General features: G+C 31.8%; 6 protein-coding genes and 1 long non-coding RNA gene across 8 annotated transcripts; all 7 read right to left on the reverse strand.

Moving 5' to 3' along the window:
• Positions 1-1,927: 1,927 nt before the first annotated feature.
• Positions 1,928-22,025, reverse strand: LOC128171005 (uncharacterized). The gene is made up of 6 exons (XM_052836769.1): positions 21,756-22,025; positions 5,974-6,258; positions 4,819-5,103; positions 3,476-3,766; positions 3,061-3,090; positions 1,928-2,922 (listed from the first exon to the last, which is right to left on the reverse strand). Exons 1-6 carry the CDS (start codon positions 21,985-21,987, stop codon positions 2,594-2,596), a joined length of 1,452 nt encoding a protein of 483 aa, XP_052692729.1. The 5' UTR covers positions 21,988-22,025; the 3' UTR covers positions 1,928-2,593.
• LOC128171007 (uncharacterized) lies at positions 20,865-21,483 on the reverse strand. The gene is made up of 3 exons (XR_008241975.1): positions 21,317-21,483; positions 21,085-21,162; positions 20,865-20,973 (listed from the first exon to the last, which is right to left on the reverse strand). It is a non-coding gene; the product is annotated as an uncharacterized LOC128171007 (long non-coding RNA).
• Positions 22,026-24,215: 2,190 nt separating the features above from the next.
• On the reverse strand, positions 24,216-27,150 carry LOC128174890 (uncharacterized). The gene is made up of 3 exons (XM_052840316.1): positions 26,183-27,150; positions 25,683-25,991; positions 24,216-24,550 (listed from the first exon to the last, which is right to left on the reverse strand). The coding sequence occupies exons 1-3, from the start codon at positions 26,376-26,378 to the stop codon at positions 24,216-24,218; spliced, it is 840 nt and encodes a 279-aa protein (XP_052696276.1). The 5' UTR covers positions 26,379-27,150.
• A 15,870-nt stretch (positions 27,151-43,020) lies between these two features.
• On the reverse strand, positions 43,021-51,880 carry LOC128170997 (uncharacterized). Its single transcript, XM_052836758.1, has 9 exons — positions 51,599-51,880; positions 50,506-50,802; positions 50,034-50,324; positions 49,714-49,857; positions 48,391-48,510; positions 48,144-48,254; positions 47,991-48,053; positions 47,762-47,880; positions 43,021-44,119 (listed from the first exon to the last, which is right to left on the reverse strand). The coding sequence occupies exons 1-9, from the start codon at positions 51,834-51,836 to the stop codon at positions 43,946-43,948; spliced, it is 1,557 nt and encodes a 518-aa protein (XP_052692718.1). The 5' UTR covers positions 51,837-51,880; the 3' UTR covers positions 43,021-43,945.
• A 686-nt stretch (positions 51,881-52,566) lies between these two features.
• On the reverse strand, positions 52,567-64,137 carry LOC128174891 (uncharacterized). Its single transcript, XM_052840317.1, has 7 exons — positions 63,877-64,137; positions 63,393-63,538; positions 56,824-57,063; positions 56,090-56,389; positions 53,209-53,490; positions 52,686-52,961; positions 52,567-52,571 (listed from the first exon to the last, which is right to left on the reverse strand). The coding sequence occupies exons 2-7, from the start codon at positions 63,442-63,444 to the stop codon at positions 52,567-52,569; spliced, it is 1,155 nt and encodes a 384-aa protein (XP_052696277.1). The 5' UTR covers positions 63,445-63,538; positions 63,877-64,137.
• A 14,863-nt stretch (positions 64,138-79,000) lies between these two features.
• On the reverse strand, positions 79,001-93,718 carry LOC128170993 (uncharacterized). 2 transcript variants are annotated; one of them, XM_052836756.1, is made up of 9 exons: positions 93,596-93,718; positions 93,065-93,295; positions 90,749-91,042; positions 89,031-89,315; positions 84,241-84,525; positions 82,807-83,088; positions 82,180-82,476; positions 81,874-81,909; positions 79,001-81,769 (listed from the first exon to the last, which is right to left on the reverse strand). In XM_052836756.1, the coding sequence occupies exons 1-9, from the start codon at positions 93,660-93,662 to the stop codon at positions 81,396-81,398; spliced, it is 2,151 nt and encodes a 716-aa protein (XP_052692716.1). In that variant the 5' UTR covers positions 93,663-93,718; the 3' UTR covers positions 79,001-81,395. The 2 variants fall into 2 exon arrangements, with proteins under 2 accessions (XP_052692716.1, XP_052692717.1); XM_052836757.1 differs by lacking the exon at positions 81,874-81,909 and having other exon boundaries at positions 79,003-81,769; positions 90,728-91,042.
• A 15,485-nt stretch (positions 93,719-109,203) lies between these two features.
• LOC128170990 (uncharacterized) lies at positions 109,204-124,636 on the reverse strand. The gene is made up of 10 exons (XM_052836751.1): positions 124,533-124,636; positions 124,004-124,234; positions 121,886-122,200; positions 120,611-120,892; positions 115,865-116,149; positions 113,867-114,148; positions 112,330-112,626; positions 111,798-112,088; positions 110,434-110,469; positions 109,204-110,329 (listed from the first exon to the last, which is right to left on the reverse strand). Exons 1-10 carry the CDS (start codon positions 124,597-124,599, stop codon positions 110,256-110,258), a joined length of 2,160 nt encoding a protein of 719 aa, XP_052692711.1. The 5' UTR covers positions 124,600-124,636; the 3' UTR covers positions 109,204-110,255.
• Positions 124,637-144,179: the final 19,543 nt, after the last annotated feature.

Below are 144,179 nucleotides of genomic sequence, written 5' to 3' on the forward strand. Positions count from 1 at the left end.
GTAATGCATATACTAAAACTATTTACGTATAGACTGCGATACCTGCCTAATTGACATATGATTTGTTTTACATTTTTTTAAATATAGAGATTATATAAATATATACTAGCAAGAGCCATACTTTACTGTCTTATCGATCTATTGTTAAGCTAATTGTACATGCATGTACAGTAGGCAGGTAAGTATATGTGTAGGGAGAAAATAAACAAAAGTACATTTTGAACTAAATAAATAAAAAGCAATAAAAAGAAAAAATAAACATTTAAAAAGGTTATGTTGATATTGCATATAGTCAAACCATTAAATTTAAAAGGGAAATTACACACCTACAAACAGGGAATGAGAGCTCTCTCTCTCTCTCTCTCTCTCTCTCTCTCTCTCTCTCTCTCTCTCTCTCTCGCTCGGGAGAGGGGTAGGGTGTTGCGCTGTATGTATCGTAACCATTACAATTAGTACTTTTGGCATACTTATTGTAAAAAATACTCTCAAAAAGTATTTGACGTTCGTTGATACCTAAATAACACAGGGTTGACAATGATGCAAGGTATGTGTAATTCTTGCTGCGCTCACCAGAACGGTAGCACCGTAAAACATATTAAATAGTCTTTTGCTTTAAATCTGACTATTTGATACGGGTTTTTAATATGAATGGATTCTGTACGTCTAGCATTAACGTATCGTATGAAGTACAGACAAGCGACTTTCTACATATGCCGTAAAATCCATCGGGAAGCCTTAACATTCTCGCGATTGTGACGCCATAATAACGTTAAAGTAGCGGAAAGAACAATGATTATGATTCAATTACATGTATATCACATGCATATAATAAATTTTTCACTGAATACGAATAAGTTTTGGTTTAAATAATTTAATAATGTGGTCTTCCTTGGCTAAGTGCAGTATTTTATTTTCATTTGGAAGTTTATGAAATGGGAATAGTTTAAATTTTTCCTGGCCGCATTCAGCAAAATGTTCACAACATGGAATATAATGATCACCTGGGTCTTTAATCTGTTGCTTGTGGACACGAACACGCGCGTATAGTTTCTCCGTCTGTTCAATATAAAATTATTTGCATGTTTGGCAAATAGCACAATAAATAACATTTTGCGATTTACAATTAATGTGACGAATTGCCGCGAATTTCCATCCAGGATTTTAGTAGAAATGTTTTCCATTCTTCTATGTAGGCACATGTACCACATCTCGGGTCGCCGCATTTTGTCACAAATGGAACTTCCTCCCGCATTGTAAATAGGGCCTTGGTCAATATGTGTTTAAGATTCGGTGTTTGTCGTCGGCTACTAATTATGTCCTCGGATTGTAATAATTTCTTCATATTTTTTGACTGTTCTTAAATAGGATAAGATCGTTTTGTGTCTGTTAGAATATTTCTGTTTTACGTGGATTGTGGGTCACAACAAAAGCAAGTTACTCGTCGTTGTTGCGAGTAGTAGAAGACCGGCGCTGATTACGTAGAACATATAATGCATCTTGCGTCGCTCTTTTTACTCAAGCGTTAATTAAATTTTTCGGGTATATATGTCGTTGCAGAAATATTTTTAATTCTTCCAGACGTTTAGATAGTAAGATTTTGTCTGTGATGATTGTACAAAATCTCCTTGGTAAGTTAAACGTAATATTGCGTTTTGTGTTGGAAGGGTGTCATGATCTAAAATCCAGATACTGGTGTATGTCCGTGGGCTTACAGTATAAATCCGTTGTTATGCATGACCTATTTTTTATAATACGTATATCTAAAAATGGAAATTCCTTGTCCCTTTCCTCCATTGTAAATTGTATTGATTCATTTAGAGTATTGAGTAATGAATGAAATTTCTCTAAGTCTTCTTCCCCTTTAGTCCAAAAAATGAAATATTAATGCGTTTCAAATTAGATCCTATATAGGTGCTAAGTTCGGCATGAAACAATTCTGATGTTCTTTTAAAAAGTGTATTCTCTAAAAACCCCATTACTAACGTAGCATATGTGGGCGCAACTTTAGTCCCCGTAGCGGTACCTTTTGTTTGCAACAAGAATATCCCGTCAACGTGTAAGAGGTTATTCTCCAGAACTAATTTTAGTTCTGCAAGTATGAATTCTTTAGAGAACCTGGCGTTTAGATTTTTCGGATGTCTTTCTATCCAGAAATATATGGCCTCTAGTCCTAATGTATGTGGGATGTTAGTATAAAGACTAATAACATCGAGGCTGACGAGAATTGTTTTAGGATCAACACTTTCAGGAATATAGTTCAGAAAATCCATATCATCTCTGACATTACTAGGTTATAATTCACAAAGAGGTTTCAGTATAATGTCCAGTAAGTTACTATATATATTCATATATAAAAAACTATTTCTTATATTTCAATGTGGACGACTCTCATAATTATATCCGAGGTCATTGGTGTAACGGAAGGAAAATTTTCAACAATAAAATGTTAATAAAAATTGAAACATATTGCATTGAAAATCTTAGTCAGACGATATAATATCAGTAGTTAACAAACGATGAAAGAGTAACTCATTCATTTTCGAATGAATGACATGTGATTACATATCATGCATCGATCAAACGTTTAGCATTTTTAAATTGACTTTAACTCCTCATAGACAGTTTCATGGTCAGGACGCTCCAGTGTTGTGTAGTCGCAGTCTACGTCAGTGCTTTGTACTCGGACATCACCTTGCACTGTGACGTCACCACATGTTCCGGTACCTTGTGCATTCTCGTAGTGCTCCGTCATGAGTTTCTCCTCTAACTGAATCGTCTGGTCGCCGTTTGTATCCTTTTGATTTTTATTACCATAGCGAGTTTTACAGATTACAATTACTGCCACTACTAGACATGTAATCCCGAAAAGAGTTGAAAGAATGCAGATTACAACGATTGCATCAGTGGGTTTGGTTCCGTCCTCTGAAATAAGGTAAGATAAATTATCCTATTTCTTTAACAATTTACTAATAACATATACTGATGAATTAGATCAGGATCGTAATGATATTTTTGTACTTTACATGTTTTTGTTTATTTGAAAGGCAATTTGAAACTTACGTTTTTCTCTAAGGGATGCGCATGATTCACCTGTAAAATAGATTTAAAACAGCTTATCGTTTGACAGAACAAAATATCATATATTAATCTACAAATCACATTAAGTAGCTTATACCAATTGCATGGTCAACTGAACAATGTGGAATGACTAAGTAGTAAAATTTGAAATCAATATCAAATTACACTTAGTTTCGTTCGAACTTTAGTATCAATAGGAATTGATATCAGCATAGTACAGTACTAGTTGATATATCAAATTCGGTCCATTGTTCACCGTTGAGCGCCATAACCAGCATGTAGATTACAGTTAAAGCCATGTTTACCCTGTTTCAATGCTACTAACACACATTATTTGAATAAATACCATTTAATGTCAAAAAATGAAATTAAAACTAAAAGAGTTTTAGTAAATTACCTTTAACAACTGCCCTTACATCATCAGGGGTTGACGAACAATTAATTTTATTACAACTTTGCAACCGGAACCAGTATTCACTTCCAGGGGTCAATGGCCCATGATCAAATTGTACCTCTCTGCCTTCACCAGGGTCTGTTAAATTTCTTTCTTCTGTCCACGTTGAGCCCTCGTTCAGATACAGAATAAAGAATTGATCGTAGCCCCCATTGAATCCAGAAATCCAAGTAAGATTGATGTATCTATTTGTGAAGGAATAGCCAGTGAAGTTTAAGGGTGTTTGCGGAATGTCTGAAACACAGAGATAACGACCCAATAAGATAATTATACCTGTAATACAATAACTGTCAAAGGTAAACGTATTATTAAGCACATCACATTAAGTACGTATTTCGAAGTCTCGGTAAGACATCTTTCACAAATCTTGTCATTAATAAAGGTGTTATAAGTTTTTACACAGCACGAGTCACCTAATATTAAATAAAACTGTCCAATGTGAATCACTCATCGATTAAAGGTATGACTGCGAAAACATGAAAAAATGTGTTATCATTGGCAAATATATCATGTGTTTCAGTATCTGACTATTAAAAAAAAGTCAACACACAATTTTCATTGCATTTGTTTCAGGATTTGACTACATATATTTATTTTTTAACCTGTGATGATAACCTTTACTGAAGTGATTGTTTGTGTGTACATGTATGTTGTTTGTATGTAATTTAGCGTGTAGTTTCCAAAAGTAACTAATTATATCAATACAGTTATATTTTACATATATACATTATACAGTACAATGAAGCACTATGAGTGAGGCAGCTCTTTTCCTAAATCCTTGACATAAATTAGCTTTACATCCATATCCATTTGATAATTATAATATTTTTTAGGCAAAAAAAAAAAAATAATTATTCGTAATGATCCCCAAATCTAAAAAGATTTTTCTCTAGGTAAATCTTGTATTAATTTTAGTAGATATAAATATATATTTTCATTATCATAAAAACCTATTGATTACTTGAATGCTTACATACTGCAATATTTTATCAAACTAGTTCAATATAAACGTTTTATAATTTGTTTCTCACTTTTAAACAGATGTATCTGTTCTTCATGTAATTTGTTTTCAACAAATCACTGAAATCTCAAACCCAAACATTTGCATTGTTTGTGTAATAAATCAGTATAATTTTTTATGTTTTTCAATCAACCCTTTTTACCCAGCTGTATACAAATTCACGAGGTAAACGGTGTATATTGTCACATACTCAAGGCAATGCAAAGGGACATTCGAGTATGATTACAACAATATGTTCCAAAATTTTGTTGCAAAAAATACTTACCTTTGATATCAAGTTGAAAACCCCTTTTTAATGTACTTTCCCCCCGATGTGCTATGCAGCGGAATAATAACATGTTTTTCTGAACTGCTTGTTTTAAAAATGTCCCCATCATTGAACGACCATCGCTGAATCCATCGGATGTTTTTATTTTCCATGTTATATTACACGGTGGATTGCAATCCGCTGTACAAACAAAGGGGCCAATAGTCTCCCATTTCATTACCGTTAATTTGCCATTGATGTTCAGTAAAGGTTCTGGAGTAATGGTTAATCTGTCCGGTCCGTCTATAAAGATACATTTGAATGAAGGAAAACATATTCAGTAAATCACCTTTATAACGCAGTGCCAGGGACGAACAAGTTTGATTTGTAGTGAGGAGGATTCATAATTAAATGAAAAAACAAAATATTTATTGATAATATGAGTGTTTGAAATTTCGACATTTTGCTAAAAATAATAATTTACAACAATATTATTTAAAAATCTATCCAACATTTGTGATATTAAAAAACTGTACTTTATATGACTATTGAAAATACAAGCAATTGGTACATCATATTTATGCTCAACGAGTGAAAACTATATATATATTTGATTTTTAAAACAGCTAACAAATTCATCATTTCATCATATATTATAGGTGTATTTGACATTAATTTAAATGTGACGTGTCCTAATGCTGTTGAAAAAATACAACGGGGATTTATTCAGGGGATTTTTTATATTTGAACAAGGGAACCCCAGAAAATGTGTGGTTATTATCAATTTATGAAAATACTTTGTTTAACTAAGGAATTGCATTGTAATTTACATGCCATAGTTTCATTTGATAAGAAATTAAAAGTTAAAGTGCACCAGGTTATATTTTTTATTAATCAAAAAAAATTATTAAATTGTTTTTGATACATGTATGTAAAATATTGGGTTGACAACTGAAAATAGTTACTTTTCCTTTTTTTTAATCTTTACTCATGACATTACCTAGTAAGGTTGCAAAGGCCACTTTCGGATAAAGTTACCGTCGATATTTCGTTTTGTAAATTCGAGAGTTACCTCATTTGAAGGCTTATGAGCGTTGCTAACATTTATGACTTTTTAAAAAAAATAAATTAACAAGGGGATTCAAGAGCTTTAGTTACATCAGTCATGCTTACACAGAGGGCTGATCTTTACTGGGACGTTCCTATCAGACTCCAGACCATCTTCTGTCGCTGTGCACGAGTACCTGTTGTATTTGAGTTCCCTAGTAACATATAGTATCAGGTTCTCTCTTGTTTCTTCATTTATCTTCGTATTGTTGACAAACCATGTGTAAGACAAGGTGACGAGCTCTGAAATGTAGTCAGGGGCTGAAGTTGAGTTGCTGGAACAGGTCAATGTTATGTATCTATTGACCTCAACGTTAAGGCCTCCTGTTATGTTTGGATTCGATGGTCGGTCTTAAAATATATGAGAGTAAGGTATTACAATTGTAGCGCATGTAATTTTGAGTTTGGAAAATATTTTACATAAATGAAGAATCTTTTGTATTTGTTTCATTTTATGCATTTTTTCTACAGAAATATTTCAAACGGATGTTTATGTTTCTTGAGCAACTAACTAATACGTGTTTTATCGTAACCTATGTAATATATAGATGATATCTATATTGTGTGATTTTATGTTTGCTTTATCCAACGAGTTGAAATGGTGTATATATTCGCGAGGCTTGCCGAGCGAATATAACCATTTCAACTCGTTGGATAAAGCAAATATAAAATCACACAATTATAGATGTTCTATTCATCTCATACAATTTGATTTATATCATAAAGCTTTTGAGACAGTCCCTTGTGTGACCCAAATTGGTTTTTTGTTTCAAAGATTAAAAACGATGATGCAACGTTGTGTTATGCGGCTATTGTGACCTTGCTCAATACAATTTAGTACGTAATTCCTGAGATAAACCTAACTGGTTTAATGTAAAGTTTCACTGAAATAAACCTTTAAATAGTTTTTTAGCACTAGATAATTTTTCTTAGAACTTATTCAGTTGATTAAATGGAAATTCCGATTAGAAGACTTGAATAATCAAGTTTGTTGACATACACAAAGTTGCGAATGCTCGTTAGTTTGAATTGACTCGAACAAGGAACAGTTGTTGATGCATGATGTTTAATAAAACAAACACTAGGCTAGCCTTATGATTCAAAATTGAAAATAGTGAAAAAGGATGCTTACTGGTGGTGGAATAAAAGTCTCATAAAACAGTATTTCGGTAAGTTCTTGTATATAAACACAACCAGAGCGCTCTGTTTTCATCGCGTCGCGTCGTCAGGATGAACTCCTTGATAGTTAACGTAATTTGTTGTTTTATAAACTTCACAAAGCAAATTGAAAGTTGGAAGTGGGCAAAATTTATCAAAAATCTTGACAAACAAGAAAAAAGGTCTTGTGGTTACGGTTATGAATAACTTTGCAAAAAAGATGGGGGGGGGGGGTTAATCCCCCGTTTCCGACGCCTGTGCTACGCAGTTATGTGTTTTTCTTCGTATTTGTAATTTAAATCTTTGAGAAAATATATTTTATATTAATTTTTGTAGTAGATATAGTTATGTTGAAAGTACTCGCAAATCTTCGAAAATAGGTCACTGAAGCGTTGAAGCGAGGGGCTGTGTTAAAAGTAGTTCCGACCGGAAGTATTTGATATAGCATCATCCGTGTGATATAGCAAAGGTTTATCACACGGGTAATATACACCACACGTATGAGATAAAGAACAATTTAGAATGTTTACTTTGACTGGGTTATTTTACATTCTGTAAAAAAGAAAAGAAAGGAACTATTTAAATTCAAAATTGAGCAAAATACTCTAAATTTATCAGAATTCCAAGTGGCTTAATCCTTGTGATGTCCGTTGATAGCCTTCGCCCACCAACTTGCATTAATTATGTTTTACTTTTTGTTACTGAAAATGCAGTTGTTACCTTATATCATTTACCTACCATTTATCTCAGCGATTAGTTTTTGTGTCTAAATGAGTAAATCAAAACTTTCAACTACCCCCCCCCCCTCCACAAAATTAAAAGTTTTCATTTAAATTGTAGCCTTATTAAAAAAATAAGTTAGACGGTTTTTGTTGACTGTATGTTCATTGATAAGGTTTGCGATGTCTTTACTAATTCATAACCTTTGTATACATGTATCTGACAAAATATATCTCCGAAAAAACGGGTTTTTGTTATGTAACGCTTACTTTTACTTAATTGTAAGACAAATGTTTTAAAAAAGGTTCAGCGATCATAGTTAATTTCATTTTGCAACTATTGACTAACGGCGCTATAGAGTCTCTTTTAAACTAAATCGTATTCATCTTATTTATTGTATGTTTATTAATTAATTATAACCACGCAAATAAACAACATTTATTTGCAGTAGTTCATATCGATAAAGTTGTATGAAATAATAAATAAGACTTACCTTGAACAATACAAAGTAGTCCACATGTCATTAAAATAACTTGGAATAGCAGCATCTTCATCTCCCGTTTTTGATAACAGTAAAATCCTTTTTATTTTCTGTTAAAAGAGTATACTATGCGTCGCCCTCATGGTCAAATATAGAAGAAGAAAGACAAATAAACAAACACATTCATACATACATAAATACATACATGCATGCATACATACATACATACATACATGCATGCATGCATGCATGCATGCATGCATGCATACATTCATACATACATACATACATACATACATACATACATACATACATACATACATACATACATACATACATACATACATACATACATACATACATACATACATACATACATACATACATACATACATACATACAATTTCAATTTCAATTTCTTTATTGCAAAGACATACGTCTTATAGCACTTACATGTATAAATGTGAACAATACATGAATAAATAATAATAATAATGGACGGTCAGTCCTTACAAATCTATAGAATAATTTGTATTTGGAGAATGAAATAACACATATATTATATATATATTGATAGTAATAACAATTGAAATCAGCAAATGACACTTTATATAGTCAAACCATTCTGAGTGTGAGGGCTTTGTAAATGAATTTTCCTAAATTACACAATTCTTTAATATTGTTAACACTTAATAACTGTATTAATTTGTACATGGATGGTTTACACCAGTAATACTTTTTTTTATGAGCTTTGTTCGTAATGCTAAGTACATTGGACATACAAGTATAAAATGATATTCGTCTTCAATGTCTGTTATACAAGTTTTACAAAATCTTTTGTCTCTTGGTATATTTTTATGTCGACCTGTTTCAATAAGCAAATTATGTGAGGACAACCTCATTTTGGAAATACATTTTTTATACAACCTTGGTATTGATTTTTCTAAATAGTATTGTAAGCAAAAATTATCAACTAAGTGCTTGTAAATAAAACATTTTGTTTCTATTTGCATCTTGCCATGCAGCGTTTGAATAAAGTTGTCTTTAAGTCTTTTCTGAATAATTGGTAAACAAATACGACTGTTTAAATTATTTTGACCATTCCACATGTAGCCAAGTCCCAGATTATATAATTGGTCCTTAATAAATTTTGCCCAGCTTTGATAATTTTGCTTTTCGTTTTCACAAATACAATATGACCAGCCATAAGCAGCTCTTAATATACAATTTTCTGTCTGTAATAATTTAAACCAGAACTTAAACATTCGATATATACGAATAAGATATAAGGGTAGACGCCCAGTCTCGAAATATAACATAGTTGTATTAGTATTTTTCCGGACACCAAGCACAAAGCGTAAAAACTCAAGGTGGACCTTTTCAATATCTTGTCCCTTGTGGGAACCCCAAACTTCACATCCATAATTTAAAATGCTACACACATAGGTATCAAAAACAGAAAACAAAGTACAATGGTTTAAATAAAGCTGATTAATTGTTGATTTGAGAGCAAATATGGCTTTGCGACCTTGTGCCGCTAATTGTTTTTGAGTGGTAAAAAATTTACCGTTATAATTGAACATAACACCTAGATAAACAAAATGGTCCACAATTTCTAAATTTTCACCATTATAAAGCCATTTCTCGTTGGTGCGGTAATTCCCACCATTTCTAAAAATAACCACTTTAGTTTTAGATACATTTACATCAAGGTTCCATTCATTTGTATAGAACTGTAAAATATTCAACATGCTCTGTAGCTCATCAATTGATTCAGAAAACAATACCATATCATCAGCATACATAAGAAGATAAAGACTTAGCAATTGCAGGTCAGTGGGGGCAGTCCCTTTTCCTATAAATTCATTTTCAAGATCATTAACATATAATACAAACAACATGGGAGACAACACTTCTCCTTGTAAAAGACCAACATGATTTTCAAAGAAATTAGAAATATGACCAGAAGATTTAACACACGTTCTAATTCTGGAATACATTGAACGAATTACTTCAAGTAACTTTCCCTGTATACCATAATACTTTAATTTTCTGTACAATTTCTCCCTATTGATAGAGTCAAAGGCCTTCTTATAATCAACAAAACAACAATAAAACCGTTTTTTAGTTTGCAGCGCTTGTGAAACCAGGCAATGAAGTGCAAAAATTGCTTCTGTAGTACCTAACATAGGTTGAAAACCAAACTGTGCATCTGTGACAATACTATTGGAAGATGCCCATAATATAAGTCTACGGTTCAATACTGAGGTAAACAATTTACAAAAGCAGCTGATAAGACTTATGCCTCGGTAATTGTTGGGGTCATCTGGGTCACCCTTTTTAAAAACAGGAACAATAACTGCATCTGACCATTGTGTAGGAAAATAACCGGATGATAATATACGATTAAAAATACTATGTAAACATGGCATAAGTATACCCTTGAATTCTATAAAATATTCATTCAAAATATAATCAAGACCATGTGATTTGTCTCTTTTGAGATTGTCTATAGCATCTGATATTTCTTTTACAGTAATTTCAGTGTCTAATTCTTCAAACACGGTAGTTCCAGTGTCCACCGGGGGATCGTTATCTGTATCGGTAGTAAATGTAGATAAATCTTCAAAATGTTTTCGGAATAGGTCCAGTTCAATTGATGTATGTTACATACATACAAACATACATACATACATACATACATACATACATACATACATACATACATACATACATACATACATACATACATACATACATACATACATACATACATACATACATACACACATTATGGCAGTGTGTTAACATCATGATCTTGTGCTCCGACCTTCACCAGGAAGGAACTTCTCACCTCAACAAGTTTGAAAAAATTTAGAACAACATTATATGAACGAGGATTTTTTTCTCATGGATAATGTGAATATTACTCAGTCTCAAATAATCATAAAATTACTTAGTTATGATGTTAGGTTTTAACATTGTTTTTAGAAATGGATTTAGAAAAAAAAAGTTTAAAATTGTCCTAGGAATTATACATTATTGATATTTTTGATTTCAGGGAAAATAGCATAGTAATGGCTTTCAGTCACATTTCCAGACTATTTACTTAACACTAGACTTTGACCCGTGCGTGCACGGGTTGACATTGCATATGATATCGGCACGGACATTTACGGAATAGATACATCAACACACCGTATTGTTAACATTTACATAACCAAGCTTGAAGCCTACAATAATACTATCAAATTCACTACACTCTGCTTAGTTAGAATAATCTAACTGTGTCTCGGGACAGGCCATCGCCAAAGTCAAAATACCTCCCATATATCCGTAGTGTAGCAAAAAATTTCAGAATCGCTCCGAAACGATTTTGGAAAAAATTGATGAAGCTGCATTAAAAATAACAGTTAAATTATTCATAACAAACCATTTTGAGGCTGTAAATATCTTTCATCTAAAAATTTAATTCATATTAATGAAGAATTCAACACTTTTTTTACTCGCTTCGAATTTACACACCATGTTGACATTCGAAAACTCTCGGGATTTTTCATATTAAATACACTGAATTAGAGTTATCTCCCGTATTTCCTTTGATGAACAGAATATATGACAAACTTTCAATGAAAATTTACATGTATTCCTAATATCGTTTCTGAGTTTACCCATGTACATGTGATATTGTGGAAACATAAACTAAAAAGCCTCCTGTGATTTAGCGTGAATGTAATGCGCATGCGCAAGATTGTAAAATCCAAAAATTCCAGATGATTTCCGGATTTTTAAAAGGAATTTTCGTTGATTATTAATTAGTGAAGTGAGATTGAGAAAAAATAAAAACAAATTGGTAATCTTCAAGTACCAATGATGTTTAAAATATATAAATCAAAAGACAGTACTCTTCCGATTTCTCGGTATTAAAGTCCAATTATTCGAGTCTATTATTTTAATATAGTAGTATAGATTCGGTAAACTAAGTGGTAGGGTTTCATCCTGTGTTAGCTGCAATACTTGGTTTAAAGCTAATAAGATTTTGTAGGGTACTTGTAGCAGTAATTAAAGTATTCTCTCAGTTATCAAATCGTTCGGGTTACTATACTCAATGACCGTTAAACAAAATTCCTTTGAGATGCTTTAAACTTAAAGCAGTGCTTGACATTGGACATGTTAAGATTCTTTTTATCGTACAGGCACTATGACCTATCATTTTGCAGTAAACACTTAAAACTCATTTCAGAGAGCATGATTCTTAATGATTAAAGTTTGTCAACTTCCCCCGCGTTCGAAATATCCAGTTAAACCGGAAGTGTCATTGGTATCATCTACTTTTACTGATATATGAGTTCGAATAAAAGAAGAAGAAGAATACAATACACTGTTTACATATATTTTTAAATTTGTTTATTCAATCCATCATACTTAGATAAACATTTGGTATATAAGTTAAGATAAAACACCTCCAGGATTTTTAAATTTCATCTTAGTGAAATCACGTCACGGTTGATGACATACTACCCGCAACGTTATTTTTTACAATCCTATCCTATCGTATCGTGTATCAATCATATCGTATCGTGCGTGTTTACTGTTCTATCGTGCGTTAATTCTATCTTATCGTGCATGTATACTGTTCTATCGTGCGTTAATCGTATCCTATCGTGCGTTAATCCTATCAGGTTTATCGTTTAATCTCAACAATTCTTCCGTTTATCCTATCGTTTTAATCGTTTCGTGACTTTTCATTTAGTCAAGTAAATTTATTATTAAGTTGCAACTCGTTCGGTGCGCCGAATATTTATCGAACAAGAATTGTAAAATCCTATCGTACATTCCGTCAGGATACTAATTTTTAATTTTTTTTTAGATCAAAATTAACCAATATCATATGTAAATCATATCTGTTAACATTGAAAATGAAAAACGAAGTTCTTAGGAACAAGTAACATATTTACCTGTATATCGAATATATTAAATCGTACGCAGAGTGTATACCTGCGTAAACCTGCGTAAACATTAACTGTTATGCAATATAATTTTGTTGCATCATATTTTACAGAAACAAAACTATTTATGATATAATTTATATTTAATTAAAACCCGAGTTGTATTTTGAACCCGTTATTTTCCGTGTGATATTTGATTTCAGGCTGAAATGTTCTCGGCAATCAGCTAGGGTGTGTGGTATTAATGAAACAATGTTTACAAATCGTACGCGGAAAGTGTATCTGCGTAAATATTTATTTATAACTTGTCTGATATAATTTGTTTTTAATGCATCATTTTCTGATACAGAAAGAAATGTACTTATGATAGATTTTATATTTACTTTATCAAGAGTTGGATTTATATAATTAAACTCGCTATTTTCCGAGTGATTTAATATCGGGCTGAAATATTCGCGGCGATCGGCTAGGGTGTTCGGTAATGAAAACAATTCTAACAAATGAATACAAAAAAATTATTGATCATTAAAGCTCTTAATTTTAGTTGAAAAAAAATTAACTGGTCATTTTTATACATTCTATAAATGATGCAGCGATGATTAACAACTCGGCAATCGCTACTTAAAAGAAATTCCACGTAAATCTTTATTGGTTTGCGTTCTCTTTCAAATTCTGCCATTATCAGTTTGTTCGTAAATATCGTTTAAAGCGATCATACGTTTATCATGAACATCGTTATCCTTTCCTATCGTGTATCAATCCTATCATATCGTGCGTGTATATTGTTCTATCGTGCGTTAATCCTATCCTTTCGTGCGTGTATACTGTTATATCGTGCGTTAATGCTATCCTATCGTGTGTGAATCCTATCCTATCGTTTATCGTGTAAAAAATAACGTTGTGGGTACTGTATATGCCTATTTACTGGATATATCAGGTCTGTTGTCCTTGGTGTCAGTTACTATTTCCCAGGGCTTGAACAAGCAACCTTTGGTTTACTGGTCTAACGCGTATAACCACTGAGCAATGTGCTTTAAAACAGCTTTACGTCTATCCAAATGTTTTTGTTGATTAGACTGTTATCGATTATGTTAAAAAATACAATATATTTCTTGAAAACAACCAGGTTTTGGAGAAATAGCCTTGTTGTGGACAAACACCTCTCAGAATGATTACGAGATCTTTGTTAGCAATGATGGAAGGAATGACCCAGGGGTCAGGTGAATAGGGCCCAGTACCACATACTGGATATACTATATATAACCCCGAACCCCGGACAGAATTATCAAAATAAGCAAGGTTTTAATGTTCAGATCATAATGCAATCGTCAAACGATAAACACTTGCAGTAATCATTGTCACCTCATAAACAATTTCAAACAGAATTGCTTTTGCTACTCTATAGTTTCATATGAGGAAACATAATTACAAATGTAAATGTATTTATTTGTCTGTCAGTCTTGAAGTACGAAACTGAAGCTGTCAAAACCATAAATGTGAAGCTACCAACAGAATGTACAGAAAAGACGACCTTCAGTTTCATCATAAAATGGAAAAAATAATAACACTTATGTTCAAAAGATATTGTTGAAAGAAAACCATCACGTTATCTGGAGGACATCGAAGTACGTGTATGCTCTTTACTGTGGGCTTCCTAAATCAGCAGAGACGGCGTTAGAAGTCAGGGAAGTAACTCCGTCTGACTCTGCGTATTAATGTCCTGGTGGCAAGACAGACGAGTCTTCATCTGGACAGGGAGTGATTCTCGTAGTCCATCATAAATATATGTTTGTCAATTAGAAGTAAATGATTATATATGATGTTTTGTAAGACGAACGACTAAGACAAATAAATACAGACAGACAGAGAGATGAAAGGCATATGATAAGAGGTACATATGTTTAACAGTATTTTTGTTATTTGAATATGGAATACATAATGTAAATTTCATATAAAAAAAATCTTTGAATTTAAGAACAAAATCTACGCAATTGAACAATATACATGTACTGATTAAGATCATCTGAAGAAAAAAAGATTACCTCAGGATGACTTAGGATATTCCTTAAGAAATTAAAATAAAAATAAGTTTGACACATTGTGAAATGTTCCCTACCACCCATTCATTTGCGTTTTTAATAAATCGTGCTATATATTAGGGGCTATTTAAATGTGTTGACAGAAAAAAAACCATTCCAACCAACGCTAAGAAAAGACAGGCATACCAAAGATGTAGGAATACAACTATCATGTGTACTGCAGAAGACTATCTGGAGTCAATTCATAGCAAGGCTGTATCCATCACTTGATTGTGTGAGTATATGGTTATATTAAATGTATGATGGTGAAATATATCGATATCAAATGACTATATTTGATTCAGTTGCCATGCAGACGGAAAGTATGGTCAACCGATACAATTGCCGATACTCCTAGAAGTAATGTGTAAGTTGTTGAGCAAGAGAAGCTGAAAGAGGCCTAGTAGGGAAATGGGCGTGTCCATTTATAAGAAGCTTTCTATGAAAGATAGAAAAGTGTTAAATTTTATATATTTCACATATTTTGGTTTTTACAACGTTACAAGACTCCAAGCTTTGAGGAAAATGAGAACAAATAAAGATTGCTATAAACACATTTTTTTCACCAATTTTTTTCTTTTAAGAATGCAAAAAGCTGAAAAAAAGATTTACAACTGAAGTAAAAAAAACCCTGATACATTGATATAAATTTTAGATATGGATCTTCCATTTGTATACATCCATGGAGAAAGACGTATACAGCTGACAAACGTGAAGGAACAACATTGCGTGTATCGTGCTATGTAAATTGTAACCCGACTCCAAGAGTACGAATTAGTAAGGTCCAGGACAGCGGGACAGCCATCCTATCTGATGTCTCTGGTCGATGGTCAAACTAAAGCTCCGACCGTGGGACCCAATGGTCTGATACAGGGGCATTTGACTGTGTAGGAATGGCGACTGGGCTAAGAACAGAAAGTCTCAAGTTCGATATTAAGGTGTTGTGTACGAAATTATTCGGTGTGGATTTCAGGGAACCGACGAGATATTCATGATATGATGAACATATACTAGGGTTGTTCGGAAATTATTGAGACAACATGGATATTTCCCTTCTTAGGTGCCAAATTAGGGTGAATATTGGAATGAACATTTAAGACACCTTAACAACTAATTAAACAAAAAAATATTTCAAAAATGTTAAATATGTTGTTTACAACGGTAGCTGAACGAATCGGTGGTCGGGGTACCCGGCGCTAGCATAAACTCGGAGAATAATAAAACTAAAACATCGTCTATCTAAGTATCCGCAAAGTAACAGTTTGTAATAAAAGAAATCAAATTATATACGTTCATTTTGCTATTTATTGTGACGAACTTTTAATCAAGTTTCACTTCTGTTCGAGTTGAAATACGGATAAGGTACCGATATATTTACCAAGCAAGAGATCTGACAACGACGGTATATTGAATTTTGATGTCAAGGCGGCGCAGCGAATATACATTAAATTGGCGGAAATTTCGGAAAAAAACCTTTTCTGCGCACCCAATTGCTTTATCAAAAAATATACGATGGCAAGGGATAAAGGGCTTCAGTTCATCGTCTTCATTTACTAGGTTTATAACTAGAATTCAGAAAAAGTGACTAAATATCAAGTACTTTTCGCACACTAAATGATGTCAACAGTTCTGAAATATGTACACAGAATGACTGTAGGAGACATTTCACAGTTTTTTGACTTTCGGTTAGAAATAACCTGATTTTTCCCCAAAAAATCAAGAATGGAGAGAATTTGTGAATTTGAACAATGAATGAGAAATGAAGAATTAATTCAAATATCCCTTTGTTTGTTTGGTGTTTAAAACATAGGATCAATGAGAAGCGATAAAATGACGTTGCGGTAAGTTTGCGGTTGCGTCAGGTCACTGGACGAAGGCAAGATGGTCCGTTTACCAGGAATGATTCAATCATGCCCTGGAAACAAAACTTTTCACATTGATACACTCTATCCTTGTGTACGTTTTGGTTAAATTTTAAGGGTTTCTTTTTCCCCCAAGGAAATAAGAGTAAATGTCTCAATAATTTCCGAACGGCCCTCGTATAATGGAACTGTAATTGGATTTGAGAACAAAGCTGTTGTGAAAATACTCATGATTGCAAACCATTAACCAGTCGCTAAAAATGTTGGATCTTGATGATCAGGCAATCGGTGTCAAAAATATCGTCATACAGCAAGGGAACGTCAGACATCTGATTACAGTGGTGTCCCATGGCACGCCATGGAAAAGAACGGGACATATTCTATAAATTATGGTGCACGTCTTCTAACAAGAAACCACAGACTTAAAAGGTGATGAGGCAGATGATGTCATTTAAAAAGCAACTGCAACCCCCTCCCACCCCCGAATTAAAAAAATGAATATTGATCGCACATTTAATATTTAAGCTTTTGTTTTTAAGTTTCTCTGACAAATTTGCAGAAACCCGCATCTGAAAGTAAGTTCAATGTTTAATTTATCATTTTGCCAATATTCTCACATACGTACACTCGCATTAGATACCTAGTTATTTTATATACTCGCACGATATCCTCTAGCTATTGTGTTTTTTTTCCACAAGATTTCAGAATAGTGAGTTGGGTTTTCTTATCTCTACTGGCCTGTCCGTTGTGCTTGGTGTATCGTTACTGGGTGTGACTGTTGCTATTGGTCGCATGAAGGGCCGACAATTTGATCCATCGAACCAGGATATAGTTCAGGTTGAGGATCATGGAACTATAAATTGCTATGAGCAGGCAACGAGCAGTAATCATAACCATTTGTACTCGTCTTTGGATACAGTGAAAAAGGAACGAAAAATTAAATAAATTAAGAACCTGGACAATGACAAGATTTACAACTCTTTGTAGAAAAAAATGACGATGTGTGTGTTTTGTGCGTTAACATTATATTCATGGTACAATGAACACTCTATTGATATGCGATAGCTAAACTTAGACAAATTTAACAATAGTTGATTTATATTTTAGATGGTTTACCTCTTCAAGCTATCTGTGATAAGTAAAAACAAATAATAACTTACATATACTTTGTGAAGCCATTCTGTAGAATTTACATGTAAATAAATGAAAAAAGTGAAGAAAAAAAAGCAACCTGGATATGTTTTGCTCGTGTTATTGTATAAATTGAATGTTTATTGTCAAAACACCATGTGGGATCTTATTTGTTTTGTCATTAGTTAACATTAAATGATTGCTATCGTAAAAAAGAGTTTATTTCATGATTTTTCGATGTCTCATTGTCAATATAAAAGTCGAAAAATTCAGGAAATACCCTTCTCATATCAGTTAACACCCATATAACTGGATTAACAAACAAAGAACAACATTTATATGTAATCCTTTTAATTATTTCATTTACAACAAAAAGAATATTTGTTTAAATATAATGCTATCATAGCCTTGAAACTCTACAGAATAAGGTAAAATAAATACAATAGTTTCATATTGAGTGTGGTAACCATTGCTCTCTTTTGATTAGCTAGAAACATCGTTTACGTATGCAACCTTTTCATTGTTTTTATTACAACTGACGATATTAATGTTATGATTTAAGAGACGAATACACTTAGCTTAATACAACCAGAAAATTGAAAAGGAAAACAAATCCACAGCATAGATTTGATAGCAAGGATGTTTTACCTTGTTTTGAATAGAACAATGCAAGACCTATATGCATGCTTATCTAAAAAGATAGAGGTAGGATCAGGTGCTTCGGAGGAGTGATCATCGTCTGCTGACCGGTCACACCCAATATCAACTAATATTTTATAACCAAGCGTAAAAAAGCAATACAACACTTAAATATAAACACTTAAATCTAAAAAAAAAAATATGCTTTTTGTAAAAATAAAATAAATGTTGATTGATTTTCCAGATCTATTTCTTTTCAAATATACGAAATGATATTTAATCACCTATTAATAATTTTATATCTCATAAAGTACCGTATATCCGTGTTTGTTTTTGTTCGAGTGTTACAGAATTTGCGAAAATAGGGAAAATGTGTAGCTACTTTTACTTTGCGTCAGTTTTTACGATCTAGATCACCGTGAAAATTACCGGATATACGGTAAATGAAACAATATTTGAGTAGTTTCTTCTAAATATGACTGCAAAACATTCTATCTCGTTTACTGAAAAAAAAAATGATTATGGAAAAAAAACCTTAAACGGCATCTAATTGAAAATACACAAGTATCTAATAAATACACAATCAATACTTATCAAAGTTATCTAACTATTGCGTTCATAAATAATCAATAAAAATTTAAATAAACAATATGATGATGTACATGTAGATATAATTAATGATTGCGATTAAGTTAGAGAACAGAGAGCTAACAAACATCAAAAACAAAACACATGAGAGCTTGAATGTGTAAAATCAACTTTCTTCCTGCATCTCCGCTTCGTCACGTGTTTCCTGCATAGGTGGCGCTCTCTTGGAGAAATCCATGAACGTGTACTCTGTTCGATCTTCCTGTCCGTGAATGACGAGCTTTTGATTTGTGTCTAAATTGTTGAACTTTCTCGAAAAATCCATGTCAATATAAATCAATCCTTCGTCATTCTAACAAATAAATTCAATGTTTGACACACTACTTTTTTTTATTAAATTAAAAAAAGAGGCCAACTGATAAACCATAAGACCTTCAAAACTTTTAAACGTGATATTTAGTGTCAAATAAAGATCTATAATATTAAAAATTATATGGACAAACGATGATATATAAGTATTAAAACTCAAATAATTCCCTACATGTTTATACAGAGCTTTTTATCTAAAGAAGGAAAATATATCCTAAATTGGACCTAACCATTTACTTTCTTGGATTTCAAACTTAAGTTTTCTATGCAAATAATAATTTGTTTTGACAATTGCCACCTAAAAACGACAAGGAAATAATTTAGTGTATGGCTGCATTTAAAGTTTAATAAAACGCATACAAAAAAACATTTTAATGCGTTTTCTCTTCCTTCTTAAAAGCGCCAGGAATAATGATATTTTTTGTTTGTTTGTTTGTTTTTTTTTTCATTCCGTATAAAAACATCACTTTCAAAATGTAAAGAACGCATGCATGAAAAAAAATTGTAGCAAAACATCGAGTGTTTGCTAAATCATATATCTTTTGACAAATTCCACTATTATAATGGCTTTACGGTATCTAGTTATATACACCAACAATTTTTATCATTAAATTTAGAAACCTCTGTCTTACCCTTTTCCTTGATGGATCAGTGTTTCCAGTTCCCAGTTTTATTTCCTCTAATGGCGCATTTTCCAAACACATCCCCTCATTAATTCTTACTGCAGGTTCTTTTGCCATTGTGGTAAGAACTGCTTCGCCTAACATACCTTGAAGTTAAACGAAACACGTTATTATTTTGTTAGATGATGTGCATGTAGATTTCTGAGACTATAACCTGAATCATTAACCAAAATGGTCAATTCATAGTAAGTTTCAAATTAAAATAATTCAACTTGTTGTAGAAAATATTGCAATGGCTAATTATTCAGAATGTTACCACTTTTACCAAAGAAGATATTTGATAAAAAAAGCAATAATAGATACCTTGGTTATTTTCAGTGACATCGTGTTTCAGTTCATCTGTTTTGCTCAAGAAATTCTTCTCAACAAAAGCGTATACTTCTGCAGCACAGTTTTGATTTTCTTTTTCTGAAAAAGAAACTCTGTATTTTATCATTGTTTGCCTAAAGATATATAAAACCATCAGAGAACTAGAGGAAAAACCAATAGCGAAAATGCAACTTTGAGAAAGAATGATACCGTTTCTATCTTGGCAGCAATCATCTGTTTTATTGGCATCTGTGTTCCTTGTTTCCATTTGCTGTTGCTTACCTACAACTGTACACATTTTTGTCTCAGATTACATTTCATCATTTTCGAAAATGTTAATGTCTTAAACGACAATTTAAATTGCTCACATTCAATACCACTTTAGAACAGTATTAATCACTCTATTAAGCAGTAAATTATTTTATATATGAAGAATACTTACGTTGAAAGCTTTCATTTTTTGAGCCAGTTCTTTGTTTTCTTTGGAAATACATCACCAAGACCAGCACCAAAATCACAATAATCATAAAGACTGCGATGGGCACGCCAATTATTGCGTATATAACATTGTTGATCAGAAAAGTTGACTCTGATGTTGATCCTTTGAAAAATCAATAATACTAGACAATAGACCTTATAATCAGAAGACATTATGAACTGGTCTTCAACTTATAATTCAGGATTATTCCAAATAACAATTAAAACAATTAGAAACATAGCATACATGATTAAACAATTTTTTCTTATTTTTTATTTAAACATCTTTAAAAATCTGCTTTGATTTTCTGTTGTAAATATAATGTTTAACCGTTCTTTCATTCTTTAAAAAAAATATTCTAACTATACACCTCCAATACATTTCAAAAAGAAATATAGCATACCTTTGAGGTTTGCATCCGGCTCAGCATATTGTATGGTACAAACAAACGTATTACAAGTTTCCAAGCGAAAATATGTATTTTGGCCTGGGGTCAAAGTTATGGCCTCAAAATACATTACACTTCCTTCTCCAAGATCTGATAAGTTTCCAACATATTCCCATTCTTGACCATTTTTCCTAGATATGACGAAGAACTGGTCCAGACCTTCATTAAACCCAGACACCCAGGTCATGTTTACGTTACCTTTCTTGTCAGAGTTCACAGTGAGGTTCAGAGGAGTTTGAGGTCCGTCTGAAGAAATAGTAAATCTTTGACAGAAATGGCAATTTTTACAGAATTGTTTACTATTAGAATAATTATAAACTTACGATAAAACACTATGAATCACAAACAATGATACAGTCTTTCGAAATAAACTATTGGAGAAAAGTCCCGTATTAACATAAATGTTTCAGTTTTCGAAATAAATCTTGGAAATTAATTGTGAATACTTAATTTGTACTCTTGAAGGATAAACATATTAAATAGCCATTGCAGCTATTCTTTTTTTCATTTTTGGTAATTTCTTTTTATATACACAGTTCAATTAAAGAATAAAAGATCCCTGGACTGAGATTTCGAATTTATTATACTGCAACAATAATCTCGCAATGGTGTATTCAATTTGTTGCATTATTTAAAATTTATATCAAATGGACCTTTTAAAATGTAATTTAAAATCAGTTTTTTTTAATGGCAGCAGTTCTCGAGTGACTTGGGGTAATTTTATAACAAGTATCCCTTTTAAAGAAATGATTGGCAATAATGATATTGATAGCTAGAAGCAATAAACATGATCAGTTCGATGTAAAATAATTTTTAAAAAGTACTGTATTTTTACAAAATATAGAATATTTTGAATCTGTACGCCAAAGTTTCATCATTATACACCGTTAACAAATTTAATTTCGAAATAAATTCGAGAAAATCCGTTCGTAAACTCCTTGTCTAGTTTTATATTTTTAACCTAATTATTAAATGTTAATGTCTCATCTTCTTCTTCAGAATACTGAGTAGGGCTCTTCAAAGAGCATTAACACGTATAGAAAGAATGAGTTGTATTAAAATAATTTAATGCGCCTGAAAAACATTGAATGCCATCATAAATTGCTGTTGAGGTTGCATTATAACGTTACCTTGTTTATTAATCAAGCCGTCTTCCTAGCTACTATTGTGCAACATCAATAGATCGAGGTCAGTTCATGGAGCATCTTCTTATGATTGAGGTAAGTTCATCAAGGTCAACTGCATTACTGAATGAATCTTTCGATCGAAATTCTTACGCGTGAGACAAAATGTGCATTCTTGAATTAAAAGGTCGAACTGTATTTAATGTATGTTTGCATCTCTTAAGGTAAATGAATTTAAATAAAACTGAGTAAATTGTTATATAACTACTAAACCAAATTTCAAGTTTTTATAAGAACTACTTATGCAAGCGGAATGTGTCCGCACGTGGAAGCATTTGTAGGATGCCTCATATGGACACAATAGTGATCGGCCGAAGCCGATCACAAAAATACACAGGTACTGTAAATGATTAATGCACAGGGTCATGCACATGACAAATAAAGTGTCTTTACACTAAATGTTAAGAAATATCTACACTTGGTGTAACTTATTCTGAATAAGGCACCTGACGACGAAAGGAAATGGAAGTATTTGGCGTATAAATGGCATATTTGTTAAAATATTCAATTAAAATTATTATTTTTTATCTCTTACAAAAGTTCAAACTTTTGTTTGGTCTCTTACAATATATATATATTTCAAACTTGTGTTTTGTCTATTACAAAATGTTGTTCTAACTTTTGTTTTGTATTCATCTGCTCTAGAAACTCTCTAGCCAATTTTGTCAAAAATCTTGGTTTTTTTAAAACTCTTTTGCTGAAAGGCACGCTGAAATGTTTACAATCGATATTCATGTCTTATTGAACAAAAGGCTGGGTTATAAATATTTACTGCATTGACCGTCTAAACTTATCAATTTTAGCGATACATTGAGAATTTTGAGATATTACAAAACGTAAATTTTGCAAGATAATTTCATCTTTGAAAGAAAATTTAATTAAGTTACAGGAAAATTGTCATTTTATGGTATTTGCGCAAAATGAGCTCTATTGTCGTTTTAAGTATTGATATCTACAAGTTTATGTAGAATAGAGACGCCTTTATAAAATTTGGTGCGCCAGACACTTTTGTCATACAGTGATCAAAGTATGACTCTTTTTCATTTAGCTGCACAAAAAATGAATTATGTACAGTATTTTTCAATCATTTAAACTTCTATGTAATAGCTATTTACTATTTTTAAAATTTGCACTATTCAATCTGTATTATATTAGTGTTTAAATTTCACACACCTCTTTATGATAACTACAGTATCTTACTCTAATTACATGTATATGTTAATATTTAACTTCATTTATGTGCTTCATTGACTGATTCTAAAAAGACATTAAAATATTTACATAAATGGTTAATCTGTACTTGAACACTCCTATCCGACTCAAGACCTTCTTCTGTCGCCGAACAAGAGTATCTGTTGTACTTGAGATCTCTAGTTACATATAAACTCAAGATCTCTCTGGTTTCTCTACCCATCTTTGTTCCGTTGACAAACCAGGTATAGGACAATGTGACGAGCTTGGAGTAGTAGTCAGGGGCTGAGGTGGATTGACTGGAACACATCAGCTCCACGTAGTTTTTTACATGAACTCGTATGTTTCTCTTTATTTTTGGGCTTACAGGCTTCGCTGCAATTAAGATGAAATGTTAAACAAAATTCAAATATCGAAACCTCTTTGTAGATTTTTCTAAAATGTAAATATCATGATAACTTTAAGGCGGCCACCAGATGATTAACATTTTTAAAATTTCAATTTTGAGCTGAAAAAAGGGCGTCAAAGAAAGTATTTACATTACTGTATTACTTATACATGTTACCTTAATATTCATATCATTTTAGCTTCAGCACAGAATGATAGGAGTGCATCTCCATGTGTATAGAGCTGTTATTTTTGCTCTTAAAAACAAATTTACTGCTTTTAAAATCAGACACGTAGCAAAAGGAGGGGGCAGGTTACAAAAAAATTGAATAAACATGTAGCCCCCCACACACTTTAATGGGCACATGTAAGAGATTGAATTGAAAATAAGGAAATAGGCAGTTAATATGATGTTAAAGGTATTCAAATTACTTGCCCTCAATCTGATTTGGATTTCCAGGATTTTGAAAAACAACTTTTTCCCTTTTTTGTCAAGTTTTTTGGATGAGTCTGCCACCCCCACCCCCTAACCCCCCCCCCCTCCCACACACACACTTTAAAAAAAATATGCTACGTGACTCAAAATGTAGGCAATTTGGAAAATATAGTTTGTTTCCCTTGGATTGAAATGACACACTTTCATTGGTGAAAAACATGATATGTGACTGCCGGATTTATCTCTATGTCCGTCTGGTGAGAATTATTATTTGGCAATATGGCCGACTCTTCGCCTACTGATCTCAAGATTTTAAAATATTTAATAGAAACCGAGTTCCGTAAATTCTTTAAAGAGTTGGAGCAGTTGCCCTTTATAGATTTAAGTTAGAGTAGTTGCTCTTTGACGACGTCGCTATGTCTCGGGTTGACAAATCTGAAAGTCAATGATAATAATCAACCCGATATATTTTAGAGTTAAATCAGTAACTCAACTATTAAGTAATAATGACCAATTTGTTACTCTTTTTCATTACATTGAAAGAACTATTAAAAATAAAACAAGCTTATGCCTGCCTCTAGTTTTGCTAAATAGTATATCCCTTGAGCGTTCGTACTTACATCAACCACTGCAATAACTGTATTTGACTCAACCTTTTCATACTGGTTACATTTGAATACTTACCTGTTACAACAAGAAAAAAACCTCTATCCAACGAGGACTCGTCGTCTGTTTTTTCAACAGAGTAGAATCCAGCATCGTCAAGCGTTATGTTCTTGATTTCAACATTAATACATGTGGAAGTATTTGGATCTTTGTTGACGGCATACTTTGATTTATTTTCCGTTTCTTCATATTTAACTTTACTTTTTTCTATTTGGATGATAGCTCGTGTTTCCCCTAGTGTGTGATAAATGTGAAATCCAGACGCTTTGATTAAATTTGGCCATTCCATTGTAACTGTACTACCATGTTGCGTTTGGACTTTGCCAACTATAAAGAAAAAAAAATAAATATGTAGATAAATAAATAAATAAATAATTAAATAAAATATGACTTTTTCGAATAAAGATAAAGCAACAATAATTTTATTTAATTTCCTTGAATGCGCACATTTATATTTATATGTTTTGATTTAACTTTAAAAGTATAAATTATATTTATTTAAATGAAAATAGTTTTACCTGTATAGGTCCACCTGGCGTATTCATTGGAAACACGCTCTGTCACATCGATAGTGATAGATGTATACAAGTAGACATCTTTTACAGTGTATCTTGTATTGTTTAAGTCAATCCAATAGTAATTATATTTAATACGAAATAGTGGTGATGTTTCATTTGTTGATACAGTCCAGATAAATGTTACATCACCATTCATAAACGATGACTTTACATTTTTAAATGTTGGTTTACCTGAAACTATAATGAAGATGTTTACAGTGTTTAACTAAAATCTACACGCATTATGAATGTCACAGTGTTCTGTTCTGTATTTTAAATGTCTAAAACTTCTCCTGATTTGTCTATTTTGTGAGACCTTGCATGCAAATTACGCCAGTGATGTATTATCATGACTGTTGTTTTTTGATGCGGTGTGCTTTGTAACACGTCTGTCATTTGCACGTACTGTCTTTTAATGTTTGAGTTAATACGTTATTTTGAATACTTACAAAATCCTATGAAACTGTGCTTGAGCATTTATAAAACAAGATACTTACAATAGGAAACGGATTATAAATAATACGTATTGATTGTTTTTAAAAAAAATTGTCTTAGTTGAGAGTATTTGACTGTTCACTATACAGTATTTTTGTTATTTAATAGGATATTCTGAAATTGTAAATAATTCTTATCTTACTTGTTTATTTCTCATAGAATTGAAATGCGTTATAATGACTTCCTGGTTACATTTGTATTTTGATTGATTTTTAAAGCTTGACAAGCCGTTTGTAAAGATTTTTTTTATTTGCTTGAAACATCATCTTACTTTCTCAGTGTAATAATCTGTTTTAAAAAACTACTTTGATCAATGTGCAAGGTTACTCATTTTATTTTTTGAATATTCTGGTTATTTTATATTAAAAGATGAACAATAAAGAGATGAAAATGTTCTTATGAATATTTATAAACGATTCACGTAAGTAAGAATATTCGCATGACCGCTGGAAAAGTATTCAACAGAAACAGCGAGGAGTGAAAAAAAAAAAGCAAACAAAAACAATCAAAACACCAAAAACAAGGAAAAAGTGAAATACTATTATGACGTTTAAACAAGTATTTCTTTTAAAATTTGGTTATGAAAGAATAGCTTTTATAAAAAAAACTCTTATTTATGAAATTTTCACTAAAACCTGATAAGAAAAAAAAATGAACTGAAACAGACCTCTTTATTACCACTTTGTCGACACCGACCACACTCTCGCGTCGATGCGTTTTATTTACATGCTGAATAATCTTGGGATACCTGATTAGGTGATTAGCTGGAGCATTTCCTGACTGGGACGGTCAGTGATAAATTAATTAATTAGAAATTATATCCAATGCTTTTAAATGCATTTGAAAGTTTCACACTGACAAAGTTGTCTAACAAACCAAAACAGCGTTATAAACGACATCTATGGCTTCAATTGATTAGAGCGAAAACTAAGTAAAACACTTTCAATTAGAAATAATGATGACATCATTTAAGTTCTGTGTTGATCGATTAATTGTTTATTATACTGGTAGGTAACTACACTGTACACAATATATTATTATAAGTTTTTAGCGTCAACAATGTTTATCTATAGTGTTTTTACTGCAGCTCAAGAAGGTGTCAGTTTGATCCATCCGGTTGTGAATGAGCTTTTGCAGAGAAGTGCTCGCTCTATCTAGACATACAAGTAGTATGCTGACGCTGAATGCTGCATTCATGCGGAACTTGAGGTGCATTAGATATGTAAACATATAAATGATATTTTAAGATTTAAATCACAGAAGTTTTATGATTTAGTAGGAAAAGTGTGGATTATTAATTTGAAAATTAAAATAATGTAGAAAAAATAATTTATAATAACTCATCATGTTAATTAAAACGGTTGACGCTGCTGGCTTTGCTGGTGAAAACTGTTTTATCCGGACTTCTTTTAATATAAGAGTGCGTTAAAACATAAAACGAATTAATTTTAATTCAAATCTTAATTTCAAGCATAAGCTTTGTGACCTGAAAACAATGGCATTTTTAAAAATAGCTGATATAAAACGGTTGTCGTTATACCAAGCTTATACCTGCCTTTGAAAAAGGAGCACATAATGAATATTTGCTATTCAGCAAAAATCAAAATAGCATGTTATTTAAATAAATATTTATGTGTACATTGCATATTGAAATGCATAGGTCTGGCCCCGAGGTTATAAAATCCGTACTCGTTCTCCAACTCGTACTCCGTACTTCGAGTATGTGTTCCACTGAGTACGGTTCTAAAAACCGAGGTTATAAACGTTTTGGAGTACGTTCTCCGCTGAGTACTATTTGGAGTATGCTCCAAAAACCGATCGATGAAATTTTATGTCTCTGGAGTAAGACAGAGAACGGTAATTCATGTAAATAGTCCTGGCATGTAGGCAAACTGTACATGTATTCATATTAATTATTTATCAGGAAAATGTAACACATTATTTACATGTACATATTACCTTCTGCATCTGCAAGCATGGAGATGTGTCTGCATCTATAACTTATGGATTTTTGAGCAACAAAGACGATAAATCCAGTGTAATTGGTAAAATTATCAGCAAATTGTGTTTATGTCATATTATGTCAAATGAAATTATAAATATCAACATTAAAAGCAATTGACTTATTGTTTGTACCTAGTTGTGTACATATCGTAAAAAATATGTTACATGTACATGTACATGTAAAGTTTAACGGAATAACAAAAACTAATAGTCAAAATCATGTAAAAGAAAAGAAAGAAGTAAGAATTTACACGGATATGAAGAGAGTATTTCAACATAGAATTTAGTTCAATATATCTTAAGTTTTCCTAGCTTTTTAACGATTTTGATATTTTACATGCCAGGAAAAGTTCAGAAACGACGCCAATCCAAAACTGGAAAGTCACTGCCCCCAAGTTGATATCTCTTAAGATATTTAGTGAGCAGTTCCTGTATTAGGACAAACAGGGAAGAGTTTAATTCAAAAATAGAAACATATACTTGGAAAAATCACAAAAAATACTGAGAAGATCCGTTTATTTTTACACTCATATAGTAAACACTAAGGAAATTATATGGGTATTCCAATTTAATTGCAACATACTTTATTTGTTTTAATTCTTGTGAGAAAAAACATTTAATATCTTGAAGGGGTGGGGTGGAGGTTGGAATTGCATCAATGAACATATGCCAAAAGCCGAGGACACACGAAAAGTTTCTCATTTTTATTATTTTAGGAATGTGCACGAGAAATAAAGAAAACTCACTAACTGAAATATTCTTGAAATTTCCAATATTAAACCGAAACAACGTGTTCAAGGAAACTGTGTACTAAAGTTGCTGTAACACTTTGTGTGGGGTATTATTGATGGTTCAAGTTTTTCTCACTTAGTCAAGACTTGAAAATGTGTGTTTGGAATTTATACATACACGTACAGTGTCATTTTTAATCTTAAATAACGTCATTTGATATTTTTGAGAGAGCCTTTTCCTATTCATCTTTAAATTTCGAAATACATGTGTTAATTTTGATGCATTTGACATAAAAATTTGGTTACTTTAGATAAAAAAAATTAAAGGAATAACTATATGAATTATCTAAATAGTTACTTGCTAATAAAATAAAACAATTTAAGAGGTGAATATTCCAAAAGCTAAGCTATTTAGAGAAAGATCTCTCACATGAAAAGGCGAAGAAGCTATTTGATCACAAGTAGTACATGTATTTTCAATCGATTGCATAGAATAACAATAATCCCCTTCAAATCTCTCTCTCTCTCTCTCTCTCTCTCTCTCTCTCTCTCTCTCTCTCTCTCTCTCTCATAAATTCTAGCTTCTATCATGCGGGTTATGATTAATTAAAGCATTATCTTTTTTTTTTCCATAAACAATCTTTGAAATAACTGTAAATTGCCCGAATTCTCAAGCAGAATATATACGTCGATCATACTTAATGTTTTTTCCTAACATTGTATTTAAGAATAAAATTTGATGTCATAACACCAAATTTTATTTTTAATTATTCATTTGTAGATACTAATATCATACTTAAGACTATGGGGTCACCGGGACCCACCATCCTTATATCCGAGCGCTCATAATCAAATGTTAAGCCAAACAATGCATTTCACCATACGTATGCATAGACATGTCTATGCTCTTTATGTTTAATTTGAAATAATTAATAAAGATCGTAAGGTAGATGATGTTCCATGGTAAAATTTCTTTGATATTTGGAAAATAGAAATTAAGAATTTAATGGTACTAATTGTTTTCACAGAATTTGCGTATAAATAAGGTAAATTAGTCGAAAACTAGCGCACGTTTATCTGCGCAATAAATATACATTTTTTTCAATGGGTGGCCCTGTAGCTTCCAGGTCGTCCATCCAAATTTTTCAGACCGGGAACTACAGACCTGCAGTTACATTGAAATCAGTTTAATGTAGAGAAATCCCCCAAGTTAAAAAAAACAGATAAATAAGACTCGCAAGTTGTACATTTTCGTTGCCAGAAGGAGTATGATTTAACTTTATTTGGACAATTCTTTTAGGGCTGTGGTGGGCGCCGGGTCCGATCTCCTTTACTCCGCCACTGATTTACCGCTTATTCAATAAAATGTTTCTCTTTTCAAGTTTTGTGGCATGCAACATAAATAATAATTGATTAATAAGTAAGTAATAGAAAGTGTTTGACTTTTATGCATCCCCCATCTTTTATAATGTTTAGAACTATACTCTGTTCCAAGTATTTTCTTCCACCACTTTTTGCTTGATATTTCAATAGTAGTAAATACCTTTGTGCTCAAAGCACGTTCATCCACTAATATAAAAAATGTCCATATTATCTGTTTTGAAACGCCCCCTCTACCGCTTCAGGTTTCAATACACATCCAAAAATTGAAAGTCTACGGAGATTTTGCATTGGATCAGCCATTAATAAGCCTGGATGATAATGTTAAAAAATTGCACGATGCATTCCGAGTGTATTCCGAATGGAGAAAAGATGTAAACATATCCCATTACAAATCTCCGTAAGAAAATTGTTTTCGTTCCTGTGAAATTGTATGAGTGAAAAGGGACATTTGTTCAATGAAGATATCTTGGATATATTCCCTTTCATCGATTTCAATTGTATTTTTTTCACAGGTATGTGTATTTTTACTAAAAATCATAAAGAAGTTGATGGAAGCAATAACTTGGGACATACTTTTTTATAACCTACATTTTAACTATAATCAAAAAAGGGAACCCGCAGGTACATCTGATTGAAATTGATTAATACCGATACATGATTTCTTTGTTTTAAATGATGGGGTGTATCGGTTGTATTTGACTAAAAACAGAATTCTTAAAAAGTCGAGCTAATCAACTATAGTATGTTGTACGTATATTTACATGTATATGTACATAAATTAATGAAGCAAACTTTCTAAAAGTTATTTTGATAATCTTTGTTGCAGTTTGCCTTTACTCTTAAATTCACCTCGATCTACCATATCTAGATATGTCATTAATAAAATGGTAAAACTTTTCATTTTAATTCATATACATGTAAAATATGGTTAAACTATAGCGTATAATACAGCAACGTTACAATATGAGCAATATTATATGTTTGCACTGCAATTTATTTAGATTAAATGTCTTGAGTACGACTTTGAAAAAGCATCATCACTTACTCAGAAAATCGCCGTTTTGTACTCAGCTGGAATACGAGTATGAGTATGAACAAGTTTTATAACCTCGATACCTCGAGTACGAGTACGGTTTGGAGCACGGAGTACGATTTGGAGTACGATATCGTACTCAAGAAAGTTTTATAACCTCGGGGCCTGGTGAATGAATGGGGTTCGTATGGTGTTTTTGAAAATATTTTCAAAATATTTGCTTCTTTATAATAACTGCACTTGTAGTTGTGTATAAATGAAAACAAAAAGGTAACGCTGATTCTCATTTGAGGCATTTTTTTTTACTTCCGTATTTCCGTCAAAATGATGGAAACAAATTTTCTTTTCCAAATATGCTAGGTACATAATGGACTAACTTCATTAGGGAACGTTTGAAAAAAACAAAATTAACAAACATGCATTTGCTACACACTCACTCTTTCAATTTCCTTGCACGCTTTTTTTATGGTTAATACTTGGAACCTTTTAAAAAATAATATCCTATCATATTGTGAATCAATCTTATCGCATTGTACATTCAGTCTATAATGTGCTATTTGTTAATATTGTTTATCCTGTAAATAAAATTTATCATGAAATCTTATGACAATAATTATAGCTATCGCATTATCTAATTGGCCCTTGTCAATGCAAAAAAGAAAATCATATTTTACTGTCTTTTTCACATTTTAAATAATATTTCACCCCTTCGAAAGCCAATTCATTCGAACGAAAGAACCTGATGATGAGCAAACCATTTCATCAAAAAACTATTTTAAAGAAAATCGTTTTAAATCCCTTTTAAATCAGAAAGGAACTGGTAAATATTAATTACGTTTACGTTATTGCTTTACAATAGTTTTAAAACGTCTAGAATCATTAATTGTGAGGAAGATATGAAGACCCCTTCCCAAAAAAATCATTTTTCCCTTAAGTGGTGCTCATTTTCCCCTAGAAATAAGTTTCCATATCTTCCTTATTCATGCACTTAATATATGATGCAAACTATTGTGGGCACTGTATATATTATCAATAATGATAATTATGTTAACATAGTAGATATTAAGGGACTTGGACACGATTTGACATAAAATGTTCAAATTTTGTTTTTCTATTTTCAATGTTTAAATTGATAAATATAGAAGTTTTTAATGCTATGTCAAAATTTGAAAGTCAAATATCAAGTTATAAGCAAGATACAGAGTTCATAGTTCTTTGTTTTGTAAACAAAGCTCGAATATTGTCATTTTTTCATATGTGTTGTATTCGTGTAAGTTTCAATCAAATGCATCTTTCGTTTGTTGATAATAGTTTTTATTAAGATATTGAGTTAGTTTAAATTGTTTTTACATGTCATTTTGTCAAAGAAATGGTAATTCTCTACATTACATTTTTGTAAACAACTATAAGACTCGAGCTTTGTTTACATAACAGCCAATTCTTACCTCTGTATCTCGCTTATAACTTAACTTTAACATTCAGTATTTTGGCCAATCATTTAAAATGCTCCAGTAAATCATTTTATACATTAAAAAAATCGTGTCCAAGTCCCTTTAAAATACAAATAGGATACTAGTACCTCACCTTGAATTTGTAGTCCAAAAGAAATAATCAAGGAGATAAATAGCATTATCATTGTTTTCAACATCATTGATATCCAAAAAAATAGGGATAAAAACTCATCAAAACATTTTTATAGAGATAAGGAAGTTTTTCTTTTATTAAGACGCTCATATCAGACAAATGTGTGATTGGAGGCGAGAAACTGAAATATTAAAGGGCCGTTTTTTTGTTTAAGCCAATCCTGAGTCAATATATTGCTTCCAGGATAATTTTTAAGGAACAGCCCCCCTCCCGAAAAAAAAACAAAACAAGAAGAAAGAAAATATGTACGGAAATTTTAAGACACACATTTTTAAAAAAAAAATGTCTAAATATAGGATATTCGACCAATTAAAATTCTATTATGCAGCTGCTATGGCCAATCTATATAGACAGCATTAATTTTTTTTTTGACAATTTGCAAATAACTTTTTTTTTAGAAACGTGTCTTAATCAAAGCTTTGCGCCATGTGTGGCAGCATCCATGATCGTGTTTTGAGTTGTTTGTTTTGTTTTTGTTTTGTTAAATATATTAATTCCCTATATCTTTACTATCTAAACTTCTGACGACGGTAACATTACTTACATGATTTTTTTGGGACTGATTTTTGATGATGTTTTGTATACATGTACCTGTATTTTCCTAGTCTATAAACATAACACTTTTATCATTTCCGAAATGTATTTGCAAATGTAAATACTAAAGTAACATTTATGAACAATTTTGGGAAAATATACCAATTTTAGAATTTGTCGTTATATTTGGACTCCGACAAATTAACTACCGTTGGTTTGACAATTTTTTTGTAGACACTTTGTAGCAAACACATTTATGACAAAAAGGTCAAAGGGATGAAGTGCTTATTTTTATCATAATTTTTTGGCTTTTAAGGCGACCTCACTATTTCCTTGTTAAAATGCATCTTAAAGATGAAAATGCAGTCAATCTGAAACACCAACTAAAACATTTCTAAAACAAACACATAGGGTTTCCATATATTAAGTACTTGAAGCTTCAAGTGCAAATAAAACATCGACATTTTGTTTTTGAATAAAATTCCCTTTGAGCATGTGAAGACAGCGACTATATCTGTCGTCGTATAATGTTTATAGGTTATTTATAGGGTTTCCGTATAAGTACTAAGTACTTGAAGCTTCAAGTGCAAACAAAACATCGACACAAGATTGAAAAAAATGTTATTGGGGAGATAATTTGCTGAGTCGAAAGTTGAGTGTTTTTTGTTTTTTGTTTAAATCAAATTCCCTTTCAGCATATGAAGACAGCGCTGTTAATGAAAAGTCGGTAATGTGTTCTGATATTATAAAACACAGCTTTTTCACGAAAATCAATTACAGTTGGTCACCTGTGTGACTTGTGTGAACTGAAATGGGCAAAAACAAACTTTAAAAAAAAAAACTAGATGCTGTCATTCGACAGTAATACCCGCACCAAGTGTTTGCCCCTAACTAATATTGTTTTGTACCAAGTTAAATTATAAATGAAGGCCACATGCAAGCTTCGGTAATACATTTAAAAATATATAATTTTCATAACTGAAGGATGAGAACCCATCCCATTATACACATGAGCAGCACTTTATGTGCAATTTGGGGTTGAACTGTTTGCAGTGGATTTTCAGTTAATCAATAATCTTAACATTTCATGTCATAGAAACTATAATGGTATATATAATTATTGCAAACAAAATTAAAAATTAAATTATGCCCCCCTCCCCGTGGCGGTTGCCTGCTTAAGACTTGCTTCTGTGTGCCTAGATGTACATCATCGTGTGAACAGATTTAGAGAAGGGGTGGGAGTGGGGGGTCCAGACCCCACCCCCCCAAATGAGTTATATTAGGAAGGAAGGAAGGAAGGAGTATTTCTTTCTTAATGTATTATAATGCATCAAATACAATGTAGGCCATGACCTTATTGGGCTGTTCTGACCCCATGAAACAAGAAAATATAAAATATCTTCTAATGTCATTATGATGCATCAAATGCTGTAAAGTACATGCCCCCAGGTGTTGTCTTTAACACCCCCTTATGAAATAGAAAATGATGATACACTGTATATTTTGTTAACTTCTGAAATCCTCATCCCTAAACCATATATTCTTGCTCTTTTTGTCATTGCGCATCAAGTTGTAAATAAGTTATGCCCCCTTGGAGATACCCTGACATTCTAAAACTAGAAATGATGAAGTATTTTATCTTATTCATATGTAGTGTTTGATACTTATGGGTTACTGCTTTGTTAAGGAGACTTTACAATTGCCCCAAATAGGCAAATACATCTGCATATAACATTTTGTTTCTAAATCTTCATAAAAGTACTGAAGTACTGAGGGGAGTTTATTTTATCGATTTTCATTTATTTTAAAATCAACTTCTCTTGCATGGCAATTAGTTTCTTGCCTGTATTTGAATTACGCACTTTTTTATTATATGATTTTTTAGACTCTTCCGACATGACTTTCGAGAAACCCCATATGAATCATGTTGTGTAATATTTAAAGATATAATTCAAACTATGTATTAGTAATCGAAAAAATCCTAAAAATCGAATGGACCAGCACTATTGATATCGAACTCTACTCTCGTTCACCTAGACGCTCGACTGTCTCTGTTAGTCTCCGACAAGCAAGACACCTCTCTGCTTGTAGGAGATTTACAGAGACAGCCGAACTACTGGTTGAACGAGACTTTATTACAATCTGGCGTAGTAACACATGAGACTACAAAAATATCTAAATTGTTCGTATTATATACAATCTGACTATTTTCATAGTGTTTATAGATACGTTTCCTTGAAAAACTATGCTTCAGCATACGTTACATCGAATTTTTTTTTTTTCAAAAACTAAGTCTTTTCAGCGGCGATGATTTGTGCTTAGGTCCAAACACTGTTTCACTTTCGGTTTGCCAGAGTAACTGCATAGGAGAGTTGATTAAAATCAACTTTCAAAAATTGAATTAATCAATTTCCAAAATGTAAGTGTGGATTGGAAGATAAAAAACAATCCAGAAATGATTTAAAATTTGCTACTGTACACATATAAGAATGTCAGAAGACTGAATCTTTAGAATCAGGTTTCATTGGTGTGGGTGGGGGGGGGGGGATGTGGAGTATAAACATTTATAATTTGAATCATTTATTGTTATTAATTTTAACATGTCAAAGAATATTAGTTATTGGTCCCAAAGTAGAAATATGACCTCTGATCATATAGCAATAGATCATTTGTCAATTATGCAAGGTGTAATGTAATGTTTTTTAGAAAAACAATTTTTACAAGTTTATAAAACTTTTTAGACCCAATTTATATTTTTATTTAAAAAGATCATTCGACAATAAAAAAGGGGGGGGGGGGGGGTGGCGGTCAACAGTTTATATTTGAGTCTATTTGGGGTGGGGGTTCTAAGTCATATATTTGACATTTTTCTTAAAAGTAATTTAAAGTAAGACTAAGCCATCACAGGGCGAAAAACCATCTTTAAGCAAGTCCTTAAAGGTGGCTTAAAGGTGACTTAAATGAGCTTAAAGGCTATACAACCTTTAAGCCGCCTTTAAGTCACCTTTAAGCAAGTGCTTATAGGTCCTTAATGTCCAAACTTCTTTAAGCCACCTTTAAGCCACCTTTAAGCCATCTTTAAGCATTTTTAAGTGGCATTTACGCTCTCTTTACACTGCCTTTACACTGTCTTTAAGTGGCCTTTAAGTCAATATTGATCAAGCTGAACAATAAAAACATATATTAAATGCAAAAGCTCTTTTATAGAGATGGGAGGGGGTCATCCGAGTGATAATATAATTTCCAAGGAAGGGGGGGGGTGTTCCAGGCGGTTTTAATCGTCGCTCCATTAAACGCAGATCGCTATCATCAGCACCGCTCCGATGGACACAGATTGCCGTTATAAAATTCTTTATAATTTTTTGGGGGTTTCAAAATTATTGTAGGGATGAGTGCAGTCTCTGTATCTTAATATGTGCATAAAACTAATTAAAGTATGTTTGTTTTCTATTATAAATTAATCGGTGAAAAAAATCTCTCTCTCTCTCTCTCTCTCTCTCTCTCTCTCCTATCTCTCTCTCCTATCTCTCTCTCTCTCTCTCTTTTTCTCTCTCTCTCTCTCAGTTCATCCGGTTATTAAACAAAATAAAGATAATGAACCAAAAATACATGATTTAATTTGTTAATCGGTTTAAGGTTTGTATATTTTTTTTTTCAATTTTCATTATTTCTAACTCTAGATCTGCTAGATACATGTTAAAGATGAAAAGACTCTCAACTGCCTTTGTTATATCGGGCAGGATATTACTGCTTTGTTGGTCTAGACATAGTTTTGTTCGTTTGTGTATATCTAATTAGAGTCTATTGTTTGTCCAACTTAAGAAAACCCCTGGAACTAACACAGGATATACAAGATATACACAACAGTTGTGTCGTGTGCCCAGGTGCATGTTTGTGTATATCTAATTAAAGTCACCGGTAATTGGTAATTTTGTTTGTTATAGAATTGATAGTTTATAATTCATGTACATACAATTACATGTAAATATTTAAACATATTGGAACGGCGCCGCGATCATGAAAACCGGGAAATTGCGGGAAATTGAACAAATACCCTAATAGTATCAATGCATTTAATAAAAGAAATGATTTCATTTTCTTTCTTACATTTGTATAGCTATAAATAAGATGAACGTATATCTACTTGGTTTAAATTTATTAACTACATGTAAGAAAGTCTACTATAGTGAACCTAACGGTTTCCATTTAGGTATAATATATTTTTGTTCACTGAAGACCAAGTTCCGTATTTCATTCTTAATGCATGCATGCATGTAATTTATAAATTAGATATAAGTGATTGTTACAAACTGAATGGTTTGTCATAATCTTTTCAAGTAAACACATTCAATACAGTGATTCAATATCCACTGATATATAGGATATAAAAACGCTCTTATATAATTATGTAAGTTGCCGTGGCGCAGAGGTTGTGTGGTGATGCTAGAAAACTAAGGGTCCAGGGTTCAATTTTCACCGTGGCCGTTTTTTTTTTGTGTTTTTTTTTTTTCATTTTTCTTTCTGGAACAAAAACCGTTTTAATACCTTTTCTTTCATAAAGTTACTACATTTTGTTGGAAATTAAGCACAATATTGAATTTTTTTTTTTTAATGGCTTAAAGGTGGCTTAAAGGTAGCTTAAAGGTGGCTTAAAGAAGTTTGGACATTAAGGACCTATAAGTTGTCCTTAAAGGTGGCTTAAAGGTGGCTTAAAGATAGTCTTTAAGCTGCCTTTAAGCCATCTTTACGCTTTCTTTAAGCCACCTTTAAGCAATACATATAGCTTAAAGGTAGCTTAAAGGTGGCTTAAAGATTGTCTTTAAGCTACCTTTAAACACCTTTAAGCTATCTTTAATGAGGACTTAAAGATGGTCATTCATCCTGTGCATACTACAGTCATGAACATGAATTGAAGACCAAAACACAAACTAATACATATACATATACATATATACATAGGAAGCATTACAAAACATATATTATTGATCTATATCTGGGTTCTAAAATTGAATCATATATCATGAACATATATTATTGTTTCTTTGTTCAAGCATTTCAGATGGTATGTACACTGTGGGCCATGATCCCAAGTGCTTTCCTGAAATTATCAAATATCACAAAAACCATTGAGAGACCTTAATCCAAAGATATTATTCCTCCTTAGATCATGGCACATCAGATCATTATGGCATATAAGGTATGACCCTAAGGGGTCATCCTGACCCCCTTAGAATCAGAAATTGTCAACTATCTTTAAATTATTTATGTTTGATGATCCTATCTCTATTGAATCTATATTCTAAAGTCTCTCGAATGACATTTTGACACTCATTTTGGGATAGACAACCACTTTTTTTTTTTTTTGGGGGGGGGGGGGGGGGGGCTTGTAGGAAGAATGATAACTCTATTGTAAATGGTAACTTAAAAACGGACAAAGATAATAATATAGGGTTTTCATAATCATATATTTACTATTACTGGCAATATGTAGAGTTTATTTGATCTGACCCCAGGGGTCATCACCACCCCCCAGGAATTGGAAATCACAACATTTCTCATAAACTGTTATAATTCTGACCCCTAAACTATATATATTCTTGTTTCTGATGTCGGTGGTCCTGAGCCCCCTTGAACAGCAAGTCCCTTAATATCTTCAAAACAGTTGAGATCCCCACCCTTAAACCATATAGATGTTCCTTGTGTCAAGGGGCATCAAACTGTATGTAGGTTATGGGCCCCAGGGGTGGTCGTGACCCACCTCGAACAGAAAGTGCACGAATATCTCGTAAACGGTTGAGATCCCCACCCCTTAACCAAATATTTTCTTGATCCTTAAAGGGCATCAAACGGTATGTAGGTGATGGGACTCAGGGTTAAATTTAATTTTTCAAAACCGTAATGAACATCTATAGAACAGCCCCTATCATATCCCAAGATATGATGTGTCTATCCATTTTATCATAAAAGGAGTTCTAGGATCTATTTTTTTTTTTGAGTGATGAACGTCAATTTTCTGCTACTGTTTGACTCCTTCAATGAAATTTAAATTTTCAAAACCTTACTGCACATCTATAAAACAGTCCCTATCATACCCCAAGATATGATGTGTCTATCCATTAAATCATAAGAGGAGTCCTGGGATCTATGTTTTTTTTTGAGTGATAAACGTCAATTTTCTGCTACTTTTTGAATCCCTGGATGAAATTAAAATTTCTAAAACCTTATTACACATCTATAGGACAGCCCCAATTATATCCCAAGAGATGACGTAGCTACTCTAAAAGGTGTAAGAAGAGTTCCGGGAACCATACTTGTTTTGCAAAAAAAACCGTAATTTTTTGTTGCCATCTGATCTCCTTACTAAGAAAAAATTCTGGAACCTGATCACACTTCAATATGACACCCCTGATCATATTCTAGAAGATCATTTGGCTACTGCAAAAAAATGACGTTTTTGAAACCAGTTTTTAAAAACACGTCATTTTTCAGCCATTAAATGACCCCAGTGACAAAATTGAAAATTCCGAAACCTTATTGCGCATCTATAGGATACCCTAAAACATATTCCAAGAGATGATTTGTCTACAGTTGAAAATGTAGGAGGAGTTCACGGAAGAAGGTTTTATGTGAAAAAAACGTCATTTTTACCCATTATTTGACCCCCCAGGATTACCAGATAAATTTTGAAACCTTTTTACAAAACAACATGACACCCCAAATCAAACTCCAAGAGTTAAGATTGCTTGTTTATAAGATGTAAGAGCAGTTTGAGAAAGTAAAACGTGACAGACGGACGGACGGACGGACGGAACAGGGAAACAACAATATACCCGAACTTTCTTTAGAAAGTGCGGGTATAAAAATAAAAAACCCGAGCTGGAGTAGTAAGTGTAATTGTTCATAAAAACAAGACAGATTTATTTTCCCATGATATAGTTTTATTTATTAAATTGTTAATAAGATGATGGCATTGTTGATTAGAAAGAATACATTTACATACAGTACCGATAAGACCCAACCTAACAGAAAGCAGATCCCAACTAAACCCTGGGTTTACTTTCGGGTTGTTCTTGGGGTTTACCCCTGGTTTACTAGAAGAAATGCAAAGAAAACATAGCGTAAACCTAAAGTGAACACAGAGTAAACCCCAATCAAAAGTTAATCCCTAAAGCATACGTTTAAAATGTATTTTAAATATACAAGGGGCGATAATTATAGGTGGAAGGATGGTAATATAGATGATGGCTCTCCATTATGCTTCAGTGTGTAAACTGGACCCCAAAAGCAAATCTCGAGTAAACCCAAAGTAGACCCCGAGTGGACACAGATTCTCAAAAAGCAGACTCCAAGTAAATTCCGAGTAAATCACGAAAGTAGATCTAGAGTTCAGATGCGCGGGGGTGTTAAGGAATCATATGGAATCTGAGTTACATGTAATTTCGTGAAATCACAAATCTTAGTTCTTATGTACACATTCAAATATTTGAGCAACGAATCGTAGACAAAAACAAATACTGAAGACATTTTTCCCCAGAAATTAGTTTGTATTACCTAGATTTACACATTGATGACGTCAATACTAAAAGTTGAATGTCGTGTGAATATGATCGGAAAGCATTGTAAACATATTAGAAATATAACTAATCTAAGAACTCTAATAAAATTGTGTGGTCTGATTTATAAAGAACTGAACATAAGCATACTTGGGGAGATGTTAGTTTAATTAATCATGCGCTAAAAGATATGTAAATTTGCTTTTATGAGGCTTTCCTCTGTCGTTGTTTACGATATAAAAATCCGACTAGAACAACACTACCCTGTATATATTGAACTTGAAATTGTATATGTATCGTTGGTTGATAAATGCTAAAATTGAAAAGTGCTACTAGAATCCCATGTTGTGTGTTGTTTTGATGCAATTTGCCGTTTCCGTGCAAACTTTATAAAAGTTGGGAAGGTTTTACGAGAACAGGATGAATAACTTTTTAATAAGGAATAATCATAGGATTCTAGCAGCGGTTTTGATTAAACTTAAATGTTTAGCCTTCACTTGGTATGTTTGTGATCTTATTCAAAATAATTATTTGATTTCACAATTTTTAAAATAATAGTCAAAATAAGATGCTAAATTGCCCATATGTTTCCGTAACACCCCTGCATGGGGTCTGCTCTCGGGTGGGGTGGGTCTGGTCGTTAAAGTATAAACAAATTCAGTGCAAACTTCTAAAGCATACAAATCTTGCTGTTATAATGAATAAACAAGGACAAACTTAAATGGAAAATATAATTCATGTATATCATAACAAATTGAACGATTATAAAGATATATGGGTAAAAAAAAATGATGCAAAGCTTAAGTTTGTCAATACAAATTGATTGCTGGACATTCCAAATTCAACAATGAATAAAAACCCAAACAATATAATCAACTGATTCAGGTTTCTTTTTTTACAGCTGCTGAAAATAAATAATAAAAAAAACCAATATTTTATTTAAGCATACTCTTACAGGAACTTTATGACAGTTACTTTTTTGACCGGTTTAGCTTTCTTTCAGCAGTGATGGTTTCACAAAATCTACGTTATTTATAGTAAATAATAATGCTACGACCTAAATATACATGCATCTACATATTATATTTAATAATATTTAACTCTGTAAGTATGTACAGCAATATACTCAACTATATAAAAAGCTACTTAAATTATTATTGATGTTATTAAACACTTCAAAGACACTTTTACAAACATAACTAAGAATACTAAATAATGAATAGTAAAAATAAATTATAAAAATACAAGAACAAATGTTTATTTTCACACTTGATATCTTTTTTTTTTAAGTTTTAACATATTCACATTTTTTTTATTTTAGAAGTAATAAAAAATAAAAAAATACAATGAAATAAAGTTTCATGAAAAAGAATGTTTGAAATGCAATATAAAAAACCTTGCGGTATCAAATAGTTTGTAGCAACAAAAAAAAATGAAAAAAAAAATAGCAAAACCCCAAATAACAAAATAAAAACATACCAAATAAATAATCATATTAAATAAAATTCTAAAGAGAGTGTCTTATGTTCCAAAAATATTTGGCATTCAATATTAAAAAACAATATGTTTATTTTGCATCACAAAAAAAGTGCGCCCAGACATGGTCGGCATCTTTTAAGAATTTAAGTTTGATGCATACACATGCTTATTATATTGTTCGGCATTATTCTCAAACCCTAATATCAAATTGATTTCAAAAAGATGCTGTGATCTATGACGAATCAACTATGTTACAGTACAATGTCTTAGTTGAATTGTTCCAATCAGAGAGTTGTTATAGTCAATACCACAAAAAAAAAATCAAAATTGTATTAGTTATTCAAGTTGTTAATTATCAATTTATGACAACATGAGAGTTGCAAGTTATATTGTTTTACATTTGCTTTTTTCGCATTAATGAAGAGAATGCAATTAGAAAAAGAAAGGTCTAAAATGATTGATCTATTTTTTCATCTTGGCAAAAACATTATAAAATCGATAAAACACAAACGGAATACGGAATATATAGGTAGTGAAGTTATGAACTATCTAACTAGAGGAACCAGAAAATTAAAGCATTAATTCGACGAGTAAAAGAGCCAATATTGATAGCAGGTAATTATTTTATTTGTTTATACGCGGTAATAATACGACGCCTTCTCAAGCATAAAATCCGTAAGAAAGATTAGAAAAGATTAGAAGGTTAGAAAGAGTCTTCCAGTATCCATTCCGTTAAGTTTAACACACCTTTTGAGATACCATTATTATACAACAAAAACCAAATTGTACTTTTATTTAAAAAATATTTAAATAAAGGTTCTTTTTTCTACTGCTAAAATTAAAAAAAAAACATCTTCCTTTCCATATCCTACTTCCCCTCTTTGTAGTGTGTTTCCGGTGTAAGTGGCGCTTTCTTTGAGAAATCCACGAACGTGTACTCTGTTCGATCTTCCTCGCCGTGTATTACGGGCTTCTGGTTCGTGTCGGAGCTTTCGGGTTTGTTCGTAAAATCTACGTCAATGTAGATCAATCCCTCGTCGTTCTAAAGAAAAATATCAAACTGTTACACACATTGTGTTGAATTTTGTCAATAAGTACATAGAAAAAGTTTACTTTGAAAAGTCTCATCTGAAAAGAATCATTGATTTCATCACGTAAAAAAAAAATTGACTATATTTGTGGTTGTTTTTAAACTTGCATTATCAAAAATTATTTATGTTTCGCCGACATGTCATTCTTAACATTTATCTAAGTGATACATTTAAAAATTGTTTATCTTTATGAAAATAGTGCTGAATATTTATATCAAGCGAATATGATATTATTTTTGGGAGTTGATTTTAATCAACTCTCCTATGCACTTACTCGGGCAAAGCGAAAGTGAAACAGTGTTTGGACCTAAGCACAAATCAATACCGCTGACAACACTTAGTTCTTGAAAATAATCGATAAATTCGATACTATGTATATTCTGAAGCATTGTTTTTCAAGAAAACTTATTTATTAATACTATGAAAATAGTAAGATTTTAAATTGTACAAACAGTTTAGATATTTTTTAAAGTCGTATGTATTCCTACGCTAGAGTTCAATGCAGTCTCGTTTAACCAGACGCTTGGCTGTCTCCGTTAATATCCGACAAAACAGAGTCTCTCTTGCTTGTCGGAGAAAAACGGAGACAGCCGAGCGTTTGGTTGAACAAGACAAGAGTTCAATCTGTCGGGATCCATACAATTTCTCAGAAATATTTCGATTACTGATACTACTTGCCATGCAAAATCACATATCGTTGATTTTGAATAAATGATAATCGATAAAATCATTTCCCGTCAGTACTTCAGTACTTTGATTCTACTTCGGAATCGAGCCGATCATATCTTTGAAGCTGTCGTTCCATGGTATCACGTGACAGTTAAAAATAGATCACTGTTTTAACTGAACAAAAAATCAAAAAGTGTAACACTACCCTGTAGTTCATTTGTTATTAAATGATGTAATGTTCATCGACAATTAGTTCATGTTTATTAGTATCGCTGCTAGAATCCTGTTGTTAATCGCATAAGATAAATATTTTCATTATTAAACGTAAACCCCTTGTTCAATTTCATTGAATATACTACGTATTTTTTTTTCATTAACAACAACAAAGCACAGGATCCTAGCAGCACTTTTCAAGTAGTTTAGGTCATATGCTTTTGATATTTGCCAAATTCAACTTTCATAATATTAGGGGTATTGTTACATTTTTGCCGTTTTTGTACACACTGACAGATGACATAAATGTATATCTGTTTACCTTAGAACACACGCTTATAAAACAAAATATCCATGTCCGTATTATCCTGATTATATCCAAACTGACATTTATCTTAATCTTGTGTCTCAGTATGAAATAAGTCATATTTCGACATTGTTTACACTGCATTCCGATGATTTGTCTCCCGACATTGATCTTCTCTATATTAAAAATCAATGATAATTTTACGTAATACAGATAAATCGAAGATATACTCAGTTAGATGAGTATCCAATGACATTTTACGCCTGTAGTTTTTATAATTTAAACCAGAGTTGAAGTAAAAATTGACACGTTTCTGATTAAATTATAACATCATGCTGCTTATTGTGACGTCATATTGATCAGAGGAATTTTTACTCTGACAGTTGCCTTATCATACCCGCGAAGTAAACGAGACTATTTTGATGGTTTTCCTGTTTCTTTAATCGTTTGTTTTGTTTCTATTGGTGTTTTACCTCAGTTGATACTCTTGATATGGTGCTGTTCCGTGCCGTCAGATGGTGTCGCTTTTACAGGCGTTTTTAAAGACATGCTCTTGCCGTAATATCTTTTAGAATTCCTCTGCTAGTTTTAAAATAATTTCACACGACATAAGAAAATAACGTTCACCATACAGACTGCATCATAATAGAAGATTTTGACGCATTGAAATGTTTTATAAAAATAGTACATATGAATATCTAAATACTCCATTACAAAGTTTTGACAATTTTTACGCTTGGCCGTGCGTACTTTCTGCGACCCTTTGCTACATTAGAATTTTAGTTTAGTTCAAGCACTTTAGTTTGATTTGAACTCGATTGTGAATTTTTGGATAACCCCCGTATATGTATGACGAAAAAACCCCGTCACTTTCCTTGTAAGTAGCAAACGTCCAGAGTCTTTTGAGTTAGAAAAGGACAATATGTTAATCACAACATTAAATTAAATTATGATAATTTAACACAGATATCTTTAAAAAATGTGTTCAAGAGCTTCTTCATGCATTATCCAAAAAATGTTATTTTTATTCGATACATTAGCCACATACTTTGCTTTGAGTTTGTTCTCCAATACTGGCGCGACTATTTCAAATTTAAAGCAATTCTTTGTGTTTTCATATGATTGAAATTTATTTTAATTTTTCTTTTTCATTTTTGCATTTGCTTTGCAACGAATTCATCGCAAATACTTACGTTTTTATTACATAAGTGATATGCATATCATTGTCATTGGAAACCGTTCATAACAGTTCTCTGATTTGATTCCGTCAATCAATAAGGTGCATCTATAAAACTAACAGCAACAACGAAAAAAAAGTAAAAACCTATATTTGTTTATCGTCACTGATTAACTCGTTATTAGTATATCGTTTGTTAGACTTACTATATTTTATTGTTATATTCAGTAGTATATTCTCATAATTGTAATATTAGCTCGTCAGAAAAATATTGACTGGTCAATATTTTTTTCATATTGACCGGCTAGGAATAATATTTCGAGAATATTCCCTCTACTTCAAATAATCGCCTCTGACTTGCTGATTCGTAAACGATGACGTAAATAATTCTTCGCGCCTCAAAAACGAGGTGACGTCATAATAGACAGTCAGTCAAGGCAAGTAAATAACGGACGCGCAATGCGACGGTTTGCTATCATAACGGATATAAATATTTGCGAATTACTGTGAAGTTAAATTAGGTAGAACATCTGTATGTTAATTTTTACGGTCGGCGGAATATTATCAGTGACCGTTTGATGCAGAGGATATTTTGGAAATGAACTTTGCACAAAATTGAATTCGTGAATTCTTTGTTGAGCTGAGAAAATTACGGCGATCTGTTTTTAATAACTTTCTTAAATTTTGGTTTGCTTCTTCATATAACAAAACAAATGTTGACTGTGTTTTCGGGCAACATTGATTATATTAGCCCCCTTGGGACCAAAATATTGCCCTCCGCTTCGCGTCGTGCAATATTTCGTCCCTCGGGGGCTAATATAATCAATGTTGCACTCAACCCCAGTCAATATTTTTATATTATTAATAACACATGGATGTTGCGAACTTAGCTTACTAATCAATGAAAGCATTTTATTAAAAAAAAAAAAAGAAACACCCCCACAATTTTGTAATTTAATAAGTTCAATTGTATGTTTTATCATTACATGTAATGATGAGCTATCATATATTGTGAATATGATTTAATTTATTACGCTTCTCAATGATTAAATAAAAATATTTCATTGACGAGTAAAGATAAAGTCTTCACAATTTTTTTTTATGTTTGACAAGGCTGGATTCCAAATCAAACTGATTTAGATTATTGTCATCTACAAACTGAACCTTTAGCATTGGCTAAAATTTACCTATTTACATGTACTAATAAACAATATTACAAAGCCTTACTGTTTTACGGGAGCCTACAGATGATACGTTTTTCTCTTCTAACGACCCCTTCTTCCCACTGTTTTTCTCTTTACTTTTCTTCGTTTTAACCAGTTTGGTCTTTGTTGTTGATTCTCCACCTTACAAAATGATTTATACATTTCAAAAATTGATCAATTAGTAGCGTTTTTCATGTGTCCTTATAGAAAATTCTAAAATATTCATTTAATGATAAATGAATATAATATACATTTCTTCATGATACTCTTGTCAACAACGGCATACGTTTCTGTACCATGGTGTGATTCGTCTTCTATAGTAAATTGAACACAATATATTCAAACCAAATAAATATTTGAAAGAGAAAGAAAGAAGATAGATAACATTAATCGACTTAGTTTACCTTTTTTGTCCGTGCTATACTTTGTCGATATTGTAGCTTCCAACTTGTTTTGTTTTGGAAGGCTTTTATCAACAGCTGCGTACATTCCACTCGTTGAATTTCTATTATAGCCTAGGAATCGATGAATATATATTATTGTGTACAAAGAAGGAGACAAAAAGAGAAAGAGGGAATGGAGAGACTAGAAATAATTAATAATGAAAAACATATGCATAAAACAATAATCGACAAGCTATATAAAACATACCATAGTCATCTTTCGTCGCACCACTTGTCCCTGTTTTGTCTTTCATCTTATCGTTCGATGTTTTACTTTTATCAACAACTGCATACATTTCTGTCCCATCTTGTGTGATTTCATTGTCCACTATCATATTGATACGTTATTAAGTAGGTCTTGCATTTGAATGAAATTATTTTAAAAAAGTTAAATAAAATGACCATTTATAGTTAAAAAATAATGCTCCATTGAATGATGATACTGGTATAGTGTCAGATAGGTATGATGATAAAAAATAGTTTTATTATCTCTTTTTCTAATACTTTTCCACTTAAGACTGACGGAAGGGTCAATGCCTACAACAATTGTCAAGCTTATGGACCAGTGTAAAAGATTTAACATATACGTTTTTGTTGTTCTTTTAATTGGTAATGTTTATAATTAATCGCATTCATGTATCCTATAGTCGGCAATAAAATATTGCAAACTTATTTTGAACTATATCTCAACTGATGTTATATAAAAGTTAAAAAAAAGTAACTTAAGTAAAATTCTTTTTTTTAAAGTTATACTTTTCCTGGCACTCGTTTGAAATGTATTTTTGAGAAGTTCTGAAAGATAACCAAGCTATTATTTTACTTGAGTTAATAGTAATTGTTTAACTGTTTGACTGGAACACAATATTTCTGGAAATCTGTTCACATTAAATTTAAAAAAATAAACTTTTATTTTCTATTCTTTGTTAATATATGAAATTGATCCTAAATTGATATACATGATATAATCCCAAATTACAATACTTCACTTGTTCTAAACAAGAGTTACACACTGATATATATATATATATGATATATATATATATGATATATAGATATAGATATATAGATATAGATATAGATATATATATATATATATATATATATATATATATATATATATATATATATATATATATATTGTTGAGCCCACATACTCTAAGATTGATTAGTAGTTTAACAAATAGACCTGGGATAACATACAACAGTTTGAATGCGTCTCTGCTAATATAAAATGTGTGCTAGTTCTATATATTCAACCTAATACCTGTCAAAATAATGTTTGTCATGAAAAGGAATCTTGTAGAAACATTATATATTTTATATAGTTGTTTAATGACCTTTTTTTTAAAGGAGTTGACCGTTTTGAGATGTTCTCGCATTCACGAATAAACTGCATAGTGGAACAGTGAAATGAGTTTTATACTTTGTTTTTAGATTCCCTAGTTTACTGAACTAAACGAAACGTATTTAATTTCAACTTCAAATATCATCCAGTTTGATAGCCACATCTATAATACCTATATATACTTACTGATGTTTTTCTTTTCATTTTTTCTTCGAATAAAAATCACCAAGACAACAATCAAAATTACAATAAGGATGGAGACTCCCGCTGAAACCCCAATTGCTGCGTATAACTCCTCACTTTTACCAGTCAAAGATGCCCTTGAGATATCTTTTAAAAACAAAACACTGATAATAAGTAGAGACTGTGCAATTGTATTATATAAAAGATTGGGTAATTGACTGGCCCTTCGTATCATGCTTAATAAAGTTATTAAAATATCTGTATTTCATGTATTTCAAAGAGTCTATGTGTTCCTACAAGTCAGACAATAAAGTATATCGTACCTTTGACATTAACTTTCATCTCAATTGATTGTATAGAACAGTTGATGATATTACAACTCTCCAGGCGGTACCAAATTTCCTGACCTGGAGTTAAAGGGCCATGCTCAAAATGCACCGTCCCTCCTTTCCCGGGATCTGTTAAGTTTGCAATAATTTTCCAGTCAGTGTCATCCCTCATCCATAAGATAAAGTACTGTTCAGAGCCCCCATTGAATCCTGATGTCCACGTCATATTTACGTATCCGCTGACGTATGAATAAGCCATGAAGTTTAAAGGCTGTTCAGGTCTGTCTATAGATAATAGAACACACTATATTGATTTTTGGTACTTTTCTGTGTTAAGATTTGTTTTGTATATAATTCACAATCATGTAAAACGAAGGATTATTGAAATAAATAATTTATGATTATTTTAAACGACATCCGTCCTGTATTCATGCTCGTTCTTTCATTTATACACAATTTGATTTACCTTGTGCGTTTATTGTAATGTTGTGAATGATTTCGTTCTTGTATTTCATTACATAATATCCAAAATTAGAATGGTTCTTTATTGGTACAGAAGTGTTGATCCAGTGTTTATATACAACATCTCGCTGGGATACAGTTGATATGATTGAGTGATCAGTAGGACCCATCCATGTGATATCCGATGCCTGCGGTGGGGGATTTGCAATAACTGGAATAGCCAATCCTACTTTGACATTTTCCCCACTCGTGGAACTATAGCTGAGTTTGAGTGGACCGTTTATATCAACGTGCAGGTCACCTTTTAAAAGAATTAATTATGAAATAGAATTAAAACCCGTGGAGTTATTTGAAAATACTTATGTGACATATGAGATTTTAAACAGGAAATTTGAGATGCAGGATTTAACACGGGTAGTAATTTAGACACAACAATCTTTACATGTACTGTAAACAGGTTGATTTTTACCCAGTGTTATTTTCGGCCTCCTTAAGTTTCACACTGTCTTTAATTCGACCAGACAAGGTTGCGTTTAAAGAAAGATAAGTTGAGGCATTGGACTCGCCCTGTTTTAAATTTGGCCGTTGACAACAAGACCAACTGGGAGAAAATGAAATAGGGGCGAATATTCTCCTGTATACGGTATTGATATTAACAAACGCACTCATGAACGTTTTTATTGCGGACTGTTTCATTTAAGATATTGCCTTTTGGGTGTATATTTAGCAAATATTACACGCGTTTTGTGTGCAACATTTTGAAAGTAGCACCATATGAGAGACATAGTTGGTTTAATGATAATTGTAAATTTGACAAATGAAAAAAAATATCAAATTATTAAAATTAGTTCTGCAAAAGTTATATTTTTTAAAAGTTTTACTTGTAGATTGGGGTTTAGCATTTTAAAAGTTTCGTTACAAAACAAATATACCAGACGAGTCATCTGATGACTAACTTTTTATAAGTTGCGTTTCAATGTGAATATAACAAATATCAACTGACTTTTACATTTATATTGGAGAAAAACTTTTTTCCGTTTCTTTAATATCATAAATGTTTAGTTCTTTATTCTCGTTTGAAAGTTGAAATCACTTACAAGTAACATTAATTGCAATTGTCTTGTTAGCGATGTCGAATCCTTCAGTTTGTCCTGTACATGTATAGTGACCTGTGTGTTCGCAACGTGCTGAAATAATTGTGTGGTTTGCCCATCGTGAGTGTCTCGTGTTTGATGATAACTCATTCAATCCGTTGAACAAACGGATTATTGGAATTGGGTTCCCAGGTACGAGACAAGACACGATTAAAGAAATGTTTTCTGTCAAATTCCACATAGACTCCGGCTTAAGAGAGTTGTTCAAATAAAACGTTGGTTCTTCTATGTCTAATAATAATAATAATAATAATAATAAATTAAGTAAAAACAACAACGTTAAGGATACATGTACTTGAATTTGTGACTACATGTAACTAGCCTTTCGGTTCAAGCGCATCGCATCTAAGAGAGAGAGAGAGAGAGAGAGAGAGAGAGAGAGAGAGAGAGAGAGAGAGAGAAACCCAGCATAAACCTAGTTTTAAGATTTGGATTCTATCTAGTTTTTCAATCAATAACATCTAAATACTGTTTACTTTGTTGTTCTACTACGTTTTATGCAATGAGGTGAAAAACAAGCCAAAATACTAAAAAAACCTATACCCCAAAACAACCAAATACCATATTTTGATAATGTGGAACATGGTGGTGACAATTTTTAGCGATTACATACTTTAAATCTATATTCTAAAAAATGCAACAAAACAGATATTAAATTATTTTATAACGAATCGAAAGTCTATTTTACATGTTCATTAATTTTATTTAAGGAAACAATTGTACGGATATTCCTTCATACAATTTCGTAGCATCATCAATTTACATAGATTAAGTACATGTATATGGTGTAATGTGGAATCATTAAAATTCGTGGTGGCTCAATTTTCTTGGAATTCGTGGGTAGCCCTGAGAATTTAAATCCTCAAAGAAAACACTTTTAAAAAGAGTTATCTTTGTTACTGAAACAGTAGCTAGGCTACGCATCCACAAAATTACATCCCCACGAATGAGCAAAACAGTCATAATCCACAAAAATTGGCCCCAACGAATTTAAATGATTCCACAGTATAGCATGAATGGGTGTACTTACATTGAACGTCTAATCTAATAGTTTTTTGTATTGGGGTTTGATAATTCCATTTAACTTCACAAATAAGCGATGTCATGTCTTTTTTCAATTGCTGTCGTGGCAAATGGCTTTTGTTTGATATCACATCAATTTGTCCACTTAAGTGGGTACGTTTCCATGTTATTTCACAAGACGGGTTACAGTCGACGATACATCTGTATGGACCAACTTTTGCGCATTCCTTTCCAATAACTGTATCAGTTTGAAGTGTATCAAATGTTATACCATCTGGTCCATCTATAACAATAAAGTGGTCGAATTGTTATTTCTTTATTTTTTTTTTAATTTCAGCACCCTATAAAGTTATTTATATGCAAAGAGAAAATACATTTAATTATAAACTCCTAATGTGAATATAAGGTACATTAATTTCAAAGATTATTATATGAATGCCGCGACACGGACAAAGTTTATTTTATTTAAAAAAAACAAACTAGCTATTCGATATAGTTTTATGATAAAATTGAAAAATATTCTATCTCACACAGAGGGTTGATTCGTACTCCATCACTCTTATCTGACGTTAAGTCTTTTTCTGTCGCTGTGCACGAGTACCTGTTGTACTTGAGATCTTTAGTTACATTTAAAATTAGTGTACGACTGGTGATATTTATCTTTGTGTCGTTGACAAACCAGGTGTACGACAAGGTGAGGAGCTTGGAGTAGTAGTCAGGGGCAGAGGTGGATTGACTGAAACACGTCAGTTCTACGTATTCATTTTCTTCAACGTTACGGTCTCCTATTATGTCTGGCTTTGAAGGTTTGCCTTACAGTGAAAACAAATCATTAGGAATCTGTGAGTCATAATCTTTTGCGATAAAGAAATTGCACACATACGAAAAACAGAGTCCTAGGTTTTATTTTCCGTATTTTTTCGTATTAGTCTGTTCTAATTTATTTTTTCAGTGTTTGCTCAGTTTTTGAAGCAAAGACAGTATAGTCTAACGATGCATAACTTTGAATATTATATATTTATCACTGAGTTATTATTATGCTATTATTATAATAACTAATTATTGACTCTTGACCTCCTTAGATTGGTGGCTTTTCGATTTGAAATATTAACTGACGGATACTTGTTTTCCGCGTTTTACACTGTTTGTTACAGTCAGTTCAAGCATATCTTTTACGACATACACAATAGCATAGCATAGCAATGAAATTCCATAGCATAGCATTGGAATAACATACCATAGTATACAATCTTATAATATCCCATTCGGCATATCATACCATAGCATTGCATACAACATTGTTTTAACTCGCTTTCAAATGTTTTTATTTGAACAACTAACGTTCACTTTGCAGATTTGTGGAAAACTTGGGCTTCCTATTATTTTTCTTCGAAATGAGTGGAAGTCTTTTCTTTATGGAGGCATTTTTGTTTAAGTCTCATAGCATAGCACAACATACCATATCATTAATCCCTTTATTTCAATCTCTCATAGCAGATAATGCAAACATCATAGCATACCAGACAAATCTCATAGCATATCTTTAAATCGCATAGCATAGCATACAATTGTAAAAAATATGCATGAAATGACTGTATTCCTTATGCACGAAATTATAAATCATTCAGCACAATTTGTTTTCTAAGTCAACATTATAAATATACAGGCTCATTAGTTAAAATCATAAACATGTCGTAATAGAGTTATAAATCAAATATGGCATAGGCCTTTTCAAGTTAAATGCAAAATTTCTTTGTACGGATCGACTTATCATAAAGAAAAATAATATAAACAAAAGACGAAAAAGACCGATACAAGTCTTTTTTGAGAGTATTTGTTTTTATTTTGGATCTGCATTGTAAATGAATTTATTAATTTTTGGAAAAGAAAACAACTTTTCAAAAACGTTTAAAAATAAACCTTTTACGATCAATTTTTCCTTAGATGCGTCGATCAGTAGACATATATTTTTAAAACATTTTCAAATCATAATATATGAAGTGCCATAGATCAGAAGTGTTACTATTGAAATTTAAAAAGCGTATGAATAAAAAACTACAACAGCAACACTATTCAAAATGGATGTGCCTTCAGCTGATGCAGAGCTATTGAGCTAAATTTAATGGATTAAACACGAATAGAAAGCTAAAATCTGAACTGGCTGAATTGAAAATGAAAGGAAAATAATCCAATGGCTTGTGATATTATTCAATATGCAGCAAAATTCGCTGAAACTGGTTTGAATGTGAGTAAGAACTCTGGTGTATGCAGCTGTGCATAATCAAGCAAGGAGACGTGATCGTGAACGAAAGTAGTTGATATGTCGAGAAACATCAGTGTGTATGCATGATTTTTGTAAATGTTGTGATATCTGTATAGCCTGAGGTGCTTAATTGGTATATCTGCCGCTTTGAATACACCGAAGGAGCTGATGCACTACTCATAGCTTTGCAAAACGATGCTTATACTGATGACCAAATTGAAATACGTATTTTAATTTTAAGTTCAACGTTACCAGAGGTGAACACAGTGTTACCGTGGAAGTGTTTAGGTATATATATTCATTATAATTATCCCTGGAATTGGAAAACAGCCAACCTCTCCGTAAATGTTGATTGTTGATCTCAAGTAGACGAAATCATGAGAGGACGCTTATTATTCTATTTGGTGAATTCAATAAAGTGTATTGTTTATTTTTTAAGGTTAAACTTTTAAATTTTTAATATTCATAAAGTTGTATTCTGTTTGCTGACAATTAAATAAACACAGTTTTCCATTTTGATGACATTATCTATTTTTGGAATTCACGTTCAATAAATGGTGTTAGATAACAGTTGAAAATAGTAGATTCGGGAAATAAAATTATTATTGAAGATATCAAAGAATTTTTTCAAACAATCAAAGCACCAAAATCTTATCAGACTAATGAATTTTAAATGATTACAGAATTGTGTTTGATTTTTAGGAGCAACTTGTATGCTGCGCCTATTATATGATGGTAAAAAAGGACTATCTGGGAGAGGGTCAGCTCCATTCTAAAATTTGATTTAAGTTTGAAAATTATTGTATTCGGATTGTATACTAAAATAAGCGACAAAACACTACTTTAAACAATCTAATAGCTTTCATTACCTTTAGTATGCACAAATTTAAGATGGAATATCGATTAAAGGATGATACAATGTAAGAGAAAAACCTCTTTTTTTATTTTTAAAAGATGACTTGTTGTATTAGAAATGATATTTACCACGATATAGGTGATTATTTGAAAACAAAAACTGGGTGATGTATGATGATGATGTTATGAGAATGATGTGAAAATGAACTTGATTTTATTTAAACAAATCAAAACAACTTTTAGAGAGAGAGAGAGAGAGAGAGAGAGAGAGAGAGAGAGAGAGAGAGAGTTACCTTTAACTATTAGAACAACGCCTCCGCCTGACCCCGCTGCTGTAAGGTGTTCTCCGCCATTATAATATCCAGCATCATCCATTGTTATGTTTGTTATCTCAAAGGAAATATTTTCAGAAGAATAAGGCCTAGTATTATAAATATACTTTGTCAAACTCATATTTTCACCATTGCTTCTTATTTGGAAAATTTTTTTGTTTTTCTTGCTGTGATACACGTCATATATCCCGCTCTTTGGGAAATACGAAGCTGTCCATGACACATTAACTGCTTTCCCAATTAGGCTTTTTACTTTGGTCACTGGAAAATAATAATCACTATAGTTTTACTCAAAATCATTTTATGACATATTTGTATTGATCTTGATCAGAGATTTTTAGGCATGCCTTCGAAATTCAAAGATATAACGCTTGGTTAATCATTGAACACATATTATATTTAAACGAGACAATGTACCCTTTGGCTAAAAATCAATGAAAACCAAAGTAAGTAAATGATTAAGTTTTAATGTTACCCGTCGTTTGCATTTAAAGAGACATGGTGACGATTTTAAAATTGAAAGAATTTTAATGATTGATTAAAACTTCAAACACTCTACAAAACGTTCTTGATCTGTTTTTTTGTTTTTTGGGAAGGGGGGGGTGTCAATTCAGGTTTGTTATAAACTAATGTTCATCATTTTGTTTTACTCCCCATTTGTATTCATTGACATGATTTTTAATGAAATGATTTACCTTCGTATGTGATGTTGTAAAAATCATCCTTTCCAGGTACATTGACCTTAATATAGATGGAATCGTACAGCAGGGCTTTTCGAACAGTATATTCTGTTGAATTTATAGTTTTATTATAACCTCGGATCAATTTGTTTCCTGTTGTGTTCCGATTAAATACATGGTAGGTTGAAGAAACATTGTTCCACGTAAATATCACATCACCGTCATTAAACTTAGAATATATATCCAATTGTTCACCTTTAAAAATATATAAATTGTACATATAATATGATTTAGAATGATTTTAATTATAAAATTATTCTCATTGGTTAACATACGTAAAACGTATCAATGTTTTATGGTCGTTACAATGACCTTGTCAGCAACTACAATGTTTCGGTAAGACACATGCTGGCTGAAGTTTTGCATACTTGTAAGACCATTATTTACAATGTAGCTACTACTCCTATGCACCTGATTCCATTTTGTCTTTTATTTTTTTTTCGTGTTGCCCTTTTTTTGATGTGTCATTCGGTATATGTTTTTGATGTAGTGTACAGTTTGTTATTGACAGTTTTCATACATAGTTTATTGGCATTTTTAATATAGTTTATCAGGTAAGGTATATCTTAAAGATTAACCAGAATATAGATGTCAAAAAAGAAATAAAAAGTTATGGCTGTTAGCTATATAAGACTTGAATTGGATCTTGAATTTGATATGAAAATAAACACATAAACACAATATCTTTTTTTTCCTCCTTCCAACCGACGACGAATTTCAACTTAACACATTGCAATAAAAAACATATGTTCTTTTATGTAAATATACGATTTCAGTGAAGGGTATAATTAACTACCGTCATTCAGCTCATGTTACATACAAAAATAATCCATATTAGCTGATGGTGATGTTAACTGTTAATGCAATGATTATAACAGTGATTTCTTAGTGATACTTTAATCATTAAGCGGCGTTGTGTCATTAACAGTTACTTCAACATGCACTGTAACAACTGTAGAGGTTGGAGGAGGGAGTTATTGTCACTGTAACCAGGGTTTGTGTGTTTTCTGGACCGTGTATATATATATATATATATATATATATATATATATATATATATATATATATATATATATATATATATATATATATATATATATATATATATATATATATATATATATATATATATATATAATTTTTTAATGTTGATTTAGCAAAAAAAACCCAGCAATAAACCTTCAATTAACAATATCCAATTACTGTGGAAAATTACTAACCAGTATGTGCAACATTTTTACATACTACTTTTTTCGAGAATTCAATCCTTTCATATTGTGCCTATTTTGCAAGATTTTTCAGCTTTTAGGACCCCCCCCCCCCCCACCCCCAGCGACTTTCGTGCAAAGGGTAATATTTAGTGATGTCGCACCATCAGATATAAAGAAAGTACCAATGTTGAGTTTACCATGTCCTATCCACTAACTTCTCTTACTATTGTACCTCCAATCTGGCAAAACCAGCACTACAACCATAGCTGCAAGTTTTGCAATTTACTCATGATTCTCATATCACATCTACTTAACATCATGGACTAATTTTAACATGAGACATGCCTCTAACTAATGACAATCCTAAAAATCATTTCATCAATTTAAATACCCTTTACAAGTCGTTAAGTACGGCACCTCTCAATTTTATACAAAAAATGGTGTCCGGTACTTCATCTAAAACTGTCTGTTGCTACCTTAAGATTCAACACCGCGTGGTGTGTTATTTATATCACAAAGCGGTGCAGTTGCAGCGCCTAATGCTTTTACAGTTATTGCATTAAAGGTTAAAATTTCCACCGACAAATGGTTTATCGCCGCATCATCATAAAAGTATATCATAAGGCGTCAAAAATGACCAGAAGTTAAGCGAATCAAGCATGTATCTACACTCTCTACTGCTAATCAAACATACGTTTATTCATTAAGCGTCGCATTCTTAAATGATCAAAATTAGATAGATAGATAGATAGATAGATAGATAGATAGATAGATAGATAGATAGATAGATAGATAGATAGATAGATAGATAGATAGATAGATAGATAGATAGATATATACTAGATGTATAGATAGATGGATGGATGGGTGGATGGATGGATGGATCGATATATAAAAAAATAGACAGACAGACAGACAGACCACAGTACTTAACTTACTTTAAAGACATACATATTTTAGTACATTTTATGAAGTTCTTTTTGTAAAATAGACTTAACTGTCAATATATTAACAAAGTATCGATCAAAATGATCAAAAACTAAACATTAGGGGTAAAAATTCATTATCGATTCAAGCATCAGATTTATATAAATTTGACAAATCTACCTAGAGTCTTTTACAAATTTCTTGTGTTAATTTTTTTAAATCAAAATCGATGGAATACAAATCATTTAAATGATCCCAAATTCCCTGGTAACCACCTTGCGGTATTCTTACAACCTAAAAATGAAGTCGGGGAATAAAAATATAATTATTTCTTTAAATTGGTATTTCTTTGTTCCACATGGTCGTCCACATGTTTATCAGTGTTGAATTTAAAAAAAAAATGACAAAGCCCGGGTGACATTAAAAGATCCGCGTATGTGTCATTATGTTATGGCTGAGGCAAAATCTTCTTGATATCGCTTTTAAATCTAGGGCGTTTCTGCTCCCGTCAAGGGCAGATTTTTCTATGCGCGGGGGTGTTAAGGAAGCATATGGAATCTGAGTTACATGTAATTCCGTGGAATCACAAATCTTAGTTATGTACATATTCAAATATCTAAGCAACGAAATGTTGACCAAAAACAAGTAAAAAATACTTAAGACAATTTTTTTTCAGAAATTAGTTTGCATTACTAGATTTACACATTGATGACGTAGTGACTAAAAGTTGAATGCCGTGTGAATTTAATCGTAAAAGCATTCTAAACATATTCAAAACATAACTAATCTAAGAACTCTAATAAAGTATTGTGGTGTGATATATTGAGAATTGGACGTACGAATACTGGGGGAGATGTTAGTGTTATCAATCATTTGCTAAAAGGTATGTAAATGTTCTTTCATTTCTCGGCTAGGTTTTCCTTTGTTGTTGTTTACTATACAACAATCCAACTAGAACAAAACTACCACGTATATATTGAACTTGAGATTTTATACGTATCATACGTAAACCCGTGCTAGTTTTTATAAGTTTAAAAAATCATACACGGCTTTCAAGGATACACTCTACTGGCCCGAGTGTTAGTCGGATAAGGCCACCGTGAAAGCCGTGATCGATTTTTTAAACTTTTAAAAAGCTGGCACGGGTGCCATGTCCGTGTAAGATCATATTAGCGATCGTACAAGACCGTGTGAGACCGTACGAGACCGTATATACAACCGCACATGAAGTCCATACCACGAGTGAGCTCAACCATGTCAATATCGTATATAAATCGTATGGAATCGTGTGAAACCGTTCCCAAGTCCTACGTCCAACACCCGGATTAACACTCGAATGTCACACGGTCACCATAAGATTCACACGAGTGTACACACGGTTTTATACGACCAATACGGTTTCATACGATCGCCATACAACCAATACGGTTCAAGTACGAATTATGAATTATACATGGTCAAGTACGACCAGACACGGTCTCTACGTCTGTACAAAGCTCGTGTATGATCATACAACACTTGAACACAACAGAAAACACAACTACTGCTGACACCTTTAAACAACAGAGTACTTGCTACATTATGCCTCCAAAGAAGAAGAAGGTCCCCAAAAGAATCCCAACCATGGAAGATTCTCCCAGAGAGAATACAAAAAGGGCCACTAAGGCCCTCCGATCTTTTCAACCTGCTGACCCTGTCGACCCTGATGAGCTCCCCTCGCGCCTTCTGGCCAAAATAATCTCAATGTCTATCAGACTTATCATGATTTCTAATTCCCTTTTTCTGTCATCTGCCATTTTTATAACTTGAATATACGAAAATTGATGAAGCCAAGCCATCAAAATGAGTCAATTTATATCAAAACATACACAAATGCGTGATAATTCGAACATAACTCGAACAAAAGTCGGTGGGACCGTATTTAAACCCTGTAAATGTCAAGTTAATCGAGTAAAAGTCGTGTTTAATTGTACTGGGCCGTAAAAGACCGTACTAGACCGTACTTGGAACCGTACAACAATCATATGAAAATCGTTTGCAAATCGTGATCAAACCGTGACAAACCTTGTGTAATCGAGTATACCGTATTAGAACCGTGTGCCCAACCGTGTTCTGTGTGAGACAGGCTTTAATGTCCATCTATTGAAACCTTACCTCTTACCTGTCAAAGTTAAGTGCACATCGTTTCCTGCGTAAGTAAAGAGGACCTGGGCATGGTTTTCAGGCACATGTATAACTTCTTTGTTTAAACTGTAACTTTTCATTTTTAAAACGACATTTTAAGATAAGCATCTATCTATCTATCTATATATCTATCTATTTATCTATCTATCTATCTATCTATCTATCTATCTATGTATCACTTTACCTGTATGTTTAAACCGTATATAATCAATAATAATTGATAAAAAAAAAATAATTAGCAGTAGAGAGAGGCATATCTTATAAATGTTAAGGTGGAAGGCTGCATCGTCACAATATGTCTGACATCCGTTTGAAACGCCATTTTGTTCCGGATTGATAACATTTTTATCGTGGTACAAAAAAGCTATACACCGTTCAATTAAACTCTTCTAACGAGGGAGATGAGATAAGAATGAAATCACCAAAACGCTTAGAAAATTAGTCAATTCCATTCGTGATTAAAGCTTTCAACTAACATTGATTATCAGCTGTTATGTACAGAAAACGTGAACTCGAAATAGTGTACTGTTTCCCTGCTATTGGCTATACATATTTGTCAAGTTATCTGCAACAGACGATCATGGATATGTGACGGATAATCGATAAAGGTGAACAGATATAATAGTTTTACTTGAACCATATATGCATGATTAATTTAAAACTGACGTTCCGTAGTACCATCTCTTGTATTAACTGATCCCAACTTCCCAAATTTAAAACATTTGCAGTATAAGACTTGCATTGAAAGTTTGACACTTAACTAATGTATTTTAATTAAATAGATAGAGCTAGGTAGCAATAGCAGTTGAAGCCCGGATTTGCAAGCCAAATGAGGGAACGACAGAATCTTGAAAAAGAGCATGTTTTAATTACCACACGTACATGTGTATCACTATGGACATCTAATGTATGTATAAAATATGCATATAGTTGTTTATAATTTGTATTGTATATAAAAAAAAGTAAAAAGCAATGCAACTACTGACGTTTTTTTTTTTTTTAAGAGTTAAATATAGATATAATGCATTCATAAAAAATAAAAAAAAAAATCAGATTCAAACATTATCATAAGCACTACATACCTTATGCCTACATTTTAGCATATAATTGTACTTTTTAAAAATGTTCTTCGTGATTTTGTTTTAAATTAGAAAATGGGTCCCAAGATATTTGAGACCAAAAAAAATCAAGAAAAACAACTCTTAAACAGGATCTTTTAAACCAAGATTTTTGCAATAGTTCAGTATTTCTTTTAATTTTTCAATTTCATTCAATTTCTTTTTTTCATCTCATTAACCAACAAATATTGTTATTATTTTCAGATTTTTGTGCGATTTCATCCAGCAGTTTGCCTTAAACGAATTTTTAAATAATTTAGTTTAATATTTAGATGGATTCCAATAAAAACCATACAAACTTTAATCATGATTATTTTGTTTTTCATTTTCAAACTTTATAACATTTCACTTTCATAAGAGTTTAAAAACAGAAATGTTTAAAAAATTGACATATAAAGGGTTATCTTGAAGCAGACGTATATTTTAAAAATTCTCTAAAAAATCGTCTACACTTTTTTGGTGTAGACATCCCCCTTAATCAGATTAAGAATATGAACAAAAATGTAATTATTTTGTAAAAGTTGTACAATTTCAACGATCGGTATTCATTAGCACCTAATGATACCATACATTCATTAAGTGGTGATAATTTATTAGCCGTTTGGGATATAAATTGTTAATGCAATCATATTTCTCCATTATTGATAATGTTCAAAATAGACCATTACTCCATACAGCTTCAAATAACATTATTTATGCATATTCTTATGAAATAATTGACCTCCATCTCCTCGAAATTGAACCACCTTATCTTTTAAAGTAACGAATCACAGCAACAATACGTGTGTTGCTATCCGCCATTTTTGTGACTGTATTGTTTAACCATATTTGGTTTGAAGAAATCAGGGCGTTGCAAATGCAGCTCTTAATAAAATTCATATTATAAATTATATTCATATCCTTAAGCAAGTTGTATTATTAACGGTTGTTGCATTACACTCTTAAAATACATACTTTTTGAAAATACATTCAATATGTTTGTATAAAAACTATATGTATTTTGTCGTCAGATTGATCATTTTTGCGATTCAACTGTAGTAAACAGTTGTATCTTATCAACTTTTAAAAAGTAATAGTATCTTACCTTGAATATGCCATGCTAATCCAAAAAGAATGAACACAAAAATGAAAGGCATTGTCCTCTATTTTATTTACATTCATAGATTTGATATATTGGTGTCCTTTTTCATGCAACCATATAAGTATGATGCTGTACAAAATCAGGAAGTTCTGAAAGAGAAATAGAATACTCATAACACACAAGCGCAGTCATGTAAACTGGTGACACGGATGTATTTGTAGATGCAACAGATGTATATTTGTTTATTTTCATTGTCACAAAAATATTTTTTCTACAATTCTATTTTAAACAAATTTCAGATATCTTGTAAGAATACAATTGCATTATAATTTTTTTTTGTTTTATCCATGACATAACATTCTAACAGGCTGAAAAGTATTGGTACAAATAATATTTTTTTTAGTACCTTTGATTTTTTTTTCTCTAAGCTGTTTTTGAAAAAAAAATTGTGTGCCGAATAATAACATTAAGGCAATTTAATGCATACTTGCCGTGACACTCAAACACAGTTTTTAAATCTCCATGTTTGTGTTTTCAGTTCCTCGTTGGCCGCTTCCTGGTGTAGCCATCTGTGTAATTTCCTTCTCTGTGTCGTAGATCTCATAATGATGCCTCATGCTTCAGATCTCTAATTGGTCGCCTTTAGTATTGATTTGATTTGAGCAATTGTATTGCCCTCTTATAATAATTATTGCTACACATGTCCAAGTAATTCCTTAGAGTGGATAAAGACAGATCTAGCACCAACCATGAGCGGCATCGCAGTGTCCTTTTAGTTAAAACAATATTGTTTTTTAGAATGATTTATTAGAGAATAAATGACGTAAACAGGTTTTATATAAAAAAAAAAAAAAACATTGTTTATGATTGTAATCTGTAAATCATGACTTTGAATGCAATTGGGGCTATTGTAATTGTCACATTGTCAAAAATAATAAAACATATTTTTTGGATCAAATATTATAGGTAAAAGGAAAACAATTCTAAATCGATGACTCTGTTTTGTAAAAAACAATGTTGTTGACTTTTATATCGATAGGTGTCCCAATCCATTATAGTCATTGTTCATGGACTGAAGTTAAGCGATTTATCAAGCTATTTTATACACTAGAAAACGGGGAATACTTATTTGACATAAAACATGTCTTTATTTGAAGTGACATAAAATGCAAATTTTATTTTATAGTGAGCAGGGCACTTACTATCTTGATAACTGCTTCTAACTACTTCAAAATTAAAAGGTATGTACAGTAATTGTGCACTTGTTTAAACAAGGACTCTTGTATGTTTTTTTTTAGATTGCCGTCACACTTTTCTGCTGTGTGCAAATTTTTGAGTTAAAAGTGCATCCATACACATTGTACGAATCAGCAATGTACTCTCGTCTTCGTCTTATTCGTCCAGGATAATATCTAGCATAGCGAACTATTGTTAAACTTGTTTTGACACATATTATCAAATTCTGTAAACAGCGGTTAAAGTCAGGGATACAAAAAATAGAGTACAATACCAACTAATCTATAAGTGCAATAAACTATTAGTTCAGCTGAATGTCTATTTCCTAAATTAAGTTACTTACCCCATTTTGTTACACATGCATATTTTATGAGACATATTTTCAAAATTTATTAGATATCAATTGTCTTACAACCATACTAGTTCAAAACTTCTTTATACTAAAACCCCGCAATTTCTCGATGCATTGCATATTAAAAAAACTTAACGTTTTTATATGTAAAAATGCATGCTGTAATTAGATGTAGTTTTGATTTATTGCTGATGCTGTACTATTGCGGTTGCATATTTCTGATCTATCGAAAACTTAATTGTTGAAAGCACGAACTACATAAACTGTCTACGTTGGAAATTCAAGATATGAAGAAACGGTTAATTCGTCTTTAATCCCAAATGAACAACGATGAAAATAACCGTTGTTCTAAACTGCGAGAGGAATAACACTACTAAGTTACTAACTACTGATATTCCCGAAAATTGACTACATTCTCTGACAATTTTTGTAAATTGACTGTCCCACTGTACATTTATACTGGCCAGTACTGTAACCCATTGTACCCCACTGTACATGGAACTGACTAGCACTGTACCCCACTGTACATGGAACTGACTAGCACTGTACCCCACTGTTCATGGAACTGACTAGCACTATACCCCACTGTACATGGAACTGACTAGCACTGTACCCCACTGTACATGGAACTGACTAGCACTGTACCCCACTGTACATGGAACTGACTAGCACTGTACCCCACTGTACATGGAACTGACTAGCACTGTACCCCACTGTTCATGGAACTGACTAGCACTATACCCCACTGTACATGGAACTGACTAGCACTGTACCCCACTGTACATGGAACTGACTAGCACTATACCCCACTGTACATGGAACTGACTAGCACTGTACCCCACTGTACATGGAACTGACTAGCACTGTACCCCACTGTTCATGGAACTGACCAGCACTATACCCCACTGTACAAGGAACTGACCAGCACTGTACCCCGCTGTACATGGAACTGACCAGCAATGTTGCCCACTGTACATGGAACTGACCAGCACTGTACCCCACTGTACATGGAACTGACCAGCACTGTACCCCACTGTACATGGAACTGACTAGCACTGTACCCCACTGTAATTTTGAACTAGAAAATCTTTCTAAATATTCTCATTTTAATATTATCTGTAATACCTAGTTATGTGCAGCATTATTTCAACATATTAGTTAATATATACACGTTACATGTGTTTGTTTTGTAAACTTCATGTACCGGTCATTGCATTATAATACACGTGCTTAACCAGCCAGGTTACAGATTCATTTTGTTTAGAATATTGCAAGCTTTCAATTAATATGACCGGGCTATAAAGTCCCTTTGAGTACCAAAGTTCACTAAATTGACCTAGAATGAGCAAAATATATCCGAAATTGTATTTTGTGTTCACATATCCAGGAATGACTGCACACTTGATTACAAAAGTATATAATGTAGATAACACGCACATTCCTTGCTCACATGTTGCCTTGTTTTAATAATATATTTTAAAATGTCGGGTTCAAATTTTACCGGCAATAACGCTTTTTGTAGTTTGCGTTATGAATTTTAAATATGAAAACTTATAAGTGAAATATTAACGTGAATAGTTATTTTAAAAAAGAAAAAAAAAGCTTGAAAAAAGGAAGTTTGTAACTGGTTAAGTGGGAAGGGGGGGGGGGTCAGAATTATTAAAACAAGAATCTTGAGAAGCAAATAAAAAAAACCATGGGAAATTCGCCAACCGCCCGGCAGTAATGGAAACCATAATCTGCGAGCGTGTAGGATGGGGTTCGCGCAGTACACCTTAAACTTCTATTTCACCGGTAAATTCACTTTTATGTATTCTTCAAAAAAGTGAGAGGGGCATTTTCATCATGTTTTAATTTTCTGTTTGTAAATGCAAAAATGTTTGCTGGCAAAAAATGTTAAAGGGGGGGGGGGGGGTCATGTTACGTTCTTGAAATATTTTTGGGGTCTTTTTTCATCTACATTACCTGGACACTAAGTTTTGGTGTCAGGAAATAAAATTAAGACTATTTTTTATCATTTATCGGGCTCGTAATTTACCAATAACGAATAGTTTGCCTCCATACCAAGGTGTCGTTTATAATCGAAAAAAGCTAAATTACATTGAGACGCAGTGAGCTCACAGTAATAATGTTTTTGAGAGAGAGAGAGAGAGAGAGAGAGAGAGAGAGAGGTGAAAGAGACTGAATAGTTAGTTGAGTCTTTAGAAGACGTTAAATCTCTGCATGTTTCTAGCAGTGGCCTCAAGATCTTTAGTGATTGTGAGGATTAAGCTCCTTAACACTGGAGGTACAATCTCATATTTCATCTGTTTCCTTGTTTTGCACATCTTGTTATCATACATCTCTAACAGCGGCCCTAAGAGCTTTTGTGGTTTGTTGAGAGCTTTAGTCATTGGTCAGGATATAGTTCCTTCACACTGGAGGTACAATCTCATATTACATCTGTTTCCTTGTTTTGACAGCTTGATTTCACATATTTCTAACAGTGGCACTGTGAGCTTTAGTCATTGGTCAAGATATAGCTCCTTCACACTGGAGGTAAAAGCTCACATTAGATCTGTTTCCTTGTTTTGCACAGCTTGTTATCACATATTACTAGACTTTGACATTGCATATCGGGTTGACATAGCATATCGAACATTTACAAAACAGATACATCGACACACCGTATTATTGACATTTACATTACAAAGCTATAAGCCCACAATAAAGCTATTAATTTCACTACACTTTCCTTAGGTTGAATAATCTAACCGTGTCTCAGTGAAGGACTTCGCCACAGTTAGAAAGCCTTCCATATACGAGGGTTGTTCGGAAATTATTGAGACAACATGGATATTTCCATTTTTAAGTGACGAATTATGGTGAAAATTGGCATGAACATTGAAGAAACCTTAACAAATAATTAAAGAAAGAAATATTTACAAAATGTTTAATATTTTGTTTACAACGGTAGATAAACTAATCGGTGGTCGGGGTACCCGGCGCAAGCATAAACTCGGAGAATAAGAAAACTAAAACATCGTCAATCTAAGTGTCCTCAAACTTACAGCTTATACTAAAAGAAATCAGATTATATATGTTCATTTTGCTATTTATTGTGACTAACTTGTGATCAAGTTTCACGAGTGTTTGAGTTGAAATACGGATATGGTACAGATTTATTTACCAAGCAATAGGATTTTGAAAACGACAGTACATAGAAATTTGACGTCAAGGCGGCGCAGCGAATGTACATCAAATTGATGAAAATTTCGGAAAAAGACCTTTTAATGCCACCCAATTGCTTTAACAAAAACTATACGATGGCAAGGGATAAAGAACTTCAGTTTATCGCCTTTTTCACTAATTGTTTAGCTAGAATTCAGACAAAGTGACTAAATATCAAGTACTTTTTACACACTAACTGATGTAAACAGTTCTAAAATATGTACACAGAATCACTGTAGGAGACATTTCACAGTAATTTGACTTTCAGTTAGAAATGACCCGATTTTTTCCCACAAAAATCAAGAATGGAGGGAATATGCGAATGTTGACATCTTGAAATGTAAGCAAAAGATGAGAAATGAAGAATTGATTCTAATTTCCCTTTGTTTGTTAGGTTTTTAAAACGTAGGATCAATAGAAAGCGTCAAAATGACGTTGCTGTAAGTTTGCGGTTGCGCCGGGTCACTGGGCGATGGCAATTTGGTCAGCTTACCAGGAATGATCTAATCATGCTATGGACACTAAATTTTTTACACTGATCAACTCTATCCTGGTGTACGTTTTGGTGAAATTTCAAGGATATATCTTTTTCCCGAAGAAAATAAGAGTAAAAGTCTCAATAATTTCCGAACAACCCTCGTATAATGTAGCGAAAAAATTACGGAATCGCTCCGGAATGACTTTGGAGAAAATTAATGAAGTTCTCTTGAAAATAACAGTCAAATTCATCATAATAAATCTTTTTGAGTATGTAAATACCTTTCATATAGAATGTTTAATCCATAAAATTGAAGACTTAAATACTGTTTCACCAACGTACACAAACATGTATATTCATTCCTACAGAGACAATACACAGGACGCATTCTATCGTAAACATGGGTTTGTAGGACATTATTCATTTTTACGATATAACATATTCTATCTTCACTCTCCTAAGAAATATAATGTGAATTGTTTCGCATGGAATCAAATATTTTTTGACATCACGAAGACAAAAGTAAGTACACGTACTCAGTTGAAATTTATATTTGTTATTTTATACTATTTCTCATAAGAAATCATTAATACATGTAGATATGAACAGAAAATAACGCGCATTTCCAATGAAAATTTACCCGTATTATTATTATCTTTTCTGAGTTTAGTCATGCTGATATGATATTGTAGAAACATAATTAAAAAGATCCCGTTAGCGTGAATGTAGTGCGCAAGCGCAAAATTGTAAAATATAAAAAATCCAGATGATTTCCGGGGACTTTTTAAAGGAATTTTTGTTGATTATTAATTAGCAAAGCGTAACTGAGAAACAATAAAAACAAATTGGTAATCTTCACGTACCAATGACGTTTAGAATATATCAAACAAAAGACAGTATTCTTCCGATTTATCGGTATTTAAGACCAAAAAGTCGAGTCTATTTTTTAAATATAGTAGTATAGATGTGATAAAATCACGTTACCTTTCACGATTCTGTGCTAAAATTACTTTTGTCTAACCTATTAAAACTTTGTCACCTGACCATGATACTGTAAAGACATTAAGCCGTGCAAGAGAAGGTGCATTTACACATGTATGATATAAAGAAAAAGATTAAAATGTCATTTAATTGAGCAACACATACCTATTTGATTTCAGTGATTGGTTAGAGAGAGAAAAAAGAGAAGGGGAATATATCTGTAAAATACTTAATATCCGACATAATTTTAAAAATACTTATCTAAATTTGTTGAATATAGAATTGTTCTGTTTATTCATAACTGTCTATAATATAAAATTCAGTTTCATTAAACATTCTAAATATCTAAATATTTAGGATACCCCTATCAATTGCATACATTCTTGAGCAGTTTTTCACACTGGCAATTTATATAGTTGTTAATTAAATGAGTTGTTTTGATTTATTATGCATGCTACTTAGATTTTATTGCATGCTCGAATCTAAGGAATAATTTAAGTTTTTTTTTTAAATTTACATAATACTTAACCACCTCCCCACTCTCTCTCCCCCCCCCCCCCCCCCCGTGAAAATAAACAATACAATCATATGGATGCCCCGTGAAAAATGTTTTTGAATCAGAAATTGTACGTGTAATAATAAATTAAAAAAAATAGATGACAATTCATTTTCTTGTAAGCAATAAGAGAGGATCGAAACAAATCAATACAGATTTCTGTCTGAAATATTCATTTTTAAAGACAAATTTTAAATTCATTTTTATACATTTATTACTTTATAAATAAATAAATTGCGTAACAGTAACGTAGTGTGTTTGTCAGTACCCTGTACAGTGGTGTGCAGTGAAGTACAGTGTTTGTCAGTACCCTGTACAGTGGTGTATAGTGCTGGTCAGTACCCTGTACAGTGGCGTACAACGGGGTACAATGCTGTCCAGTGAAGTAAAGTAAAATCCAGTAGTTCCGCGCAGTGGGGTACAGCTGCTCTGTACACCAGATGTTCAGTAGATTTACAGTAAGGTACAGTGGTTATACCGTAAATGGCAGTCGGTTTTAAGGAATACCAGTGGTTTCTGAATTCAGAAGTGGAAGTAGAATGATACAATCCGATTTTTTTTCTCATTTTTAAAGTCATCTGCATGTTTTGTTTCTAATTTCGGTTAAATATATTGATTTTAGTTTAAAAACGAGCAGTTTATAAAACGAGGATATTCTTTTTTATCAAACTGAATGGACTTAGAGAATGTGCTATGCAAACAATCTATAATACAATTAAAAATAGTTAGTTCTTTTAAAGTTTTTATCATGAAACCATTTAACAAAACCAGGCAAACTTAAGATTCCAGGATAAAACAATTCTAAATAGTATCTAAATATGTGAATTGTTTTAACGTCAGTGATGTTTAGATTATTAAAGGTAAATATAGTTAAACTTCTCAATTTATAGATACTTTCATTCTTAGTTTTAGCTTATATTAGTGCCGAACAACCTGATATAAACTGAGTATGCTGTCAATATTAAATTCTGCCTCTGTGTTTAAAAACAATGTTCTCTTTATACTAAATATATAGTTGTACTGAACTACATATGAAATACATTATGAAATTCCAATTTCTTCAATTTATATTCTTTTAATGATAATGTACTTAGCAATATAAAAGAATGGCAATCCAAATTTTACAATATGCCATACAATCGTTCGCCTACAGCGTAGAAAACAGATGTCATTTTACAAGCAATAACACTTCTGTGCTTTGTAATCAATACGTCTACTGCAATGCACATACACTCTATTCCATATGCACATAAACGTTATGCTTTATCAACCAGTTAAACGCTGTACGTACATTTATATCAGCTTTCTAAGAACACTCTAAAAATAAATACGCAAACTTCTTTTTGTACAGCCAGTTGTATAACATGGCTTGTGTTGATATGAAAAGTGTTATAAAAAATCTTAACTTACTGTTTTATCCTTCAAGGTTGACTGACTAATATCTAACATCAATATATGTATATAATGCTGCCGAAGAATCTGTTGTTGTTGTTTTTTTTTTACCGGATATTGAATACCGATAATACAAGGAACCGGCAAGTCGTATTCTTAAGAATTCCGATAAAACATGAACAGTTTCATTACAGTTGTATCAAAAACAGCAAGAGATTATTTTTTTTAATTATTATCTAATTTCAGCATTTAATAAGGGTAACATTTGATAAACGTAGACTTTTTGACAAATTTAAAGAACCAAATTCTAAGAGATACATGTATAGTAGCAATATTTTAAAGTGTGTTGAAATGTGGGTAAAAAAAACTTAGATAGTTAACGGTAATACATTAGAGAACAAAACTTAAAAATGTGACACTTTATTAAACTTGTGTATCATTATTGAACAGTTTAACTGTTTTTACGAAAACAAAAACAAAATTGTCTTTCATTTGTCTTCACTAAGCAGTAGCAGTGAAACGATTTACGTTCAACGTATATTTATTACATATGTACGAAGGGCTTTATGGTAGATTTTCTCACGCACCGTTGGAAATTATCACCTCATTATATTATTTCCAATATTTACATTTAAAACAACGTAAATCAAAGCCTATATTTTGTCATGTAGCACATGCTATGTATAACTACTCGGCCCAGACAGTACCGTTTTTCGGTTATGCTATAAGATACGTTCATTTTGTGTCATTCATCTTTTATGATATAATTTGGTTTTAGGCTTCAAAATTGATTCGTTTTGTTATCACAGAAATAGGCAGTAGAGAATTTAAATATATAGTTTTAGTTTATGTGTGCAGTAAAAAAAAGCTGGAATTTTCATTTAAAAAATAAGATTCCACCAGCTTGTTAATTATTAACTCGCTTTTTCAAAACAAATAAAAATTAGAAAGATTGAAAAAGATGCCATAATTAAAAGGGGGAAAAATATGTAGTGCCGTGAAAAATAAGATAAAACAAATTATGAATAGGAAACAATAAACTAGTGCTGAAACGAATGTTTGAATATTCGCGAATGAATAGTAAATTTCTAATATTCGAATGTATATTTAGCATTCGAATATTCGATCACATGTTAAACACCCATATCAAGCACTGTAAACTATGCAGCATCGTGTTATTTCATTTTACTCGGAACGAAAGTAAATATAAAGCCATATGTGACTGCCATGCTTGGTAGAGTCTATTACTTAACTCAGTTATAGACTCTTCTGCCATGCGTGTTTACCTTGAAAGTAAAAGCAGGGTTTAGATCGAACGGAGACAAACATTCTGGATTTTTCTATCATGTCAGACGCTGAAGAAAAAAAATTGCTTAACTGGTTGAACGAGTGTGAGCTACGGAGAGTTAATATAGAAAGGTACATCCAAAGCTTTTTTTTAAAAGATACTTCGATATAATTTGTTTTTTTTTTTAAATAAACAGAACATTTCCGGAGTTATGAGCGTTATCAGTTTTCTGTTTAATACTATATCAAACATGGCGGAAATATTTGGACTGACTTACGAAGTAACGTATCGGTCTCATCCAGGAGTCAGGACTGCAGTATATTATTAAAGAAGTAATAACTCTTTTGATTGTAGTTGATGAAATTTTTTTAAAAATCGTTATATTATTATTTGCTTAAAAATTAAATGCGCACCAAATATATTCAATAGATACTCATGCATTAAGTGTCAACTTCGAACTGACATGTTTAAGCAGTCTACACATACACCCACTTAGTATTTACAAACTATCATATATGCTTAATACATTGTCTATGACGTCTACGAATATTCGAATACGAATTGAATAGCACTCACGAATATTCGAATGCTGATTTATGGTATTCGTTTCAGCACTACAATAAACACAAGATCATGAATAAACACAAGGCAAATAATTGATGTTTCTATATAACTTTTGCAGTTAAAGTAAAATATACAAAGAAATGAATATAATGGTAAATGTGGACATAGACAGTATACAATTTACATGTATATCAATTATACGCCTGATTTACAAACCGAATCTCAACACCCTAGAGAGGTTTTCTTATTACTGTGTGTCCAGTGTCCATTCGTCCATTATGTCTGTCTGTCTGTCTGTCTGTTTGTCTGTCTGTCTGTATGTCTTTCTGTTCATCAGGCCGTCTGTTCTTACGTTGACTTAATCTTTGGAAAATTAGATATTTCATAATTTTATATAATTTGTTGATTTGTTTATATGTTAAGTAAAATAATTGGCCAGAAAGGCTGAAACATCTAAGCAAGAATCGTCTGGTAGATTCATATAAGTAAACAAAAAATGGCACAACATTTACTGAGGATGCAGAATTTATAGGGAAACAAATAAATTTTCTTTTCAAAAATCAATTGACCAGAAATATGTTACCTGTATGAAAGCATCCTCAGGTGAAGTAGCTACAACAGTTTTCAAATCATGATTTCCTTGGTAAAATGGCGGCACTATAAGGCTCCAATTTATTACATTGGTGTGAAGAGACACTGACCTTTAAAGTTCTTTTTACAATATTGCATAGAAAACTACTGTTACTTATATGGGAACATCTTCGGTAAGTGTAAATTCTAGTTGATTTTTCAAGATCCCGGGTGGTAAAGTACTTTCACATATGAGTCTTATTTTTACACACACAAATACAAAATTTTAACAAATCAAGAAAGAAATATTTTCGTTGATGTTGTTTAAATATCAATGCTATGAATTAGGTTTTAAAAAGAGATAAAACATAAGTTAACGACAGCAATTAGACTTCAAAGCCACCATAAAAATGGACATATATCAGATTACTCTGTCAATGGCTTAGCAGTTTTGAAATGATGTGGGTTTTTTGCGGCATAGTGTTGTAGCGACTGGGAATAAACTGGCAGGCTTTTGTCATACACGGTTTAATTTCTTTAATATCTATTCCTGTGATATTCAGGTAATTTCCTAGGGCTACATTTCTGACAAGTTATAAGCCGTGTTTTATTTAGTTAACATCGTAAATTATATCTATTACATCTATATTTTTTTCTGAAATTATAAAACTTATAAAAAGACATTTGCATATTGTATCAATCATCCTGTTCTATCCTACATATAGTTGTGTACATTTTCTAACATAACAAAAAACGTTCCTTATCAATTGCAAGCAATGCCAAGACAATGTTAGACAGAAATTATAAAAAACAAGGGACAAAAATATTCATATGACGAAGGTGTGTCAATCAGTTAAATGACATTTGACTGTGAGGTTACTAAAAGGTATAACATTTGACTGTAAGGTTAGTTAGGTTACTAACATTAACATTATACGCCATTCAATCAGCTTTCTAGACTTTGCAGTTAGCGCTTAGTAAACTGCATGGCAAAGCTTCACCCTGTGATTTTTAGTTTTGTTCAATTTTTCACCACGTATGTTGCTTTTGTTAAACACGTCAGCGATCTACAAAATACATTCATGTTTCGCTGCAGCCAATATTCTGATACTATGCCCGATATACAATCAACAAATGTTAGATGATACGACAACAAGACAACCAGAAACGTAAATTGTGCGACTATATCACTACAACAATTTTAAAAAAAATAAATGAATCAATAATACACAATAATAAAAAAAATAAGTTCAAATTTCCTCTGCTTTAACTTTGTGTTTTAAAACAGTTTAATTCTTTGTAATTTATATTTTCAAAACTTTTAGCATTGATTGAACGTAGTCCTATTGGATATTGTTATACCCCTGTAAAAAAGTTACTATATAACTCTATACGAAAAGACTCCAGCATTTGGACTGTTGGACTGGAACTGATAGATTGGAACTGTTAAAATCGACTGTTAAAAAGGACTGTTGACCGGTGACGTCCCATTCCGCGAAAACGTGTTATTGGTTAGAAGGGGTATAACAACACAGTTGTTGACTGTGTCTCGGGCAACAGTTGATCTGTCGGACCGGCTCGCAAACTGTTTCCCGCGGCCTTCGGATTTGGGCAACAGTTTGCGAGCCGGTCCGACAGATCAACTGTTGCCTGGGACCCAAGTCAAAAACTGTATACTGTGTCTCGGGCAAAAGTTGATCGGTCGGCCTTGGGCAACAGTTTGCGAGCTGGTCCAACAGATCAACCGTTGCCCTTGACCCTAGTCAACAACTATAATTTTTACTATGTAAGAGTTACAAAATAATTTATCAGTGGTGAGCTGTAATCGGAACAGGTAACTATCAGTATTCGATTTAAATCGCATACAGTATTATGACAATTGTTACGTTCATTTTAAGGTTTAGTATTTCGAAATTGCTAACCAAAAGCTGCATCGCCGACAAGGAAAAGTCGCAGGCGAGTTAAGACACCGTACGCAAAATTCCAAAAAAAAAAATAAAGAAAATAATAATATTTATTGTAAATGAATATACATTTTTTGACTCCTTGGACAATAATGCATGGTTTAATCTGTGGTTTGTCAGTGATCCAGACACGACTTATTATTCACAACTTTTACTATACATTGTCATTGTATGAGCATTTTGATCATATTGGGCTTGGATACAACCAAGGAAAAGAAAGTGACCTAACTTTTTTTTTTAATATCAATTAAGAATGCTCTATGACTGATATCAAACGGTATTTGATTTTTTTTTTAGTGAAATGGGCATTGAAACAATACAACCCGTGAAGCATTACTCGTGTTTTATTTCTTTAGTTTTTTTTTAAGTGACAAAGAATGCTACTGTCAACAATGTGCTGGTTGTACTTGAATGACTTATTTCTAGTTCCTGAGCATTACACAACTGAAGTAGTATTCTTGCGAAGAATAGAAACATCGGTTGAAACACAAGTACTCTGCTAAGTGCTGTTTTCTTTAAACTTATACCATAAACGTGTGCACTATAGAAGTAATAAGTTCAGAAGTACAGCTGTACATTCATAACATCGATTAATGAACAATGTACCCTCTTTTTTACATTTCTATTTATCGTGGGTCCATCTGTTATAAAAAACTATTCAATCATCATGTAAAACACGTGCAATGCAGACCTTTAAAAAAAAACAAAAAAACAAAAACAAAAACAAAAAAAAAACAAAAAAAAACAAAAAAACGAAAACAAAACAAGTTAAATACCAAAACAGATTTTGCAAATAAACTTTCAGTTTTCTTAAATTAGTAACAACGTTTTGTCGATTAGGAAATTTGAGCATGCAGTGTACATTATATGGCAATCCCATTGTGATAATTTTATATATATGATTTTGGCTACCATTGAGATAAACTTTTTAAAACGTCTTGACAGACATCCCTATCAATGTATTACTATTGAATACATACACATGTAGTCCAGTGTATATTTCAAAATATTAACATCTACACATTGATACATTTATATACAGGTATTAAATATGTGAATTGTTTTTGAATATATATTCATTTTGTTTTTCATGAAATCATTCAATTTAAACATTTCCTTTTAAAATTGAGTGTTTTTGCCGAAAGTAAATATATATTGGAAATGCAAACTTACTGAAGATCTTCTCCAACACTTGGCAATATATTTATTAAACAAAGAACGGGGTTTGTTTAAACATGTCAGTGATATAAATTTTATGAACTGTGCAAGTGAGCTTTTAAATTCATAAATGATATGAAAGTGTTGAACTACTCGGTGTAAATTTATCAATCGTGTAATCATTAAATTTACTGTTTAAAAACAATTTTCCTTATTTCCAAATTTCATTCCTTGATATAAAGTCCAAATTTCCCCATATCGGGCAAACGTATTTTTTTACGTATAAAAAAATTGACAGGAATAAATCTAATATTAGTTATGTTTCCTGCATTATGTGTGAAATTATTTATATAGTACGTGTGCGACGTTGTTACCTACGTGTTGTAAATAAACTGTTCCATATGTTAACATGTAAACAAATACTTAACATTATTTCTTGTTTCTTTTTTATCTTTAATATAATTTAAAAAGGTATACAGGTTCACTATTGTATATTGTTTCAATAAATTGACGATATTCCATTAAAATAAGAAGAAGAAAAAAAGTTTACAACATGCCATTTATTTGTTTGTCTACCACATGCCGTTTACGAAAAAGCTTTCTTGTGCAATGCAATCAATACTGGACAAATGCATATGGACACTATGCTACATCATTATGTGTATATTTTTTTTGTATATGGTACATGACATAGGATGAGCTTTCCGAAACTTTTTTTTTTACAAATAAGCGGATGAATTTTCATTGTATAGCCACTAATCTTGTAAAGCATGACATGTACGTTATTATTTTTTGAATTGTTTAACAAAAAAAAACCAAAACTGTTCGTGTTGTCCTTGAATGAGACTAATCAATATCAGCGCATGGATGTGAATCCCTTTCTCTATTACCGGATGATGTATTACAATACAACAAGGAACTGGTCAGTGACATTCTTAATAACTCCGTTAAAACGAGGATTTTAATTTTGATACAATTCATCGTGGTCTCTTTTGACGAGGAATGGATAAGGGACATGCATTATAATCAAGTGTATTTTATTTGTTTCTTAAGAAATCATTATTCGAACAGTATACCAAGTAACATATTATAAAATAAATAGATTGACTTTATAACAAATTTAAAGAAACAGTTATTGAATAAATTCATATTCAAGCAATGCAAAAAAGGTTGTTTTTTTTTTTTATAAACAAATCAAGTAATAAGCATTCTCTACCTCATAAATAAGTAGGATTTTCAGACTTCATAATATATATTAATATATATATATATATCAATGACGAGAAAATATTATAAATCAGACAAGGAACAAATAATATGATATCAGTTTATGACCAATACTTTTACTGTTCTCTTTTAAAGACACTGTAACATTTATTTACAGCCTTGCCAATGGGTTTTTTCATATACGTTTTGTTTGTTTAAGAAATATCAAAAAATATCATCAACATGCATACCTATATCATATCACTGTGCATGTTCGAATGTATTTTCCCTTTTAGTACACCTATTCCCTCCGATATTTTAGGTAATGAACAATACACACCAACAAGTGATATTTAATTTATCTATGATGTGTATGAACCCTCGTTATCTTGGTTTTTTTTGTTAATAAATAGTGTATTCGACTTGATAAGTTGCTCATTTAACTTTGCAATGTCCCATTAACTTGTTTGTTATAATGACTTTGTAACGAAGTTAATATTTTTATATTGGTGATTTCTGGCATAATGACCAGAAGCGACAAACTAACTAAACGTGTGATTATATGTCAATTTTTTTTGTTCCTAACATTTGCATATATTTGAAAAAAAATTTGCATTTTCTTAAATAATAATTCACGTGTTTAAATTTAAATACACGCGTACTTTATAAATTGGTTATCGTAACCAACTACATGAATCTTGTTAATAACAAAAACAAAACAATAACTTTTGATAGCTCTATGATGTTTATTTTTGCATTGCCACATTTGTATTTTAATACATTCGCATGTAATTTTAAAATGTCTTTTAAAAAAACGATTAAACATGCAATAATAAAAGTCATTGTAAAAAAAAGTTAAAACATGAATAACTAAATTTTCATTTACTGAATAGGCACAGAGCCCAAATCTGTAAACCAACATGATCGTAAAACAAAATATGCAGATCATTTAAAACAAAACGGATATATACCATATGCAATGATGTATATACACACATATGAGTCTAAACATTGTGTATAAGTTTAAATAGTTACTGGTTAAGCTTGAAAGTTTCTCGACTAGAACAATATTATTCACGGAGTCATTAAATATAGACAAGTAATCTGTTCAAACTTGTTAAAACTAACAAACAGTTGACTCATCATTTTTTCGACTAACTTAGAGAAACACCTCCTTTTTTGAATTAAATTACATAAGGAGTACATAGGTTGGGCTTTAGTTTGCATTATGAAACTACTTATTTTATTCTTTAAAAATAGGTAGATTACACGATTGTTTGTATTTTCTTCAACACTTTTTCAAGACAAAGTTTGGAACTACAAAAAATAGGATATGGTAATAGTCGTAAACAAGATTAGAAATATGGCATGCAATTAAAATGTTTTTAACAATAATAAAAAAGATAATGAATTAGAAGTCATAAAAGCAAAATCAAAAATGAACACGAAGACAGTGATTGATGGGTCTATAGAAAGCGCTGGCTCAAACTAAAATATATTATTGTGCATTTGTTGTAAATGAAGCCATAATATGTTTGTATTTTACGCCTTTTTTAGCTCACAAAAAATGAAAGCTTAACCTTTTTTATCACTTGTTGTCCCGTATCCGTTTGTCTGCATGTCATTTTTCCACCCACTCCCGTATGTACGATTATTCGATTTTTTTAAATCTTCTTCAGAACATCCGGGCTTATTTCAGCCAAATTTGGCACAATTCATTATTGCGTAAAGAAAGTTCAGACTTCTTTGAAAAAAAAGAGCTATGTTTTTTTTCTAAGGTAGGATAATTAAGAATTTTCGAAAATTTGTTGTTGTTTGTTTTTTGTTTTTTTTGAAACTTCAACAAAATATTTGGCTAAAAAAGCTGAAACGTCTGCGCTGGCATCTTCATGTAAATTGTTGTCAGCTAAACACTTCGGGCCACATTTGGAGCAGGGGTCGAATATTAAAACAGGGAATTATGGGGAAAATATTAATTATCTTTTTTTTTTTAAACACAATCGACCAGAAAGCTGTACCTCGAGTAAAAACATGCTTATAAGGTAGCAACTTTGTTGGGTTTTTTTGTATATGGGGAGAGACTTGGGTTTGATTAGAAAAAAAAAATTAATAATAAAAAATAAAATAGTAAAACAAATAATGAACACGAATCCATAAAAGCAAAGTAAAATATTTTACTAAAAAGGCTGAAACGTCTGTGCGGGCATCTTCATGTAAATTCATGCCAGTCAAACATTTTAGGGCACATTTGGAGAAGGAATCGAACATTTACACATGGATTTATAAAAAAAATATTTATAATTAAAAAACAAAACAAAACAAAACAAATATACAAAAAAGCTGTAACTTGAGTGAAATCATACTTATTAGGTAGATACGTTTTTTTTTCCAAATCATGATCCCCAAAGTAAATTAGGCCACCATAGGGATTGATTTTGTATATAGGAATAAATAGAGAAAAATCTTTAAAATTCGTTTTTTTTAAAAATCATACAGAAACTGTTATATGTATTGTAGCATTCTCAGTTAACGTAAATGGTAATTATTCTAATCATGAACCCCGGTGATAGGGTGGAGTTTACAACTGGTGTCAAATTTCTAAAACGGAATATGCATAAAACTTATTTGTTTAATGATCTTATTATCAAATACTAATTGACCAGAGAAGCTGTAACTTGTGTGGAAGAATTATAAGAAACGGTATATTTCACTTTGTTCTCAAATCATGATCTATGGAGGCAGATTTGGGCTTTATCAGAAACAATTTTTGGACCCCACACAGGTTTGAAAGTTTGATGAACATTTTTTAAATATATTACCAATTGTCAACCATCTTAAGAACAGTAATGTTCAATATCAGCAAGGACTAGGACATAACCCTGTTTAATAGTGGACCTAATGTCAAACGTTATAATTTTTGGAGATAAAAAATGATCATTTTAAACAGGATTGCTTCAGCTACATAAGCAAGACATTTTGTATATTATGTCATAAAGCATGTTACGTATTAAACCCTCTCTAAATTGCCTTTTTTTATAGGATTGTCGCTATTCATTCCTTTAACTCCTCGTAAGGAGTTTCTGGGTCACGTTGACCTAGTTCGGTGTAATCTCCCTCTGCAGCTGTGTTGTCTCCCTTTAGGTTTGTATAGTTTTCTTCTTCAACCGTACCCTGTACATCATCGTAATGTTGTGTCATAATTTGCGTTTCGAGTTTGTCAACATCTGTACCCTGTAAGTCATCGTAATGTTGTGTCATGTTTTGAGTTTGAAGTTGGGTGCTTTCTTCGCCATGTTTACTTTTCTGATGAATATTTCGATATCGTCTGTCATATACAATAAACATTGCCACCATAAACCATGTCAAGCCCAGGAGAATAGAAACAAGGGAGATTGCAATAATACATGATCTTGATGCCACTTCTCCTGAAAATACAAAATACAGCGACTAAATTGTAAATATAACGTTTTAAGAAATTATTTTTCTTCGTGTTTTTGTTTTGTTTTTTCTATGCTATACTTAAACGCACCTGCTGATTCCATACTTGAATTTTCCAAAAGGTTATCTTACAAAAGAAACCAACATTTTGATTTTCGTATATAATAAATTAGAAGGACAATTATTATTTTAAATAACATTCTCTGGGCAAGATCAGCATGATATTGGTCTATAACCAATTGTTTGAGACTGGACAATTGATAAGCAATACTGATTAATTGTTCCACTTTGTTTTGATTAAGCTTTAAAAAAAAATTACTCCGTTCCACTTAATCATTTTTTTTTTATTTTAAGGGTGTCTTGTTAGTTCAAAACATGCTGATTAATTCAAAGTAACCTTCAGCGTTGATTGTGATTCTAGTGAGTATTTGTCCTTTGTATGATAGTGTGTAGTTTCCAAAATAAGTATGATCCTTCACGGGGATGAAGCTTTCGATCACGTGTTTGTATGACACATCTCCTGTAGAAAGTATTGTCCTCGCAGACACTTGCACAGGACCGTCCCACTTGAAGTCAGATGATTGTGGAGGAGGGTTAGCAATGATTGGAACAGCAACATTTATTGTGGTATCCATTCCACTTTTTGACCCATATGTGGATTTGAATCTACCGGCTTTATCAAATCTGGTGTTACCTGTAAAATGCAATTAATACAAATATTCCATATACCTTTCATATAATAAATTTTGTTGTGAGCATTATTAGTTTTTAATGATTTCTATACGAACATGAATTTAATTGACATGCATTTAAAATGTTTTATCTGTAAAGTAATATATTTTGACTCCTTCTCTTAAATGACTTTTTTTCCAATTCAAATAACCGAACATGACTAGCCCGATCTTAAAGAAAATAGTATTCTAGACAATTTTTAATGTCAAATTGTTCCTTTTCTCAACCAACATTCTTTCTAATTGTACACTAGCCAGTTAAGACGTTGATAACAAATGGACATGATTCTTACATAGAACGTTGATGTTTATCACTTTATCTGTGTTGTTGAATCCTGTAGATGTCCCTCTACATCTGTACGTGTCTGTGTCGGTACATTGAGCCGTGTCTATGGTGTAGTTCAGCCATGTCCCCTGTATCTTACGGAGTTCAGTCTCTGAATGGCTCCTACTTAGGCGTATTGTTGGGGCGGGGTTTCCATCCACGCGACACGATATTCTCAATAGTGCGTTTTCATTCAATTCGATTTTACTTTTTATTTCGCCATTCATATACAAGAGAATATCATCTAAATCTGAAAAGAAGATGATGAAATACATTATTTCAACCAAGTTGTTTGTATATTGTTTGATCATATTTGTCGAAATCTTCCTTTTTCAAAATAAAATAGAGAGCATTCTGTTCTCCATAGCTAAAGTGTGTTCCCTTATGTTCACTCATTTTTAACCCTATTAACACGATCATAAAATACTGTAAATGTATCATAGTTAGCGTGTACGATATTTCGCGGAATACGATTGTTCAACAAGTTAGCGTGGATTTGATTTAGCGCATGTCCAAATGTACTTATTTAACTACTTATATATTTTACATTTGCCGATGTTCTTAATTTCGCGGACGCTGTTTTCCGCAAAAGACACTAAATAGAATACACAGCCAAATGTAATACGTTTACAGTACGCTATGAACCCTCTAAATGGGATCACTCGTATTTTTGTTACCTAAAGTTTCATGTTGATTTTTCTTACTATAAGAAAATTGATGAGGATTAAGTGAAGCAGGATTATTTGAAATTTATTTATTTCTTATCAATAAAATGCTTCAAACAAGATGTCTATTAATATATATTTTATCAATCAAGATGTCTTCGTTTTTTTTCAATGCTTATGTTAAATTATTCCGTTTTCGAAGTTCATAAGGTATGATATATAGTATTTTTCACAGTTAGAGATCTTAATCCCGGGATATTGCATGTGCTATCACTTTTCGGAATTGTATTAATCAATTGCAGACGAGTTTTGTTCCTGTATTATATATTCTTAATGATCTCCAAATCCACTTCACAGTCTTTAACTTTATCATAAAGGAGTTTTTGTATATATGTACATTTTTTTGTAAAAGTCTTTTTTCTAGTTGCATGCATATATAGAGCAATCTTTAATCAAACCAACTAGATAGATACGTTTGATATTTTTATACTTTAATCAAAATGCACATGTTGTTCATGTTATTTGCTTCACAACCGATCATTCAATTCGTAAACGAAAATATTGCAATATTTGTTTAATAAATCGGTATTATCACGTTCTAAGATCACCCCTTTTCTCCCCAAAACTGTATACAAACCCACAAGGTTCCCGGTATATATTGTAATGGACAGAAACAAAGCATTTGAAAATATTACAACTGAATTATCAATAGGTTCATTTCCCTATAAAATACTTGCATTGGACATCAAGTTGAATGCTTTGTTTTAATGTCTTATCTCCCCGATCTGCTTTGCATCGGAATGACAGCATATCCCTCTGCACTTGTTGTTGTAATAACGTCCCCATCACTGAACGAGCATCGCTGACTCCATCGGTGCCTTTTACTCTCCACGTTATATTACACAGTGGATTGCAATCCGCTGTACAAACAAAGGGACCAATAGTCTCCCCTTCCCCTACTGTTAATTTGTCATTGATGTTCAATATAGGTTCTGGAGTGATGATTATTTTGTCCGGTCCGTCTACAAAGATAGAGAAGCATAATTTTTGTTAGTTTATGTGAATGTATTTTTTCCCCCATATCAATATCAATTTACAGAACTAATATTCTTTTTATACATCTATTAAAAGTTTTCGATATTACAAAAGCCGTTTTTTTGTGAATTTCGAAATCACATGATTGTAAAAGATTGGTATTAATACTTTTTGATCAGAGGGTATAAGATTATCAACACTACATTAACATTCTGATGATGTTTCACACAGTAATATTCTTCGTTCTATACGTGTCTTGGAGATTACGTTTACTGTGACGTGGTTAGGAATGCTTTTAAAAATCACAATGGGGATAGCATTAGAAGTAACAATTTAGGTTGTTTGACGACTGTGGTCAAATATCTGCATTGAATAAAAACCCTTTTTTCGTTATATTTGAATAAGTATGCAAAAAACTAATATTTAATAAATTCACGAAAAGACCAGGTCTAAGAAAGTATGGGACTCGATATTTTGAATCTACTGCGCAACTCTGAATGACGTATTTAAACCAATTCGCGTTCATGAAATTTGTTGAATAAATTTTAATGTATTAAACAATAATATTTATTGCGGAAAGGATTTCATAGTTTCTTTTTAAAATAAAACGTAAAAATAAATGATAACACTAAGTTAATTTAACCCACAAATCTTATTTTACGACATATACATCGGTACGGTTTTCGGCAATGCAAAGGAAACGTGGGTTTGATTTTGAACGCTGAGAAGACCTTTCACCACATAAAGGTTGCTAAAACTAAAACAATGGATGGTCTAGTGCAAACATGGACGCTCTCTTGGGCAGATTAATCATCTATTTTGATATTACAGTTGATTAGCTCAGCTGGAGGAGATGACGTCCGACAAAGCGATCTATCCAGGTTTGACCTACATTCATTGATAGAGTAAAAATATTTGTTTATCACCACAGGGTTAAGTTCGTCGAGACTGACTTTTTTTTATTGACGTCTCTTCAATTTGTTAGTCCCGGCGAATCATGCTGGAATAAGAGTAAAAGTAAAGTTGGTATGGGCATCATCGATTTTTTCTTACGCTATGCCGGTGTAATGCACTGTAATCTCAGCGAGATTCGTCGAGGCTGAATTTTTTTTCTCTCAGATTTTCAGTCTATACGAATCAGAGACGTCCGTCAAAAATTTTCAGCTTGAACGAATCTCGCTGAGATTATAATGCACTTGTGATTGCATGCTTTGGTCTCTACTCATGAATATATACATATGCCTATATAAGTTGCATCGTACATATTCGTGAGTAAAGCCCAAGGCACCTTAGATGTAATTTATGATTTAAAAAAAAAATAATCAAAATCATGTATACAAGTTTCGGCATTATAGTTCTATACACATATCAAAATGCAACAGATTTCTTAATATCTCTCATTATTTAGAGTTAATTCAAAACTATTTCAGAATTTGTATCATGATGTCATAACAAACATACGGAATCTCCTGTTGTCTCTATGCATAGCAATTAGTCGTCGAATCATGTGGCATCCAGTTTATATTTTAGCTACATGTAGAAGCTGCATATAGTGTCGACTAACTCTGATTTTTTATCAGTAATGTTTGATGCTATGTCTGAGTGAGGTGAAAAAAATGTTCACTGACAGCCATTTTGTGTGGCGTTAAATGATAGACTATCGGAAACCCATGACTCAGTAGCTGTATGTTAAGACATAAATACAGATTGAACACTTTAGCTGATGATATTTGCTATGGTATGCACACATTGACAAACAAAAATAAATTTTAAATAGGTTTAAAGTAAGTGTCAAGTAACATTTTGTTGTTATCTAAAACTCAACCTCAGATGGTGTTTTTTCTCAGTTAAAACATTGTCTTAAAACATTGTCTGGAGTTTTTTTGTGACATTCATATCAACAAATTAAAATGCCAACAAAAACCCCCCGAAAAATTGTCACTAACTGTGCAAAATTATTTACGAAATTGCATGCCAATGACATTTTAATGAATGATAACAATTTCCAAAATATAAACCCCACAATATTCATTGATTTGGCAATAAGGTAAAATTTAAACTGTACTATTCCATATATTGTTGAATGAGATCTAAAGTCCCAGAAATTTCTGTGCCATTTATTTCAATTGATTCAATTCTGTTTAATACTTTAAGCACGAGTATCCCAATCGAAAGAATGTCATTTTCTTTTAAAATTTTGTTTATTTCTGTGAATTTTAAACCATGTATTCTTTTATTGATTTTTTTTGTTTTTTATCATCAGGTATAGGAATCTACAAGATAAAGATTAGTAGTTTCGTTTATTATGAGAAACATTAAGGCTGATTTGTTTTAATCAAATCGAAAGAAAAATAAATAGTAACATTAACACAAATATTGGTTAAACATTGGATGCTTATCATGTGAATAACATACAACGTCTACTTTCAAATCATTCAGTATCTTAAAAAAATGTTTATACTACATCCTTGCCAAACGAAAAGGGGATGTTGTAGGTATAAGTCAAGGAGTTTTGATCTTGTGTGTTTTAATATTTATGTTATTGAGTGATAAAAATGCTGAGAGCGATGTTCATTCAGGTGCAGTAATACATTGTCAGCTTCCATATTTATGTTAGAGTGGTCATACATGTCAAATTTGAGAGGGTTTTTTTATTTGGGTGCATTATTGTATAAGTTTGTTGATCTATTACATGTACATGTGAAGACTTCAATGTCCCGTATAAACTTGAATAGTATTAAAATGATTCATACATAATATATAGTTGTAACAGTAATTGATGTTGTTCTACCAAATGGCTTAAAATTAAATTCGCCCTTTATACTGTGCATATTGTACATGATGTAATACCGATTTTGATTCTTTTATATGTTTTAGATTTGAAAAAAAAATCGTCAGATACATGTAGCAAATCATAAATTAAATATTATTCGTATATACCTAATAGAATCATTGTGTTCCTACCTTGCATCCTGTTATAAGGTGCAAATAGTTTATTTTTTTTTAACTTAAACATAAGAATTTGGATTTAAATAAATAAGCTTTTACTTTTTTGTGAATTTTTATACGGTATTTGCATTATAATATGGCACTGAATCATGATTTTTTTAAGTATACACTCTCAAAACTGCAGCCGTGTGTGCATACAAATTGAGTAACGCACGTTAGCGCGTTATGACAATTTGTATGCACACACCGCTGCAGTTTTGAGAGTGTATACTTAAAAAAATCATGATTTAATGCTTATATTTACATTTTTTTTAACTTCTTGCCTTGTCTGCAAATAAGATTCATACCTTAAAATTCGTATCTTATCCTAAGGGTAAGTTAATATTAATGGAAGAGCCAACGTAACAGCCACAAGCGTGAACTTTGATTTTCGCTTGTGACGTTGCAGTTTACAGCGTTCAACGTTTGTGACGTCATAATAAAACTCGTCGATTTGACCTTTGACTACTTGTTGCATTTAGAGGCATTTAAAGATCACATAATTTAATGGAAAAACACAGTAGAATGTAAATATCATAATATGATAAATTGACTGAATGTTCTGAAACAATAAAAGTTAGTAATAATGTTTTTATTTACACTAAAGTAGTGTTTAAGTAAAAATACTGCAAAATTAAATAAAAACAGAGACCAGAAGAATCAGACTGCAATATCTTTTTATCTAAGGCATTGACATATGAGTGTCTTGTTTCCCAGTGAAAGCATAACATTTGTCTATTTCATTTAAGTTCCAAAATAAAACTGTTTGTTATATCGAAACATATTTTTGACCATTTTGCATTGAAGGTTAACACAAAAAGCAACATTTTTGAACTGTGCAGAGGAAATTGCACATTTGCTCATTGTTAAATACTGAGGAGCCTTTCAGAAATTCTTTTTTTTAAATTTCTCTTCTGTCAATGTATTATTAAGAGCATATAAGAACATTGAATTGAAATGATAACAAACTATGTAGAATTGCTTCATTTCTATTGCAAGTGGTGTATTTTGATGAGCGGAAGTATTTCCAACAAGGGTATGTTTTGATACCGTTATCATGGAAACAAACATATTAATTCATCATGAATTGTTATATTCTTCTAGAAAAAATACAATACAATTTGTTGAAACATATTTTATATTTGTTTGCTTACTTAAGTGTCATTCACATACTTCCTTAACTGAGAAACTGCTTGATTAATGATAAGCTGCAATTTCATTTGACATTAAATTGGATATTGAACTCTACCGGTTTATTTAATTAATCGATCAGTTGCCGAATTGGCGTGTCAACTTAGAGCAAGTTCAATATAATAACGTTACTGGATCAACCACTGAAAATAGCTAATTTTCGTTTTCTTTTTCATCCTTATGATAAAATTTCTTAATAACGAAGAAAATAAACACCTACCCCTTTCCCAAACTTCGAAGCTTCTTTATATACCTTACACTTATGAAGAGGTTCCTTATGTCGACAATACCAAATTACATTGACCATACTTACACATTGGGTTTATCTGTACTAGGTCACTCCTATCTGACTCCAAGTCTTCTTCTATCGCTGTACAAGAGTATCTGTTGTACTTGAGATCTTTAGTTACATATAATCTCAGGGTCTCTCTGGTTTCTCCTCTTATCCTTGTGTCGTTGACAAACCAGGTGTAAGACAAGGTGAGGAGCTTGGAGTAGTAGTCAGGGGTTGAGGTTGATTGACTGGAACACGTCAGTGATGTGGCATTATTGACCTCAACGTTAAGATCTCCCGTTAACTTCGGCTGAGAGGGTTTGTCTAAAATTGATAAGAATACGTGTAAAATAATATTTTGATTTTATTGAACTCAACGTTGAGGATTTCCTTTTATGATCGTATTTAAAAGTTTGTCTAAAATAAGGACAAAAATATGAGAGAAATTAGATGCTGATTTTGACTTTAGAAATTTTGCATGCATACAAAGAAATGAAAAAAAAATCTAAAATAGCTTGTCATAGTTATTTCGTAAGAAAGGAAACAAAATGGAACAAAATTTTTATGTAGAAAGTCAAGGTTTCCTATTACGCAAGGTTTCAAAGTTTTGTCTTAAAGTAATAAGAAATAAAAAAAAAAATTAAAATGTCTTGTCATATGTTTGTATTTTGTATTTATTTCTCATACTTACTTGTCACGGTTTGTTATTGTCTTTTGTTTGTTCATTTTTTTGTTCAGAAAGGAAAACAATTAAACAATAAAATGTTTAATGTAGAAAATATTAAATGTATAAAGGCATATTTTAACGTCACTATTATGTGCCGTTACAGAAAAACATGCGGTTTTTTTTTGGCTATTTGCAATCTAAAAAAAAAATAAATAAAGCCTAAAAATCACAAAATGATTTCTTCATCTTAAATTAACTATTCAAAAAAAAAACATGTTTAAAGAAAAAAATGTAACGAATTACACTATCATTAGTTATACGATTTTGGTTTTTTTTTATATTTTTATCCATTTTTCCAAGTTTTAATTTCAATTTTTTGCGTAATTAAGAGAAGATAGAAAAAAATCTACCAATTTCAAGAAAAATAAAGTACGTAAGACTACCAACACAAAGAAAATCAGGTAATATATATCTCAATTAATAGTCGCTTTAGTAAGAACAACAGTTTATATTCTAATATCAACATAAATGCAATTGTTTTATCTTTTTTTAAATTGTTTTATTCAATTAATTTAAACATGAATACATTTTTATTCATTTAATATAAAAATCAATATATTTTTTCACTTAATATGACCTTATTTTATTTTTATAATTCCTTCAAATTTATTATTGATATCAAATAACGCACACACGCCGGACTCAAGGGCACGTCCATTATCTTTTTCTTTGCCACATTGAACTCACAGTTCATTTTGAAGATACGTGGTCACGAATGGAATTATTATATTATCATATTATATTTGACTTGATTTTGACCACTAATTTTTCTACCACGTAAATCTTTGTCCTTACAATAAGACTGGGAATTAAAACATTTGTACATTTAGTTTTGCATTATTGACTTCACTTGCTGTTAAATGTTTTTTACACACCAGATTTTCTACCAAATACCTAACTTTACCTCTGAACACCAAAGCTTTTTTTTTCAAACAGTTGCATTAGTGCATAACAAAGAAACAACCCACAGTGTACAATTCTAAACTCATCAATTAAATTCATATGTTACCCGAAACAATCAGTACAACACCTCCACCTGACCACGCAGCTTCCGCCGTAAATCCGCCATTGTAATACCCAGCGTCATCCAGAGTTATGTCCCTTATCTCAAACATGATGTTAGTGGAAGCAAACGGTCTGGTGAGGTATGTGTACTTTGTTGACTGATTATATCCTCCATAACTTACTCTACTGCTGCTTACACTAAATATAGTTCTGTGTTCTCTGTATGTGTGGTAGGCATTATATTGTCCGGATAATGGAAAGAACAATGCTGTCCATGATAGATTCACTGTGTGTCCTACCTTGGTTTTAATTTTGAAGACTGAAAAAAAATGCAAAGAAATGTTATGAATGTATGAATACCATGCATTCAATTTGAGAAAGATAACTTGGGGTAACATTACACGACAAATTTCTTCCATTAACAAATGTTAAGACAGGTAAACAGGTACTATCCAGAAGTACTATTTCAATCATCTTTTAGTTTAATGAATGTTAACTATCACGATAAGAATTCCAACCCTAAGTAGTTTTTTTCTATGGAAGATTTTTTAAAATGGAAATTTTGTGGGGGGGGGGGGGGTTGTTTGTGTTTTTTTTTTTTGGGGGGGGGGGGGGTGAAGCGGTTGGGTGGGGTGGTGCTTTTGTTTTGTTTTTGTTTTCGCTTGTTTGTTTGGTTTTTTTTGTGTTTTTTGTTTCGGGGGGGGGGGGGGGGGTATTATTCATTTTCATTCATTAGAGATTTCCATGCGTTAACAAAACATATTATTACCGAAAATTTATAAACAACCTAGTTACAGATATTGTCAAAGATGAGAAGTAAGAGAGGGATGAATGTTTTCTTATGACTTTAATAGTAGTTATGTGCAGAATATTGTTGATGTTTATGAACGTTTTTACACAGGAAGGATTGTATTACCTACAATTTATGCGTGCGAAGGTTCAACATTTTTACAACATAGCATGTTAACGACTTTAAATATAACCATTTTCATACAAGTTTTTTGCCCCAAGTTTATATTTTATTATAACGGCAGAAAATCATTTATATTTAACTGTAACATTTGTTTTTAAAAGCAGAGAAATAAAACACCATGTTTTTTACTATTTAAAATGAATAATTCAATAAATGGGGATATTTGATATTTAAGATAAGAATTTGATAATCTCGGTATTTAAATATATTATACTTTAAGATTAAGCAAGTGTATTCTGTGATTGATTTTTCTTTTAATCTTGTTTGATTGTTCAAGTGTTTTATCACGTGGTTGTTTTGAATGGTGTGAGGTTTATTATATACGGTTCAAACTATGAATTTTTTTCCTATGCATTAAACGATTTCTCGAGGTGCACTTTACAATATTTTTATTAGCTATTTATGTTGTCAATTGCTAGGGTTTGGGTTCCACCAAAATAATGTCTTCGTTTTTAATTCAGTCAATGTATAATACTTCGTTGAAAAAAAATGTATTATTCATTTTTCGGTGGGGCTATTTACATGGGTTGTGGGTTTTTTGCTTATTTGCAGAGATGTAACTTCGTGGATGCGTCGGTGTTCAGTTTCACTCGGAATACGAAAAATACTAAATCTTGTTTTATATGTTTCGTCAAGAAGTTCATTCTTTTGGCGAGGGCTATCAACGAATATCCCTTATTCTAATGAGTTCAAAGTATCTGTCATGAATTCTGTAGTAAATTGAGACTAATTATTAGTGCTCACATATATGTATTTTAGGCATATAGCTGAGAGTAACTGAAAATACAAAATAATAATTTTTTTTTTAGAAATACATTTTGAACTATTTTGTTGTTCATACAGGTTTTCATAATTATGACGCGTTTAATGCGTTGGTACCCAACATTCTGTTAAAACAATAAAAATTAAAATGAATACAACCTATTCAATGGCATTTGAAAGCACAAACTTTTATCTGGTATATGTTTATTTTTTTCTTAAAATACTTTGTAAACAAATGATCCACTTTCATGGAATTTTCATGAACTCATTAAATATTAATGTTAGAAAAATACCACTGTATGCCAGTCTGTTGTCAGCAACTGATCTCAGACAAATGCATATAAATTAGTTTTGTAGATACATTTTAAACTATGTGTTGTTCATGAAAAATGTAGGATTTGATATGACGTTTGATGAGTTAGTATCCAACACTCTGTAAAAACATCAAAATTAAAACGAGTTCAAAGTCTCCAATGGCATTTGAAAGCAATGATTACCTAATGACCTTATTTATGTCTATTTATTTTACAAAATACTTTGTTAACAGAAAATTCATTATGATGACATTTACATGAAACCATGAAATATGAATGTTTAAAAAAATACCATTGTTTGTCATTCTGTTGTCAGTAGCTGATCCAGGTGTTCTTACGTTGATAGTGATTTTGTCATACCGCAATACATCTGTCACAATGTACTGTGTATCAGTCACACGGGTCCAGTAACCACTTGTTGTGTCTCTGGTAATGAGGACGTTATAGAAGGAATAGTTTGACGGCGTCCATGTAAATATCACATTTCCCGACATGAACCTGGTTGATATTAGAAAACCTTGACCTAAAATGCATATTGTAAGTGGCATAAGCAACAGAAAGAACAAATTAAAGAGTAATCTATGTTTTTTTTTAATGTAAAGGTAAGCATAAAAGTAAATAAATGAAACAAAACTGCTCACCATATCGCAGTTACTTTAACTATGTACAATTGTTTAATGTTTCTAAAGTAGTTAATTGTTACACAGTTTTACCAATACCATTTAGTGCGTACTTATTGAACCCATATAATAACGGCCGTGTAACAATAGTTATTTTTAGAAATTAACACGTGTATAGTTGTTAAGGAGCAAATGACACTCACTGTGAACAAAAGAAAGCAGTCCACATTTGATGATAAACAAGACTTTCAAAAGCGGCAACTTGACCATCTTGTTATTTCTTCCAAAACTGCTATAACAGTGTAGGTTGATACTGAGACTTTCAAAGTAAAGAAAAATAATATCTTCCTTCTTCCTCTAAAATGTGTATATTTATAAATGCATGTGTTTATTCCTTTACTGATTTTATCACACTTGTGTCGCTAAGAACTTGCTTCCGGAGGAAGGTCAGTATAAAAGGTATCCATTATTATTAATGTGCGGTAAATATAATGTTTCCATTTTTGATTTCCATTTTTAAGGAAATAAATTTTCATCCCTGAGCAAAGACATAGTTTTTTTAATCCTCAATATGTTATGCACTAGCCAGATGAACCTTTACGGTTGTCTCCTAATGTGTAATGGTTTCTTATTGATTTTAACCCCAAGAGTTTAAAAAGTACCACAATATACTTTTGTTATAAAAAAAAATAGTTTCTAAAAATCCTTAATGCAATGTTTACAATTTGCACAATAGCTGAATCGTATTTTTAAATATAAGTGGTGTTTCATGGAGATTGTAAAAATTACATGTTCATTTGTGGGTCCAATGTTACAATGACGTTTATCTTTTTAAAATATACATTGCTTCCAAATCTCCTTTTTCTATCTGTTGAGGAAAGGTGAAGCAGATACTGATTGCGTTTCTGGATTTTTATTTGGTGGATTTTTTATATTAGATTCAACTGGTTTACATGTAGAAAGACTTGGCCAGGACTCATTTCAGATATTGAGGAATGAAAAATGTACAACTTACATAAAACATTTATTAGAATAACAAGGGCCGATCTCAAGGGATTTTGAAGTACTGTTGCTTATTCACATTTTTCATTTACGTAGGTCCCATTAACCTCTCCAATCCTGGGCGACTCCCATAAATTACGATAGGATTTGCTGCATTATTCATTTTTTTAATCATAAACGTTCCCTTCGAGTGAGATTCCATGTTCTGCCCTCCCCCCCCCCCTTTTTTCATATTAAAATCAAAAGTGAAAATAAAGGCAACAGTTTCGCATCTAAACTGTCGTATGTCAATGATTTAGAAATATGTTCATATATTCAGTACCTGGCACGCTTTCTCTTTTCAATGGGACATTTGCAATACAGTTAATAGCGCGATGGTGCAATGGCACGATGACGATGATGTGATTACGAACTAACGATGGCGCGATAGATGATGAGCGTCTTACCTTTTTGTCAGGCTAGCTAATCATGCTAATGTTAATGTCAGATCAGAAAGTAATATTTTTTTTCTGTGTAACTTTTTTTTTTTTATTAAAAATGGAAGTTTATATGGAATTTTGAATATACGTTTTTAGCATTGCTACGGTTATTTGAATAGCGAACAAACCACAGAATTATATTTGCTATTCGAATAGTGAATAGCGAAAAGCAAATAGGACTCCAACTTCTAATTGCCATGCAAATAACCGTTTATCTATACCGCGAGAGAAATAACACTACTAAATTTAAAATTCACTAATATTCCCGAAAATCGATTTACTATGTCTGACAGTTATTGTACATTGACTGTTCAACTGTACATTTCTACTGGCCAGCACTGTAACCCACTGTACGTCATTGTACATGGAACTAACTAGCACTGTACCACAGTGTAAATTTAAACTAGAACATATTTCTAATTAGTATTTCTAATTAAAATTATGTCGGATATTAAGTATTTTACAGATATATTCCCCTTCTCTTTTGTCCCTCTCTAACCAATCACTGAAATCAAATAGGTATGTGTTGCTCAATTAAATGACATTTTAATCTTTTTCTTTTTATCATATAAATAAATATTCTTTTAGCCAATCAGAAAGCGCGTTACAACCAGAATTAAATTATTATCATATAAATGTATCTTCTCTTGCACGGCTTAATGTCGTGATTATGGTCAGGTGACAAAGTTTTAATAGATTAGACAAAAGTAATTTTAACACAGAATCGTGAAAGGTAACGTGATTTTATCACATCTATACTACTATATTAAAAAAATATACTCGACTTTTTGGTCATAAATACCGATAAATCGGAAGAATACTGTTTTTGTTTTAGATATTCTGAATGCATTGGTACGTGAAGATTACCAATTTGCTTTTATTGTTTCTCAGTTCTCAGCTTCGCTAATTAATAATCAATAACAATTCCTTTAAAAAGTCCCTTGAAATTATCTGGATTTTTTATGTTTTACAATTTTGCGCTTGCGCACTACATTCACGCTAACGGGATCTTTTTGATTATGTTTCTTTAATATCATATCAGCATGACTAAACTCAGAAAAGATAATAATAATACAGGTTAATTTTCATTGGAAATGCGCGTTATATTCTGTTCATATCTACGTGTATTAATGATTTCTTATGAGAAATAGTATAAAATAACAAATATAAGTTTCAACTGAGTACGTGTACTTACTTTTGTTTCGTGATGACAAACAATATTTGATTACATGCGAAACAATTCACATTATATTTCTTAGGAGAGTGAAGATAGAATATGTTTTATCGTAAAAATGAATAATGTCCTACAAACCCATTTTTACGATAGAATGCGTTCTGTGTATTGTCTCTGTAGGAATGAATATACATGTACGTGTACGTTGATGAAAAAGTGTTAAAGTCTTCAATTATATGGATTAAACATTTTATATGAAAGGTATTTACATATTCAAAAAGATTTATAATGATGAATTTGACTGTTATTTTCAAGACAACTTCATTAATTTTCTCCAAAGTCATTCCGCAGCGATTCCGTAATTTTCTGCTACATCATATATGGAAAGCTTTTTAACTGTGGTGAAGTCCTTTACTAAGACACAGTTAGATTATTCAACCTAAGGAAAGTGTAGTGAAATTAATAGCATCATTGTGGGCTTATATCTTTGTTATGAAAATGTCAATAATACGGTGTGTCAATGTCTCTATTTTGTAAATGTCCGATATGCAGTGTCAACCCGTGCAGGCACGGGTCGAAATCTAGTTATATGTGATAAAAAGCTGTGCAAAACAAGGAAACAGATCTAATGTGAGATTTTACCTCCAGTGTGAAGGAGCTATTTCCTGACCAATGCCTAAAGCTCTCAGTACCACTGTTAGAAATATGTGAAAACAAGCTGTCAAAACAAGGAAACAGATCTAATGTGAGATTGTACCTCCAGTGTTAAGGAGCTTGATCCTCATAACCACTAAATCTCTTTGGGCCACTGTTTGAAACATGCAGAGATTTAACGTCTTCTATAGACTCAACTGACTACGCAGTCTCTCTCATCTCTCTCTCTCTCTCTCTCTCTCTCTCTCTCTCTCTCAAAAACATTCTTACTGTGGGCTCACTGCGTCTCAGAGTACTTTAGCTTTTTTCGTTTTTTCGATTATAAACGACACTTTGGTATGGAGGCAAGCTATTCGTTATTGGCAAATTACGAGCCCGATTAATGATAAAAAATAGTCTTAATTTTATTTTCTGACACCAAAACTTAGTGTCCAGGTAATGTAGATGATAAAAGACCCCAGAAATATTTCAAGAACGTAACATGACCCCCACCCCCCCTTTAACATTTTTTGCCAGCAAACATTTTTGCATTACAAACAGAAAATTAAAACTGGATGAAAATGCCCCCCTCACTTTTTTGAAAAATACATAAAAGTGAAATTACCGGTGAAATAGAAGTTTAAGGTGTATTGCGTGAACCCCATCCTACACGCTCGCATATTATGATTTCCATTACTGCCGGGCGGTTGGCGAATTTCCCATGGTTTTTTCTTTTTTGCTTCTCAAGATCCTTGTTTTAATGATTCTGACCCCCCTTCCCACTTAACCAGTTACAAACTTCCTTGTTTCAAGCTTTTTTTTCTTTTTTAAGATAACTATCCACGTTAATATTTCACTGATAAGTTTTCATATTTAAAATTCATAACGCAAACTACAGAAGGCGTTATTGCCGGTTAAATTTGAACCCAACATTTTTAAATATATTATTTAAAGAAGGCAACATGTGAGCAAGGAATGTGCGTGTTATCTACATTATATACTTTCGTAATTAAGTGTGCAGTCATTCCTGGATATGTGAACACAAAATACAATTTTGGATATATTTTGCTCATTCTAAGTTAATTTGGTGAACTTTGGTACATAATAAACGAAACAAAGGGACTTAATAGCCCGGTCATATTAATTGAAAGCTTGCAATATTTTAAAGAAAATGAATCTGTAACCTGGCTGGTTAAGCACGTGTATTTTAATGCAATGACCGGTACATGAAGTTTACAAAACAAACACATGTAACTTTTATATATAGGTAATTTCAATAATCTGTTGAAATAATGCTGCATATAACTAGGTATTAAAGATAATATTAAAATGAGAATATTCTAAAATTGTTGAATATAGAATGGTTCTGTTTATTCATAACCGTCTATAATATGAAATTCAGTCCCATTAAACATTCTAAATATTTAGGATACCCCTATCAATTGCATACATTCTTGGGCAATTTGTTAGACTGGCAATTTATATAGTTGTTCATTGAATGAGTTGTTTTGATTTATTATGCATGCTACTTAGATTTTGATTACATGCTCGAATCTAAGGTATAATTTAGTTTTTTTTTTAATTTACATATTACTTAAACCCCTCCCTACTCCCCCCCCCCCGCGAAAATAAACAATAGAATCATTCATATGGATGCCCCGTGAAAAATGTCTTTGAATCAGAAAGTGTACGTGTATTAATAAATTCAAAAAAATAGAAGACAATTCATTTTCTTGTAAGCAATAAGGGAGGATCGAAACAAATCAATACAGATTTCTGTTTGAAATATTCATTTTTAAAGACTTAAATTTCAAGTTCATTTTTATACATTTATCACTTTATAAATAAATAAATTGCGTAACAGTAACGTACAGTGTTTGTCAGTACCCTGTACAGTGGTGTACAGTGAAGTACAGTGTTTGTCAGTACCCTGTACAGTGGTGTATAGTGCTGGTCAGTACCCTGTATAGTGGCGTACAGCGGGGTACAATGCTGTCCAGTGAAGTAAAGTAAAATTCAGTAGTTCCGCGCAGTGGGGTACAGCTGCTCTGTACACCAGATGTTCAGTAGATTTACAATAAGGTACAGTGGTTATACCGTAAATGTCAGACGATGGCAGTCGGTTTTCAGGAATACCAGTGGTTTCTGAATTCAGAAATGGAAGTAGAATGATACAATCCGATTTTTGTTCTCATTTTTAAAGTCATCTGCATGTTTTGTTTCTAATTCCGGTTAAATATATTGATTTTAGTTTAAAAACGAGCAGTTTATTAAACGAGGATATTCTTTTTTATCAAACTGAATGGACTTAGAGAATGGGTTATGCAAACAATCTATAATACAATTAAAAATAGTTAGTTCTTTTAAAGTTTTTATCATGAAACCATTTAACAAAACCATGCAAACTTAAGACTCCAGGATAAAACAATTATAAATAGTATCTAAATATGTGATTTGTTTTAACGTCAGAGATGTTTAGATTATTAAAGGTAAATATAGTTAAACTTCTCAATTTATAGATAGTTTCATTCTTAGTTTTAGCTTATATTAGAGCCGAACAATCTGATATAAACTGAGTTTGCTGTCAATATTAAACTATGCCTATGTGTTTAAAAACAATGTTCTCTTTATACTAAATATATAGTTGTACTGAACTACATATGAAACACATTATGAAATTCCAATTTCTTCTATATAAGCAACCATATCAATTAGCGTAAATTCAAATCATGCAGAAACGTGACATTATTCTTAATCCAAACATCATTTTTGATAAATGTTTGTTTTACAAGTACATTGGTGTCAATATGCTATTCTTTTTGTTTGCATGTAAAAACAGGTTTAATATGAATTGCCTTTATAAATTCTAATGATTTAGATTAATAATACATGTTTACGTTTTAATTATTTTGATGATAATTTACATAGCAAAATAAAAGAAGGACAATCCAATTTTTACAATATGCCATATAATCGTTCGCCTACAGCGTAGAAAACATATGTCATTTTACAAGAAATAATACCTTTGTGCTATGTAATCAATACATCTTCTGTAATTCACATACACTATATGCCATATACACATACACTCTATGCCATATAAATATACACTCTATGCCATATACACGTAGACTTTATGCTTTATCAACCAGTTAAACGCTGTACGTAACTTTATATCAGTTTTCTTAAAACACTATAAATATAAATATGCACACTTCTTTTAGTACAGCCAGTTGTATAACATGGCTTGTGTTGATATGAAAAGTGTTATAAAAAATCATAACTTACTATTTTATCCTTCAAGGTTGACTGACTAATATCTAACATCAATACATGTATATAGTGCTGCCGGAGAATCTGTTGTTGTTGTTTTTTTTTTCTTTTACCGGATATTGATTACATATAATACATGGAACCGGCAAGTGGTATTCTTAAGAATTCCGATAAAACATGAACAGTTTCATTACAGTTGTATAAAAAACAGCAATATATTATTTTTTTAATTATTATTTAATTACAGCATTTAGTAAGGGTAACCTTTGATAAACGTAGACTTTTTGACAAATTTAAAGAACCAAATTCTAAGAGATACATGTATATTAGCAATATTTAAAGTTGTGTTGAAATGTGGGTAAAACAAAACTTAGATGGTTAACGCTAATACATTAGAGAACAAAATTTAAAAATGTGACACTTTATTAAACTTGTTTATCATTATTGAACAGTTTAACTGTTTTTACGGAAACAAAAACAAAATTGTCTTTCATTTGTCTTCACTAAGCAGTAGCAGTGAAACGATTGATAGTTTTACGTTCAACGTATATTTATTGCGAAGGGCTTTATGACAGATTTTACCACGCTCCGTTGGAATTTATCCCCTCATTAAATTATTATATTATTTCCAATATTTACATTTAAAACAACATAAATCAAAGCCTGTATTTTGTCATGTAGCACATGCTATGTATAACTACGCGGCACAGCCAGTACCGTTTTTCGGTTATGCTTAAAGATACGTTCATTTTGTGTCATTCATCTTTTATGATATTATTTGGTTTTAGGCTTCAAAATTGATTCGTTTTGTTATCACAGAAATAGGCAGTAGAAAGTGTAAATATATAGTTTTAGTTTATGTGTGCAGTTAAAAAGCTGGAATTTTCCTTTAAAAAATAACATTACACCAGATTTTTTTCAATTATTAACTCGCTTTTTCAAAACAAATAAAAATGAGAAATATTGAAAAAGATGCCATAATTAAAAGGGGGTAAAAATATGTAGTGCCGTGAAAAAAGAAAATAAAACAAATTATGAATAGGAAACAATAAACACAAGAGCACAAATAAACACAAGACAAATAATTGATATTCTATAAAACTTGTGCGGTTAAAGTAAAATATAGAAAAAATTGAATATAATGGTAAATGTGGACATAGACAGTATACAATTTACATGTATATCAATTATACGCCTGATTAAGCAAACCGAATCTCAACACGCTAGAGATGTTTCCTTATTACTGTGTGTCCGGTGTCCATCCGTCCATTATGTCTGTCTGTCTGTCTGTCTGTTTGTCTGTCTGTCTGTCTTTCTGTTCATCCGGCCGTCTGTTCTTACGTTGACTTAATGTTCGGAAAATTAGATATTTCATAATTTTATATATTTTGTTGATATGTTAATATGTTAAATAAAATAATTGGCCAGAAAGGCTGAAGCATCTGAGCAAGAATCGTCTGGTAGAATCATATAAGTATAAAAAATGGCACAACATTTACTGAGGGGGGCGAATATATACGGGGAAATAATAAATTTTCTTTTCACAATTTAATTGACCAGACATGTGTTACCTTTATGAAGGCATCCTCAGTTAAGGTAGCTACAACAGTTATCAAATTGTGATTTCCTTGGTAAAATGGCGGCACTATAAGGCTCTAATTTTTTACATTGGTGTGAAGAGACACTGACCTTTAAATTTCTTTTTTACAATATTGCCTAGAAAAACTGTTACACATATGGAAGCATCTTCGGTAAGTGTAAATTCTAGGGTTTATTTTTTTCATGATCCCGAGTGGTAGAGTACTTTCACATGTGAGTCTTATTTTCACACACACAAATACAAAATTTTAACAAATCAAGAAAGAAATGTTTCTGTTGTTGTTGTTTAAACAGCAATGATATGAATTAGGTTTTAAAGAGATAAAACAGAAGTTAATGACAGCAGACGTCATAGCCACCATAAAAATGGACATATATCACATTACTCTGCCAATGGCTGAGAAGTCCTGAAATAATGTGTTTTTTACGGCATAGTGTTGTACCGACTGGGAATCAACTGACAGGCTTTTGTCCTACACAGTTTAATTTCTTTAATATCTATTCATGTGGTATTCAGGTAATTTCCTGGGCTACATTTCTGACAATTTTTAAGCCTGATGAATTTAGTTAAGATCGTAAATTATATCCATTGCATCTACATTTTTTTTTCTGAAATAATAAAAATAAATATACATTTGCAAAATGTATCAATCATCTTGTTCTATCCTACATGTAGTTGTGTACATTTTGTAATATAACAAAAAAAGTTCCTGATCAATTGCAAGCAATGCCAAGACAATGTTAGACAGAAATGATAAAAACAAGGGACAATAAATATTCATATGATGAAGGTGTGTCATTCAGTTAAATGCCATTTGACTGTGAGGTTACTAAATTGTATAACATTTGACTGTAAGGTTATTAAAAGGTATATTATTATATGCCATTTATTCAGCTTTCTAGACTTTTCAGTTAGCGCTTAGTAAACTGCATGGCAAAGCTTCACCCTGTGATTTTTAGTTTTGTTCATTTTTCAAGGCACGTATATTGCTTTTGTTAAACACGTCAGCGATCTGCAAAATACATTGATTTCATGTTTCGCGGCAGCCAATAATCTGATAATATGGCCGATATACAATCAAAATATGTTAGATGATACGATAACAAGACAACCAGAAACGTAACTTGTGCGACTATATCACTACACACAATTTAAAAAAAATAAATGAATCAATACTACACAATAATAGAAAAATAAGTTAAAATTTCCTTTGCTTTAACATTGTGTTTTAAAACAGTTAAATTCTTAATATATTGAACATTGTTATTTATATGTTCAAGACTTTAAGCATTGATTAAATGTAGTCCTTTTGGACATTTTATACCCCTGTAAAACAGTTACTATATAACTCTATAAGAAAAAACTCCGTCAAAAACGTGTTATTGATTAGAAGGGGTATAACAAAACAGTTGTGACTGTCTCGGGCAAAATTTGATCTGTCAACCTGTGGCAACAGTTTGCGAGCTGTTCAGACAGATCAACCGTTGCCCTCAACCCCAGTCAACAACTATAATTTTTGCCATGTAAGAGTTACAAAGTAATTTATCAATGGTGAGCTGTAATCGAAGCCGGTAACTATCAGTAATCGATTTAAATCTCATACAATGTTATGGCAATTGTGACGTTCATTTCAAGGTTTAGTATTTCGAAATTGTTAACCAAAAGCTGCATAGCCAAAAACGAAAACTCGCAGGCGAGTTACGACAGCGTACACACAATAGCACAGAAATTCAGGAAAATATTTTTTTTTTATTTTAAATGAATATACATTTTCTGACTCTTTGGACAATAACGCATGGTTTTATTTTTAGTTTGTCGGTGACCCAGACCCGACCTATAATGCACAACTATTTTTATACATTTTCATTGTATGTGGATTTTGATCATATGGGGCTCGGAGTGGAGAAGAAAACGACCCACTCTTTTCTTTTAAATATCAAATAAGAATGTTCTATGACTGATATTTAACGATATTTGATTTTTTAAAATTTGATTTTGATGAAATGGAAATTAAAACAATACAACCCGTTAAGCGTTGCTCATGTTTTATTTCTTTAGAAACGAAGTAGTTTGTTTTTTAAGTGACAAAGAATGCCACTGACAACAATGTACTGTTTGTACTTAGATGACTTATTTCTACTTCTTAAGCATTACACAACTGAAGTATTACTCTTCTTAAGGATATGAACATCGGCTAAAACACAAGTACTCTGCTAAGTGCTTTTTTTAAAACTTATACCATACCATACAATGTGTGCATTACGGAAGTGATTAATTCAGAAGTACATTCATAACTTCGCACTAATAAACAACGTACTCTCGTATTTTTATACTTTTTTTTAATCTTGGGTCTATCTTGCAAAACAACATTTCTATTGTGATGTAAAACACGTGAATGGCAGACATTTCTAACTATTTAAAAAACCATAAAAAAAAAAGAAAAAGAAGAAGTCAAATACTAAATAAAGATTTTGCCCAAAAAATCAAAGTTAATGTCTGTTTCCTTAAATTAGTAACAACTTTTTGTCCGTTAAAAATTAAAGCATGCAGTCTACATTATATAAAAATCCCATTTTGATATAGATGATTTTGCCTACTTTTGAGATTGACTTATTTAAAACGTCTTGATAAACATCCGTGTCAATATATAACTATTGAATATATAAACACGTAGTCCAGTGTATATTTCAAGATATAAACATTTACATATCAATGCATGTATATACAGGTATAACATATGTGAATTGTTTTTGAATATACATTCATTTTGTTTTTATGAAATCGTTCAATTTAAAAATTTCTTTTTGGAAGTGAGTGTTTGGAAATGCAAACTTAATGGAGATCGTCTCTGTCACTTACCGATACGTTTATTAAACGGAAAACGAGGTTGGTTTTGAACATATCAGTGATATAAAGTTTATAAACAGTGCAAGTGAACTTTTTAAAACCATAGCTTTAAAAACGTTTTAAACCATGCAAGTGTGCTTTCAAATAGAATGTTAGTAAATGTTAATAACAGTACTGAACTACTTGGTGTACATTTATAAATCGTGTAATCACAAAATTAACTGTTTAAAACACGTTTCCATAATTCCCAAATACATTTTTTACTCGATATAAATTCTCAATTACCTATAACAGGCTAACGTATATTTCCTTACGTATTATACAATTGTCAGGTAGACATTTAAATTAGTATTGTTCCCTGCATTATCGATTTGTCAGGTGTTTGGGAGTAAAGAAAATAATTTTTAACATTATATGCATTAAAACCTATGCATCCATTTTGGCCCTGCCCTAGAGTCAAAACCCATACTCAAGGGGAAATGAAAATTAAACATTCAGTAGAGGACTTCTTGGTAAACATAATTATAAGTCAGTTTTAATACAGATGTGTGAGAATAGATAAGACAATTGTATAACAGTATATGCATTAACTTTATATTGCCATATTGCCCCCATCCCTCTCACTTCATGTCCTGAACCCCTGACCCAGAGGTCATGGATTTCACAATTTAGGTAGAGGAGTTAGTGGACATCATAACCATTTATTCAGTTTTTTTTGCCCACATGTGTGGGAGTAGAGAAGAAGATTTTTTAAGAATTAAAACAATTTTACAATATGGCCATATTGGCCCTACCCTAGAGCCTGAACCCCTAATAAAGGGGTCAATAATTTCACAATTTTGGTAGAGGGCTTCATGGACATTATAACCAGGCATTTAGTTTTTAACAAATATATATGGAAGTAGAGAAGAAGATTTTCTAATGTTTAATACATTTTTCACTATATGGCCACATTGGCCCCTCCCTAGAGCCTGAACCCCTGACCCAGGGGTCATGAATTTCACAAGTTTGGTAGAGGGGCTCATGGACATAATAATCAAGCATTTTGATTTTTAACAAATATATATGGGAGTAGAGAAGAAGATTTTCTAAGATTTAATACATTTTAACTATTTGGCCATATTGGCCCCCCACCCTAGAGCCTGAACCCCTGACCCAGGGGTCATGAATTTCACAATTTTGGTAGAGGGCCTCATATACATCATAATCATGCATTTTTTTTTCAAAAGATGTAAATGGGAGTAGAGAAGAAGATTTTCTAAGATTAAATACAATTTTACTATTTGGCAACATTGGCCCCACCCTAGAGCCTGAACCCCTGAACCAGAGGCCATGTATTTACTAATTTCAGTAGAAGGCTTCATGAACATCATAATCATGCATTCAGTTTTTTCCTCACTTGTGTGGAAGTAGAAAAGAAAATTTTGAAAACTTGGCTTTTATTTTGCGTATTTGGCCCCGCCCGTGGCACTCCAGGGGTGGTAGAGCCATGAATTTCACAATTCACAAGTCCAAATATCCCAATATCAGGCTAACGTATTTTTTCTCACGTATTATACAATTGCCATGTAACAATCTAATACTAGTTATGTTTCCTGTATTATGTGTGAAATAATTTATATATTACGTGTGCGACGTTGTTACCTACGTGTTGTAAATAAACTGGTTCATGTGTTAGCATGTAAACAAAAACTTAACATTGTTTCTTGTTTTTTAATCTTATAACTTAAAAAAAAGTATACGGGTTCATTATTGTTTTATTTTATTGACGATATTCTATTAAAATAAGAAGAAAAAACAACGTTTTACAACATGCCATTTATTTGTTCGTCTTCCACATGCTGTTTACAAATAAGCTCTCTTGTGCAATGCAATCAATACTGGAAAAAAGCACATGGACAATTTGCTACATCACTATGGGTAAATGTATTGTTGAATATGCTACATAACATAGGATTAGCTTTCCGAAACTTTTTTATTTGTTACACACTAAAGATAAGCTCGTGTATTCCCAATATATAGCCACTTGTTAAACTCTGCATGTACGTTATTATTTGTTGAATTGTTTAACAAAATCACTTACCGTGTTATCCTTGAATGAGACTAATCAATATCAAGACATGTGAATGTGTAGTACTATTGCAGAATTTGATCATTCCCAATGTATATCCACTTGTACAGCATGGCATGTACGTTATTATTTGTTAAATTATTTAACAAAAAATCCGTTCGTGTTGTCCTTGAATGAGACTAATAAATATCAACGCATGGATGTGAATCTATTCCCCTATTACCGGGTGATGAATTGCAATAAAACAAGGAACTGGTCAGTGACTTAATAATTCCGTTAAAACAAGGATTTTAATTGTGATACAATTCATCGTGGTCTCTATTGACAAGGAGTGGATAAGGGACATGCATTATAATTAACAAGTGTATTTTATTTGTTTCTTAAGAAATCATAAATTCGCGCAGTATACCAACTTAAGTATGATTTAATAAATGAAGATAATAATTTTTCTATTGATCGACGTATCAAAGAAAAAAATGACCAGAAAACTCCATCAATGCGCGTAGCGCATTGATAAAAAAGTTTCCTGGTCAATTTTTTCTTTGATACGTCGATCAATAGAAACATTATTATCTTCATTTCTTATCATTAAATAAAACATTTTCAAATAAAAAAATGTGAAGTGTCATTGATAAAAAATGTAAATAATGTAAATGAAGCGGCGCGTATGAATACAAAACAACAACAGCAACAATATTCAAAATGGATGCGCCTTAAACTGACGCAGAGCTATTGAACTGAATTTAATGGATTAAACACAAATAGGGAGTTAAAATCTGAACCGGCCGAATGGAACACGGTAGGAAAATACATCCGATAGTTTGTGATATTATTCACTGTGCAGAAAAACTCGTAATAAAACAAGTTTTCATGTGAGATCGTGAGATATGCAACTGGGCATAGCCATCCAAGGAGAGGCGATCGTGGACGAAAATAGTTGATAAGTCGACAAAGAATAGTATGTATAAGCGACTTTTGTAAACGTTGTGGTAACTAGAGAGCCAGTGATGTACTTAAATGATATATCTGCCGTTTGGAATGCGCCGAAGGAGTTGATGCATTGCTCATAGCTTTTCTTTACGATGCTTATTCTGATGACCGATCATGTAATGTTACGTGTGTAAATTAAAAATTATCGTTACCAAATTTGAACAGCAGTGTTACCGTGAAAGTGTATAGGCCTATATGTTCGTTACAATATTCCTAGAGAAAGAACAGCCAGCCTCGCTGTAAATATTGATTGATCTCAAGCAGACGAAATCGTGAGAAGACGCTTAATTTTCTGTTTCGTGAATCAAATAATGTGTTTTGTTTATTTTTGAAGGTTAAACTTTCAAGTTTTTATGTTTAGAAAGTTGTTTTTTGTTTGCTGACAATAAAACAGACACAACTTTGAACTTTGTAAATAGTGTTTATTTTGGAAATTCCCGTTCTATAAATAGAGTTAGATCAGAACAGTTGAGAACAGTAGATCCAGCAATTTTTTTTTTTGATACAGGTATCAAAGAAATTTTTCGACCAATCAGAAGCGCCGATATCTCATCAAACGAATACATATTAAATGATAAAAGTAGATAAAATTGATTGTATGACAATTTTAAAGAAACTCATTTAAACAGATACTGTAATTAAATAATTCATATTCAAGCGATGCAAAAAGGCTTTTTTGATAAATAAATCAAGTAAAAAGCATCCTCTACCTCACAAAAAAGATATTTTCCCATGTAGTACACATATATCCTCCGAAGTTTTAGGTAACGAACAATACACACTAACAAGTGATGTTTAATTTGTGTATGATGTGTATATACCCTCGTTATGTGTGGGTTTTTTTTAAACAGTCTATTCGACTTGATAAATTGCTCATTTATTTTTTGCAATGTTCCATCTATACACTTATTAAGCTTGCTTGTTATAATGAATTTGTAACGACGTTAATATGTTTATAATAGTGCATTCTGGCATAAAGACCAGAAGCGACAAACTAAACGTGTGATTATATGTCATTTTTTTGTTCCTACCATTTGCAAATATTTGTAAAAATTCTTACTTTCTTAAACAATAATTCATGTGTTTTTATTCAAATACACGCGTAGTTTATAAATTAGTTATCCTACCCATCTACATGAATCTTGTTTATAACAGAAACTAAACAATAAGTTTTGATAGCTCTATGATTTTTATTTTTGTATTGCCAAATTTGTATTTTGATACATTCGCATGTAATTTTACGATGTCTTTTTAAAAACAATTAAACATGCAATGATAAAAGTCATTGTAAAAAAATAAAAATAAAGATACGAATGACTAAATTGTCAATTGCTGACTATACACAGAGACCAAATCTGTAAACCAACATGATCGTCAAATGAAATATGCAGATCATTTAAAACAATATGGATACATGTTATATGCACATACCAAATGATTCTTAACATTATATATTAGTTTTAATAGTTACTGTTCAAGCTTGAAAGTTTCTCGACGAGAAAATCATTATTCACGGAATCATTAAATTTAGACAAGTAATATGTACAAACTTGTTAAAACTAACAAACAGTTGGCTCATCATTTCTCCAACTAACTAAGAGAAACATTTTATTTTGAATTAATATTAATATATATATATATATATATATATATATATATATATATATATATATATATATATATATATATATATATATATATATATATATATATATATATATATATATATATATATATATATATATACAGTAAAACACGCTTATAACGAAGTCCCAGGGACGGGCAATTGTACTTCGTTATAAGCGTAATTCGTTATATCCGTCAAGTTTACAACATGAAATAAAGTCACAGGGAATGAAAATCACTTCGCTGTAAGCGTCAATTCATTATAAGCGTGTTCGCTATAACCGTGTTTTACTGTATATATATATATATATTTTTTTTTTTTTAAAGGATTACATAGTTAGGTTTTAGTTTGCATTAAAAAACTAATTATTTTTTATCTTAAATATTAGGTAGATTACACGATTGTACGTATTGTCTTCGACGCTTTTTCATGACAGAGTTTGAAAATTCAAAAAAATGGGAAAAGGTGATAAACTTTATAAAATGAGAAATATGATCTGTAATTAAAAATTGAAGAAAATAATAAAACAAATAATGAATTAGAAGCCATAAAGGCAAAGACAAAAATGAACACAATTATAAGGAAAAATATTTAAGAAGTTTTAAAAAAATTGTTGATTTAAAAAAAAAAAAAAAAAATTTTGGCGAAAAAAGCTGAATCGTCTCTGCGGGTATCTTCATGTGAAATTATGTCATTCAAATACTTCGGGCACATTTGGAGAGGGGTCGAATATTTACACAGGAATTTATGGGGAAAAATTATAATCTCTTTTTGCTTCATTTACATAACCAAAACATTTTGTATATCTCGCCATAAAGTATGTCACGTATGTAACCTTCTCTTAAATTCATTCTCCTTTAAAGCTACTCATTCCTTTAACTTCTCGTAAAGAGTTTCTGGGTCACATTGACCTAGTTCGGTATAATCTCCCTCTGCAACTGTCTTGCCTTCCTTTAGGTTCGTGTAGTTTCCTTCATGAACCCTATCCTGTACATCATCGTAATGTTGTGTCATATTTTGCGCCTCAAGTTGGTATACATCTGTACCCTGTATGTCATCATAATGTTGTGTCATGTTTTGAGTTTCGATTTGGGTCCTTTCTTCGCCATGTTTACTTTTCTGATGAACATTGCGATATCGTCTGTTATATACAACAAACACTGCCACCTAAAACCACGTCAAACCCAGGAGAACAGAAACAAGGGAGATTGCAATAATACATGATCTCGATGCCACTGCTCCTGAAAATACAAAATACATCGACTAGATTGTAAATATGAAGTTTTAAGAAATTATTTTTCTTCGTGTTTTTGTTTTGTTTTTTCTATGCTATACTTAAACGCACCTGTTGAGTCCATACTTGAATTTTCCAAAAGGTTACCTGACAAAAGAAACCAACATTTTGATTTTCACATATAATAAACTAGAAGGAAAATAATTATTTTAAATAACAACATTCTCTGGGCAAGTTCAGCATGACATTGGTCTATAAGCAATTGTTTGAGACTGGAAAATTAATAAGCAATAATAATTGATTGTTCCACTTTGTTTCGGTTAAGCTAAAAAAAGAAATAATCCGTTCCACTTCATCATTTTTTTTTTATTTTAAGGGTTACTTGTTCGTTCAAAAAATAAATAACACGTATATTTCAAAGAAGTCTTATCAATATCATTTCAATGTATGTACACACAAATAATTAAAACAAGATGTACTATTAATTTATACTTTAGAGATGTTGGGGAACAGTTGAGTTTGTTACAGCTTTTAAAACGAAATCGAAATTCCTGACCCCGGGTCATAAATCCCAAGTCGAAATAGACAAAGCTTCCCTCTCCTGGATCTGATACTTTTCCAATTACTTCCCGAGTAGATTTGTTATTTATGAATAATATAAAGAATTGTGGAGATCCTCCATTAAACCCTGATATTCAGGTCAAGTTTGCGTAGCCGTTGGCATAAGACTATCCCGTTTTAGTTTTAACAAACAGGACATTAAATAGATAACGTATTGTTAAACTTAAAACAGCTAGGTTTTTATTCAGTTTAAAATAACGAGAGTTAAAAAACGTATCCTTTTCAATTTATTTATAAAAATGTCCTTAATTGTAAACTTCATCCATCATATCTTAATATGTAAACAAATGTATCCTTCAAATATAATTGTGATTCTAGTGATTGTTTGACCATTGTATGACAGTGTGAAGTTTCAAAAATAACTATGGTCCATAACGGGGATGGCGCTTTCAAGCACGTGTTTGTTGGACACGTCTCCTTTGGGGACAGTTGTCCTAACAGATACTGGGACATGACCGTCCCACAGCAAGAAGGAGGGTGAGCAATGATCGGAACAGCAACATCTACTGTTTAATCTAGTCCACTCTTTGTTTGTGTTGTTGAATTATGTAGATGTCCCGCTACATCTATACGTGTCTGTGTGGGTTCATTGAACCGTGGGTATGGTGTAGTTTAGCCATGTCTCCTGTATCTTATGGAGTTTAGTGTATGCCTGACCCCTAACGTGACGTAAAGTGGGGGGTGGGGCGGGGTTACCATCCACGTGACACGATATTCTTAATTTCTTGTCATTTATTACCCTTGACGATATTTACATATACAAAGTTTACGCAGACAATATATAACAACAGAGCAAATAAGAAAATCTCAATTATCGAAACTTATTTTTTTAAGGTTTTATTTTTTAGGTTTACCTTTCACTGTAACTTTTGTATCAGCAGAAAGTAAAGAACAGTTTATCCTGTTACAGCTCTGTATTCGAAACGAATATTCTTGTCCAGGGGACAAAAATCCCGGGTCGAAATAGACAAGTCTTCCTTCTCCCGGATCTGATACGTTTCCAATTACTTTCCAATTTGAACCTTCCATTGCATACAGTATGAAAAATTGCTCAGGTCCGCCATTGAAGCCCGATACCCAAGTCAAACTGACGGAGCTGTTGGTGTAGGAATATCCAGTGAAGTTTGAGGGGGTTTGTGGTACGTCTTCATAACAGGAAATTAACCAAAACAGTGGATTAAAATAATGAACGTCATAATTTAAGCTAATTTAAAAAAAAAGAAACAAGAGGAGGTATATATTTAAATTTCATTTGATGCCATTATACATGAAACTATACCATATACATGAACAGTAAAAAAGACCCCCCCCCCCCAACCTAAAAAACAAAAACAAAACCACGAAAAAAGCATGCGCGATCATATTTAATTTATAATTGAAAGTAACCTTCATCGTTGATTGTGATTCTAGTGACTGTTTGTCCTTTGTATGACAGTGTGTAGTTTCCAAAATAAGTATGATCATTCACGGGGATGAAGTTTTTGACCACGTGTTTGTAGGACACATCTCCTGTAGAAATAGCTGTCCTCGCAGACAGTGGCACAGGACCGTCCCACTTGAAGTCAGATGATTGTGGAGGGGGGTAAGCAATGATTGGAACAGCAACATTTACTGTGGTATCCATTCCACTCTTTGACCCATATGTGGATTTGAAACAACCGGTTGTATCAAGTCTGGTGGTACCTGCAAAATGCAATTAATACAAATATTTCATATACATGTACCTTCCATATTATTAATTTTGTTGTAAGCATTATTATTTTTTAATGATTTTTATATGCAAATGAAATTACGTGACATGAACGCGGCCATGTTAAGGCTGCCTGATTAATTTCACAGCGATATGTAGAAAGTCACTTGTCTGTACTTCATAAGATATGACGTCATAGTTAACTTTGACGTCACGTTCTGCATTTCTTTCGATCGTTCTTAGGGAATGTATCGTAACGTAATAAGTGATATTCATTGTGCATAATATAAAACCTCTTCATTCCATTACATAGACACTGTTATAAAAACTAGTGCTACTAAATTCAATATCACCGATATGGAGTACAAAAAATCAACAGTTTTAAAGCTTTGTAATAGGTAAATAACTATTCATAAACTAATGGTTTTGAGACTCCCCCTGCTACGTGTAATCTAATGAATGGTGATATGTATATGCATATTAAAAAACGGCTTGGTGCAAGTGAAAGAAAGAAACAATCTTAGTATATTTTAAGTGAAATCGGGAGAGAAAATAAGTACCAATGTGAATCTTGCTGGGGGAAACCTACCGATTAACCCGAGTTTGGGTAGGTTAACCCAAGTTTGTGTAAAACGAGCCTATAAGGTAAAAATGTGTCTAATTTCGATGGCGTTGCGAAATGTTTTGACAATATTTCAAATAAACGAAATATTTATATGAACCCCCAGCAAGAACTGCAAAATACATTACTTATCGACGGATTTTTCATAAGAATAATTTTGATTTAATGACATTATTCACTTGTGCCGATGCGATTTTTATAGATTATTTATCGTATTAGAATACACCCGTCACATGCTTAAGAAAAATATATGACGTCACAAAAATACATCAAATATAGTGTTGGATGTCACTGTTAATTTATGTAATAAAAGTTTAAAGAAACTCGCTTGGTTAAAGTATTTTTCGATAATTAAAATATTATCATTTTTCGATGTATATTTAGCTTCTCACAGCCTTAAAATAGCCACGAATTTAAAATGTTATATTTTGACTCCTTGTCTTAAATGTTTTTGTTTTCTTCAAAATAAACGAACATGATTATACTTATCTTTAAGAATATAGTATTTTTGACAAGCCTTCATATCCTATTCCTCTTTTTCTCAACCAACTATCTTTCTATTTGTATACTAGCTAGTTTAGACGTTGAGAAGAAGTCGGCGTGATTCTTACATAGAACGTTGATGTTTATCACTCTATCTGTGTTGCTGAATTCTGTAGAAGTCCCTCTACATCTGTACGTGTCTGTGTCGGTACATTGAGCCATGTCTATGGTGTAGTTCAGCCATGTCCCCTGTCTCTGTTCGAGTTCAGTGTATCCCTGACCCCTACTGAGACGTATTGTGGGGGTGGGGTTTCCATCCACATGACACGATATTCTCAATGGCGCGTTTTCATTCAACTCGATATTACTTATCATTTGGCCATTGATATACAAGAGAGTATCATCTAAATCTAAAAAGAAAAACGATGGAATACTTTATGTCAGCCAAGTTTTTGTTTTATCGTACTTTTGTTGAAATCTTACCTTTTCGAAATTCAATAGGTAGCATAGTATTCTCCATAGCTAAAGTGTGTTCACTCATGTTAACACTATATTAAAACCATCATAAACCATCATAAAATACGCTATTAACCCCTTGAATCGTTATCACTAATATTTTTGTTTCCTGCATTTTTATGTGGATTTTTTTGTTATAAATAGTAAAGCATTCCACGTCAATGACGATTAAGAAAAACAGGTTTGGGTTCTTTACAATTTAATGTTCTCTTATCAATAAAATGTTTCAAACAAAATATTTATAAATGATATATTTCAGCAATCAAGAAATCTTGTTGTTTTCTGTCAATATTGTTGTTTAATTTTTTCGTTTTTGAAGTTCATGAGGCTGAATATAGTTTTTTTTTCATAGTTAGAGCTTGTTCACTTACAGACAAACTAATCCCCGGAGTATAGCATGTGCCTAACACCTTTTTGAACGCTATCACTCAAATGTTTCTTTCTGCAATTTTTTATCTGACTTTTTCTCACCCTGAAGAGCTAAAACTCATTAACGCAAACATTTAAAAGCAGAAAATACGAACTCTTTACAATTAAAAAATTATATAGATCTTTAAAATCTTTAAAACTTAATTTAAAAAAAATGATAATAACCATCTGAAAACAAGTCGGAACAATATATATGCCATAACAAAAAATTACCACGTGTTGTGATTATTTTAATACAGTTACAGTTCACATACATTGTATATAAAAAGGCTGTATGATAAAACGCTCATCAGAGAGTGGGCAGCTCTTTTTCTAAACTTAACATTAATTAGTTCCTGTTCTGGGTTTGATTAAAGTGCTATCCTCTACATATTCATCTTATTTGTGAAGATCATTGCATTTTTTGTTATAAACTATATATATTCTTAATGATCTCTAAATCTATTTTGCACGTCTTTATCTTTATCAAGAATTAGGTTTAGTATATATACTTTTTTTGTAAAGGTCATTATTCAGTTGAATGCATATGTGCTAAAATCTTTAATCAAGCCAGTTAAATATATACCTTTGATATTTTACTTTAATTTATATGCCCATGGTTTTCATTGTATTTGTGTTCTAACCAATCATTCAAATCTTAAGATGGAATAACACACCTGGGGAAAAAAATTGCTCAATTTAACAAATAGGCTAATAATTAAATTTGTTTATTATGGAAGATATGATAATTAACAAACTGTACAAATGTCAAATAAGCAAAAAAATTGAAGTTTGGGTATAAGAAATTAAAATCTAAAAACCTCAATACAATAAGTAATAGCAAAGGTCCCTGTGGAATTCGAACTCGGGATGTACGGATCAAAAGCCCGACACGTTATCGACTCGGCTATGAAGTAAGTTACATGTTACTTTCGATAAAATCTTTTAAATAAAATGAAATGTTGTCATTTTGTCAGCCATTTTGTGACGATGTGTTATTTCACCTTAAACGAAAATATTGCAATGTTTGTTTAGTGTATTAATAGTATCATGTTTAAGGATCACCCTCTTTCTCCCCAAAACTGTATACAAATCCACGAGGTACCCGGTATATATTTAAATGGACACAACCAATGCAAAGGGACATTTGAGAATGATAACAACAAAATTGTAAAACGTTCATGTCCTAGTAAAATACTTACATTGGACATCAAGTTGAAATCCTTGTTTTGATGTCTTATTTCCCCGATCTGCTTGGCATCGGAATAACCGCATATTTCTCTGTACTTGTTGTTGCAATAACGTCCCCATCTCTGAAGGAGCATCACTGAATCCATCGGAGCCCTTTACTTTCCACTCTATATTACAAGGTGGATTGCAATCCACTGTACAAACAAAGGGACCAATAGTCTCCCCTTCCCTTACTGTTAATTTGTCATTGATGTTCAATTTAGGTTCTGGAGTGAATTTCATTATGTCCGGTCCGTCTATAAAGATAAAGAAGCATGATTTTTGTTTGATAATGTGAATGTTTTTTTTTTTCTTTTTCATATCAATATCAATTTACAGAACTAAAACTCTTTTTATACATCTATTAAAAGTTTTAATATTACAAAAACCGTTTTTATGTGAATTTCGAAATTACATGATTGTAACACATTGGTATAAATACTTTTTTTATCAGAGGGTATAAGATTATCAACACTACATTTGAATTCTGAATGATGTTTCACACAGTAATATTCTTCGTTTTATGCGTGTTTTGGAGATTACGTTTACTGTGACGTGGTTAGGAATGCTTTTAAAAATCACAATGGGGATAGCAAAATGTATTAGAATTAAAAATTAAAGTTGTTTGACGACTCTGGTCAAATATCTGCGTTAAATAATAACCTATTATCGTTATTTTGAATAAGAATGCAGAATACTAATATTTAATAAATTCATGAAAAGACCAGGTCTAAGAAAGTATGGGACTCACGGTTTTATTGTGTAAAGGATTTCATAGTTTCTTTTAAAAATAAAACGTGAACATAAATGATAATATAAAGTTAATTTAACACACAATTCTTATTTTACGACATATATATCGGTTCGATTTTCGGCAATGCGAAGGAAACGTGGGTTTGATTTTGAACGCTGAGAAGACATATCACCACAAAAATGTTGCTAAAACTAAAAAAATGAATGGTCTAGTGGGCAGATTAATCACATATGTTGATATTACAGTTGAATAGTTCTTATCACAGATGGAGGAGATGACGCCCGAAAAAGAGATCTGTCCAGGTTTGACCTACATTCATTGATAGAGTAAAAGTAGTTGTTTATCACAGCAAGGTTAAGTTCGTCTAAACTGAAAATTGTTGACTAACGTCTCCTCCGTTTTTTAGTCCCGGCGAATCATGCTGGGATTAGAGTAAAAGTAAAGTTGGTATGAGCATCATCGAATTTTTCTTATACTATGCCGGTGTAATGCACTTTATTCTAAGGGACATTCGTCGAGACTATATTTTTTTTCCTGATTTTCAGTATATATGAATCAGAGACGTCCGTCAAAAGTTTTCAGCCTCGACGAATCTCGCTGAGATTATAATGCACTGGTGCTTGCATGCTTTAGTCTCTGCTCATGAAAATATACCTATGCCTATATAAGTTGCATCGTACATATTCGTGAGTATAGCCCCAGGCACCTAAGGTGAAATGTTATCATTAAAAAAAATCAAAATCATATATACAAGTTGTTGGCAGTATAGTTCTATACACATATGAAAACCAAATAGATTTCTTAATATCTCATTATTTAGAGTTAATTCTAAAATATGTCAGAATTTGTATTAAGTCGTCACATGTTTTAGATAATCAAATGTTTCCAGTAGTCAATTTTCAACACATGAGTTTATTCCAAAATGATGTCATAACAAACATACGAAATCTCCTGTCATCTCTATGCATAGCAATTAGTCATCGAATCATGTGGCATCCAGTTTATATTTTAGCTACATATAGAATTTGCATATAGTGACGACTAACTCTGATGCTATGTCTGAGTGAGGTTAAAAATTGTTCACTGACAGCCATTTTGTTTGGCTTTGAGTGTTAGACTATCGGAAACCCATGACTCAGTAGATATATGTTAAGATTAAAAGACAGACTGAACTCTTTAGTTATGATATTTGCTATGGTATGCACACATCGACAAAACAAATAATTTTTTAAAATAGGTTTTAAATAAGCGTCAAGTACAATTTTGTTGTTATTTAATACTCAACAACCTCAGATGGTGTCTTTTTTTCTGTTAAAACAGTGTCTGAAGTTTTTATGTGACTTTTATATCAACAAATCAAAAGTCCCACAAAAAACCACGAACAATCTTCACTATCAATGAAATTACATCCCAATGAAATTTTAATGAATGATAACAATTTCCAAAAATTAAACCCAACAATATTCACTAATCTGACAATAAGGTAAAATTTAACTGTTATATTCCATATATTGTTGACTAAAATCTTAAGTCCCAGAGATTATCACTGTGCAATTTATTTCCATTGATTTAATTCTATTTAATACTCTAAGCACGAGTGTCCCAATCGAACGTTTGTAATTTATTTAAAATGTTTGTTTATTTGTGTAAATTCTAAACCATGTATTCTTTTATGAATTGTTTGTTTGTTATCCTCAAGTATTTGAATCTACAAGATAAACATAGGTATTTTCGTTTATAATGAGAAACATGAAGGCTGATCTATTATATATTTTTAATCAAATCGAAAAAAAAATATGAATTGTAGCAATTTGAACAGATATCGAACCAACTTAAAAAACTGCAACCTGAATTGTCCCAGCCTTAATCTTAATGAGCCATATATTGTACATCCTAAGAAATCATTGCGTTTGAATGTCACAACAAGTTTTGTTTAGATATTTCTTTATGTACAAGTATTCTAGTTGATGCTATTTCCCATCTTTCAGGTCATTCATCTATGATCTGGACATTTTTGGAAAAATAGAAAACTTTTCAACAAGATCTTAATCCTGTCGCACATGCACGTTGTCTCTTAATCCCAAATCAACATCTCCTCCACATGATTGCAGTGTCAACTAGAACAGACCTATGCGAAGGCCATGGAGAGTGACTTGATGGAAGAGATGGTCAAGGATGCAATTGATTGGTCTGTTTGTTAGAAAACAATAGTCGGTAATGAAGATAGCTCAATGAGTTCCAAACATTAGACAGACATTGACACAAATATTAGTTAAACATTGGATGCTAATCATGTGAAAGAAATCTGAAGGAACCATCAATACTTTTTGAAAGAATAACATAAAACGTCTACTTTCAAAGTCAATCAGTATCTCAAAAAATGTTTATACTACATCCTAGCCAAAGGAAAAGGGGGTGTTGTAAATATAAGCCAGGGAGTTTTGCTCTTGTGTGCTTTAATATTTATGTTATAGAGTGATAACAATTTTGAGAGCGGTGTTCATTCAGGTGTGGTAATACATTGTCAGCTTCCATATTTATGTTAGATTGGTCATATATGTAATAAATTTGAGAGGGCTTTTTTATTTGGGTGCATTATTTGTATTAGTTTGTTGATGTATTACATGTACATGTGAAGATGTAAATGGCCCGTATAAACTTGAATAGTATTAAAATGACTCATACATAACATATAGTTGTAACAATAATTGATGTTGTTCTACCGAATGGCTTAAAATTAAATTTGCCCTTTATACTGTGCATATTGTACATTATGTAATACCGATTTTGATTCTTTTATATGTTTTAGAGTTTAAAAAAATCGTCAGATACATGCAGCGAATCATAAATTAAATATTATTCATATATACCTACTAGAATTATTGTGTTCCTATCTTGCATCCCGTTATAAGTTGCAAATAGTTTATTTTTTTAACTTAAACAAAAAAATTTGGATTTAAATGAATAATGTTTTACTTTTTTGTGAATTTTTATACGCTATTTGCATTATAATATAATATAATAAATTGACTGAATGTTCTGAAACAATAAAAGTTAGAATTAATGTTTTTATGTACACTAAAGTAGTGTTTAAGTAGAACTAGCGCAAAATTAAATAAAAACACAGATCAGAAGAATCAGACTGCAATATCTTTTTATCCAAGTCATTGACATATAAGTGTCTTCGTTTCCAGTAAAAGCATAACATTTGTCTATTTCATTTAAGTTCAAAAATAAAACTGTTTGTTATATCGAAACATATTTTTGACCATTTTGCATTGAAGAGTAACACAAAAAGCAACATTTTTGAACCGTGCAGAGGAAATTGCACATTTGCTCATTGTTGAATACTGAGGAGCCTATCAGAAATTCTTTTTTTTTTAAATATCTCTTCTGTCAATGTATTATTAAGAGCATATAAGAAAATTGAATTGAAATGATAACAAACTATGTAGAATTGCTTCATTTTTATTGCAAGTGGTGTATTTTAATGAGCGGAAGTATTTCCAACAAGGGTATGTTTGGATACCGTTATCATGGAAACAAACATATTAATTCACCATGAATTGTTATATTCTTCTAGAAAAAATACAATGCAATTTGTTGAAACATATTTTATAATTTTTTGCTTACTTTGGTGTCATTCACATTCTTCCGCAACTGAGAAACTGCTTGATTAATGATAAGCTGCAATTTCATTTGACATTAAATTGGATATAGAACTCTACCGGTTTATTTAATTAATCGATCAGTTGCCGAATTGGCGTGTCAACTTAGAGCAAGTTCAATATAATAACGTTACTGGATCAACTACTGAAAATAGCTAATTTTCGTTTTCTTTTTCATCCTTATGATAGAATTTGTTAGTAACGAAAAAAATAAACACCTACCCCTTTCCCAAACTTCGAAGCTTATGAAGAGGTTCCTTATGTCGACAATACTGAATTATATTCACCATACTTACACAGTGGGTTGATCTGTACTGGGTCACTCCTGTCAGTCTCCAAGTCTTCTTCTGTCGCTGTACACGTGTACCTGTTGTACTTGAGATCTCTAGTTACATATCTCAGGGTCTTTCTGTTTTCTCCTCCTATCCTTGTGTCGTTGACAAACCAGGTGTAAGACAAGGTGAGGAGCTTGGAGTAGTAGTCAGGGGCTGAGGTGGATTGACTGGAACAGGTCAATGTTATGTATCTATTGACCTCAACGTTAAGGTCTCCTGTTATCTTCGGCTTAGAGGGTTTGTCTAAAATTGATAAGAATACGTGTAAAATAATATTTTCATTTTGATTGAATTCAACGTTGAGGATTTCCTTTTATGATCGGATTTAAAGGCTTGTCTTAACTAAGGACAAAAGATATGAAAGAAACTAGATGCTGAGTTTGACTTTAGAAATGTTGCATACATACAAAAGAAATGAAAAAACAAACAAAATATCTTGTCATATTCATTTCTTCAGGAAGGAAAAAGTAGAAAGTAAGACATGTAATAAAACATATATATCCGCCACTTGTATGCGCTTTACAGAAAAGAATTGCATATTTTTTTTTGTTTGAGTAACGTACTGAAAACAATAAAGAAAAAAATTAACCAATTTAAAAGATATCAAATTGAGTAAATAAGACTACAAATCAGTTTTTTTTAGGTAATATACTCCTCAAATAATAGTCGTTTTCGTGAGAACAACTTCTAATAGTAACATTAAGACCATTGTTTTATTTTTTTTAATGTTGTTTTATTAAGTTAATATGAATGTGAATACATCATTATTATAGAAAACCAATAGTTTTTTAACTTAATGCGAATTCTACTGTTTATAACTCCTTCAAATTCATAATTAATGTCACATAACGCCCACACGCCGGACTAAAAAGCGTGTCCATTATCTTTTTCTTTGCCACATTCAACTTACTGTTTGTTTTGAAGATACGTGGTAATGAATGGAATAATTATATTTATTATGTTATATTTTACTTGATTTTGACTACTAGCTCTTCTACTACGTAAATCTTTCTATTCTTGAAAACAAAGCATGGAATTATGACATTTGTACATTTATTTTTTGCATTATTGACTTCACTGGCTGTTAAATGTTGTTTACACATCAGATTTTCTACCAAATAGCTAACTTTAACTCTGAACACCAAAGCTACTTTTTCAAACAGTTGCAGTAACGCATAACAAAGAAACTACTCACTGCGTACAATTTTAAACTCATCAATTAAATTCATATATTACCCGAAACAATCAGTACAACACCTCCACCTGACCACGCAGCTCCAGCCCACGATCCACCATTGTAATACCCAGCGTCATCCAGAGTTATGTCCCTTATCTTAAACATGATGTTAGTGGAAGCAAACGGTCTGGTGAGGTATGTGTACTTTGTCGACTGATTATATCCTCCATAGCTTACACCACTACTTCTAACACTGAATATAGTTCTGTTTTCTCTATATGTGTGGTAAACAAGATATCGTCCAGCGACAGGAAAGAACGGCGCTGTCCATGATAGATTCACTGTGTCTACCACCTTGGTTTTAACTTTGAAGACTACAAAAAGGCAAACAAATGTTATGAATGTATGAATACTATGCATTCAACTTCGAGAAAGATAAATTGGGGTAAAATTACACGACAAACTTCTTCCATGCTTTAAAAAAAAATATTAAGACAGGTAAAAAGGTACTATTTAGCAGTACTATTTCAATCATCTCTAAGTTTAATGAATGTTAAATATCACGATAAGAATTTCAACCCTAAACAGTTTATTTTTTCATAGAAGATTTTTTAAAATGAAATTTCTGTGTGCGTTTTTTTTTTTGGGGGGGGGGGTGTGTTTTTGTTTTTGTTTTGTTTTTTGTTTTTTGTTTTTTTTTTGTTTTTTTGTTTTGTTTTTTGTTTTTTTGTTTGTTTGTTTGTTTGTTTTTATTTTATCTTTTTCGGGGGGGGGGGGGGTATTATTCATTTTCATTCATTAGAAATTTCCATGCGTTTACAAAACATATTATTACCGAAAATTTAATAGCAGCCTAGATACAGATATTGTCAAGAGATAAGAAGTTAGAGAAGGATGAATGTTTTCTTATGACTTTAATAGTAGTCATGGGCATAACATTTTTGATGTTAAGGAACGTTTTTTAAACAGGAAGGATTGTGTAACCTACATTTTATGCGTGCGATGGTTAGACCTTTTTACAACAAAGCATGTTAACGATTTTAAATATGACCATTTTCATACAAATTCTTTGTCCTATGTTAATATTTTACTACAACAGCAGCAAACCATTTATATTTAACTGTTACATTTTTTTTAAGCGGGGAAATAAAACAATTTGTTTTTACTTCCTTATTAAATAAATCAATACAATTAGGATATTTGATATTCAGTATAATAATTTGATAACCTTGATATTCAAATGAATTATGCTTTAGGATTAAGCAAGTGTATTCTGTTATTATTTCTTTTAATCGTGTTTAATTGTGATGACGTGTTATATTACGTGGTTGGTTTTCATGGTGTGAGGTTTATTATATACGGTTCAAAGTATGAAATTATTTCCTCTGCATTGAACATTTTCTGAAGGTGCACTTTACAATATTTGTTAAGCTTTTTTTGCCAATGGCTAGGGTTTCGGTTCCACAGAAATAATTTCTTCTTCTTTAAAACATTCAATGTATAATACTCCGTTGATAAAAAATGTATTTATTTTTCTGTGGGGCCATTTATATGGATGTGGGTTTTTTGCTAATTTGCAGATATGTAATTTCGTGGATGCGTCGGTTTTCAGTTTCAGTGGGAATACGAAAAATACTAAATCTTGTATTATAAGTTTCGTCAAAAAGTTCATTTTTTGGGTGAAGCCTACCCACGAATACCCCTTATTCTAATGATTTCAAAATATCTGTCATGAATTATGCAGTAAATTGAGACTAATTATGAGTGTTCATAGATATGTATTTTAGGCTTATAGCTGAGAGTAACTGAAAATTCAAAACAGTTAAAGTATAAATAGAATACAAATTAAATAGCATTATTTGTTTTCAGTTTGAAAATCGTGTGTAATAGATATATTCAGACAAATGAACATTATTTTTTTAAATAAATACATTTTAAACTATTTTGTTGTTCATAAAAAATATAGGTTTTCATAACAATGACGTTTAGTGAGTTGATCCTAAACATTCTGATAAAGCATCAAAATTAAAATGAACGCAGCTTTTTCAATGGTATTTGAAAGCAAAAAGCACTTATCTTGTTTATGTCGATTTATGTCGATTTATTTAAAAAAAAAACTTTGTAAACAAACAATCCATGTTTATGACATTTACATTAATATTAATGTTAGAAAATACCATTGTATGTGAGTCTGTTGTCAACAGACCATGGAGTTGCTCTAACGTTGATAGTGATGGTGTCATACAGCAATGCATCCCTCACAGTGTACTGTGCATAACGCATACGGGTCCAGGCATCTGCTGCCGTGTCTCTAGTAAGGGATATGTCATAGGAGGAATAGTTTGACGGCGTCCATGTAAATATTACGTTTCCTGACATGAACCTGGTTGATATTTGTACATTTTGACCTAAAATGCATATTGTAAGTGGCATAAGCAACAGAAAAAACAAATTAAAGAGTAATCTATGTTTTTTTAATGTAAAGGTAAACATAAAAGTAAATATGTGAAACAAAACTGCTCACCACATGGCAGTTAATTTAACTATGTACAATTGTCTAATGTTTCTAAAGTAGTTAATTGTTACACAGTTTTACCAATACCATTTAGTGCGTACTTATTGACCCCATATAATAACGGCCGTGTAACAATAGTTATTTTTAGAAATTAACATATGTATAGTTGTTAAGGAGCAAATGACACTCACTGTGAACAAAACAAAGCAGTCCACATTTGATGATAAACAAGACTTTCAAAAGCGGCAACTTGACCATCCTTTTATTTCCTCCAAAACTGCTATAACAGTGTAGGTTGATACTGAGACTTTTTAAAGTAAAGACAAATAATATCTTCCTTCTTCCTCTAAAATGTGTATATTTATAAATGCATGTGTTTATTCCTTTACTGATTTTATCACACTTGTGTCGATAAGAACTTGCTTCCGGAGGAAGGTCAGTAGAAAAGGTATCCAGTAATATTAATGTTCGGTAAATATAATTTTTCCATTTTTGATTTCCATTTTTAAGGAAATAAATGTTCATCCCTCGGGTGAACTAGATGCTAAAATGTTTAAAAAGTACCACAATATATTTTTGTTATAAAAAAAATAGTTTCTAAAAATCCTTAATGCAATGTTTACAATTTGCACAATAGCTGAATCATATTTTTTAATATAAGTGGTGTTTCATGAAGATTGTAAAAATTATATGTTCATTTGTGGGTCCAATGTTGGTTAAAATGACGTTTATCTTTTTAAAATATACATGGCTTCCAAAACTCCTTTTTCTATCTGTTGAGGAAAGGTGAAGCAGATACTGGTTGTGTTTCTGGATTTTTATTTGGTGGATTTTTATATTAGATTCAACTGGTTTACATATAGCAAGACTTGGCCAGGACTCGTGTCAGATATTGAGGAATGAAACATTTACAACTTACATAAAATATTTATTAGAGTAACAAGGGCCGATCTCAAGAGATTTTGAAGTACTGTTGCTTATTCACTTTTTTCATTTACGTAGGTCCCACTAACCTCTCCAATCCCATAAATTACGATTGGATTTGCTGCATTATTCTTTTTTTTTTAATCATCCACGTTCCCTTCGAGTGAGATTTTATGTTCTACCCCCCCCCCCCCTTTCATTATACAATCGAAAGTGAAAATAAAGGAAACAGTTTCGCATCTAAACTGTCATATGTCAATGATTTAGAAATTCGTTCATATATTCAGTACCTGACGCGTTTTCTCTTTTCAATGGCACATTTGCAATACAGTTAATAGCGCGATGGTGCAATGGCACGATGACGATGACGTGATAACGAACTAACGAGGGCGCGATAGATGATGAGTGTCTTACCTTTTTGTCAGGCTAGCTAATCATGCCAATGTTAATGTCAGATCTGAAAGTACTATTTTTTTCTGTGTAACTTGTTTTTTTTATTAAAAAAGGAAGTTTATATGGAATTTTTAATATATGTTTTTTAGCATTGCTACGGTTATTTGAATGGCGAACCAACCACATAATTCTTGTTGCTATTCGAAAAGTGAATAGCGAAAAGCAAATAGAACTCCGACTTCTATTTGCCATGCAAATAACCGTTTATCTATACCGCGAGAGAAATAACACTACTAAAATTAAAATTCACTAATATTCCCGAAAATCGATTTACTTTGTCTGACAATTATTGTACATTGACTGTTCAACTGTACATTTCTACTGGCCAGCACTGTAACCCACTGTACGCCATTGTACATGGAACTAACTAGCACTGTACCGCACTGTATATTTGAACTAGAAAATCTTTCTAAATATTCTCATTTTAATATTATCTTTAATACCTAGTAATATGCAGCATTATTTCAACAGCTTGTTGAAATTAGTTTATATATAAACGTAACATGTGTTTGTTTTGTAAACTTCATGTACCGGTCATTGCATTATAATACACGTGCTTAACCAGCCAGGTTACAGATTCATTTTGTTTGGAATATTGCAAGCTTTCAACTACATGTAATATGACCGGGCTATTAAGTCCCTTTGTTTCGTTTATTATGTACCAAAGTTCACCAAATTGACTTAGAATGACCAAAATATATCCGAAATTGTATTTTGTGTTCACATATCCAGGAATGACTGCACACTTAATTACAAAAGTATATAATGTAGATAACACGCACATTCCTTGCTCACATGTTGCCTTCTTTTAATAATATATCTAAAAATGTCGGGTTCAAATTTTACCGGCAATAACGCCTTTTGTATTTTGCGTTATGAATTTTAAATATGGAAACTTATAAGTGAAATATTAACGTGGATAGTTATTTTAAAAAAGAAAATAAAAGCTTAAAAAAGGAAGTTTGTAACTGGTTAAGTGGGAAGGGGGGTCAGAATCATTAAAACAAGAATCTTGAAAAGCAAATAATAAAAAAACCATGGGAAATTCGCCAACCGCCCGGCAGAAATGGAAACCATAATCTGCGAGCGTGTAGGATGGGGTTCGCGCAATACACCTTAAACTTCTATTTAACCGGTAATTTCACTTTTATGTATTCTTCAAAAAAGTGAGGGGGTCATTTTCATCCAGTTTTAATTTTCTGTTTGTAATGCAAAAATGTTTGCTGGCAAAAATGATAAAGGGGGGGGGGGGGGGGGTCATGTTACGTTCTTGAAATATTTCTGGGGTCTTTTTTCATCTACATTACCTGGACACTAAGTTTTGGTGTCAGGAAATAAAATTAAGACTATTTTTTTATCATTTATCGGGCTCGTAATTTACCAATAACGAATAGCTTGCCTCCATACCAAAGTGTCGTTTAAAATCTAAAAAAGCTAAATTACACTGAGACGCAGTGAGCCCACAGTAAGAATGTTTTTGAGAGAGAGAGAGAGAGAGAGAGAGAGAGAGAGAGAGAGAGATGAGAGAGAGAGATGAGAGAGACTGATTAGTCAGTTGAGTCTATAGAAGACGTTAAATCTCTGCATGTTTCTAACAGTGGCCTCAAGAGCTTTAGTGGTTTGGGGATTAAGCTCATAAGGTACAATCTCATATTACATCTGTGTCCTTGTTTTGACAGCTTGATTTCACATATTTCTAACAGTGGCTCTGAGAGCTTTAGTCATTGGTCAGGATATAGCTCCTTCATACTGGAGGTAAAATCTCACATTAGATCTGTTTCCTTGTTTTGCACAGCTTTTTATCACATATAACTAGACTTCGACCCGTGCGTGCATGGGTTGACATTGCATATCGGACATTTACAAAATAGAGATATCGACACACCGTATTATTGACATTTACATAACAAAGATATAAGGCAACAATAATGCTATTAATTTCACTACACTTTCCTCAGTTTGAATAATCTAACTGTGTCTCGGTAAAGGGCTTCACCACATTTAGAAAGCCTTCCATATACATGTAATGTAGCAGGAAATTACAGAATAGCTCCGGAACGATTTTGGAGAAAACTAATGAAGTTGCCTTAAAAATAACAGTCAAATCCATCATAATAAACCTTTTTGAGACTATAAATGCCTTTCATATAACAATTTTAATCCATATAATGAAATAATTCAACACGTTTTCACCAACGTACATGTATATTCTTTCCCACAGAGACAATACACAGAACTCATTTTATCGGAATACTGGGTCTGTAGGACATTTTTCATTTTTACAATAAAACACATTCCATCTTCACTCTCCTAAGAAATATCATGTAATTTTTTTTTGGCATGTAAGCAAATATTTTTTGTCATCACGATAACAAAAGTAAGTACATGCACTGAGTTGAACTGTATATTTGTTATTTTATGCTTTCTCTCATAAGAAATCTTTAATAGATATGAACGGAATATAAAGCACCTTTAATTAAATTAAAATTTACAATTAAATTTGATATTGTATAAACATAGACTAATGATCCCGTTACCGTGAATGTACTGTCTAAGCGCAAGATTGTATAATAAAAAAAATCCGGATGATTTCCGGGATTTTTTTAATGAAGTTTCGTTGATTATTAATTTGCGAAGCGTAACTGAGAAAAAATAAAAAAAAAAAATTGGTAATCTTCACATACCAATGACGTTTACAATATAAAAAAAAACAAAAGGCAGAATTCCTCCGATCTATCGGTATTAAAAACCAAAAAGTCGAGTCTATTCTTTTTTAATATAGTAGCATAGATGTGATAAAATCACGTTGCATTACACGATTCTGTTTTACAATTACCTATTTAAACTTTATCACCTGTCCATGATCACGACATTAAGCCGTGCAAAAGAAGTTATATAAAATTTCATTCTAGTTGTAACGCGCTTTCTAATTGGCTAAAGCAATATTTTATATATCATAAAGAATGTTGCTTACGTCATAATAAGACTAACGTCAAAAATGTATCAATACGCCTGATGTTACGTTTGAATTTTGTACATCTGCATGTTATTTTAAAAATCAAATGACCGTTTTTTCTACAATGAAGAGTAAAAAAATTAAATAATAGGCAATGAATTCAAAATTTATTAGTTTTATACGATATAAAATGGTTTGAAACAGTTTACGCTTTTTTATTACCCGATTCTCGGTTAATAAAGCCTAATCTGCCCTAAACCATTTTACATCGTATAAAACTAATGAGTATTGAATTAATCCCTTAAAAAAGAAAAAAAAAAGATTAAATGGTCATTTATTTTAGCAAAATATAGTTATTTTGATTTTAGTGATTGGTTAGAGAGAGAAAGACAGAGGGGGTTGTACTTATAAAATACTTAATATCCGACATGATTTTATTTTAAAATACTATTCTAAAATGGTTGAATATAAAATCGTTCTATTTATTCATAATTGTGTATATTATATAATTCAGTGTCATTAAATATTCTAACTATTAAGGATTTGTTTTAACGTAAGTGTTGTATAGATTATTTTAGGCAAATATTGTTAAACTGCTCAATTTATAGATACTTTAACACTAACCTTTATTTATTCAGGATTACAACGATTAGCTGTTACAGTAGCTAGTTTTCATCATGGTTCTGCATTAAAACATATTTACAATAATATACAAATTATAATGATACAATCAGTATCTAAATGTAAACTTTCATTCTTATATCTTATATTAGTGCCAAACAACCTGCTAAAAATTGAGTATGCTGTCAATATTAAATTTTTCCTATGTGTTTAAAAACAATGTTCTATTTATCGTTGATATGTAGCTGTACTAAATATGAAATTACAATTTCTTCTATATAAGCTACCATACTGGCACTGTACCAGTTATCGGCTAAAATTTAACGTTTTCTTTTCGTAATTCCTTATTTCTTGATATTTTTGGATAAAACTTGACATACTTTAAAAAGTGAACTCCTTATTTATCAATCTGTTAGTTTATATCATTATTTAGAACCCAAAACATCTTGTTTTGTGCTTTTAAGCACGCCCCGAATTTGCCGAGATTTTACGATTTACTGTACCAGTTATCGGCTACGTGATAATAACATAGTAAAAATCCGTGTTCATGTTGATTTTATACTCTGCTAAATATAGTTTGAATTATGCCCCTTTGCTAGGTCGGACTAAAGTATTCGGGGTCATGATACATTATAAACAAAACTCATAAAATAATTTGTTTATTATCATACGGTAATACAACAAATCGTATACTATTCAATACATAATTGTGCAATCAGGTGTTCAATTGCACTACGAATTTCTCGGAAATTCGTGAGTTCCTTTTGTTTATACATATTAAATGTATTGATTTTATATGTCAAATCAAAGAAGGGATATAATAACGTATCACAAAGAGGTAATATTCTATTTTTAACTTATTACGTCACTTCCCCCACTGCTGAAAGTGCAAAGATGTAAAATCAGCGGTAAACAATGATCGTTTAAGCTCATGTAAAAAACATATTCAAGAAAGTTTTCCAGCAAACTTACTTTTCTTTATTCTAAAAAGACGACTGAATTAAAAAATCTTGGATTGTCGCGTGCTTTAAACCCGATCTCTCAGTTTAGCCGATAACTGGTCTTAGCCGATAACTGGTACAGTACCAGTATCCCATTAGCGTAAATTCAAATCAGGCAGAAACGTGATGTTTTTCTTGACAAAAACATCATTTTTGATAGATGTTTATGTTTTACAAGTGCATTGTTGTGAATATGCTATTCTTTATGTTTACAGGTAAAAAACAAAGGTTTAATATGAATTGCCTTTATAAATTCTGATGATTTAAATCAATAGTACATGTTTACATGTTTTTCTTTTGATGATAATGTACTTAGCAAAATAAAAGAAAGACAATCCAAATTTTACAATATGCCATATAATCGTTCGCCTACAGCGTAGAAAACAAATGTCATTTTACAAGAAATAACACTGCTGTGCTATGTAATCAATACGTCTACTGTAATTCACATACACTCTATGCCATATACACATAAACGTTATGCTTTATCAACTAGTTAAACGCTGTACGTAAACTTATATCAGCTTTCTAAAAACACTCTAAAAATAAACATGCAAACTTCTTTGTGTACAGCCAGTTGTATAGCATGGCTTGTAAAAAAACCATGGGAAATTCGCCAACCGCCCGGCAGAAATGGAAACCATAATCTGCGAGCGTGTAGGATGGGGTTCGCGCAATACACCTTAAACTTCTATTTAACCGGTAATTTCACTTTTATGTATTCTTCAAAAAAGTGAGGGGGTCATTTTCATCCAGTTTTAATTTTCTGTTTGTAATGCAAAAATGTTTGCTGGCAAAAATGATAAAGGGGGGGGGGGGGTCATGTTACGTTCTTGAAATATTTCTGGGGTCTTTTTTCATCTACATTACCTGGACACTAAGTTTTGGTGTCAGGAAATAAAATTAAGACTATTTTTTTATCATTTATCGGGCTCGTAATTTACCAATAACGAATAGCTTGCCTCCATACCAAAGTGTCGTTTAAAATCTAAAAAAGCTAAATTACACTGAGACGCAGTGAGCCCACAGTAAGAATGTTTTTGAGAGAGAGAGAGAGAGAGAGAGAGAGAGAGAGAGAGAGAGAGAGAGAGATGACAGAGAGAGATGAGAGAGACTGATTAGTCAGTTGAGTCTATAGAAGACGTTAAATCTCTGCATGTTTCTAACAGTGGCCTCAAGAGCTTTAGTGGTTTGGGGATTAAGCTCATAAGGTACAATCTCATATTACATCTGTGTCCTTGTTTTGACAGCTTGATTTCACATATTTCTAACAGTGGCTCTGAGAGCTTTAGTCATTGGTCAGGATATAGCTCCTTCATACTGGAGGTAAAATCTCACATTAGATCTGTTTCCTTGTTTTGCACAGCTTTTTATCACATATAACTAGACTTCGACCCGTGCGTGCATGGGTTGACATTGCATATCGGACATTTACAAAATAGAGATATCGACACACCGTATTATTGACATTTACATAACAAAGATATAAGGCAACAATAATGCTATTAATTTCACTACACTTTCCTCAGTTTGAATAATCTAACTGTGTCTCGGTAAAGGGCTTCACCACATTTAGAAAGCCTTCCATATACATGTAATGTAGCAGGAAATTACAGAATAGCTCCGGAACGATTTTGGAGAAAACTAATGAAGTTGCCTTAAAAATAACAGTCAAATCCATCATAATAAACCTTTTTGAGACTATAAATGCCTTTCATATAACAATTTTAATCCATATAATGAAATAATTCAACACGTTTTCACCAACGTACATGTATATTCTTTCCCACAGAGACAATACACAGAACTCATTTTATCGGAATACTGGGTCTGTAGGACATTTTTCATTTTTACAATAAAACACATTCCATCTTCACTCTCCTAAGAAATATCATGTAATTTTTTTTTGGCATGTAAGCAAATATTTTTTGTCATCACGATAACAAAAGTAAGTACATGCACTGAGTTGAACTGTATATTTGTTATTTTATGCTTTCTCTCATAAGAAATCTTTAATAGATATGAACGGAATATAAAGCACCTTTAATTAAATTAAAATTTACAATTAAATTTGATATTGTATAAACATAGACTAATGATCCCGTTACCGTGAATGTACTGTCTAAGCGCAAGATTGTATAATAAAAAAAATCCGGATGATTTCCGGGATTTTTTTAATGAAGTTTCGTTGATTATTAATTTGCGAAGCGTAACTGAGAAAAAATAAAAAAAAAAAATTGGTAATCTTCACATACCAATGACGTTTACAATATAAAAAAAAACAAAAGGCAGAATTCCTCCGATCTATCGGTATTAAAAACCAAAAAGTCGAGTCTATTCTTTTTTAATATAGTAGCATAGATGTGATAAAATCACGTTGCATTACACGATTCTGTTTTACAATTACCTATTTAAACTTTATCACCTGTCCATGATCACGACATTAAGCCGTGCAAAAGAAGTTATATAAAATTTCATTCTAGTTGTAACGCGCTTTCTAATTGGCTAAAGCAATATTTTATATATCATAAAGAATGTTGCTTACGTCATAATAAGACTAACGTCAAAAATGTATCAATACGCCTGATGTTACGTTTGAATTTTGTACATCTGCATGTTATTTTAAAAATCAAATGACCGTTTTTTCTACAATGAAGAGTAAAAAAATTAAATAATAGGCAATGAATTCAAAATTTATTAGTTTTATACGATATAAAATGGTTTGAAACAGTTTACGCTTTTTTATTACCCGATTCTCGGTTAATAAAGCCTAATCTGCCCTAAACCATTTTACATCGTATAAAACTAATGAGTATTGAATTAATCCCTTAAAAAAGAAAAAAAAAAGATTAAATGGTCATTTATTTTAGCAAAATATAGTTATTTTGATTTTAGTGATTGGTTAGAGAGAGAAAGACAGAGGGGGTTGTACTTATAAAATACTTAATATCCGACATGATTTTATTTTAAAATACTATTCTAAAATGGTTGAATATAAAATCGTTCTATTTATTCATAATTGTGTATATTATATAATTCAGTGTCATTAAATATTCTAACTATTAAGGATTTGTTTTAACGTAAGTGTTGTATAGATTATTTTAGGCAAATATTGTTAAACTGCTCAATTTATAGATACTTTAACACTAACCTTTATTTATTCAGGATTACAACGATTAGCTGTTACAGTAGCTAGTTTTCATCATGGTTCTGCATTTAAACATATTTACAATAATATACAAATTATAATGATACAATCAGTATCTAAATGTAAACTTTCATTCTTATATCTTATATTAGTGCCAAACAACCTGCTAAAAATTGAGTATGCTGTCAATATTAAATTTTTCCTATGTGTTTAAAAACAATGTTCTATTTATCGTTGATATGTAGCTGTACTAAATATGAAATTACAATTTCTTCTATATAAGCTACCATACTGGCACTGTACCAGTTATCGGCTAAAATTTAACGTTTTCTTTTCGTAATTCCTTATTTCTTGATATTTTTGGATAAAACTTGACATACTTTAAAAAGTGAACTCCTTATTTATCAATCTGTTAGTTTATATCATTATTTAGAACCCAAAACATCTTGTTTTGTGCTTTTAAGCACGCCCCGAATTTGCCGAGATTTTACGATTTACTGTACCAGTTATCGGCTACGTGATAATAACATAGTAAAAATCCGTGTTCATGTTGATTTTATACTCTGCTAAATATAGTTTGAATTATGCCCCTTTGCTAGGTCGGACTAAAGTATTCGGGGTCATGATACATTATAAACAAAACTCATAAAATAATTTGTTTATTATCATACGGTAATACAACAAATCGTATACTATTCAATACATAATTGTGCAATCAGGTGTTCAATTGCACTACGAATTTCTCGGAAATTCGTGAGTTCCTTTTGTTTATACATATTAAATGTATTGATTTTATATGTCAAATCAAAGAAGGGATATAATAACGTATCACAAAGAGGTAATATTCTATTTTTAACTTATTACGTCACTTCCCCCACTGCTGAAAGTGCAAAGATGTAAAATCAGCGGTAAACAATGATCGTTTAAGCTCATGTAAAAAACATATTCAAGAAAGTTTTCCAGCAAACTTACTTTTCTTTATTCTAAAAAGACGACTGAATTAAAAAATCTTGGATTGTCGCGTGCTTTAAACCCGATCTCTCAGTTTAGCCGATAACTGGTCTTAGCCGATAACTGGTACAGTACCAGTATCCCATTAGCGTAAATTCAAATCAGGCAGAAACGTGATGTTTTTCTTGACAAAAACATCATTTTTGATAGATGTTTATGTTTTACAAGTGCATTGTTGTGAATATGCTATTCTTTATGTTTACAGGTAAAAAACAAAGGTTTAATATGAATTGCCTTTATAAATTCTGATGATTTAAATCAATAGTACATGTTTACATGTTTTTCTTTTGATGATAATGTACTTAGCAAAATAAAAGAAAGACAATCCAAATTTTACAATATGCCATATAATCGTTCGCCTACAGCGTAGAAAACAAATGTCATTTTACAAGAAATAACACTGCTGTGCTATGTAATCAATACGTCTACTGTAATTCACATACACTCTATGCCATATACACATAAACGTTATGCTTTATCAACTAGTTAAACGCTGTACGTAAACTTATATCAGCTTTCTAAAAACACTCTAAAAATAAACATGCAAACTTCTTTGTGTACAGCCAGTTGTATAGCATGGCTTGTAAAAAAACCATGGGAAATTCGCCAACCGCCCGGCAGAAATGGAAACCATAATCTGCGAGCGTGTAGGATGGGGTTCGCGCAATACACCTTAAACTTCTATTTAACCGGTAATTTCACTTTTATGTATTCTTCAAAAAAGTGAGGGGGTCATTTTCATCCAGTTTTAATTTTCTGTTTGTAATGCAAAAATGTTTGCTGGCAAAAATGATAAAGGGGGGGGGGGTCATGTTACGTTCTTGAAATATTTCTGGGGTCTTTTTTCATCTACATTACCTGGACACTAAGTTTTGGTGTCAGGAAATAAAATTAAGACTATTTTTTTATCATTTATCGGGCTCGTAATTTACCAATAACGAATAGCTTGCCTCCATACCAAAGTGTCGTTTAAAATCTAAAAAAGCTAAATTACACTGAGACGCAGTGAGCCCACAGTAAGAATGTTTTTGAGAGAGAGAGAGAGAGAGAGAGAGAGAGAGAGAGAGAGAGAGAGAGAGAGAGAGAGATGAGAGAGAGAGATGAGAGAGACTGATTAGTCAGTTGAGTCTATAGAAGACGTTAAATCTCTGCATGTTTCTAACAGTGGCCTCAAGAGCTTTAGTGGTTTGGGGATTAAGCTCATAAGGTACAATCTCATATTACATCTGTGTCCTTGTTTTGACAGCTTGATTTCACATATTTCTAACAGTGGCTCTGAGAGCTTTAGTCATTGGTCAGGATATAGCTCCTTCATACTGGAGGTAAAATCTCACATTAGATCTGTTTCCTTGTTTTGCACAGCTTTTTATCACATATAACTAGACTTCGACCCGTGCGTGCATGGGTTGACATTGCATATCGGACATTTACAAAATAGAGATATCGACACACCGTATTATTGACATTTACATAACAAAGATATAAGGCAACAATAATGCTATTAATTTCACTACACTTTCCTCAGTTTGAATAATCTAACTGTGTCTCGGTAAAGGGCTTCACCACATTTAGAAAGCCTTCCATATACATGTAATGTAGCAGGAAATTACAGAATAGCTCCGGAACGATTTTGGAGAAAACTAATGAAGTTGCCTTAAAAATAACAGTCAAATCCATCATAATAAACCTTTTTGAGACTATAAATGCCTTTCATATAACAATTTTAATCCATATAATGAAATAATTCAACACGTTTTCACCAACGTACATGTATATTCTTTCCCACAGAGACAATACACAGAACTCATTTTATCGGAATACTGGGTCTGTAGGACATTTTTCATTTTTACAATAAAACACATTCCATCTTCACTCTCCTAAGAAATATCATGTAATTTTTTTTTGGCATGTAAGCAAATATTTTTTGTCATCACGATAACAAAAGTAAGTACATGCACTGAGTTGAACTGTATATTTGTTATTTTATGCTTTCTCTCATAAGAAATCTTTAATAGATATGAACGGAATATAAAGCACCTTTAATTAAATTAAAATTTACAATTAAATTTGATATTGTATAAACATAGACTAATGATCCCGTTACCGTGAATGTACTGTCTAAGCGCAAGATTGTATAATAAAAAAAATCCGGATGATTTCCGGGATTTTTTTAATGAAGTTTCGTTGATTATTAATTTGCGAAGCGTAACTGAGAAAAAATAAAAAAAAAAAATTGGTAATCTTCACATACCAATGACGTTTACAATATAAAAAAAAAACAAAAGGCAGAATTCCTCCGATCTATCGGTATTAAAAACCAAAAAGTCGAGTCTATTCTTTTTTAATATAGTAGCATAGATGTGATAAAATCACGTTGCATTACACGATTCTGTTTTACAATTACCTATTTAAACTTTATCACCTGTCCATGATCACGACATTAAGCCGTGCAAAAGAAGTTATATAAAATTTCATTCTAGTTGTAACGCGCTTTCTAATTGGCTAAAGCAATATTTTATATATCATAAAGAATGTTGCTTACGTCATAATAAGACTAACGTCAAAAATGTATCAATACGCCTGATGTTACGTTTGAATTTTGTACATCTGCATGTTATTTTAAAAATCAAATGACCGTTTTTTCTACAATGAAGAGTAAAAAAATTAAATAATAGGCAATGAATTCAAAATTTATTAGTTTTATACGATATAAAATGGTTTGAAACAGTTTACGCTTTTTTATTACCCGATTCTCGGTTAATAAAGCCTAATCTGCCCTAAACCATTTTACATCGTATAAAACTAATGAGTATTGAATTAATCCCTTAAAAAAGAAAAAAAAAAGATTAAATGGTCATTTATTTTAGCAAAATATAGTTATTTTGATTTTAGTGATTGGTTAGAGAGAGAAAGACAGAGGGGGTTGTACTTATAAAATACTTAATATCCGACATGATTTTATTTTAAAATACTATTCTAAAATGGTTGAATATAAAATCGTTCTATTTATTCATAATTGTGTATATTATATAATTCAGTGTCATTAAATATTCTAACTATTAAGGATTTGTTTTAACGTAAGTGTTGTATAGATTATTTTAGGCAAATATTGTTAAACTGCTCAATTTATAGATACTTTAACACTAACCTTTATTTATTCAGGATTACAACGATTAGCTGTTACAGTAGCTAGTTTTCATCATGGTTCTGCATTAAAACATATTTACAATAATATACAAATTATAATGATACAATCAGTATCTAAATGTAAACTTTCATTCTTATATCTTATATTAGTGCCAAACAACCTGCTAAAAATTGAGTATGCTGTCAATATTAAATTTTTCCTATGTGTTTAAAAACAATGTTCTATTTATCGTTGATATGTAGCTGTACTAAATATGAAATTACAATTTCTTCTATATAAGCTACCATACTGGCACTGTACCAGTTATCGGCTAAAATTTAACGTTTTCTTTTCGTAATTCCTTATTTCTTGATATTTTTGGATAAAACTTGACATACTTTAAAAAGTGAACTCCTTATTTATCAATCTGTTAGTTTATATCATTATTTAGAACCCAAAACATCTTGTTTTGTGCTTTTAAGCACGCCCCGAATTTGCCGAGATTTTACGATTTACTGTACCAGTTATCGGCTACGTGATAATAACATAGTAAAAATCCGTGTTCATGTTGATTTTATACTCTGCTAAATATAGTTTGAATTATGCCCCTTTGCTAGGTCGGACTAAAGTATTCGGGGTCATGATACATTATAAACAAAACTCATAAAATAATTTGTTTATTATCATACGGTAATACAACAAATCGTATACTATTCAATACATAATTGTGCAATCAGGTGTTCAATTGCACTACGAATTTCTCGGAAATTCGTGAGTTCCTTTTGTTTATACATATTAAATGTATTGATTTTATATGTCAAATCAAAGAAGGGATATAATAACGTATCACAAAGAGGTAATATTCTATTTTTAACTTATTACGTCACTTCCCCCACTGCTGAAAGTGCAAAGATGTAAAATCAGCGGTAAACAATGATCGTTTAAGCTCATGTAAAAAACATATTCAAGAAAGTTTTCCAGCAAACTTACTTTTCTTTATTCTAAAAAGACGACTGAATTAAAAAATCTTGGATTGTCGCGTGCTTTAAACCCGATCTCTCAGTTTAGCCGATAACTGGTCTTAGCCGATAACTGGTACAGTACCAGTATCCCATTAGCGTAAATTCAAATCAGGCAGAAACGTGATGTTTTTCTTGACAAAAACATCATTTTTGATAGATGTTTATGTTTTACAAGTGCATTGTTGTGAATATGCTATTCTTTATGTTTACAGGTAAAAAACAAAGGTTTAATATGAATTGCCTTTATAAATTCTGATGATTTAAATCAATAGTACATGTTTACATGTTTTTCTTTTGATGATAATGTACTTAGCAAAATAAAAGAAAGACAATCCAAATTTTACAATATGCCATATAATCGTTCGCCTACAGCGTAGAAAACAAATGTCATTTTACAAGAAATAACACTGCTGTGCTATGTAATCAATACGTCTACTGTAATTCACATACACTCTATGCCATATACACATAAACGTTATGCTTTATCAACTAGTTAAACGCTGTACGTAAACTTATATCAGCTTTCTAAAAACACTCTAAAAATAAACATGCAAACTTCTTTGTGTACAGCCAGTTGTATAGCATGGCTTGTAAAAAAACCATGGGAAATTCGCCAACCGCCCGGCAGAAATGGAAACCATAATCTGCGAGCGTGTAGGATGGGGTTCGCGCAATACACCTTAAACTTCTATTTAACCGGTAATTTCACTTTTATGTATTCTTCAAAAAAGTGAGGGGGTCATTTTCATCCAGTTTTAATTTTCTGTTTGTAATGCAAAAATGTTTGCTGGCAAAAATGATAAAGGGGGGGGGGGGGTCATGTTACGTTCTTGAAATATTTCTGGGGTCTTTTTTCATCTACATTACCTGGACACTAAGTTTTGGTGTCAGGAAATAAAATTAAGACTATTTTTTTTATCATTTATCGGGCTCGTAATTTACCAATAACGAATAGCTTGCCTCCATACCAAAGTGTCGTTTAAAATCTAAAAAAGCTAAATTACACTGAGACGCAGTGAGCCCACAGTAAGAATGTTTTTGAGAGAGAGAGAGAGAGAGAGAGAGAGAGAGAGAGAGAGAGAGAGAGAGAGAGATGAGAGAGAGAGATGAGAGAGACTGATTAGTCAGTTGAGTCTATAGAAGACGTTAAATCTCTGCATGTTTCTAACAGTGGCCTCAAGAGCTTTAGTGGTTTGGGGATTAAGCTCATAAGGTACAATCTCATATTACATCTGTGTCCTTGTTTTGACAGCTTGATTTCACATATTTCTAACAGTGGCTCTGAGAGCTTTAGTCATTGGTCAGGATATAGCTCCTTCATACTGGAGGTAAAATCTCACATTAGATCTGTTTCCTTGTTTTGCACAGCTTTTTATCACATATAACTAGACTTCGACCCGTGCGTGCATGGGTTGACATTGCATATCGGACATTTACAAAATAGAGATATCGACACACCGTATTATTGACATTTACATAACAAAGATATAAGGCAACAATAATGCTATTAATTTCACTACACTTTCCTCAGTTTGAATAATCTAACTGTGTCTCGGTAAAGGGCTTCACCACATTTAGAAAGCCTTCCATATACATGTAATGTAGCAGGAAATTACAGAATAGCTCCGGAACGATTTTGGAGAAAACTAATGAAGTTGCCTTAAAAATAACAGTCAAATCCATCATAATAAACCTTTTTGAGACTATAAATGCCTTTCATATAACAATTTTAATCCATATAATGAAATAATTCAACACGTTTTCACCAACGTACATGTATATTCTTTCCCACAGAGACAATACACAGAACTCATTTTATCGGAATACTGGGTCTGTAGGACATTTTTCATTTTTACAATAAAACACATTCCATCTTCACTCTCCTAAGAAATATCATGTAATTTTTTTTTGGCATGTAAGCAAATATTTTTTGTCATCACGATAACAAAAGTAAGTACATGCACTGAGTTGAACTGTATATTTGTTATTTTATGCTTTCTCTCATAAGAAATCTTTAATAGATATGAACGGAATATAAAGCACCTTTAATTAAATTAAAATTTACAATTAAATTTGATATTGTATAAACATAGACTAATGATCCCGTTACCGTGAATGTACTGTCTAAGCGCAAGATTGTATAATAAAAAAAATCCGGATGATTTCCGGGATTTTTTTAATGAAGTTTCGTTGATTATTAATTTGCGAAGCGTAACTGAGAAAAAATAAAAAAAAAAAATTGGTAATCTTCACATACCAATGACGTTTACAATATAAAAAAAAAACAAAAGGCAGAATTCCTCCGATCTATCGGTATTAAAAACCAAAAAGTCGAGTCTATTCTTTTTTAATATAGTAGCATAGATGTGATAAAATCACGTTGCATTACACGATTCTGTTTTACAATTACCTATTTAAACTTTATCACCTGTCCATGATCACGACATTAAGCCGTGCAAAAGAAGTTATATAAAATTTCATTCTAGTTGTAACGCGCTTTCTAATTGGCTAAAGCAATATTTTATATATCATAAAGAATGTTGCTTACGTCATAATAAGACTAACGTCAAAAATGTATCAATACGCCTGATGTTACGTTTGAATTTTGTACATCTGCATGTTATTTTAAAAATCAAATGACCGTTTTTTCTACAATGAAGAGTAAAAAAATTAAATAATAGGCAATGAATTCAAAATTTATTAGTTTTATACGATATAAAATGGTTTGAAACAGTTTACGCTTTTTTATTACCCGATTCTCGGTTAATAAAGCCTAATCTGCCCTAAACCATTTTACATCGTATAAAACTAATGAGTATTGAATTAATCCCTTAAAAAAGAAAAAAAAAAGATTAAATGGTCATTTATTTTAGCAAAATATAGTTATTTTGATTTTAGTGATTGGTTAGAGAGAGAAAGACAGAGGGGGTTGTACTTATAAAATACTTAATATCCGACATGATTTTATTTTAAAATACTATTCTAAAATGGTTGAATATAAAATCGTTCTATTTATTCATAATTGTGTATATTATATAATTCAGTGTCATTAAATATTCTAACTATTAAGGATTTGTTTTAACGTAAGTGTTGTATAGATTATTTTAGGCAAATATTGTTAAACTGCTCAATTTATAGATACTTTAACACTAACCTTTATTTATTCAGGATTACAACGATTAGCTGTTACAGTAGCTAGTTTTCATCATGGTTCTGCATTAAAACATATTTACAATAATATACAAATTATAATGATACAATCAGTATCTAAATGTAAACTTTCATTCTTATATCTTATATTAGTGCCAAACAACCTGCTAAAAATTGAGTATGCTGTCAATATTAAATTTTTCCTATGTGTTTAAAAACAATGTTCTATTTATCGTTGATATGTAGCTGTACTAAATATGAAATTACAATTTCTTCTATATAAGCTACCATACTGGCACTGTACCAGTTATCGGCTAAAATTTAACGTTTTCTTTTCGTAATTCCTTATTTCTTGATATTTTTGGATAAAACTTGACATACTTTAAAAAGTGAACTCCTTATTTATCAATCTGTTAGTTTATATCATTATTTAGAACCCAAAACATCTTGTTTTGTGCTTTTAAGCACGCCCCGAATTTGCCGAGATTTTACGATTTACTGTACCAGTTATCGGCTACGTGATAATAACATAGTAAAAATCCGTGTTCATGTTGATTTTATACTCTGCTAAATATAGTTTGAATTATGCCCCTTTGCTAGGTCGGACTAAAGTATTCGGGGTCATGATACATTATAAACAAAACTCATAAAATAATTTGTTTATTATCATACGGTAATACAACAAATCGTATACTATTCAATACATAATTGTGCAATCAGGTGTTCAATTGCACTACGAATTTCTCGGAAATTCGTGAGTTCCTTTTGTTTATACATATTAAATGTATTGATTTTATATGTCAAATCAAAGAAGGGATATAATAACGTATCACAAAGAGGTAATATTCTATTTTTAACTTATTACGTCACTTCCCCCACTGCTGAAAGTGCAAAGATGTAAAATCAGCGGTAAACAATGATCGTTTAAGCTCATGTAAAAAACATATTCAAGAAAGTTTTCCAGCAAACTTACTTTTCTTTATTCTAAAAAGACGACTGAATTAAAAAATCTTGGATTGTCGCGTGCTTTAAACCCGATCTCTCAGTTTAGCCGATAACTGGTCTTAGCCGATAACTGGTACAGTACCAGTATCCCATTAGCGTAAATTCAAATCAGGCAGAAACGTGATGTTTTTCTTGACAAAAACATCATTTTTGATAGATGTTTATGTTTTACAAGTGCATTGTTGTGAATATGCTATTCTTTATGTTTACAGGTAAAAAACAAAGGTTTAATATGAATTGCCTTTATAAATTCTGATGATTTAAATCAATAGTACATGTTTACATGTTTTTCTTTTGATGATAATGTACTTAGCAAAATAAAAGAAAGACAATCCAAATTTTACAATATGCCATATAATCGTTCGCCTACAGCGTAGAAAACAAATGTCATTTTACAAGAAATAACACTGCTGTGCTATGTAATCAATACGTCTACTGTAATTCACATACACTCTATGCCATATACACATAAACGTTATGCTTTATCAACTAGTTAAACGCTGTACGTAAACTTATATCAGCTTTCTAAAAACACTCTAAAAATAAACATGCAAACTTCTTTGTGTACAGCCAGTTGTATAGCATGGCTTGTAAAAAAACCATGGGAAATTCGCCAACCGCCCGGCAGAAATGGAAACCATAATCTGCGAGCGTGTAGGATGGGGTTCGCGCAATACACCTTAAACTTCTATTTAACCGGTAATTTCACTTTTATGTATTCTTCAAAAAAGTGAGGGGGTCATTTTCATCCAGTTTTAATTTTCTGTTTGTAATGCAAAAATGTTTGCTGGCAAAAATGATAAAGGGGGGGGGGGTCATGTTACGTTCTTGAAATATTTCTGGGGTCTTTTTTCATCTACATTACCTGGACACTAAGTTTTGGTGTCAGGAAATAAAATTAAGACTATTTTTTTTATCATTTATCGGGCTCGTAATTTACCAATAACGAATAGCTTGCCTCCATACCAAAGTGTCGTTTAAAATCTAAAAAAGCTAAATTACACTGAGACGCAGTGAGCCCACAGTAAGAATGTTTTTGAGAGAGAGAGAGAGAGAGAGAGAGAGAGAGAGAGAGAGAGAGAGAGAGAGAGAGAGAGAGATGAGAGAGAGAGATGAGAGAGACTGATTAGTCAGTTGAGTCTATAGAAGACGTTAAATCTCTGCATGTTTCTAACAGTGGCCTCAAGAGCTTTAGTGGTTTGGGGATTAAGCTCATAAGGTACAATCTCATATTACATCTGTGTCCTTGTTTTGACAGCTTGATTTCACATATTTCTAACAGTGGCTCTGAGAGCTTTAGTCATTGGTCAGGATATAGCTCCTTCATACTGGAGGTAAAATCTCACATTAGATCTGTTTCCTTGTTTTGCACAGCTTTTTATCACATATAACTAGACTTCGACCCGTGCGTGCATGGGTT

The sequence above is a fragment of the Crassostrea angulata genome, chromosome 2, assembly GCF_025612915.1.
Source record: "Crassostrea angulata isolate pt1a10 chromosome 2, ASM2561291v2, whole genome shotgun sequence".
In the NCBI taxonomy this organism is placed as follows: Eukaryota; Metazoa; Mollusca; class Bivalvia; order Ostreida; family Ostreidae; genus Magallana; species Magallana angulata.

Excerpts from the sequence above, each read along its gene's own strand:
- LOC128171005 (XM_052836769.1), bottom strand. The coding sequence starts at position 21,987 with ATGACCTGGGTGTCTGGGTTTAATGAAGGTCTGGACCAGTTCTTCGTC. Across the intron at positions 5,104-5,973 it reads AGTAAAGATCAGCCCTCTGT|ACGGACCGGACAGATTAACC; the intron begins GTAAGCATGACT and ends GTATCTTTATAG. Across the intron at positions 3,091-3,475 it reads TGTAAGGGCAGTTGTTAAAG|GTGAATCATGCGCATCCCTT; the intron begins GTAATTTACTAA and ends TCTATTTTACAG.
- LOC128174890 (XM_052840316.1), bottom strand. The coding sequence starts at position 26,378 with ATGAATGGTGATGTAACATTTATCTGGACTGTATCAACAAATGAAACA. Across the intron at positions 25,992-26,182 it reads CGCCAGGTGGACCTATACAG|TTGGCAAAGTCCAAACGCAA; the intron begins GTAAAACTATTT and ends TTTTCTTTATAG. Across the intron at positions 24,551-25,682 it reads TTTTTTTCTTGTTGTAACAG|CGAAGCCTGTAAGCCCAAAA; the intron begins GTAAGTATTCAA and ends TCTTAATTGCAG.
- LOC128170997 (XM_052836758.1), bottom strand. The coding sequence starts at position 51,836 with ATGTGGAATTTGACAGAAAACATTTCTTTAATCGTGTCTTGTCTCGTA. Across the intron at positions 48,255-48,390 it reads TGCGACGAAAGATGACTATG|GCTATAATAGAAATTCAACG; the intron begins GTATGTTTTATA and ends ATCGATTCCTAG. Across the intron at positions 48,054-48,143 it reads GTATAGCACGGACAAAAAAG|AAGACGAATCACACCATGGT; the intron begins GTAAACTAAGTC and ends AATTTACTATAG.
- LOC128174891 (XM_052840317.1), bottom strand. The coding sequence starts at position 63,444 with ATGCCTTTCATTTTTGTGTTCATTCTTTTTGGATTAGCATGGCATATT. Across the intron at positions 56,390-56,823 it reads TTACAACATCACATACGAAG|TGACCAAAGTAAAAAGCCTA; the intron begins GTAAATCATTTC and ends ATTATTTTCCAG. Across the intron at positions 52,962-53,208 it reads AGTACGAATCAACCCTCTGT|ATGGACCAGATGGTATAACA; the intron begins GTGAGATAGAAT and ends TTATTGTTATAG.
- LOC128170993 (XM_052836756.1), bottom strand. The coding sequence starts at position 93,662 with ATGGTCAAGTTGCCGCTTTTGAAAGTCTTGTTTATCATCAAATGTGGA. Across the intron at positions 91,043-93,064 it reads CAACAGAATGACAAACAATG|TCTTCAAAATTAAAACCAAG; the intron begins GTATTTTTTTAA and ends ATTTTTTTTCAG. Across the intron at positions 84,526-89,030 it reads AGTACAGATAAACCCAATGT|ACGGACCGGACAAAATAATC; the intron begins GTAAGTATGGTC and ends CTATCTTTGTAG.
- LOC128170990 (XM_052836751.1), bottom strand. The coding sequence starts at position 124,599 with ATGGTCAAGTTGCCGCTTTTGAAAGTCTTGTTTATCATCAAATGTGGA. Across the intron at positions 114,149-115,864 it reads ATTTCAACTTGATGTCCAAT|ATTTAGATGATACTCTCTTG; the intron begins GTAAGTATTTTA and ends TTTTCTTTTTAG. Across the intron at positions 110,470-111,797 it reads TACAAAAGTTACAGTGAAAG|GTAACCTTTTGGAAAATTCA; the intron begins GTAAACCTAAAA and ends TTCTTTTGTCAG.